Source organism: Tachypleus tridentatus, unplaced genomic scaffold (assembly GCF_004210375.1).
Source record: "Tachypleus tridentatus isolate NWPU-2018 unplaced genomic scaffold, ASM421037v1 Hic_cluster_1, whole genome shotgun sequence".
In the NCBI taxonomy this organism is placed as follows: Eukaryota; Metazoa; Arthropoda; class Merostomata; order Xiphosura; family Limulidae; genus Tachypleus; species Tachypleus tridentatus.
Genome location: NW_027467777.1, coordinates 27,950,048 through 28,067,425, shown reverse-complemented (window position 1 = coordinate 28,067,425; position 117,378 = coordinate 27,950,048). Strand labels below are relative to the sequence as shown.

The following is a 117,378-nucleotide window of genomic DNA, read 5'->3' as shown; positions in this document are numbered from 1 at the left end:
TAGCCACTTATTTAGTTACTTGTGGTTTAGTTTTGTCAAGGTCATGATGTAACCATTTATTTACTTTAGTTACTTGTGGTTTAGTATTGTGAAGGTCATGAAGTAATGAATTCTTTACTTTAGTCGCATGTGGTTTTTATATCAAGGTCATGAAGTAACAACTTCTTAGTTGTTTTCCCAAGGTAATTAAGTTACGAATTCTAGAATTTAGCTGTTTGTGGTTTAGTTTTGCCAAGGTAATGAAGAAACCACATCTTTAGTTACTTGTGGTTTAGTTTTCTAAAGGTCATGAAATATAACTTCTTTACTTTAGTTACTTGTGGTTTAGTTTTGTGAAGGTCATGAAATAACCACTTTTTTACTTTAGTTACTTGTGGTTTGGTTTTGTTAAGGCCATGAAATACCACTTCTTTAGTTACTTGTAGTTTAGTTTTCTAAAGGTCATGAAATAACAACTCCTTTACTTTAGCTACTTGTGGTTTAGTATTGTAAAGGTGAGAAAATAACGACTTCTTTACTTTAGTTACTTGTGGTTTAGTTTTCTAAAGGTCATGAAATAACAACTCCTTTACTTTAGCTACTTGTGGTTTAGTATTGTAAAGGTGAGAAAATAACGACTTCTTTACTTTAGTTACTTGTGGTTTAGTTTTCTAAAGGTCATGAAGAAACAACTTCTATAATTTAGCTATTTGTGGTTTAGTTTTGTAAAGGTGAGAAAATAACGACTTCTTTACTTTAGTTACTTGTGGTTTCGTTTTGTCAAGGCCATGAAGTAACCACTTCTTAGTTCAGTTACTTGTGGTTTGGTTTTGTTAAGGCCATGAAATAACAACTTCTTTACTTTAGTTACTTGTGGTTTAGTTTTGTAAAGGTGAGAAAATAACGACTTCTTTACTTTAGTTACTTGTGGTTTAGCTTTGTCAACGTCAGAAAGTAACCACTTCTTTACCTTAGTCACTTGTGGTTTCGTTTTGTCAAGGCCATGAAGTAACCACTTCTTAGTTCAGTTACTTGTGGTTTGTTTTGTCAAGGTGATGAACTAACCACTTCTTTACCTTAGTTACTTGTGATGTAGCTTTGTGAAGAAATATTATTTGGTAAGTTCTGAAAACAAGGTTATTGTGTTCGAATATTGTCACTGTTTATGCTTACTATATGTAATTGAAAAGTTTTAAGTCGAAACAGAACAAGATAAGCAACAGAACTTGGGTACAATTGATGTTTATTTTGATACACAGATAGAACCAATAAAAGAAAGAGAAACAGTACTTTTGATATTAGGTTAAATACAGTTTAAACAGGACGGCAGGTGAACAATTTGTACGTGTAGATATTCACAATTCTACACAGTACCTTGGATACGTTCAGGTCAGCTAGTATATAATCTACATAAATTGATTAGTAAGTATAATTCACCACTATATAACTATACATGAATTTCTATAAATGAAGAAATTACAGTTAAATAACACAGGACTGGCAGTGTTTTCTTGAGCCTGTAGCAAATGTAATAGGAGATGAGCCTTCAGTAGCATGTGGCGGAAGTTAGGATTAGAAAATCCAGCTTAGAACAGTAATATTATGTGGCAGTTCACCCTGTATAAGTTAAGTATAGGGTGCTGCAAGTTTGTTACGTATATGAATACAGGAAATATTAGTACATCATAATCAACCCAAAATTACACACGTGTTATGCATCATATCAGACTTTTGAGGAATTTTTGGTCACTGTTTGTTTACGTTAAATGATTGAAAGAGTACGTAACTCTGTAATAAACGTACGACCCTCCTTGTAAAGACACATGATGAATGTGTTTAATCCAGTGATATTATTTTAATAGTTAAGTTTTATTGTTTATTATAACTATGAATAAGGTATATTATATCTCCAACAACAGATGACAGTTTATGAAGAAAGGTGAAATATATTTTGTAAGTATTATTTTGACGGTCCCTTAGTATCTTGAGGATTTGGTAGTTGGTGAAGAATGTTAGATAGATCAGTCCCTTGGTAACTACACAACTCACAGTATCCAGGTGGACCCTGTGGTCCAGGTGATCCTCTTACCCCTGGGATCCCATGCCTTCCTGGTGGGCCTCTCTCTCCTGGACGTCCAGGTAGACCAATTCCTGGTGGGCCTGGTTGACCTAAAACAAAATTTCAATGGAAACTATTTTTCTACCTTTCATTTTTATAAAGCAAAACATAGAAAAGAAAATGAATTTTAGTAACATTTTGTAAATGTGAAGACAATAACAGAATATTTATATAATATTCTTGTCAAATGGACTTAGTGAGGTCTTGAAAACAACACTTTTAAATTTAAATGTTACGTTTTTTCTTTTAGAAGAAATTTTTAAAAACTAACGTACCTGGTAAACCTCTCAATCCCATTGGACCTTCAATTCCAACACCTTCTGGACCACGTTCACCCTTGTCCCCTCGAGATCCTAGAGTACAGAGATATTGTTTTCTTAGCTTCAGTGTATCTGATTAACCTCCAATACAATAGTTAACAAGTGGTATCCAACACACTGTAATAAGAAAACATTGTGAGTAATATGTAACCTTAAGCACTTCTAGACTAATTATTACTTAGGTGGGTGGGTTGGTTCGGCCTTTTACGGCTATCTGCACTGAATTAGTACTTGAAGAGTTGTAAAAAAATATTTTCAATAAAGTAAGCCAATCTTAAAGAAAAACTTGTTTATTTTCTTGTACGTGTTGTGTGATACACAATGCTCTTTCAGGTTTATATGTTACGTACAAATGATGATGTTCATCGTGTATGTGTTCTGTATTAGACATGATGTATAATATATCAAGTATGACATGGTGATGTGTTATGTAAAACACATGATGACAGTTTATGTGTTGTGGCTGATATGATTGAATTTATGGAATATGTGTTAAGGAACACACATAATTGTCTTTGAACTGTGTGTGTGTGTTACTACAAATATTGAGAGAAGATATAAAAATAATATTATAAACTATGAAAAATAGAAATAAATTTTAAATATAATTTAAACTTACAGAACTTATAAATCAGTGTGATAAACAGAACAGTTAACATTCGTTTATTAAACTATAACATTAGTTATTCATAAACACTTGCATAAAAATAATCCCTGAGTCTTAACCTTTGTGTCCTAGTAGTCCTGGAGGACCTGGTAGTCCAGGCATACCCATGAAACCTCTTTCACCTGGAAATCCCTGCAAACCAGGAACACCTGGTTAAACAAGAAACTCTTTTAAGTGAAGGTTCTTTATGAGCAGTACGTTTCTTTAATACAACTACTAGAAAACAGCAAGTGTACTCTCTGTACAGAAAAACACCCAAGTTTTGATAAAATAATTTATCAAGGTAATTTAGTCAAATCTAAAATACTCTTTAGAGATGTAATAAATTCTAACTTGCCAGTTGCTACTGTATGCTTCAAGATATTATATGCCTCACAGGAGTGTAATAAATCACTTGAGTAATTACCCTACTTTGTTATACTACATGTTTCACACTTACAGAATATCATGTGGATGTTAGAAGTGTCATAAATCACTTGAGTAATTACCCTACTTTGTTATATTGTATGTTTCACAATAATAGGATATCATGTGGATGTTAGAAGTGTTATGAAGCAAATGCGTAATTACCCTGCTTTGTTATACTGTATGTTTCACACTTACAGGATATCATGTGGCTGATAGAAGTGTCATAAAGCACTTCAGTGATTACCCTACTTTGTTATACTGTATGCTTCACACTTACAGGATATCATGTGGCTGATAGAAGTGTCATAAAGCACTTCAGTAATTACCATACTTTGTTATATTGTATGTTTCATACTTACAGGATATCATGTGGCTGTTAGAAGTGTTATGAAGTACATGAGTAATTACCATACTTTGTTATACTGTATGTTTCACACTTACAGGATATCATGTGGCTGATAGAAGTGTCATAAAGCACTTCAGTAATTACCATACTTTGTTATACTGTATGTTTCATACTTACAGGATATCATGTGGCTGATAGAAGTGTCATAAAGCACTTCAGTAATTACCATACTTTGTTATACTGTATGTTTCATACTTACAGGATATCATGTGGCTGATAGAAGTGTCATAAAACACTTCAGTAATTACCATACTTTGTTATACTGTATGTTTCACACTTACAGGATATCATGTGGCTGATAGATGTGTCATAAAGCACTTCAGTAATTACCATACTTTGTTATACTGTATGTTTCACACTTACAGGATATCATGTGGCTGATAGAAGTGTCATAATGCACTTCAGTAATTACCATACTTTGTTATACTGTATGTTTCATACTTACAGGATATCATGTGGCTGATAGAAGTGTCATAAAACACTTCAGTAATTACCATACTTTGTTATACTGTATGTTTCACACTTACAGGATATCATGTGGCTGATAGATGTGTCATAAAGCACTTCAGTAATTACCATACTTTGTTATACTGTATGTTTCACACTTACAGGATATCATGTGGCTGATAGAAGTGTCATAATGCACTTCAGTAATTACCCTACTCTGTTATACTGTATGTTTCATACTCACAGGATATCATGTGGCTGATAGAAGTGTCATAAAGCACTTCAGTAATTACCATACTTTGTTATACTGTATGTTTCATACTTACAGGATATCATGTGGCTGATAGAAGTGTCATAAAGCACTTCAGTAATTACCATACTTTGTTATACTGTATGTGTCATACTTACAGGATATCATGTGGCTGTTAGAAGTGTTATGAAGCACTTCAGTAATTACCATACTTTGTTATACTGTATGTTTCACACTTACAGGATATCATGTGGCTGATAGATGTGTCATAAAGCACTTCAGTAATTACCATACTTTGTTATACTGTATGTTTCATACTTACAGGATATCATGTGGCTGATAGAAGTGTCATAAAACACTTCAGTAATTACCATACTTTGTTATACTGTATGTTTCACACTTACAGGATATCATGTGGCTGATAGATGTGTCATAAAGCACTTCAGTAATTACCATACTTTGTTATACTGTATGTTTCACACTTACAGGATATCATGTGGCTGATAGAAGTGTCATAATGCACTTCAGTAATTACCCTACTTTGTTATACTGTATGTTTCATACTTACAGGATATCATGTGGCTGATAGAAGTGTCATAAAGCACTTCAGTAATTACCATACTTTGTTATACTGTATGTTTCATACTTACAGGATATCATGTGGCTGATAGAAGTGTCATAAAGCACTTCAGTAATTACCATACTTTGTTATACTGTATGTTTCATACTTACAGGATATCATGTGGCTGATAGAAGTGTCATAAAGCACTTCAGTAATTACCATACTTTGTTATACTGTATGTGTCATACTTACAGGATATCATGTGGCTGTTAGAAGTGTCATGAAGTACATGAGTAATTACCGTACTTTGTTATACTGTATGTTTCACACTTACAGGATATCATATGGCTGATAGAAGTGTCATAAAGCACTTCAGTAATTACCATACTTTGTTATACTGTATGTTTCACACAATTGCAGGATATCATGTGGCTGTTAGAAGTGTTATGAAGTACATGAGTAATTACCATACTTTGTTATACTGTATGTTTCATACTTACAGGATATCATGTGGCTGTTAGAAGTGTTATGAAGTACATGAGTAATTACCATACTTTGTTATACTGTATGTTTCATACTTACAGGATATCATGTGGCTGTTAGAAGTGTTATGAAGTACATGAGTAATTACCATACTTTGTTATACTGTATGTTTCACACAATTGCAGGATATCATGTGGCTGTTAGAAGTGTTATGAAGTACATGAGTAATTACCATACTTTGTTATACTGTATGTTTCATACTTACAGGATATCATGTGGCTGTTAGAAGTGTTATGAAGCACATGAGTAATTACCATACTTTGTTATACTGTATGTTTCATACTTACAGGATATCATGTGGCTGTTAGAAGTGTTATGAAGTACATGAGTAATTACCATACTTTGTTATACTGTATGTTTCACATAATTGCAGGATATCATGTGGCTGTTAGAAGTGTTATGAAGTACATGAGTAATTACCATACTTTGTTATACTGTATGTTTCACATAATTGCAGGATATCATATGGCTGATAGAAGTGTCATAAAGCACTTCAGTAATTACCATACTTTGTTATACTGTATGTTTCACACTTACAGGATATCATATGGCTGATAGAAGTGTCATAAAGCACTTCAGTAATTACCATACTTTGTTATACTGTATGTTTCATACTTACAGGATATCATGTGGCTGTTAGAAGTGTTATGAAGTACATGAGTAATTACCATACTTTGTTATACTGTATGTTTCATACTTACAGGATATCATGTGGCTGATAGAAGTGTCATAAAGCACTTCAGTAATTACCATACTTTGTTATACTGTATGTTTCACACAATTGCAGGATATCATGTGGCTGTTAGAAGTGTTATGAAGTACATGAGTAATTACCATACTTTGTTATACTGTATGTTTCATACTTACAGGATATCATGTGGCTGTTAGAAGTGTTATGAAGTACATGAGTAATTACCATACTTTGTTATACTGTATGTTTCATACTTACAGGATATCATGTGGCTGTTAGAAGTGTTATGAAGTACATGAGTAATTACCATACTTTGTTATACTGTATGTTTCACACAATTGCAGGATATCATGTGGCTGTTAGAAGTGTTATGAAGTACATGAGTAATTACCATACTTTGTTATACTGTATGTTTCATACTTACAGGATATCATGTGGCTGTTAGAAGTGTTATGAAGTACATGAGTAATTACCATACTTTGTTATACTGTATGTTTCATACTTACAGGATATCATGTGGCTGTTAGAAGTGTTATGAAGTACATGAGTAATTACCATACTTTGTTATACTGTATGTTTCACATAATTGCAGGATATCATGTGGCTGTTAGAAGTGTTATGAAGTACATGAGTAATTACCATACTTTGTTATACTGTATGTTTCACATAATTGCAGGATATCATATGGCTGATAGAAGTGTCATAAAGCACTTCAGTAATTACCATACTTTGTTATACTGTATGTTTCACACTTACAGGATATCATATGGCTGATAGAAGTGTCATAAAGCACTTCAGTAATTACCATACTTTGTTATACTGTATGTTTCATACTTACAGGATATCATGTGGCTGTTAGAAGCGTTATGAAGTACATGAGTAATTACCATACTTTGTTATACTGTATGTTTCACACTTACAGGATATCATATGGCTGATAGAAGTGTCATAAAGCACTTCAGTAATTACCATACTTTGTTATACTGTATGTTTCATACTTACAGGATATCATGTGGCTGTTAGAAGTGTTATGAAGTACATGAGTAATTACCATACTTTGTTATACTGTATGTTTCACATAATTGCAGGATATCATATGGCTGATAGAAGTGTCATAAAGCACTTCAGTAATTACCATACTTTGTTATACTGTATGTTTCACACTTACAGGATATCATATGGCTGATAGAAGTGTCATAAAGCACTTCAGTAATTACCATACTTTGTTATATTGTATGTTTCATACTTACAGGATATCATGTGGCTGTTAGAAGTGTTATGAAGTACATGAGTAATTACCATACTTTGTTATACTGTATGTTTCACACTTACAGGATATCATATGGCTGATAGAAGTGTCATAAAGCACTTCAGTAATTACCATACTTTGTTATACTGTATGTTTCATACTTACAGGATATCATGTGGCTGTTAGAAGTGTCATAAAGCACTTCAGTAATTACCATACTTTGTTATACTGTATGTGTCATACTTACAGGATATCATGTGGCTGTTAGAAGTGTTATGAAGTACATGAGTAATTACCATACTTTGTTATACTGTATGTTTCATACTTACAGGATATCATGTGGCTGTTAGAAGTGTTATGAAGTACATGAGTAATTACCATACTTTGTTATACTGTATGTTTCATACTTACAGGATATCATGTGGCTGTTAGAAGTGTTATGAAGTACATGAGTAATTACCATACTTTATTCTAACCCAACACCTCTTTCTTTTGTCCTCATCAGATTAATATTGAATCTTAATGCTTTCAGTAACTTGCTAGATCAGGAGAGTGCATGTCAAATAAGTAATTAATCATGACCTCAGTATTCACCACCAGGAAAGCTTCGTGTTGATGTTAAACTGACTTCTAGATGGCAGGTGAAATAGATTTTGAGCAAATAAAACATTAGTGAGAAAATGTTACATGAGAAACATATTAGGAACAAAATTCTAGCAAAGATTGAAATTGGAATTATCTCACAACAAAGTTACATTCCAGTGAAGACCTGGAAAACTTTTCCTGACAGTTTATAAAGGTTTACTACAATTAATTTTATAACTGTGCTACCTTCCAGGTTAAACAAATGTAATAAAGTATGTATCTATAGATTATCCAATACCTGTTTGTCCTGGTAATCCTGGAGGACCTGGACGTCCATCTTTACCTCGTCCTGGAGGCCCTGGTGGACCTATAAGTTTTGCTGTCAATTCTGCTAATCTTTCTAAATGAATATTTACAAACAAATATATATTGTTGATTTTTAATGTTAACAAAACTAACTGATATTATAACCAAGCTTTTGAGTAAGTTTACCCGAACTTTGAGTATGTCATTACAAATTCTGCTGTAGTTAAACCTTCATTCAGATGTGCTTATGACTTGTTATATTAACAAGTTAACAGCTGTTCATGAAGTAATCAACTTACACTTGTTATTGTTGCCTGTTAAGGCACTAAGATCAGCAGTTTAAAATATGGTTGTATCAATTTATTTTACATGTTAAGCCTACTAAAGTATACTAGGGTAAGGCAATTACAACTACTGTTTGTTAAGACCAGTAAATAAAGCAATGTTACATATTTGATGAAGTAAAACATTTGAATACACAATTTACAAGGAATTGAAGCTTTGAAGTGAAATATAAAACTTACCAAAGACGTTTTACTGTACCCTAACCAAAAATATTAATGTGTACAAACAAATGAAAATATTGGAAAATAAGTTTTATTTTTAAAAGAATAATTTACTAATTGAAATTTTCTTACAAATTAGATTAAGAAGATTTTATCTTTAGAAATGTTTAATTACAATTTAAATAATACTAGCTATCAAATCACAGAAACATTTCAAATGAAATGTATCCATTTAACCCTAGAAATAGCGGTAAAGATAGTTTGTGTCTTCATAATTATTCAACTTGAAATTTAAAACCAATTTAAAATAGAGCATTAGATCTTTTTTTTTTTTTCTGCCACCAGTTGTTTCTCAAGAGATATTTTGCTTGACCCAACACAGACAGGGTGTTTGACTTACAATCTTAGACTGGCAGGTTCAAAACTCATAGCTTAACACACTCGTCCTTTCAAGCCATGAGGGTGTCATAACTTGACAGTCAATGCTACTATTCCTTGGTAAACAGTAGCCCAACAGTTAGTTGTGTTGACTGTTTGCTCTCTCTTTATACTCTACATTTCAAATTAGAGACAACTCATAACCTTTGAATAATTTTGCATGAAATGTTTCAACAGAAAGCAACCATCTATTCATTATCAGAGGACGAAAGCAAATCCAATTAATACCTTACAATGATGCAGTTAGGACAGTATGTCTACTTAACCACGTTTTTTATAACCTTACCTTGCAGTACAGAAGAACACAGCTCTCTCATTTCTTCTTCTGAGAAACTTCTTCCCTGAACACAATAATACATGGTACACAATCAAGCTACAACAACACACTGTAAACAATCAAGCTACAACAACACACTGTAAACAATCAAGCTACAATAACACACTGTAAACAATCAAGCTACAATAACACACTGTAAACAATCAAGCTACAATAACACACTGTAAACAACCAGACTAAAATAACACACTGTAAACAACCAGACTAAAATAACACACTGTAAACAATCAAACTAAAATAATACACTGTAAACAATCAAACTAAAATAATACACTGTAAACAATCAAACTTCAATAATATACCATAAACAAACAAACTTCAATAATATACCATAAACAAACAAATTTCAATAATATACCATAAACAATCAAACTTCAATAAGGTTTATAAATACCTTTTTTGTTCAGCATATCAAACCAACATTACAAATTCTTTAATCATACAAGTTGAATAATACACAATAAACAATTAGATACTTAATATGTGCACTATACTCATTTCATTAATACATGCAACATGCACATGAGTAAACCCAGATATTATACATCAATGACCTTAATATACAGAGTTTGTTTTTGTATAGATTGCAGTCGAAATTAGTGGACTCGTATCAATCAGGATGGTTAAAGATAACTTTCTACTGAAAATAATATGGACTCACATCACTCAAAAATGGATAAATATAATTTTCTACTATCTAATATATACTGAGAGATAGTTAAATATAATTTTCTACTATCTAATATATACTGAGGGATAGTTAAATATAATTTTCTACTATCTAATATATACTGAGGGATAGTTAAATATAATTTTCTACTATCTAATATATACTGAGGGATAGTTAAAGATAATTTTCCACTATATAATATGGACCCATGTCACTCAAGGATGGTTAGTGATAATTTTATACAGTAAATAATAAAAAGATTTCAACCGACAACAAAGAATTGAACACTAAGGAGCAAACATAGCTTAAGACAAATAGTCAACACTTACTGAAGAGCCAGGAAGTCCGGGCATTCCTGGTTGTCCTCGACTTCCAGGTTCACCTGGAATTCCTGGAGCTCCTGAAGCTCCAGGGATACCTATAGGACCTTGGAAACCTTGTGGGCCACGTTCTCCTGGAGCACCTCTCTCACCAGGCTTAAAATAAAATTATTTGTGAGATGTTTAACCTAAAACTACATGTTCAGAATCAACAATGTAATATTAATAACAATTGTTGTGATACTAAAGAATGTAATTATCTTAATACAATTAGTAACAACTTTAAAAATATAACCATATTGGTGATATAACTTTCAACCTATTTAATTATAAACCTTATAATAAAAAAATCAAACTGTTTTATCTTTCACCTGGCTGACTTATGTTCTTTCATGTAATTTATGTAAATATAAATAATTGTTTAATACTGATATTATAGAGGTATAAGACAAACAAATCTATTACTACTGGCTTGAGTTTTACTCACCTGAAAGAATAAAAACAGAAAATTATTGACTTGCCTCAAATTGTTTTCTTTTAGGTTTATTAAAAATGAGTTGTAGTATATAAGGTTGTACCAGCTTTAAGACTAACTCAGTAAGTTTTCAATGTAAATAGAAATAATTATATAAGGTTGTACCAGCTTTAAGACTAACTCAGTAAATTTTCAATGTAAATAGAAATAATTACTCACCAGTCCTGGAGATCCTATTTTACCTATTGAACCCTGAAAATACAAAAACACAATCTTTAAATTTATTTAATAATATATCAAGATATTATATTTTATTAATTGTAATAACTTCAACAGATTATGCTAGTATTTAGACAAATAAATGTAACATCTTGTAACATTCAAGATATTAGAACTGAAACGAAAAGCTTACTTAAGCATGTATGGCACTTTTAAAATTAAAACATTCAAAGTGAAACCAAGAGATTTTAAACAGATAACAAAATATTTGTAAGAGTAAACGTTATTAAAAGATCAAATATTAAATATTTAGATCATAATATAGAAGTTATACTTACGGAGTTCTATGAAATTTGATAATGTCCATACAAAAATCTCTATCAAGTTAACAGTTAGTGTTATTTTGAAGTTTAAATATGCTTTAACTTCAATAGTTGTGTTTCAGTGTTCCAGGTTTAATCTCTTCCATTTATCTACACCGAGATTAGTTTATAATATACGGCTCATCAACTGGTAAAAGTATATAATTTATTTAGCACATTGTTAACCACATTGAGAAATTTTTGAGAATTATTTGGTTACCTTTGGGCCTCGTATACTACCATATCTATCAAATTTTATCCCAGTGTCACCCTGGAAAAATAAAATATATTATCAAATGTTTTTTCTCTGATGAAAGAGAAGAGGATTTTCACATTCATATTCACATACTAATATTTTACTGTAATGGTTCACACATTCACACATTTATATTTACATTTTACTGTAATGGTTCACACATTCACATTTACATTTTACTGTAATGGTTCACACATTCACATTTACATTTTACTGTAATGGTTCACACATTCACATTTACATTTTACTGTAATGGTTCTCACAATCACATTTTACTGTTATGGTTCTCACATTCACATTTTACTGTAATGATTCACACATTCATATTTTACTGTAATGGTTTTCACATTCACACACTCATATTTACATTTTACTGTAATGGTTCTCACATTCACACACTCATATTTACATTTTACTGTAATGGTTCTCACATTCACACACTCATATTTACATTTTACTGTAATGGTTCTCACATTCACACACTCATATTTACATTTTACTGTAATGGTTCTCACATTCACACATTCATATTTACATTTTACTGTAATGGTTCTCACATTAACACACTCATATTTACATTTTACTGTAATGGTTCTCACATTCACATACTCATATTTACATTTTACTGTAATGGTTCTCACATTCACACACTCATATTTACATTTTACTGTAATGGTTCTCACATTCACATACTCATATTTACATTTTACTGTAATGGTTCTCACATTCACATATTCATGTTTACATTTTATTTCACAGAAATATAAAAATCAAATAATACAGACAGGAACACTGAATTAAAAAAACATACTTCAGGTCCTGGTGGTCCAGGTGGTCCTGGAGGTCCCTGCAATTATTCAGTTTTCATTTAGAGTAGAGATATGTTAATACCTTGAAAAAATAAGATTTCTACACAGATTAATCATGAACAATATAATATTTACAAGGTATGCATCATAGGGATATATTAACATGTTGAAAAATATGATGTTGTACACAGTAAAATTATAAACATTCTAGTTTATAATAATAGGATACATAACTTTAATTATAATTGTTACATTACTGTTCTATATTTAAAGACACAATTACAAAACAATTATGTTCACTTATCCATCATATATATTTATAGTTACAGGTTTTCCATCAATTCCGTTAAGTCCTATAAGTCCTGCTGGTCCTGGAGGTCCTACAGGTCCTGTTAAACCCTTCATTTGTAAAGCAAAAAATTCAAATTAACAATGGTTTATAAACTGTATTATTAGCACAAAAAGTGAGAAAAACCTTGAACATACTGTGTCTTTTAAATAGTTACATTAAACTGAAGTAGACCACAATTCTTGTATCAATTAAAACATAATTAACTGAGCTATTCTTTTTAACCAAGTTCCTGTAACTGGGACATATATTTCCTACTGTCAAAATGTTATGCTGGGTCCAAATTCATTATCTTGGTTGTTATCACTAGATGTAGAACTATCATCCTCTCATCTCATTACTTCATCATCCTCATCACTAGATGTAGAACTATTATCCTCTTGTCTCATTACTTCATCATCACTAGATGTAGATCTATCATCCTCTTGTCTCATTACTTCATCATCACTAGATGTAGAACTATCATCCTCTTGTCTCATTACTTCATCATTATCACTAGATGTAGAACTATCATCCTCTTCTCTCATTATTTCATCATCATCACTAGATGTAGAACTATCATCCTCTTGTCTCATTACTTCATCATCATCACTAGATGTAGAACTATCATCCTCTTGTCTCATTACTTCATCATCATCACTAGATGTAGAACTATCATCCTCTTGTCTCATTACTTCATCATCACATATTTTAACATCACTTTACACACTGTCTTTTAAGCTATCTGTGTCAAGAACATCAAAATTACTTACATATAATTAGGGTTACAACTCACTACTCTAGTGATGGTAGCAGGTCAGCACCCAGTTATTGTACATTCTGTTTAGTCATCTTATTGGTAACAGAAGGGAACCATATATCATCATGAGGTGGGATGACAACAAATACATTCTAACACATTTTACTTCCATACATCAGATGCAGTAATTCTAATTTATAATGGGAAAGATCTGCACCAGTTGAGGTCTGATGGGAAAACAGGAAAATATACGTCTCAGCCTCAGTGAGAAATTGTTTTTTTAAGTAACCAATAATTCAGTTCAGACAAAATGTGTTTAGATAAGTGTTATTTTGAACACTGAATAAGAATTAGAAATAGTTGTATTAAAAACAAATCTATCAGTCCATAAGAATATAAAAATAAATTATTTTTTAAAGGTGATATGTAGAAAACCATTCAATCAAGACACGTCATGTTTTACGTGTAACAATTACAAAAACTTACATTTTTTATAACTACTGCTTTTAATTTGCCAGCTTAATATGTTTTAAAAAGAATTAATACACCATTTAGTAACTTAATAGTAACAAGACTTACATCATTAAAATAATGAAACTTGTTTATTTGTCCGAGAGGTTTCAGTGTCCTGATTGTGTCATGGCCTGTATTAATGAAATGAAATTGTCAATGTTTTACAGATTTGTTGCCAACTTAGTATGAACATTGTGGTATTAATATGGACTAACCTGTAACCCAGGTGGGCCCTGGGACCTACACGTCCTGGATGTCCTCTGTCTCCCATGTCTCCTAAAAAATATAAGTACAGTTACGTGTTTTAGTATATTACATCACTTACTGTGAAAACCAGTAAATATTATGCTTTCATCATGTCATATGTGCTCTTTTATTTATTTATTACAAGGCTTATTAGTACATTTTACTGTACTACAGTTGATCCATGTTCACTACACTTCAACTGATAAAGGTTTTACGGTACTACAACTGATAAAGGTTTTACGGTACTACAACTGATAAAGGTTTTACGATACTACAACTGATACATGTTTTACGGTACTACAACTGATACATGTTTTACGGTACTACAACTGATACATGTTTTACGGTACTACAACTGATACATGTTTTACGGTACTACAACTGATACATGTTTTACAGTACCACAACTGATAAACGTTTTATGGTACCACAACTGATAAACGTTTTACGGTACCACAACTGATAAACGTTTTACGGTACCACAACTGATATATATTTTGCTGTTCTATGAGTGATACTTGTTTTACTGTACTACAGTTGATATATTTTATTATGTTATGTGTAATTTGTTGAATATTGTTGAAGTGTTCATAATATTACTGTGATTATGGTTATACAAATACCTGAAAACTGTATTCAATAATTTAATGTTGTCAAATGGTTTTATACTTACTATGGTTTATAGCAGTTTTATTTTTATCAAATTTACACACATTTAAAAATATTCATTCCTTTCTGTTACAAATACTAGCAGTGAAAATTTGATATGAATAAAATATTAATAAGACTGAATGAACACAAAGTTTTACACATCAAGTTAAGTTTGTAACTAATACAAAAACACTATTGTCCGTTTAGTCTTCATGTATCCATCTCACCTTTGGTCCAGGATTTCCTCTTGGACCTATTATCCCTGGGTACCCTTGTTCACCCTAGTAAAACAGCAGACTGATAAATATAATTTGCATCAAACTTTCATAATAACTCTTTATGGTTCTACATTATATACCAGCAAATATTTTATTTATTTGAATAAATTATACAAGTGTAGTTCCTAAACTGACACAAAGAAACTTGAATAAATTATACAAATATAATTCCTAAACTTCCACAAACTAAAAAATTTGAATAAATTATACAAGTATAGTTCCTAAAAACTTACACAAGCTAAAAAACTTGAATAAATTATACAAGTATAGTTCCTAAAAACTTGCACAAGCTAAGAAACTTGAAAAAATTATACAAGTATTATTATAGTATTATTATACAAGTTCCTAAACTGACACAAAGAAACCTGAATAAATTATACAAATATAATTCCTAAACTTCCACAAACTAAAAAATTTGAATAAATTATACAAGTATAGTTCTTAAAAACTTACACAAGCTAAAAAACTTGAATAAATTATACAAGTATAGTTCCTAAACTTACATAAACTAAGAAACTGGAATAAATTATGCAAGTATAGTTCCTAAACTGACAGAAAGAAACTTGAATAGATTATACAAAAAAAGTTCCTAAACTTATACTAAGAATCTTGAATAAATTATACAAGTATAGTTCTTAAACTTACACAAACAAAGAAACTTGTATAAATTATACAAATATAGTTCCTATATTGGTAAAAGCTAAGGAAATTGTTGTACACAAATATAGATTCATGACCTGACAAAAGCTAAGGAAATTGTTGTACACAAATATAGATTCATGACCTGACAAAAGCTAAGGAAATTGTTGCACACAAATATAGATTCATGACCTGACAAAAGCTAAGGAAATTGTTGCACACAAATATAGATTCATGACTTGACAAAAGCTAAGGAATGTGTTGTACACAAATATAGATTCATGACAGAACTTAAGCTGAGAAAATTGTGACTTTGAATAAGTTGACATCATACAGACTAAAACATCAACACAAGTTTAGAGACTGGATATTGCATAAACTCAGAAACTTCTTATGTGGAATTATTTTATGATCAAAGTAAGTTTTTTCACTATCAGTTTAAATCTACTTAGTTACTAAAACCTAAATTAACTAGTTATTGTTCTAAATCTTCTCAAAATAAGGAATTCCTTGTATTGAATATAGTGTCATAGTTAAATTTATTTAACTATGCATGGCACTATATCAAAAAGAAGGGATTTCTTACTTTGAGCAAACCAATAATCAGTACAGTGTTAAAATGCAGGACATACAGGCAATCCATCTGGTCCCCTTGGTCCAGTGTCACCTTTGCTTCCCTTAGGACCCTGTACGCAGATGTTAAAATAAAAACATAGGTTTTTATACTAATGAACATTTTTAACAGTAAATTAGAAAACATTTATTAGATTTTTAAAAATATTGTGTTAACATAAACATATTTACAATATAGTATTGGTTTAAATAATATGAAAAGAAAATCAAACATATCTTTTAAATCTATTAAGGAACTTTTCTGGGACATTATAGGATATAATTATCTGATCGTGTTCTATAGGACACAGCTCTTCTAACTATAAAAGTATGTGCAGTTCTATAACCTTGTTGAAAATTTAGTGATGTATGAAAACAAATACAACCTATCAATAACATGAAATAATAGCTCTCGATCACATGGGTAGATGAAAAGCATTTCTAACAGGTAAATTGTTGTAAGTTTATAAAGATATAAGAAATTATTATATTAGAAATAAGTCATTGAATGTGACAAAATAAATAAAGGGTTTGGCAAATAGCATGAAAAAGTTTCATGAGTAAAACAGTATCTTATACAGAAATGACGTATCTAAGTAATGAAGTAACAACAGTAAATATCTGTAATGGGACGTATCCAAGTAATGAAGTAACAACAGTAAATATATGTAATGGGACGTATCCAAGTAATGAAGTAACAACAGTAAATATATGTAATGGGACGTATCCAAGTAATGAAGTAACAACAGTAAATATATGTAATGGGACGTATCCAAGTAATGAAGTAACAACAGTAAATATATGTAATGGGACGTATCCAAGTAATGAAGTAACAACAGTAAATATATGTAATGGGACGTATCTAAGTAATGAATTAACAACAGTAAATATATGTAATGGGACGTATCTAAGTAATGAAGTAGCAACAGTAAATATACGTAATGGGACGTATCTAAGTAATGAAGTAACAACAGTAAATATATGTAATGGCGAAGATCATTTAGATGAATGACATACTTGCTTGTATTTCCTATACTATACAGTAGACTGGATAGATGTGTTAATAACTAGTATCTTGTACAGTAAGATACTACTAGGTAGAGTGGGTGAATAAGATAGAAAGTATTGTCTACAATAATATTGTATCTAAGCAGACTGAATAAATGTAAAAGATCCCTCTCACCTGTGCACCTTCATTTCCTTGAATACCAAGTAGTCCTGGAGGACCCTGAAAATATTATAATCACGTCTATATAATAAGCTTTAATTCTTAGCTATAGTATTCTGTAAGATTTAATTCTTATCTATTGTGTTCTGTAAGATTAAATTCTTAGCTATACTATTCTGTAAGATTAAATTCTTAGCTACAGTATTCTGTAAGATTAAATTCTTAGCTACAGTATTCTGTAAGATTAAATTCTTATCTATAGTATTCTGTAAGATTAAATTCTTAGCTACAGTATTCTGTAAGATTAAATTCTTAGCTACAGTATTCTGTAAGATTAAATTCTTAGCTACAGTATTCTGTAAGATTAAATTCTTAGCTACAGTATTCTGTAAGATTAAATTCTTAGCTATAGTATTCTGTAAGATTTAATTCTTAGCTACAGTATTCTGTAAGATTAAATTCTTAGCTATAGTATTCTGTAAGATTTAATTCTTATCTATAGTATTCTGTAAGATTTAATTCTTCTCTATAGTATTCTGTAAGATTAAATTCTTAGCTACAGTATTCTGTAAGATTAAATTCTTAGCTATAGTATTCTGTAAGATTTAATTCTTATCTATAGTATTCTGTAAGATTTAATTCTTATCTATAGTATTCTGTAAGATTAAATTCTTAGCTATAGTATTCTGTAAGATTAAATTCTTAGCTATAGTATTCTGTAAGATTAAATTCTTAGCTACAGTATTCTGTAAGATTAAATTCTTAGCTACAGTATTCTGTAAGATTAAATTCTTAGCTACAGTATTCTGTAAGATTAAATTCTTAGCTACAGTATTCTGTAAGATTAAATCCTTAGCTATAGTATTCTGTAAGATTAAATCCTTAGCTATAGTATTCTGTAAGATTAAATTCTTATCTATAGTATTCTCTAAGATTTAATTCTTAGCTATAGTATTCTCTAAGATTTAATTCTTAGCTATAGTATTCTCTAAGATTTAATTCTTAGCTATAGTATTTTGTAAGATTAAATTCTTAGCTATAGTATTCTGTAAGATTAAATTCTTAGCTACAGTATTCTGTAAGATTAAATTCTTAGCTACAGTATTCTGTAAGATTAAATTCTTAGCTACAGTATTCTGTAAGATTAAATTCTTAGCTACAGTATTCTGTAAGATTAAATTCTTAGCTACAGTATTCTATAAGATTAAATTCTTAGCTACAGTATTCTCTAAGATTAAATTCTTAGCTACAGTATTCTGTAAGATTAAATTCTTAGCTACAGTATTCTGTAAGATTTAATTCTTATCTATAGTATTCTGTAAGATTAAATTTTTAGCTACAGTATTCTGTAAGATTAAATTCTTAGCTATAGTATTCTGTAAGATTTAATTCTTATCTATAGTATTCTGTAAGATTTAATTCTTATCTATAGTATTCTGTAAGATTAAATTCTTAGCTATAGTATTCTGTAAGATTTAATTCTTATCTATAGTATTCTGTAAGATTTAATTCTTATCTATAGTATTCTGTAAGATTAAATTCTTAGCTATAGTATTCTGTAAGATTAAATTCTTAGCTATAGTATTCTGTAAGATTAAATTCTTAGCTATAGTATTCTATAAGATTTAATTCTTATCTATAGTATTCTGTAAGATTAAATTCTTAGCTATAGTATTCTGTAAGATTAAATTCTTAGCTATAGTATTCTGTAAGATTAAATCCTTAGCTATAGTATTCTGTAAGATTAAATTCTTATCTATAGTATTCTGTAAGATTTAATTCTAAGCTATAGTATTCTCTAAGATTTAATTCTTAGCTATAGTATTCTGTAAGATTAAATTCTTATCTATAGTATTCTGTAAGATTAAATTCTTAGCTATAGTGTTCTGTAAGATTTAATTCTTATTTATAGTATTCTGTAAGATTAAATTCTTAGCTATAGTATTCTGCAAGATTTGATTCTTATCTATAGTATTCTGTAAAGATTTAATTCTTATCTAAAGTATTCTGTAAGATTTAATTCTTATCTATAGTATTCTGTAAGATTTAATTCTTATCTATAGTATTCTGTAAGATTTAATTCTTATCTATAGTATTCTGTAAGATTTAATTCTTAGCTATAGTATTCTGTAAGATTAAATTCTTAGCTATAGTATTCTGTAAGATTAAATTCTTATCTATAGTATTCTGTAAGATTAAATTCTTAGCTATAGTGTTCTGTAAGATTTAATTCTTATTTATAGTATTCTGTAAGATTAAATTCTTAGCTATAGTATTCTGCAAGATTTGATTCTTATCTATAGTATTCTGTAAAGATTTAATTCTTATCTGTAGTATTCTATAAGATTTAATTCTTATCTGTAGTGTTCTATAAGATTTAATTCTTATCTATAGTGTTCTGTAAAATTTAATTCTTATGTATAGTATTCTATAATATTTAATTCTTATCTATAGTATTCTATAATATTTAATTCTTATCTGTAGTGCTCTATAAGATTTAATTCTTAGTTGTAGTGTTCTGTAAGATTTAATTCTTATGTATAGTATTCTATAATATTTAATTCTTATCTATAGTATTCTATAATATTTAATTCTTATCTATAGTATTCTATAAGATTTAGTTCTTATCTATAGTATTCTATAAGATTTAATTCTTATCTATAGTGTTCTGTAAGATTTAATTCTTTGCCAAAACTGCTTTTTTTGCCAGATTTCTCAGATTTCACTGTCTAACTATACAAATACTTTAATAACACTATATTATGTGGAAAGTTTTATGCTTGCTACATAGAGAAGTATATTTTGTATACTATTCTATGATAAAATCATTTCTAAAGCAATAATCCAATCTTTTTTGTTCCTTGGTCAAGACACTTTTGATCTTTTTTTATAAATCCTAAACTCAGCATAAATATGAAACTTTTACACCCTACAATAGATAATTATGTTAAGTCCATTTCATTTTCATGTTTACCGGATTTCCAGGTGGGCCACTTGGACCTGTTGGACCTGAAAGTCCTGGTTCTCCCTACATAAGAAAGAACAATAGTATCCTGTTAAATTTTCAAAATTTTTGTTAAAGTTGCTAACATTTACCAATTAATAGTTAATTTAATGTTAAATGTTTTGTATTGTGGATAATTTTTATAAATAATTAACAAATGTAATTTAAGGTTATATTATACATATAGTGACATAATGCAGTCTTTATTTATTTTTTACCTGAATGTTATTGTAATATATCATGAGCTAATAGAAGTTCTCTGGCTGATTAGTTCACAAACATGTTGTTACGTTTCTAGTAATGTCTAACTTAACCTTGGTATTACTATAATGTAAAAATACTTCCAGTATATTTGGAGAAAAACAAAAGAAATAATAGTCACTTACTATCTAAGTTACTGATAATAAATTTTCAATAATTCAGAGTTATTAAAACATTTTGATCTCTTGTTATTTTAATTATTAATAACCAAGGCTTGTTACAACTCATATTAATGTTGTATTAACAGCAGTGTAACTAGAACTATTGTGATATACTACTCTATCAACTAGTACCAACAGAGTAGATATGATATAACTTCTGTGATATACCACTGAACCAATCAGTAATAGCTGAGAGTGATGTCAATCTTTCTGATGACATTTCTCACATCTAAAGTACACCACACCTCAATGACTACTTTCCATAATCAAACTAGTGTTTCAATAGTTCTATCATATAGAAATCCAGTGATTTGACCAGCATGTCTTCTTATCAAATATCCTGTATGTTCTTCATGTTTGAGATTTGTAACAGTTGAATGAGAGGACAGACTGAATGTCCTATCTTGGAGAAACCATACCTTCGTAGACTTTGTATCAGAAGGAGATCCTTTTTCATCATGCTGTCCGTGATATGTGGGAGATCTTGTTTTTTCTATTAACTATGTTTATGGACTCTTGTCTATTGGAAGACATTACTTTCCCTACCATACTGAGGTATCAATATTTCTAGGTAAGCCTTGTTCCACAAACTGATTATATTCATTTGTTACAAAGGATATTCTTTCCTTGAAAATTCTAAATCCTTGATCCATACAAATATTTATGATCCACTTATATGAATATTTTGAAGTAACAGTTTCATACCAAAAGTAGTTAATTTTCAGTAACATTGCTGTTCATATGAAACTCCAAACAATAAAAAAATTGTAGTTCCTATACTTTCTATTGTGCTGCAAGCTTATATTAGGTATTATTGTCACATGACTTGTATATTCAAATCATCTTAATATAATTAAGGAAACATTCCTCTGTATATGTCTTGCAAAGCTTCTTATGTGTAACTAGTAAAATTTTAAATTCAAATTTCAAAGTTACAACTGACTAATCTATTCAGTTCAGGCTTTATTTTGTTTACCACAAGGGCTTAGTTAACCCATAAAATATTGAAGCCTTTGTGAAGTCTGAATTGAATAGATTATTCAATTACAAATACTTGTAATTAAAAGTCCATTATACAGTAGATTGTTATGTGTAGCTACAATGTATCTATAATAGTTTAGTTACAAGTCCATTATACAGTAGATTGTTATGTGTAGCAACAATGTATATATAATAGTTAAATTACAAGTCCATTATACAGAAGATTGTTATGTGTAGCTACAATGTATATACAATAGTTTAATTACAAGTCCATTATACAGTAGATTGTTATGTGTAGCTACAATGTATCTATAATAGTTAAATTACAAGTCCATTATACAGTAGATTGTTATGTGTAGCTACAATGTATACATAATAGTTAAATTACAAGTCCATTATACAGTAGATTGTTATGTGTAGCTACAATGTATACATAATAGTTAAATTACAAGTCCATTATACAGTAGATTGTTATGTGTAGCTACAATGGATCTATAATAGTTATATTACAAGTCCATTATTCAGAAGATTGTTATGTGTGGCTACAATGTATATATAATAGTTAAATTACAAGTCCATTATACAGTAGATTGTTATGTGTAGCTACAATGGATCTATAATAGATAAATTACAAGTCCATTATACAGTAGATTGTTATGTGTGGCTACAATGTATCTATAACAGTTAAATTACAAGTCCATTACACAGTAGATTGTTATGTGCAGCTACAATGTATATATAATAGTTTAATTACAAGTCCATTATACAGTAGATTGTTATGTGCAGCTACAATGTATCTATAATAGTTATATTACAAGTCCATTATACAGAAGATTGTTATGTGTGGCTACAATGTATATATAATAGTTAAATTACAAGTCCATTATACAGTAGATTGTTATGTGTGGCTACAATGGATCTATAATAGATAAATTACAAGTCCATTATACAGTAGATTGTTATGTGTGGCTACAATGGATCTATAATAGATAAATTACAAGTCCATTATACAGTAGATTGTTATGTGTGGCTACAATGGATCTATAATAGTTAAATTACAAGTCCATTATACAGAAGATTGTTATGTGTAGCTACAATGGATCTATAACAGTTAAATTACAAGTCCATTATACAGTAGATTGTTATGTGCAGCTACAATGTATACATAATAGTTAAATTACAAGTCCATTATACAGTAGATTGTTATGTGCAGCTACAATGTATCTATAATAGTTTAATTACAAGTCCATTATACAGAAGATTGTTATGTGTGGCTACAATGTATACATAATAGTTAAATTACAAGTCCATTATACAGTAGATTGTTATGTGCAGCTACAATGGATCTATAACAGTTAAATTACAAGTCCATTATACAGTATATTGTTATGTGCAGCTACAATGTATACATAATAGTTAAATTACAAGTCCATTATACAGTAGATTGTTATGTGCAGCTACAATGTATCTATAATAGTTTAATTACAAGTCCATTATACAGAAGATTGTTATGTGTGGCTACAATGTATACATAATAGTTAAATTACAAGTCCATTATACAGTAGATTGTTATGTGCAGCTACAATGTATCTATAATAGTTTAATTACAAGTCCATTATACAGAAGATTGTTATGTGTGGCTACAATGTATACATAATAGTTAAATTACAAGTCCATTATACAGTAGATTGTTATGTGCAGCTACAATGTATACATAATAGTTAAATTACAAGTCCATTATACAGTAGATTGTTATGTGCAGCTACAATGTATCTATAATAGTTATATTACAAGTCCATTATACAGAAGATTGTTATGTGTGGCTACAATGTATACATAATAGTTAAATTACAAGTCCATTATACAGTAGATTGTTATGTGCAGCTACAATGGATCTATAATAGTTAAATTACAAGTCCATTATACAGTAGATTGTTATGTGCAGCTACAATGTATCTATAATAGTTTAATTACAAGTCCATTATACAGTAGATTGTTATGTGCAGCTACAATGTATATATAATAGTTAAATGACAAGTCCATTATACAGAAGATTGTTATGTGTGGCTACAATGGATCTATAATAGTTAAATTACAAGTCCATTACACAGTAGATTGTTATGTGCAGCTACAATGTATATATAATAGTTTAATTACCAGTCCATTATACAGAAGATTGTTATGTGTGGCTACAATGGATCTATAATAGTTAAATTACATGTCCATTACACAGTAGATTGTTATGTGTGGCTACAATGGATTTATAATAGTTAAATTACATGTCCATTACACAGTAGATTGTTATGTGCAGCTACAATGGATCTATAATAGTTAAATTACAAGTCCATTACACAGTAGATTGTAATGTGTAGCTACAATGGATCTATAAAGCAGTTATATGTTTGTTTTCTAGCAATATATACCTTATATATTACTTATGAACTTACCTTCTTCCCGTCAATACCAGGTTCACCAGGTGTTCCAGGTGGTCCCATTGGACCCTATCATAATTGTAAAAGAAACGTTTGTCTATATGATAAACATATAGAAGACATTCACACAAAACAGAAAATTATCAAAAACACAAGCAGAGAATATTGAAAGACATACAGACAAAATAGTAAATTATCAATAATAAAAGCAGAGAATATTGAAAGACATCAACACAAAACAGTAAATTATGAATACAAACAGAGAATACTGAAAGATATACACAAAAAGTAAATTATCAATAATACAAGCAAAGAATATTGAAAGACATCAACACAAAACAGTAAATTATCAATAATACAAGCAGAGAATATTGAAAGACATGCACACAAAAAGTAAATTATCGATAATACAAGCAGAGAATATTGAAAGACATGCACACAAAACAGTAAATTATTGATAATACAAGCAGAAAATATTGAAAGACATGAACACAAAAAAGTAAATTATCAATAATACAAGCAGAGAATATTGAAAGACATGAACAGAAAACAGTAAATTATCAATAATACAAGCAGAAAATATTGAAAGACATGAACACAAAAAAGTAAATTATCAATAATACAAGCAGAGAATATTGAAAGTCATCAACACAAAACAGTAAATTATCAATAATACAAGCAGAGAATATTGAAAGATATAGACACAAAACAGTAAATTATCAATAATACAAGCAGAGAATATTGAAAGACATCAACACAAAACAGTAAATTATCAATAATACAAGCAGAGAATATTGAAAGATATAGACACAAAACAGTAAATTATCAACAATACAAGCAGAGAATATTGAAAGACATCAACACAAAACAGTAAATTATGAATACAAACAGAGAATATTGAAAGATATACACAAAAATAGTAAATTATCAATAATACAAGCAGAAAATATTGAAAGACATACACACAAAACAGTAAATTATCAATAACACAAGAAGAGAATATTGAAAGATATAGACACAAAATAGTAAATTATCAATAACACAAGAAGAGAATATTGAAAGATATAGACACAAAATAGTAAATTATCAATAATACAAACAGAGAATATTGAAAGATATACACACAAAACAGTAAATTATCAATAATACAAGCAAGAATATTGAAAGACATCAACACAAAACAGTAAATTATCAATAATACAAGCAAAGAATATTGAAAGATATACACACAAAACAGTAAATTATCAATAATACAAGCAGAGAATATTGAAAGATATACACACAAAACAGTAAATTATAAATAATACAAGCAGAGAATACTAAAAGATATACACACAAAACAGTAAATTATCAATAATACAAGCAGAGAATATTGAAAGACATCAACACAAAACAGTAAATTATCAATAATACAAGCAGAGAATATTGAAAGACATACACAGAAAACAGTAAATTATCAATAATACAAGCAGAGAATATTGAAAGACATCAACACAAAACAGTAAATTATCAATAATACAAGCAGAGAATATTGAAAGACATCAACACAAAACAGTAAATTATCAATAATACAAGCAGAGAATATTGAAAGACATCAACACAAAACAGTAAATTATCAACAATACAAGCAGAGAATATTGAAAGACATACACACAAAACAGTAAATTATCAACAATACAAGCAGAGAATATTGAAAGACATACACACAAAACAGTAAATTATCAATAATACAAGCAGAGAATATTGAAAGACATCAACACAAAACAGTAAATTATCAACAATACAAGCAGAGAATATTGAAAGACATACACAGAAAACAGTAAATTATCAATAATACAAGCAAAGAATATTAAGAGATACACACAAAACAGTAAATTATCAATAATACAAGCAGAGAATATTGAAAGACATGCACACAAAACAGTAAATTATCAATAATACAAGCAGAGAATATTGAAAGACATATGCAGACAAAATAGTAAATTATCAATAATACAAACAGATAATATTGAAAGATATACACACAAAACAGTAAATTATCAATAATACAAACAGAGAATATTGAAAGACTTGCACACAAAACAGTAAATTATCAATAATACAAACAGATAATATTGAAAGATATACACACAAAACAGTAAATTATCAATAATACAAACAGAGAACATTGAAAGACATGCACACAAAACAGTAAATTATCAATAATACAAACAGAGAATATTGAAAGACATCAACACAAAACAGTTAATTACCAATAATAAACGCCGAGAATATTGAAAGATATACAGAAAAAACAGTAAATTATCAATAATACAAGCAAAGAATATTGAAAGATATACACACAAAACAGTAAATTATCAATAATAGAAAAAGAGAATATTGAAAGATATAGACACAAAATAGTAAATTATCAATAATACAAACAGAGAATATTGAAAGACATCAACACAAAACAGTTAATTTTCAATAATATAAGCAGAGAATATTGAAAGACATACGCACAAAACAGTAAATTATCAATAATACAAGCAGAGAATATTGAAAGACATACACAGAAAACAGTAAATTATCAATAATACAAGCAGAGAATATTGAAAGATATACACACAAAACAGTAAATTATCAACAAAATATGCTTAGTTACACAATAGTAATACCTCTGACACCAAAGACAAGTTATATTAAGTCATGGTATTGAACTCCATTCTATATTAACTGTAGTTCTAACACTAAGAGAGTGTCCAGTTTGTAACTCAGAGTGATCCTGAACATATCTTTGGAGACAAAATCATTAACAAGGAGGTCTTGAAGCATGTGAACATGACCAGCGTAGAAGCTATGCTTCTTTAATGACAACTGTGCTGGGTTGGTCATGTGGTGCATATGATAGAACATAGACCTTTGAAGAATACTTTATGGAGAACTTTTCTCTGGCCAGTGGTGAAGAGAAGGACCAAGTTGAGTTACGAATATGTAATAAAGCGTAACTTGATCACAGCTAATATACATACTACACATTGAGAGACCCTAACTCATGGTCACACCACATGGCACAAAGCTATTCAGGACTGTTCAGAGGATGTGCAGGTAATAGTCTCACAGGATTGTCACTCTTGGAGACACACCTTGCCTACAGTGTTTCCTATAGTAAAATAAATATTTGTGAAAAGAAATGTGCCAGCAAGTTCAGGCACTTATCACAAAATGCTGGAATTACAGTAAACAATTCAAGAGTATCTGGTTTCTCAGCCCTTTCCCTATGTCATCTTTGATTATTGAAGGACTGCCACTGAAGTTGACACATGCATACAAACATTGACTTGATTTATTCTAATTATTATATATTTATCAGTTACACAACATTTTCTGAAACATCAGAAGCTGATAGTGATGATAATTTCTGACATTGAAGTAAGAATCTTTGTCTATGATAAGTTATTTAGTCAAAACTGGTTATATACACATAAGTAATTGGCTTGTAATAGTTTCACACTTACCGGAGCACCAGCTCTGGCCACATCACCAGGTCTACCTGGTTCTCCTTGGTCTCCCTGAAGTAAAACAACACTTTTTATCATTCTCAAGGTTTAGTTATAATATGACATCAGAAATATTTCTGGTCATTTATGGGAAAAACACAACTTTTAAAAAATACACATTAAAACATATATTTGAAATATTCAAAGGTTTGGTTCATTTCATTTTGTAAACAACTGTGTTCTACAGTTTTTACTGCATACAACACAATTAAAAAGTTAAGACTTCATTATCCTATCTTAGCTGTACCTCTAATACTGGAATAAAACTTTATATCAGTATTTAAAATTATTTTAATAGTAATATGGAACAATATTCCATGATCATGTTGCTCTTCACCTTCTCTCCTTTAGTTCCTGGTGTTCCTGGTTTGCCTTGCTGACCTTGTACCCCCTGGTGAATGAAATTAATTACATGATCATGTCATCTAGTTATAAGACATATTTATAAATATTAAATTTAGTATGCTGTCATCATACAAAGGTCAGTTTCTTCCCCTCAAAGTAGCAGTATATTGGATGCTTTTAATTAGAATTTTAATGAAGTATCTATTAAAGAATGTTACTATATATATGTGCATCAGCAGATTTACAAAACCATAAAAAGTATTATTACTAGAAATAAGTTTTAAACTACCTTTAAAAAACCAAAAATGAATCAATACATATAAGAATTAGAAACAAAACAAAAGAGCTAATATTTCTTAAGAAACAAAAATAAAAAAATTAGGCCTACAGTATACCCAAGCCTCAACAATAAAATCCAACATTTAAATCAGTGGTTCTTAACCTGGGTTCAATCGAACCCCAGGGGTTCGGTGGAGGTCAAGACACACACATTGTGTGTATGTCCATTCCGTTCACACCACGCGTATGATTTGTGACGTCATACTCCACTTGACCATCATTGGCTGCAGCTGAACACGTCACATCACTTGGCCTTAATATCTGTGCTGCAGGGAACTTTGTGCGCTTAGCAGTGGACTTGTGACTGTAGTAATCGTGCCTCATTTGTGATTTTTTTCTTAATCTTTCAATCCCTTCATACTAACTATATCGAGCAAAAACAGAAAGCGGTCGGAAGAATACGTACAATATGGATTCACGTGTGTATAACGGAACATGATGGGAGTCAACGTCCTCAATGCATGATTTTCAATACCAAGTTGAGCAATTCTAGTCTAGCACCAGCAAAACTAAGAGAACACTCCCTAAAGCTGCATGGAGATGGGAAATACAAGAACTCAACACTTGCTGAATTTAAGGTAAAGAGAGTCAGGTTCGATGAAAAGGCTACTTTTCCTGTTCTCGGCTTTGTACCCATTGATAAACTGATCCTCACAGCATCGTACGAAGTTGTGTACTTGATCGTAAAGCAGAGCAAACCACACACCATTGGTGAAGCACTCATGAAACCAGCTGCATTGAAGATGGCAAATATCATGCAAGGAAAAATTGCTGAAAATAAGTTATCCCAAATTCCGCTTTCAAATGACACCATCAGCAGCAAAATAGATGACATGAGCGATGACATCTTGACTCAAGTAGTTGCAGATCTGATTTCAAGCCCAGTAAAATTCAGCCTTCAACTCGATGAGACCACCGATGTTTCCAGTCTAAGCCAGCTTGTTGTATTCGTGCGCCATGTGAAGAACGACGGGATAAAAGAAGATTTTTTATTTTGTAAACCTCTTACAACAACAACTAAGACGTGAAGAAACTTGTGGAAGACTTCTTCAGAGACAATGATCTTTCGTGGGATATGGTTTCTGTAATTTGTTTGGACGGAGCTCTAGTCATACTGGGACGAAACTCTGGTTTTGGTGCACTGGTGAAAGCCGTGCACCACACATCATTGTAACACACTGTGTTCTGCACAGACATGCATTGGCAACAAAAACCTTGCCTTCAAAACTGGCAGAAGTATTAAAAATTGTCGTGGAATGTGTGAACTTTGTGTGAAATAGTGCCCTGAAGCATCGCATCTTCAAAGAGCTGTGTAATGAAATGGGTTCTGAATTCGGGGTACTTCTGTACCATTCTAACGTTCAGTGGTTATCCCGGGAAAAGGTGTTGAATCGTGTTTTTGCCATGTGTGTGAAATTAGCCCTATTTTTGCAAGAGCACCAACATTGTCATGCAGATTGCTTCGAAAAATCTGTGTTCATTCTTATTTTGGTGTACATGGTCGATATCTTCAATGCTCTCAATCATCTCAATCAACAGATGCGGGGTGGTGAAGTCAACATCATCAAAGCTGAAGAAAACATGAAGGCTTTTCAAAAAACTACCATTATGGAGATGTTGAACAGAGAATGATAACTTCGCAAACTTTCCCCTGCTGGACGACTGTGTAAGTAAGATCGAAGATGTGTCTGAAATCGGAGACATTTCTGTACTCAGGGAACTGAAGCAAGCAATTGCCATGCACTTAGATGAGCTCGCAAAGTCTCTTGATGGATATTTCCCCACCAGAGAGTCTTATCCAGCATGGGTGAGACAGCCATTCACGTTTAGTGTTGCGACAGCAGATGTCAATGATGAATACCTCGACGAAATCATTGAACTCCAGCAGAGCCAGGTTCAACAGCAACTTTTCAGAACAACAACGCTCTCAACGTTTTGGTGTCACCAAATCGTAGCGTACCCTCTTATTGCTAAGAAAGCCCTTGAGATACTCATACCGTTTGTTACAATGTATCTTTGCGAGCAATCCTTTTCGAGGATGGTAGACATAAAAACGAAGAAAAGGAACAGACTTTGTTGTTAAAATGATATGATAGTGGCACTTGCCAAGGTGAAGCCGCGCATTTCTGAACTTGTCTCTGAAAGGCAACAGCAAAAGTCACATTGATTTGCAGCACATATTGAGTTATGTTTTTGTTTTTATTTGAAATTCATATTTTGTTGGTTTTGTTCTTTGAACACAGTGATATTGTGTGCAACTGATGCATAGTTCATTTTGTGCACTAATAAAACATCTACTTATGTTTTGAATTTGAAAAAATCATATTTTATTGTTCCAATTGCGAAGGGTTCAGTGAATGCAAGAACAAAATTTCTGGGGTTCAGTACCTCCAACAAGGTTAAGAACCACTGGTTTAAATGTTACAGTATTGTCAACAGACACATCAATGAAATTCAACATTCATATATTACACCTACAACACGTTCTACAGTCTATTCTGGATAATGAAACATGAAAATAAAATTGTATGTTAAAAACATTACTAATATCTATCAATAATAGTACAAATGTTGATTTTAGTATGTTATAATTTTCTTTAACGAAGTATTTGGTTTCTGTCTTCTTCACAGAGGTTTATGTCTGTTTCTTTATAGTGTTTTCTAACTTCTGGTTCTTCTTTCAACACATAACATGAAATTTAAAGACACTAAGGACATATGGTTCATCTAGTACATCCCATCCACTAAAGAAAATCATAACCAGCCATTATCATTTAAATATTTAATAAGTTTTCCCTTAAACTCACTCACATTTATTCATCCACCTTATCTGAAAGCAAGCCATTCCAAAAGCCAACCAACCTGTTTGATAAATAGAACTGTAACTGTCGAAGATGACTCCTACCCTACCAAAATTTTATATGTCGAAGATAACTCCTACCCTGCCAAAACTTTATATGTCGAAGATAACTCCTACCCTGCCAAAAATTTATATGTCGAAGATGACTCCTACCCTGCCAAAAATTTATAGCTGTGTCTCCTAGTCCTTAATCAAATCTCCTCTAATTCTTCTTTAATTAATAATTTCAGAGAGGGTTATTTAAAGATTTTTTTTCTCATATATCTTTAATCTTTTAGGGCAGTGTGTAGGACTCATAAAAGATGGGGGAAAATGGAATTATTGAAACATGATTTTAGTGTTTACAGATCAACTCTTAAAAATACTTTTTTTCTTTTTGCTAAATATCGTTCTAAAATAAATACTGGGATTTATAAAATAATAATGTTTTAGAAATTCATCTCATAAAAAACAGTAAGCTGTCAAATTTGTTTTCAAAGACTTACTGGCATTCCAATCAATCCTGGTTCTCCACTCAGACCTTGTGGTCCTCTGAAGCCCTGGAATAATTAAAAAACCAGAAATGATCAATGTATTTTACTGTAATAACAAGTGATAATTATAATTAAACTTACCTTTTGTTGGAAATAATAATCAGTGATGTCGAGAAAACCCACTTGTAGAGAAATTTATATGCAAAAACGGCTCGTTTGGGTTGAGAAAATATTTTACGTAGAAGAGCGAACAACGTTTTTGGGTCATCGTCAGGTTCAACGAGCCGTTTTTGCATACATATTTACCTTTTGTTTGTTGATAGCAAAGTTTTTACAAATCCCACATAAAATAATACCTTAGTACTTCATTTTTGACATCTTTTGAAGAGAAACTCGTAACTTTGTAAACTGAAGGTTAAGACACTATTAGTTATGGTCAGTAAGGCCAGTTGTTGGAGTGGTTACATACCATAATCCACAGGTAGTAGTCCTAAGATACTATCACTAAGGCCAGGTGTTGGAGTGGTTACATACCATAATCCACAGGTACTAGTCCTAAGACACTATCAGTAAGGCCAGTTGTTGGAGTGGTTACACACCATAATCCACAGGTACTAGTCCTAAGACACTATTAGTTATGGTCAGTAAGGCCAGTTGTTGGAGTGGTTACATACCATAATCCACAGGTAGTAGTCCTAAGACACTATCAGTAAGGCCAGTTGTTGGAGTGGTTACATACCATAATCCACAGGTACTAGTCCTAAGACACTATTAGTTATGGTCAGTAAGGCCAGTTGTTGGAGTGGTTACATACCATAATCCACAGGTAGTAGTCCTAAGATACTATCACTAAGGCCAGGTGTTGGAGTGGTTACATACCATAATCCACAGGTACTAGTCCTAAGACACTATCACAAAGGCCAGTTGTTGGAGTGATTACATACCATAATCCACAGGTACTAGTCCTAAGACACTATCACTAAGGCCAGGTGTTAGAGTGGTTACATACCATAATCCATAGGTAATAGTCCTAAGACACTATCAGTAAGGCCAGGTGTTAGAGTGGTTACATACCATAATCCACAGGTAGTAGTCCTAAGACACTATCACTAAGGCCAGTTGTTGGAGTGGTTACATACCATAATCCACAGGTAGTAGTCCTAAGACACTATCACTAAGGCCAGTTGTTGGAGTGGTTACATACCATAATCCACAGGTACTAGTCCTAAGACACTATCACTAAGGCCAGGTGTTAGAGTGGTTACATACCATAATCCACAGGTAGTAGTCCTAAGACACTATCAGTAAGGCCAGGTGTTAGAGTGGTTACATACCATAATCCACAGGTAGTAGTCCTAAGACACTATCACTAAGGCCAGTTGTTGGAGTGGTTACATACCATAATCCACAGTCCTAATTTAAATGTTTCAGATCCTTACCGTGTCTCCTTTATCTCCTCTTCTGCCTTCTTCTCCTTTTTTACCTTTATCACCCTGTTAAATATAAATAATTATTTATTTAAACTGAAAGTCATACAATGGGCTGTCTGAGCTTTCTACTATGAGGAATTAACCCATAGATTTTAAAAGATAAAGTCCATAAACTTATTGCTTCATAATAGTAGAAATAAATGAAAATCTTCACTTAAATTGTTACATTTTATCAATCTAAGGTTTTTGTTGTCATTGTATGGATCCTTGAAACTTTCACATCTATCTAAACTTTGGAAAATATTATAAGGAAAACAAACTGTTATATATAATAGAGTTTACTTCATCAGAAATTAAGATAAACTAATAGAGTTTACTTCATCTGAAACTAAGATAAACTAATAGAGTTTACTTCATCTGAAACTAAGATAAACGAACAGAGTTTACTTCATCTGAAACTAAGATAAACTAATAGAGTTTACTTCATCTGAAACTAAGATAAACTAATAGAGTTTACTTCATCTGAAACTAAGATAAATGAATAGAGTTTACTTCATCTGAAACTAAGATAAATGAATAGAGTTTACTTCATCTGAAACTAAGATAAATGAATAGAGTTTACTTCATCTGAAACTAAGATAAACTAATAGAGTTTACTTCATCTGAAACTAAGATAAACTAATAGAGTTTACTTCATCTGAAACTAAGATAAATTAGTTTCTTACCTCTTGCCCATCTTTTCCTGCTAAACCTCTTTCTCCTCTTTCACCTTTCTCTCCCTTGTAATAAAAATAAAACAGTATTTAGTCTTCACATGTTAGATATGCTGGTTAAAAATGTTCTTTCTGTGACATGTTGCACATTTTAACGGAAGTTATTATTATGTTTATACTTACATCCTGGGTCATTTGGTTTAGTTTACTATTCAGTTTCCTTATGCCAGATCACACCCTATTAGGGTTAATAGGATAGCATTACTGACTCATTGGACTATAACTATTGCAACAAAAAACACTCAATGTTTGTAAATTATGGTGTCACTCCCTGTAATTAAGTTGATCAGATGTGTTGTCGGTAATTTCATTTGTAATCTTGTCATCGCATAGCAAGTAATAATAAAATAAAACAATGAAACATGCCAGGTACTATAAATGTATAAAATAGACAGGATATGGTTTAAAACACAAACGTTGACAACTAAAACTATTAAATGTTGTACTTAAAACTTCTAGGAAGTTTAGTTCTGTTCATTTAAAAGTTCAAACATTTTGTAACTGAGCATATTATGTTTTACTTGTGAGAGTTAAACTCCAATAAATACTCAGTCTAGTGTGTAACATATCCTGATATTTTATTTACTCTTGCATAAGGATAGATTAATTACATATATTCTCTAAATTTCATAATTTACTACGCAGAATAACTGTTTCTTTGTTAGGTTACAATACGTAGTGTACATTTTAGTGCTCACAGTCATGGTTTATTGATGTTTCTTATCCTAATTACACAACAAAACTGTTTCTTTGTTAGGTTAAAACATGTAGTGTATATTTTAGTGGTCATAATCATGGTTTGATAAGGTTTTTCTTTAGTTCAGGAAATAAATGTAAATTTGTCAAAGCTGTCTTTCATTAATTTGTTTGTTGGGTTTTATGCAATGCAAGTCCATAGCTATCTACACTAGTTGTGTCACGATATTTGAAAAACACGTATGTTAAAAAAGTCTTTATATAAATGAATAAAATTCCTGCAGTCACAGCATCTTCGTATAGACTAGTAAGAACCACTTCTCTAGCTACTTGTTTTAGTAGTGAACAGTAGTCAGAACCACTTCTCGAGATACTTGTTTTACTAGTGAAAAGTGCTCAGAACCACTTCTCGAGCAACTTGTTTTAGTAGTGAACAGTAGTCAGAACCACTTCTCGAGATACTTGTTTTACTAGTGAACAGTGGTCAGAACCACTTCTCAAGCTACTTGTTTTAGTAGTGAACAGTAGTCAGAACCACTTCTCAAGATACTTGTTTTAGTAGTGAACAGTGGTCAGAACCACTTCTCGAGCTACTTGTTTTAGTAGTGAACAGTGGTCAGAACCACTTCTCAAGCTACTTGTTTTAGTAGTGAACAGTAGTCAGAACCACTTCTCAAGATACTTGTTTTAGTAGTGAACAGTAGTCAGAACCACTTCTCGAGATACTTGTTTTACTAGTGAACAGTGGTCAGAACCACTTCTCAAGCTACTTGTTTTAGTAGTGAACAGTAGTCAGAACCACTTCTCAAGATACTTGTTTTAGTAGTGAACAGTGGTCAGAACCACTTCTCGAGCTACTTGTTTTAGTAGTGAACAGTGGTCAGAACCACTTCTCGAGCTACTTGTTTCAGTAGTAAACAGTGGTCAGAACCACTTCTCAAGCTACTTGTTTTAGTAGTAAACAGTAGTCAGAACCACTTCTCGAGATACTTGTTTTAGTAGTGAACAGTGGTCAGAACCACTTCTCGAGCTACTTGTTTTAGTAGTGAACAGTAGTCAGAACCACTTCTCGAGATACTTGTTTTACTAGTGAATAGTAGTCAGAACCACTTCTCAAGCTACTTGTTTTAGTAGTAAACAGTAGACAGAACCACTTCTCAAGCTACTTGTTTTAGTAGTGAACAGTGGTCAGAACCACTTCTCGAGCTACTTGTTTTAGTAGTGAACAGTGGTCAGAACCACTTCTCGAGCTACTTGTTTTAGTAGTGAACAGTAGTCAGAACCACTTCTCGAGCTACTTGTTTTAGTAGTGAACAGTAGTCAGAACCACTTCTCGAGCTACTTGTTTTAGTAGTGAACAGTGGTCAGAACCACTTCTTGAGCTACTTGTTTTAGTAGTGAACAGTGGTCAGAACTTCTCGAGCTACTTGTTTTAGTAGTGAACAGTGGTCAGAACCACTTCTCGAGCTACTTGTTTTAGTAGTGAACAGTGGTCAGAACCACTTCTCGAGCTACTTGTTTTAGTAGTAAACAGTGGTCAGAACCACTTCTCGAGCTACTTGTTTTAGTAGTAAACAGTGGTCAGAACCACTTCTCGAGCTACTTGTTTTAGTAGTGAACAGTGGTCAGAACCACTTCCCGAGCTACTTGTTTTAGTAGTGAACAGTGGTCAGAACCACTTCTCGAGCTACTTGTTTTAGTAGTGAACAGTGGTCAGAACCACTTCTCGAGCTACTTGTTTTAGTAGTGAACAGTAGTCAGAACCACTTCTCGAGCTACTTGTTTTAGTAGTAAACAGTAGTCAGAACCACTTCTCAAGCTACTTGTTTTAGTAGTAAACAGTGGTCAGAACCACTTCTCAAGCTACTTATTTTAGTAGTAAACAGTGGTCAGAACCACTTCTGCATCTACTTGTTTCAGTAGTAAACAGTGGTCAGAACCACTTCTCAAGCTACTTGTTTCAGTAGTAAACAGTGGTCAGAACCACTTCTCGAGCTACTTGTTTCAGTAGTGAACAGTAGTCAGAACCACTTCTCGAGCTACTTGTTTCAGTAGTGAACAGTAGTCAGAACCACTTCTCGAGCTACTTGTTTCAGTAGTAAACAGTGGTCAGAACCACTTCTCGAGCTACTTGTTTCAGTAGTGAACAGTAGTCAGAACCACTTCTCGAGCTACTTGTTTTAGTAGTGAACAGTAGTCAGAACCACTTCTCGAGCTACTTGTTTTAGTAGTAAACAGTGGTCAGAACCACTTCTCGAGCTACTTGTTTTAGTAGTGAACAGTAGTCAGAACCACTTCTCGAGCTACTTGTTTTAGTAGTAAACAGTAGTCAGAACCACTTCCCGAGCTACTTGTTTTAGTAGTGAACAGTGGTCAGAACCACTTCTCGAGCTACTTGTTTTAGTAGTGAACAGTGGTCAGAACCACTTCTCGAGCTACTTGTTTTAGTAGTGAACAGTAGTCAGAACCACTTCTCGAGCTACTTGTTTTAGTAGTAAACAGTAGTCAGAACCACTTCTCGAGCTACTTGTTTCAGTAGTGAACAGTAGTCAGAACCACTTTTCGAGCTACTTGTTTCAGTAGTGAACAGTAGTCAGAACCACTTCTCGAGCTACTTGTTTTAGTAGTAAACAGTGGTCAGAACCACTTCTCAAACTACTTGTTTCAGTAGTAAACAGTAGTCAGAACCACTTCTCGAGCTACTTGTTTCAGTAGTAAACAGTGGTTAGAACCACTTCTCGAGCTACTTGTTTCAGTAGTAAACAGTGGTCAGAACCACTTCTCGAGCTACTTGTTTCAGTAGTAAACAGTGGTCAGAACCACTTCTCGAGCTACTTGTTTTATTTAGTGAACAGTAGTCAGAACCACTTCACGAGCTACTTGTTTTAGTAGTAAACAGTGGTCAGAACCACTTCTCAAGCTACTTGTTTTAGTAGTAAACAGTGGTCAGAACCACTTCTCGAGCTACTTGTTTTAGTAGTGAACAGTGGAAACGAACTGAACAGTATTACTCCCACCCCCTGCTGAAAGGGGATGTATATTCAGTAACTAATCAGCAAGTACACTAATCACCAGGCTAAGCCTGGCTTATTTTACTAATAAAGACAAGTTTGGTACAATATAATAATCACAGCCATCTTTAGCAATAGCTATCTCAGTATTTCTTAATTGATTTAAAAACAGTTCTCCATTGCCACGAAACTCATAAGAAACTTTAGATTATTCACTTGTGAACATAACTTAGGTATAAGATTAACAGAATTGAAGCATTACCTTCCTTCCTGGTAGACCAGGTATACCCAAATCTCCTGGTACACCTTTCTGTCCCTGGTAAGTAAGGAAAGATCTACTTATGTTAAAGGTATTCAAACTAAAATACTGACCACAGTAGTTAAAAAGTTATTATTGACAAGTTATACCACATTATGTACCAAATCAATTTGAATTAACTACATTTATAACTATATTTATAACTACATTTATAACTATATATAACTACATTTATAACTATATTTATTACTACATTTATAACTATATTTATAACTACATTTATAACTATATTTATAACTATATTTATAACTACATTTATAATTATATTTATAACTACATTTATAACTATATTTATAACTACATTTATAACTATATATAACTACATTTATAACTATATTTATTACTACATTTATAACTATATTTATAACTGCATTTATAACTATATTTATAACTACATTTATAATTATATTTATAACTGTAGTAGAGATTTCACTGAAATAATTTAATAAATACTGGTTTTTATTCAGTAGACTAACTGATGCTTACGACTTTAAAATATATTATAAAATCATTTGTCCTAGTGCAAATTCAGTTTAGTCAATATGTTAATGTTATAATGACATGCATTCATGTTATATATAACTCATGAACTGCAGTAAAGTCAAACTTAATTTATTGTCTGTCCATAAATGAGGCTCTCTTTATCCCACAACATCACTGGTCTACACTCCACAAGAAACAACTGTAACACTTGTCTAACTCTACAAGAAACAACTGTAATGTAGATTTATCACACATAGCCAACATCACTGGTCTACACTCTACAAGAAACAACTGTAACACTTGTCTAACTTAATGTAAGTTTATCACACTTAGCCAACATCACTGGTCTCCACTCCACAAGAAACAACTGTAACACTTGTCTAACCTAATGTAGGTTTATTACACTTAGCCAACATCACTGGTCTTCCACTTCACATGAAACAACTGTAATATTTGTCTAACTTAATGTAGGTTTATCACACTTAGCCAACATCACTGGTCTCCAATTCACAAGAAACAACTGTAACACTTGTCTAACCTAATGTAGGTTTATTACACTTAGCCAACATCACTGGTCTTCCACTTCACATGAAACAACTGTAATATTTGTCTAACCTAATGTAGCTTTATCACACATTGCCAACATCACTGGTCTACACTCTACAAGAAGCAACTGTAACACTTTTCTAACCTAATGTAGGTTTATCACACACAGCCAACATCACTGGTCTACACTCCACAAGAAACAACTGTAACACTTGTCTAACCTAATGTAGGTTTATCACACATAGCCAACATAACTGGTCTGCACTCCACAAGAAACAACTGTAACACTTGTCTAACCTAATGTAGGGTTATCACACTTAGCCAACATCACTGGTCTTCCACTTCACAAGAAACAATTGTAACACTTGTCTAACTTAATGTAGGTTTATAACACTTAGCCAACATCACTGGTCACCAATCCACAAGAAACAACTGTAATATTTGTCTAACTTAATGTAGGTTTATCACACTCTGCCAACATCACTGGTTACCAATCCACAAGAAACAACTGTAAGATTTGTCTAACTTAATGTACGTTTATCACACTTAGCCAACATCACTGGTCTTCCACTTCACATGAAACAACTGTAATATTTGTCTAACCTAATGTAGCTTTATCACACATTGCCAAAATCACTGGTCTACACTCCACAAGAAACAACTGTAACACTTGTCTAACTTAATGTAGGTTTATCACACATAGCCAACATCACTGGTCTTCCACTTCACATGAAACAACTGTAATATTTGTCTAACCTAATGTAGCTTTATCACACATTGCCAACATCACTGGTCTACACTCCACAAGAAACAACTGTAACACATGTCTAACCTAATGTAGGGTTATCACACTTAGCCAACATCACTGGTCTTCCACTTCACAAGAAACAACTGTAATATTTGTCTAACTTAATGTAGGTTTAAACACTTAGCCAACATCACTGGTCTCCAATCCAAAAGAAACAACTGTAACACTTGTCTAACTTAATGTAGGTTTATCACACTTAACCAACATCACTGGTCTCCAATCCACAAGAAACAACTGTAACACTTGTCTAACTTAATGTAGGTTTATCACACTTAGCCAGCATCACTGGTATTGCACTTCACAAGAAAAAACTGTAATATTTGTCTAACTTAATGTAGGTTTATCACACTTAGCCAACATCACTGGTCACCAATGCACAAAAAAACAGCTGTAATATTTGTCTAACTTAATGTAGGTTTATCACACTCAGCCAACATCACTGGTTACAAATCCACAAGAAACAACTGTAATATTTGTCTAACTTAATGTAGGTTTATCACACTCAGCCAACATCACTGATCTCCAATCCACAAGAAACAACTGTAATATTTGTCTAACTTAATGTAGGTTTATCACACTTAGCCAACATCACTGGTCTCCAATCCACAAGAAACAACTGTAACACTTGTCTAACCTAATGTAGGTTTATTACACTTAGCCAACATCACTGGTCTTCCACTTCACAAGAAACAACTGTAATATTTGTCTAACCTAATGTAGGTTTATCACACATAGCCAACATCACTGGTCTACACTCCACAAGAAACAACTGTAATACTTGTCTAACCTAATGTAGGTTTATCACACTGAGCCAACATCACTGGTCTACACTCCACAAGAAACAACTGTAATACTTGTCTAACCTAATGTAGGTTTATCACACTTAGCCAATACTACTGGCCTTTACTCCAGAAGAAACAACACTTTTATCAGTCAATAAAGTATTTTACCTTAACTCCAGGAAGTCCAGGTTCTCCAGGTTTTCCTGAAGACCCTTTAGGTCCCTGTTTTGGAAATGTTACCAATAATTAGAGAAGATACTTCTATTTAAATATGTCACATGAAATCTATTAAGAATCATCATAAAAAAGTAAAGTAATGAAGAATAAACAATAATGAATTTATCACTAAATTATGATGGTAATAAATAACACTGAATTCTGTGCTATTCCAAGCAGATTTCACAACACTAGCTAGATGATTGAAGGGGTCAGCTACTTTGTAATAAAAAAACTTTAAAATTTATATTAATATGGATTAATTCTTTCCTAGTTTACTGCCAGTTGTTATCCTGCAGTTTGAACCCACATATTTCAAGATGATTTACATACGGGCACAATTGTTGTTTCCAAGTCGATTCCAGGAATTCCATCCTTTCCTGGGGGCCCCTTTAATGGAAAAAAAAAAAATTAATTGCAAAATAATAAGTAATGTTATTTATCAAAGAACTACACAAAAGTAAACTAGTGAGTGCTAGAACTTACAGGAGGTCCTTGTGGTCCAACTGGTCCAGGAAATCCTTGAACTCCTCGCTCACCCTGGAAAATAAATCATTTAACTGGAGCATATATTTTTAATAGTTATGTTATTTATTAAAGAAATGGTTTACTTAGGGTAACAATTATGTTATTCCTTAACTTGTATTTCTACCAATCCTACACAAGCCACTGAAAATGTTTAAAATAATACCAGGAGTCAAAAGGTAATCTAGTCAGTTTTAAGGACAACACTGAAACTACAGTATTAATAAATCCAGTTGTGTAGATTGTTAAGTTATTATGCTCACAGCTTTATTGTTTTTTAGGGACATCTTACATTTGGCCTTATTTATATGACACTAACTATCATAAATGACCCAAAGACAATGTCTACTGCTATTCTAACAAATGAGTTAATGAATGCCTACAGATAACTTCCATTGAATTCTATTCCCAACAAGTAAAACATAACAGGACAGATTCCAGCATTAGTATCGGACAGCAAAAAGGTATCTTTAGTAATTAGGTGTGAGACCTTACACAAAAATGTATAAAATTGTAATGTGTTGATTGTGACATATCCTTTCATTTCAATTTATAGAAACGACAAATTTAATTTTTTGTTGTTATACACAAAGCTACAGAATGGGTTATCTGTGCTGTATGCATCATAGGTATTGAAACCAGGTATGTAATGCTGTGCAACTGAGGAAATCACAAATTTATCTACCTACATATATATATATATATATAGACAGACATATATTAGGTAGACAGTAAGCATGTAAATATGTATATGTTATAGTTGAAACAAAACTTGTGTACATTTGAAAAATATTTACTCAGTAAGTTACTGAGTGAATATAAAAACCTTTGTACCATTCACAGTTCCACATGTTTCATATTACTACGTCAAATTCATTAGAAGTGAAATTTGTTGTAAGAATTAAGATATACAAATACCTTACTTTAGAGGAATGATACCATCAAATATATATACCAGCAAATGATACCATGAAATTCATATACCAGTATTACTTAAATAATCCCCTGTCATCTAATAACTACTTGTTTCTTTAATTCAAATACAATACCTTAACATTATTTTTATTATCTTTTATTATTTCAATAGGCTCACAACTATTATTATGACTAATAATTATACATTATGGCAAAATAACAATTTTCCCATTTAAGTATGTGCCATTTGATTAGTACACCCAGCAAAAGATGGGACATTTGTTATCACACTTAGCCAATATCACTGGTTTTCCTCTTGACATGTTAAAATACCGTGAATAGCTATATTATAATTACAAAGTGTTGTGAAACCAATATTTTATCTATACACTTCCTTACATATATATATATATATATATTAATTTGAACAGCTATATTATAATTTCAATGTCCTGTGAATCTGAAAGTTCATCCCTCCACTACCTTACACATATGTTGTTAACTTCAACAGCTATATTATAATTACAATGTCCTGTGAATCTGAAAGTTCATCCCTCCACTACCTTACACATATGTTGTTAACTTCAACAGCTATATTATAATTACAATGTCCTGTGAATCTGAAAGTTCATCCCTTTACTTCCTTACACATATGTTGTTAACTTCAACAGCTATATTATAATTACAATGTCCTGTGAATCTGAAAGTTCATCCCTCCACTTCCTTACACATATGTTGTTAACTTCAACAGCTATATTATAATTACAATGTCCTGTGAATCTGAAAGTTCATCCCTCCACTTCTTTACACATATGTTGTTAACTTCAACAGCTATATTATAATTACAATGTCCTGTGAATCTGAAAGTTCATCCCTCCACTACCTTACACATATGTTGTTAACTTCAACAGCTATATTATAATTACAATGTCCTGTGAATCTGAAAGTTCATCCCTCCACTACCTTACACATATGTTGTTAACTTCAACAGCTATATTATAATTACAATGTCCTGTGAATCTGAAAGTTCATCCCTCCACTTCCTTACACATATGTTGTTAACTTCAACAGCTATATTATAATTACAATGTCCTGTGAATTTGAAATTTCATCCCTCCACTTCCTTACACATATGTTGTTAACTTCAACAGCTATATTATAATTACAATGTCCTGTGAATCTGAAAGTTCATCCCTCCACTTCCTTACACATATGTTGTTAACTTCAACAGCTATATTATAATTACAATGTCCTGTGAATCTGAAAGTTCATCCCTCCACTTCCTTACACATATGTTGTTAACTTCAACAGCTATATTATAATTACAATGTCCTGTGAATCTGAAAGTTCATCCCTCCACTTCCTTACACATATGTTGTTAACTTCAACAGCTATATTATAATTACAATGTCCTGTGAATCTGAAAGTTCATCCCTCCACTTCTTTACACATATGTTGTTAACTTCAACAGCTATATTATAATTACAATGTCCTGTGAATTTGAAAGTTCATCCCTCCACTACCTTACACATATGTTGTTAACTTCAACAGCTATATTATAATTACAATGTCCTGTGAATCTGAAAGTTCATCCCTCCACTTCTTTACACATATGTTGTTAACTTCAACAGCTATATTATAATTACAATGTCCTGTGAATCTGAAAGTTCATCCCTCCACTTCTTTACACATATGTTGCTAATTTCAACAGCTATATTATAATTACAATGTCCTGTGAATCTGAAAGTTCATCCCTCCACTTCCTTACACATATGTTGTTAACTTCAACAGCTATATTATAATTACAATGTCCTGTGAATCTGAAAGTTCATCCCTCCACTTCTTTACACATATGTTGTTAACTTCAACAGCTATATTATAATTACAATGTCCTGTGAATCTCAAAGTTCATCCCTCCACTACCTTACACATATGTTGTTAACTTCAACAGCTATATTATAATTACAATGTCCTGTGAATCTGAAAGTTCATCCCTCCACTACCTTACACATATGTTGTTAACTTCAACAGCTATATTATAATTACAATGTCCTGTGAATCTGAAAGTTCATCCCTCCACTACCTTACACATATGTTGTTAACTTCAACAGCTATATTATAATTACAATGTCCTGTGAATCTGAAAGTTCATCCCTCCACTACCTTACACATATGTTGTTAACTTCAACAGCTATATTATAATTACAAAGTCCTGTGAATCTCAAAGTTCATCCCTCCACTACCTTACACATATGTCGTCCTTGTTCAACAGCTACATTATAATTACCCTAAAAGCTGTGATGTAAGAAATACTTTCTGGAGGACCTCTCTTCAATAAGTCGTCCTCTGTTCCCCTGGTTCTCCTGGCTCACCCTAAAGTGAATAAAATTTTTAAAACTTTCTCTTTTACAAATTCCTTCAATAAAACCATACGATATCTGTTTCATTTTTTTTATATAGGTAAATCTATAGTGAATGAAAACTTCTAAAGACTATCCTGTTTTAAGTAAATACTCTTTGTAGGTTCAACTTGTAGAATACATTATTCTACATAAACTATGTTAGTAAGTTGTAACATACAGTACAGACTCACCTTGTACTAAACAATAACATGTTCTTTGTAGGTTCAACTTGTAGCCAATCATACATTATTCTGTCTTATAAACTCTGTTATTACATACTCTGTACAGACTCACCTTGTACTAAACAATAACATGTTCTATGTAGGTTCAACTTGTAGCCAATCATACATTAGTCTGTATAAACTCTGTTAGTAAGTTGTAACATACTCTGTACAGACACACCTTGTACTAAACAATAACATGTTCTATGTATGTTCAACTTCTAGCCAATCATACATTATTCTGTATTTTCTACCATTGTTCCTTTTGACCTTTTTATCCAGGTTAACTTGGCTGACTTGGGTCTATTTTTGGATGCTGTTGCTGTTTCCACTGGTCAGCCCTTCTCACCATGACTTACTACCAGCCCCAAATGGGACCTTTCTTTGAGTCATCTGAAGAAGGTGGATATTCCCAAATGGAAGTGCCGACTTCTATTAGCTAAACATCTTTTGAACCATCCTTCCATTCTCATTTGGATGGTTCAAAATCATGTGACTGGGTGGGCTCCACCATGGATTTTTGTGGTTCAGAGGTTGCACACAGGATCCCCTCAACAGTTTCTGTGTTCACTGCTGAATTGTACGCCATTTTTCTTGCCCTGGACCACATAGTAGCTATGTAGTACATGAGCTATATTATTTATTCTGACTTGCTAGGCCCTCTACTGGCCCTGAAGTCGCTTCAGATTAGTTCTAACCCTGTTCTCATCGATATCCAAAACTGATCATCTTTATCATCTACTACTATCTAGTTTCTTCTGGATATCAGGCCATAATGATATTCACAGGAATAAACTCACTGACACTGCAGCTAAGCCTATCTGCTCTGGTGTTATAACTACCATGCCTATTCCATTCATGGACTACAGCCCTGTATTTGAGGTTTGGCTCCATGCCAGTTGGCAGTCAACTTGGAATGAGCAACGTTACAATGAGCTTTCCAGATAAACCCTTCTATTGGACACAGGCTGTCTTGTTTCCATAAGGACTGGAAGAAGGAAGTTGTCCTAACTAGGCTACACATTGGTCACAGTTTTTTTAACCCATCATTTTCTTTTATCTGGGACTGATGCACCAATGTGTGGTCTGTGTGATACCAGAGTCACAATAGCCCACATTTTATTATTGTGCCATCATTATGACCATTAGTAGTGGCACCATGTTAGACGTTTTTACCATGGGTTTACCCCTGAAATTGGACAGTGTCATTGGTGATGGTGCCTCTGTCCACCTTATAAATGTTTTTATTTCTATTTAAGATTTTATCCAATGTTTGGCCACTATTTTAGTTTTAACATAATTTCGTTTTACACTTTATAATAATTTTACTGTTATTTTATTTTGTTTATCAGTTGTTTGGAACAGATAGCCTAGTTGTTTTGAGCCAAACAACAACATACCTACAATGTTTGCTGTACATGTAAGAAAAGTGAGAGAAGACAACTCACATAATAAAAGGAAATTAGAATATTTTTATTGAAAATATGAACTAATTTCCACATGAACTAATTTCTACTCCTGTTTGTATTATGAACTAGTGACAGTATTCTGGACTAGAGTTTTCTATATTACAACATAAAATATTTCATCACATTGATAACCTGAAATGTTGGTTTAATTTTCATAATTACTGAGTAAACTATTTTAATTCACCTAAAGCACGTTATTTCATTATTCCTGTATTCTTAAAATCAAGTATGGTGCTAATAAATACCATAACACTATATTTACCTTTTTCCCTGCAGATCCAACATGTCCAGGTAAACCCTGAAGACCTTGCTCACCCTGTCAAAATGATGTGTTTAGTGAAACTAGTAGCTTGATAAGTTATTGATTAACTACAAGTTATTTATATTACATTGTCATGTGAAAATAAGTTTAATAAAATGAGTTATAGTTTAATTAATCTATAGATAAAATAAAAAGATAAGAGTCTGGTATGTGTTAGTCCTAAGGCTGGAATAATAATGTTACCTCAGGTCCTGGAGGTCCAGGTTCACCTTTTGGTCCAATACGTCCTTCTACCTGAAGATAAAAGTTGAACAGATCAGCTAACTTTATTTATCAAGAATTCATGGGTATATATATCTGAAGGACATTGAAGATACTAATATGTAAACTGATAATATCATTAGAAGAACAAACCTCTGTTATTCAATGCTTTAATTATTTACCATATACCTTAAAAACTAATTGAGAACAAATATAAGTTTAGTTTAATAATGGTTAGTTTGATGTTTGGTGTCACATATTAAGTCATCTTTAAGTTTAATACTGGATAGTTTCAATGTTTGGCGTTATGTCATAAGTCGTTTGTAAGTTTAATAGTGGTTATTTTTGGTGTCTGATGTCATATATTAAGTGATCTATAAGTTTAATAATGGTTAGTTTGATGTATAGTATCATATAGTAAGTTATCAGCAAGTTTAATAATAGTTAGTTTGGTGTGTGGTGTCATATAGTTCAAAGCATAAAAGTACACTTAACAATTGACAGAAGATAAAGTTTATTTATAAACTTAATGTATATCAAATTGTTTCTTACTGAAATACTCAAGTGCTAACTTGGTTTCACTGAATTCAAGGAAGTACTCATCACCTGGTTCCAGAAGGAACTTACCACCACAGAATTCATGTTAGAAGGAACTTACCACCACAGAATTCGTGATAGAAGGAACTTACCACCACAGAATTCGTGTCAGAAGGAACTTGCCACCACAGAATTCGTGTCAGAAGAAACTTGCCACCACAGAATTCGTGTTAGAAGGAACTTACCACCACAGAATTCATGTCAGAAGGAACTTGCCACCACAGAATTCGTGTTAGAAGGAACTTACCACCACAGAATTCGTGTTAGAAGGAACTTGCCACCACAGAATTCGTGTTAGAAGGAACTTACCACCACAGAATTCATGTCAGAGAATTCCACCACAGTGTTGAAGGAACTTGCCACCACAGAATTCATGTTAGAAGGAACTTACCACCACAGAATTCGTGTTAGAAGAAACTTGCCACCACAGAATTCGTGTTAGAAGGAACTTACCACCACAGAATTCATGTCAGAAGGAACTTGCCACCACAGAATTCGTGTTAGAAGGAACTTACCACCACAGAATTCGTGTTAGAAGGAACTTGCCACCACAGAATTCGTGTTAGAAGGAACTTACCACCATAGAATTCGTGTTAGAAGGAACTTGCCACCACAGAATTCATGTTAGAAGGAACTTACCACCACAGAATTCGTGTTAGAAGGAACTTACCACCACAGAATTCGTATTAGAAGTAACTTTCCACCACAGAATTCGTGTTAGAAGGAACTTACCACCACAGAATTTGTGTTAGAAGTAACTTACCACCACAGAATTCGTGTTAGAAGGAACTTGCCACCACAGAATTCGTGTAAGAAGGAACTTACCACCACAGCATCACCTGGCAGACCTGGTTCTCCTTTTGGCCCTGTTGGTCCTGTGATACCCTAAAGAACATAATAGGTTATTTATAAGTTATTGTACAAAAATAATAAGTTCACAAAACACTCTTATTTTGAAGAAATATTTTCCTTCACAACAACAAAAAATAAAGTTAGAGACATAAGAAAAGAAGAGAATTAGAAATGTGGTAGAAAATAAAACCAAAATGCAAGACATAAAACATGTATAACATTTATAGTTAAACGTGCAGGAACGTTTAGTGGTGAGGTAGAAAACAAAAGAACCTCTCATACACAAAAAAATAAACAAGTACATAAATGTAAAGCATTCACAGATATGAGTGAAATAAATCTGATAGCAAGATGAGTAGCTGGTAAGGTTATCAGTTTCATGATAGGTTATAGAGACACTTTGGTAAGGTTATCAGTTTTATGATAGATTATAGAGACACTTTGGTAAGGTTATCAGTTTCATGATAGGTTATAGAGACACTTTGGTAACGTTATCAGTTTCATGATAGGTTATAGAGACACTTTGGTAACGTTATCAGTTTCATGATAGATTATAGAGACACTTTGGTAAAGTTATCAGTTTCATGATAGGTTATAGAGACACTTTGGTAAGGTTATCAGTTTCATGATAGGTTATAGAGACACTTTGGTAAGGTTATCAGTTTCATGATAGGTTATAGAGACACTTTGGTAAGGTTATCAGTTTCATGATAGATTATAGAGACACTTTGGTAAGGTTATCCGTTTCATGATAGGTTATAGAGACACTTTGGTTAGGTTATCAGTTTCATGATAGCTTATAGAGACACTTTGGCAAGGTTATCAGTTTCATGATAGGTTATAGAGACACTTTGGTAAGGTTATCAGTTTTATGATAGATTAGACACTTTGGCAAGGTTATCAGTTTCATGATAGATTATAGAGACACTTTGGTAAAGTTATCAGTTTCATGATAGGTTATAGAGACACTTTGGTAAGGTTATCAGTTTCATGATAGGTTATAGAGACACTTTGGTAAGGTTATCAGTTTCATGATAGGTTATAGAGACACTTTGGTAAGGTTATCAGTTTCATGATAGATTATAGAGACACTTTGGTAAGGTTATCCGTTTCATGATAGGTTATAGAGACACTTTGGTTAGGTTATCAGTTTCATGATAGCTTATAGAGACACTTTGGCAAGGTTATCAGTTTCATGATAGGTTATAGAGACACTTTGGTAAGGTTATCAGTTTTATGATAGATTAGACACTTTGGCAAGGTTATCAGTTTCATGATAGGTTATAGAGACACTTTGGTAAGGTTATCAGTTTTATAATAGATTAGACACTTTGGTAAGGTTATCAGTTTCATGATAGGTTATAGAGACACTTTGGCAAGGTTATCAGTTTCATGATAGGTTATAGAGACACTTTGGTTAGGTTATCAGTTTCATGATAGGTTATAGAGACACTTTGGTAAGGTTATCAGTTTTATGATAGATTATAGAGACACTTTGGTAAGGTTATCAGTTTCATGATAGATTATAGAGACACTTTGGTAAGGTTATCAGTTTCATGATAGATTATAGAGACACTTTGGTAAGGTTATCAGTTTTATGATAGATTATAGAGACACTTTGGTAAGGTTATCAGTTTCATGATAGATTATAGAGACACTTTGGTAAGGTTATCAGTTTCATTATAGGTTATAGAGACACTTTGGTAAGGTTATCAGTTTCATGATAGATTATAGAGACACTTTGGTAAGGTTATCAGTTTCATGATAGGTTATAGAGACACTTTGGTAAGGTTATCAGTTTCATGATAGGTTATAGAGACACTTTGGTAAGGTTATCAGTTTCATGATAGGTTATAGAGACACTTTAGAGTGACGTCTATTATTTCTGTCTCTTAGATCCTAACAGCTGTTTTATCCTCTTTCATTTTTAACATCATCTCACCTCTCAATATATAATAATGTTTTGCAGCAATCCATATGGAATCTATTGTTATATTATGGATTCCAGCTATGATTTACCCATATTAAAATGTTGTAAAACAAACTCATACTTACAGGTGTTCCGGGTTCCCCTGAGAGCCCTGATGACCCCTTCTGACCTTTTATTCCCTGAAAACCATTTAAAGGACAGAGTCAGTTTCATTTTATTATCAGTGGCCTGTAACATAACAAAACAAATGTGTTAAGACTGAACAAAAACATAAGTTTTTAGTACCAGTGGTTTGCTACATAACTAAATAATTGTGTTAAGATTTAAGAACCATATCCATGTGTTTACCATTACCATGGTATGTAGTAAAACATTTGTGTTAAGATTTAACAACCACATCCATGTGTTTATTATTAGTAGCCTGCTACATAGTAAAACATTTGTGATAAGACTTAACAAACACATCCATGTGTTTATTACCAGTAATCCACAAGATTATAAAACTGGTGTATTAAAGATTGACAAATACAGCCACATGTTCAGAACTCAATTAATTCAAGTATATAATGTACTGTTCTTACCTGTAAACCATGCAATCCAGGCAATCCAATGTCTCCTTTGTGTCCTCTGGGGCCCTTTATGAAAAATAAAATCACTTAGCTATTACAAAACTAAGTTTTCAAATCATTTTTTAACCTTTAAATGAGTAAGAAAGCCCACATAAGCACCGTATTTTTCGGTATATAACACGCTCTTTTATCAAAAAGGGTTCTCAAAACCCCCTGCATCCTATACACCGAAGGTTAAAAATTGTAGTCATAACATACTGCATGGACTAGAAACTAGCATGGTCAGCCATAACATACTGCATGGACTAGAAACTAGTCCATGGGCTTGTTTTCTTTTATTCTGGACACTACTTCTGAAGCATTCTATAGAATAATAAAATATTATGCTGATAGTGAACAAATAAACAAATGATAACTGTGAAATATATTTTTTTTCCTGAAGACAGCCTTGAAAATGGGGGTGCGTCTTATACACCAAAACACACGGTGTATCATAGTTTACAGTATTTGTTTCAGTTCTTGTACCTTATTTGCAGGTTGAAAATACGTCCATTAACAACATTTATATTAGTACGTTTATGTCACCTTGTTACATATTTTTTTTACAATCAATATTATTCCATTATTCATACAAATGTACATTAATAGAGTTTATTATCACATTATTCAAGTTTTTAAATACTCAACACACTGTATACTTTCACACATTTAAAAACCTATAATATTGTATTACTATAATTTTATAGTTGGCAATCTCTATATGAAAACATTGTGTTCTTATTGTTACCTATGATATTCAACACCAATAAAATCCTTCTATGTAATATTCACAATTCTATACAAAATTGTCAGAATTACCATTGCTCCTTTTGGTCCTGAAGGCCCGATTGGTCCTGGAAGTCCCTGCAAACCCTGAAACAAGAGTTTTTATACACAACATAACGTTTTGGGAAATATGGGACCTATTGGACCATCTCAGATGTTCCGTACTCTAAATAAATTAACTTAAGAAACTTAAAGTTATCCTTATTAGTATTGAAATATCTATCAATTTGTTTCTTAAACACGTTTACTCTTACTGTCTGTACAACACCTAAAGGTAAACCACCCTGTTACAAAATGAAACTGTCTGAAGATGAGTCCTATCTTACCAAAATTTATATTTGTGTCCTCTAGTCCTACTATCCTGACTGTTAAATGTGAGAAAAGATGAGGTACCAACATTATCAATTCCATTTATATTCTTAAACGCCTCAATCACATCACCCTAAATTTTCTTTTTGTCAAGAGAAGACAATTTTAGAGATTTCTACCTCTTCTCATATGATAACCCCTCCATCCTAGGCAGTATTACAGTGACCTTTATCTGAGTCCTTTCCAACAATTGGATGTGTTTTCTAAGGTAAGGAACCCAAGACTGGACATAGTATTCTAAATGTGGCTAACCAGTGACCTGTATAGTAAAACTATATATAACCTCTTTAGACTTGTATTCAACATATCTGTAAATACAACCTAACAACCTATTTGTCCTACTACTACCAACAACAACACTGATTGGATGACTTTAGAGACTGATCAACCATTACACCAAGATCTCTTTCCTTCATAACACTGTTAAGGTTATTCACATCTATATTATACCTATAATTCAAATTATGATAAACTACAAACATTATGTTACATTTATTATAATTAAAACCATTTATTTATCCAATTAACTAAATGATCTAAATCATTTTATAAATCAGTAACATCCTGTTCACAGTCACCAACATCTTAACATCATCAGTATATTTAAATAATTTATTGACCATTCCTTCCATATGTCATTGATGTAAATAAAAAAGATCAAAGGTCCTAAGACTGAACCATGAGGTACCCCACTTGTAACATTAATCCAATTCGACTAAACTCCATTTATAATAACCCTCTGTTTTCTTCCATCAAGCCACTCTTTTATCCAAATAGTTAACTTATCTTTCACACCAATAGAGATAAGTTTCTTTACAAGTCTTTTATGTGACACCTTGTCAAATGTTTTTTTGAAAATCCAGATACAACAAAACTATACCTTTACCTTCATCTACATAAGTAGTAACCTTTACAAAGAATACTTGTAAGGGAAGATGTTTCCCTGAGCAAAAATATGTTGTTTAGTTGATCCCATATAAACAATGACACAGAATATAAAGTACAGAATATAGCTCAAGACCCCTCAGTGGCACAGTACTATGTATTCTGACTTACAATGCTAGAAACTGGGTTTCAATACCTGTGGTGGGCATACCACAGATAGCCCATTGTGGGGCTTTGTGGTTAACTTCAAAAAAAAAATAACTTTGCTAAACAATTATGAATCAAAGTTAAAATATAAAAAGTTCATCTAACATCAACTGATGTCATAAGTTATTTTCTTTATGAACATAAAAATACATTGGTTAACCGCATCCCCATCGTGCCAAACATGCTCACCCTTTCAGCCATTTGGACGTTTTAATGTGAAGGTCAATCCCACTATTCATTGGTAAAAAAGTAGCCCAAGAGTTGGCGGTTGGTGGTGATGACTAGCTGTCTTCCCTCTAGTCTTACACTGCTATATTAGGGACGGCTAGCAAAGATCGCTCTCGAGAAGCTTTGTGCAAAATTCAAAACAAACAAACAAACAAACATTGGTAAACAGTCATTTGTTTCATCTTTTTCATAAAAGGGTGTGGTTTTCTCTGTAGTTAAGTCTGAATTTTAGACTTGGTAAGCCTAGTTTAAATTCATGCACCACTAAACAATATTTCTTACACTTTAAACTGTGGGTGTGTTGTAAGGGTGACATAGAATAACTTAGTGTGGATGGTGAGTACCACTAGCAGCTGCCTTAAGTTAAAAATTAGGCATAACAACAGTTAGCTTTAGTAGCTTTAGATATTATCTAAAATAATAATTTGGGCTTTTTAACTAATGGGACTAGTGATAATTTCCTGGACCATACATAACTAATGGGACTAGTGATAAGTTCCTGGACCATACATAACTAATGGGACTAGCGATAATTTCCTGGACCATACATAACTAATGGGACTAGTGATAAGTTCCTGGACCATACATAATTAATGGGACTAGTGATAAGTTCCTGGACCATAATTAATGAGACTAGTGATAAGTTCCTGGACCATAATTGATGGGACTAGTGATAAGTTCCTGGACCATACATAACTAATGGGACTAGTGATAAGTGTCTTAACCCTTAATCTAAAGAACTATACTAATTAGTCTGTAAATGTTTAGAGAACTGGAAATAAGAAATTAAAATAAGGCTTAGTCATTTTTTATATGAAAGTACATTAAGTGTGGTAAAATTTATGTAAACCTAGTCAAGAAATATCGTTACAATTCACCAAAGTTATAAAATCATGGTGAATATTGTGTCTGAAATATCCAAACTGAGAAGGAACAAGTGAAAATTTAATAAACAAATTCATTGGCACTCTGCACCATTTTCTTACTCATATATCTACAATGTTATGTAATTTTAATACTCTTTTCTACAGAGTCAAAACTCTTTAATTTTCCAGTCAACATTCAAACCAGAATATTGATAGGAAGTAAAATAATATCTTACAGGAAGCCCAGCAATTCCTGGTTCTCCTTTAGGACCCATTAACCCCAACAGTCCTTGAAGACCTTGTTCACCTTTCTCACCTGGAGTGCCAGGAGGACCCGGAGGACCCTTAAAAATGGACAACATCAAAAAGTTTATATTCTATTAATTTCATGACACTACTACTGTTTATAAACAATGAAGTGTTGGTTGAAAGTATTTCTTATTATTATAAAATTATCAGTTATGAAATATTGATAAGTAAGCAATGAATGTTCGGATGCAAATAACACAACAATACTGGTTACTTACTTCTGTTCCATTTAATCCAGGTGGACCTGGTGGACACACTTCACATTTATTAATGTTCTCCGGTTTCTTTTTAGGCTGAAAAACCAAACATTATTTTTATAGTTGTGTTTTATCCTTCCTCTAATTGAGTATTTATAACGTGTATGTAGATCTCTTTGTGATATCCTTGTTTCTTACTATAAAACATTTAGCAACACTTGTAATTATCTGATGGCACTTATCATTTTTACTGGTGAACAGGTAGGACATAGAATCATAACAAACTTTTCTGTGACGTTTTACTCAAAATATATCTACAATATTTTAATATTTTTAATGAGATGTTTCACAAAATTTCATAGTTTATAAAAAAAATGTTACCAGCTTTAACATTTAATTACAGGTAATGCTTCACTCAATGTCAAAACTTACAGGTAATGCTTCACTCAATGTCAAAACTTGCAGGTAATGCTTCACTCAATGTTAAAACTTACAGGTAATGCTTCACTCAAAGACAAAACTTGCAGGTAATGCTTCACTCAATGTCAAAACTTACAAGTAATGCTTCACTAATGTTAAAACTTACAGGTAATGCTTCACTCAATGTCAAAACTTACAAGTATTGCTTCACTCAATGTTAAAACTTACAGGTAATGCTTCACTCAATATTAAAACTTACAGGTAATGCTTCACTCAATGTCAAAATGTACAGGTAATGCTTCACACAATGTTAAAACTTACAGGTAATGCTTCACTTAATGTCAAAACTTACAGGTAATGCTTCACTCAATGTCAAAACTTACAGGTAATGCTTCACTCAATGTCAAAACTTACAGGTAATGCTTCACTCAATATTAAAACTTACAGGTAATGCTTCACTGAATGTCAAAACTTACAGGTAATGCTCCACTCAATGTTAAAACTTACAGGTAATACTTCACTCAATGTCAAAACTTACAGGTAATGCTTCACTCAATGTTAAAACTTACAGGTAATGCTTCACTCAATATTAAAACTTACAGGTAATGCTTCACTCAATTATAAAACTTACCAGTAATGCTTCACTGAATGTTAAAAGTTACAGGTAATGCTTCACTCAATATTAAAACTTACAGATAATGCTTCACTCAATGTCAAAACTTACAGGTAATGCTTCACTCAATATCAAAACTTACAGGTAATGCTTCACTCAATGTGAAAACTTACAGGTAATGCTTCACTCAATGTTAAAACTTACAGGTAATGCTTCACTCAATGTTAAAACTTACAGGTAATTCTTTACTTATTGTCAAAACTTACAGGTAATGCTTCACTCAATGTTAAAACTTACAGGTAATGCTTCACTCAATGTTAAAACTTACAGGTAATGCTTCACTCAATATTAAAACTTATAGGTAATGCTTCACTCAATGTCAAAACTTACAGGTAATTCGCCACAAGTTTCTCTCTCTGATCGTGAAGGGTCACAGCTCAACACCATCCATTGTAGATCTAGCTGATAAGAAGAACAGAATAATACAATATAGATTTGATATAGTTAACAGTAGCTGCAAATATATTTTCTAACCGTAGTGCATTTACAACAAATCAGAGAGAGCAGCGGTTTAATTAATGTTTTAGATGAGTAAAACTTAAAATTACAAAATACGTTAGGTTATCGGCAGATTTAAGGTTACATTTAGCTGTGACTAAATGCGCCACCTACCGGTACACTTCTCTTTCGACCAACAAACTGAGCAAGCATAATGTTCCCGTTAACGTCAATTGGTCCACGTTGATTCATAGTCCTAGTTGTTGTTTTCTTACAGTCCAGGTACAATGTAACTTCACTTTCATAAACACTTAAGTCCATCTTGTGCCACTGCTTGTTATTTACCTGTAACAGCCGTTGAAATCAAAGTTAAATACAGATAATTCCTACATACAGTGTAATCCTTAACTGTCCATGAAGCTATTCGAGGGCTATCGTCTCTAATTTTGAAATGGTAGACTGAAGGTAAGGCAACATAACTCACCACCAACTGTGAAACACTGTTTAACGACGAATAGAGAAATTGTAGTTATGTTCTACATGATAAACATACCTGATGTATCATATACGTAGGTATTTTCTACATGATACACACACCTGTTGTATCATATACGTAGGTATTTTCTACATGATACACACACATGTTGTATCATATACGTAGGTATTTTCTACATGATACACACACCTGTTGTATCATATACGTAGGTATTTTCTACATGATACACACACCTGTTGTATCATACACATAGGTATGTTCTACATGATACACACACATGTTGTATCATATACGTAGTTATGTTCTACATGATACACACACCTATTGTATCATATACGTAATGTTCTACATGATACATACACCTGTTGTATCATATACGTAGTTATGTTCTACATGATACACACACCTATTGTATCATATACGTAATGTTCTACATGATACACACACCTATTGTATCATATACGTAGTTATGTTCTACATGATACACACACCTGTTGTATCATATACGTAGTTATGTTCTACATGATACACACACCTATTGTATCATATATGTAGTTATGTTCTACATGATACACACCTGTTGTATTATATACGTAGTTATGTTCTACATGATACACACACCTATTGTATCATATACGTAATGTTCTACATGATACACACACCTGTTGTATCATATACGTAGTTATGTTCTACATGATACATACACCTATTGTATCATATACGTAATGTTCTACATGATACACACTACACCTGTTGTATCATATACGTAGTTACGTTCTACATGATACACACCTGTTGTATTATATACGTAGTTATGTTCTACATGATACACACGCCTGCTGTACCATATACGTAGTTATGTTCTACATGATACACACACCTGTTGTATCATATACGTAGTTATGTTCTACATGATACACACACCTGTTGTATTATATACGTAGTTATGTTCTACATGATACACACACCTGTTGTATCATATACGTAGTTATGTTCTACATGATACACACGCCTGTTGTATCATATACGTAGTTATGTTCTACATGATACACACCTGTTGTATTATATACGTAGTTATGTTCTACATGACACACACCTGTTGTATTATATACGTAGTTATGTTCTACATGATACACACCTGTTGTATCATATACGTAGTTATGTTCTACATGATACACACCTGTTGTATTATATACGTAGTTATGTTCTGATACACCCTGTTGTATCATACGTAGTTATGTTCTACATGACACACACCTGTTGTATCATATACGTAGTTATGTTCTACATGATACACACCTGTTGTATTATATACGTAGTTATGTTCTACATGATACACACCTGTTGTAATATATACGTAGTTATGTTCTACATGATACACACACCTGTTGTATCATATACGTAGTTATGTTCTACATGATACACACACCTGTTGTATCATACACGTAGGTATGCTCTACATGATACACACACCTGTTGTATCATACACGTAGGTATGCTCTACATGATACATACACTTGTTCTCTATACCTGTGTTCTTTATGTTACAAATGAGAATCTTACACAATAAACATGGCTGTTCTAAATGGTAAATATTATTGATTTGAGCACGTTACGTTTTTTTACTCTATGTGATGTTTTCAATAGAGTTAAAATACAATGTTTAATAACCTGTGATGGTGAATACGAAATAACCACAACTAAAGCTATGTAAACAGTTCACGGAAGTGACGTCAAGATACATAGGCCTTGTATCGTCTGGTGATTAGGGCGCTCGACTCGCAAAGTGCGTGTTCGAATCCCCGTTATTGAACATGTTTGCTCTTTCAGGCGTGGGTTCGTTGTAATATGATAATAAAAATCCTGTTCATTGGTAAAATTGTAACCCAAGAGTTGGCGGTGGGTGGTTGACTCGCTGTCTTCTCTCTCGTGCCTCACTGCTAAATTAGGAACAACTATTCCATATAGCCCTCGAGTAACTTTTATTGACAGACAAACAAACAGACGAATTTATATGTATATAGAACTGACAATTTTCTAAACCAGTGCAATAAATCATATTACAAGATGTATTTAACCAGTACGATACATCATATGATTACAAGATGTATTTAACCAGTACGATACATCATATGATTACAAGATGTGTTTAACCAGTACGATACATCATATGATTACAAGATGTATTTAACCAGTACGATACATCATATGATTACAAGATGTATTTAACCAGTACGATACATCATATGATTACAAGATGTATTTAACCAGTACGATACATCATATGATTACAAGATGTATTTAACCAGTACGGTACATCATATGATTACAAGATTTATTTAACCAGTACGATACATCATATGATTACAAGATTTATTTAACCAGTACGATACATATAATTACAAGATGTATTTAACCAGTACGATACTTTACGTGATTACAAGATGTATTTAACCAGTACGATACATCACGTGATTACAAGATGTATTTAACCAGTACGTTACATCATATGATTACAAGATGTATTTAACCAGTACGATACATCATATGATTACAAGATTTATTTAACCAGTACGATACATCATATGATAACAAGATATATTTAACCAGTGCGATAAATCATATGATTACAAGATATATTTGGATGTCTACATTACTGATTTAGACATACCTCAGGTTGTTTGTCCTAAGTAGTTAATATGAGATAGGAAACCTTTTATATAAAACCGTTTGTTACTGAATACGTGGAAGCGAAACCTTTTATATAAAACCGTTTGTTACTAAATACGTGGAAGTATTTATTTTAAAAAATCTAAAGTAGCATAAACTTTAGTCTCTTCATCTTGTCATTTTTCTCAACAGTTCAAACAGGTCTTAGCCTAACTGCTCTTCATACACACCAAACAACTGCACAAGTAAAGAACAAGTAGAAGTAATATAGTTCCATACAAGTATGAATTCTATGGATGTACAGCACAAGTAATATAGTTCCATACAAGTGTGAATTCTATGGATGTACAGCACAAGTAATATAGTTCCATATAAGTATGAAGTCTATGGATGTAAAGTACAAGTAATATAGTTCCATACAAGTATGAATTCTATGGATGTACAGCAAAAGTAACATAGTTCCATACAAGTATGAATTCTATGGATGTACAGCAAAAGTAATATAGTTCCATATAAGTATGAAGTCTATGGATGTAAAGTACAAGTAATATAGTTCCATACAAGTATGAATTCTATGGATGTACAGCACAAGTAATATAGTTCCATATAAGTATGAATTCTATGGATGTACAGCACAAGTAATATAGTTCCATATAAGTATGAATTCTATGGATGTACAGCACAAGTAATATAGTTCCATATAAGTATGAATTCTATGGATGTAAAGTACAAGAAATACTGTTCCATATAAGTATAAAATCTATGGATGTAAAGTACAAGAAATATTGTTCCATACAAGTATGAATTCTATGGATGTAAACTACAAGAAATATTGTTCCATATAATTATGAATTCTATGGATGTAAAGTACAAGAAATACTGTTCCATATAAGTATGAATTCTATGGATGTAAAGTACAAGAAATATTGTTCCATATAAGTATGAATTCTATGGATGTACAGCACAAGTAACATAGTTCCATATAAGTATGAAGTCTATGGATGTACAGCACAAGTAATATAGTTCCATATAAGTATGAAGTCTATGGATGTAAAGTACAAGTAATATAGTTCCACACAAGTATGAATTCTAAGGATGTACAGCACAAGTAATATAGTTCCATATAAGTATGAAGTCTATGTATGTAAAGAAAAAGTAATATATTTCCATACAAGTATGATTTCTATAGATGTACAGCACAAGTAATATAGTTTCATATAAGTATGATTTCTATGGATGTACAGCACAAGTAATATGGTTTCATATAAGTATGATTTCTATTGATGTGCAGTACAAGTAATATAGTTCCATATAAGTATGAATTCTATGGATGTACAGCAAAGTAATATAGTTCCATACAAGTATGAATTCTATGGATGTACAGCACAAGTAATATAGTTCCATACAAGTATGAATTCTATGGATGTACAGCACAAGTAATATAGTTCCATATAAGTATGAATTCTATGGATGTAAAGTACAAGAAATATTGTTCCATATAAGTATGAATTCTATGGATGTAAAGTACAAGAAATACTGTTCCATATAAGTATGAATTCTATGGATGTAAAGTACAAGAAATATTGTTCCATATAAGTATGAATTCTATGGATGTAAAGTACAAGAAATACTGTTCCATATAAGTATGAATTCTATGGATGTAAAGTACAAGAAATACTGTTCCATATAAGTATGAATTCTATGGATGTAAAGTACAAGAAATATTGTTCCATATAAGTATGAATTCTATGGATGTAAAGTACAAGAAATACTGTTCCATATAAGTATGAATTCTATGGATGTAAAGTACAAGAAATATTGTTCCATATAAGTATGAATTCTATGGATGTAAAGTACAAGAAATACTGTTCCATATAAGTATGAATTCTATGGATGTAAAGTGCAAGAAATATTGTTCCATATAAGTATGAATTCTATGGATGTACAGCACAAGTAACATAGTTCCATATAAGTATGAAGTCTATGGATGTACAGCACAAGTAATATAGTTCCATATAAGTATGAAGTCTATGGATGTAAAGTACAAGTAATATAGTTCCATACAAGTATGAATTCTATGGATGTAAAGTACAAGTAATATAGTTCCACACAAGTATGAATTCTAAGGATGTACAGCACAAGTAATATAGTTCCATATAAGTATGAAGTCTATGTATGTAAAGAAAAAGTAATATAGTTCCATACAAGTTTGATTTCTATAGATGTACAGCACAAGTAATATAGTTTCATATAAGTATGATTTCTATGGATGTACAGCACAAGTAATATGGTTTCATATAAGTATGAATTCTATGGATGTAGAGCACAAGTAATATACTTCCATACAAGTATGAATTCTATGGATGTAAAGTACAAGAAATATTGTTCCATATAAGTATGAATTCTATGGATGTACAGCACAAGTAACATAGTTCCATATAAGTATGAAGTCTATGGATGTACAGCACAAATAATATAGTTCCATATAAGTATGAAGTCTATGGATGTAAAGTACAAGTAATATAGTTTCACACAAGTATGAATTCTAAGGATGTACAGCACAAGTAATATAGTTCCATATAAGTATGAAGTCTATGTATGTAAAGAAAAAGTAATATAATTCCATACAAGTATGATTTCTATAGATGTACAGCACAAGTAATATAGTTTCATATAAGTATGATTTCTATGGATATACAGCACAAGTAATATGGTTTCATATAAGTATGAATTCTATGGATGTAAAGTACAAGAAATACTGTTCCATATAAGTATAAAATCTATGGATGTAAAGTACAAGAAATATTGTTCCATACAAGTATGAATTCTATGGATGTAAAGTACAAGAAATATTGTTCCATATAATTATGAATTCTATGGATGTAAAGTACAAGAAATACTGTTCCATATAAGTATGAATTCTATGGATGTAAAGTACAAGAAATATTGTTCCATATAAGTATGAATTCTATGGATGTACAGCACAAGTAACATAGTTCCATATAAGTATGAAGTCTATGGATGTACAGCACAAGTAATATAGTTCCATATAAGTATGAAGTCTATGGATGTAAAGTACAAGTAATATAGTTCCACAAAGTAAGTATGAATTCTAAGGATGTACAGCACAAGTAATATAGTTCCATATAAGTATGAAGTCTATGTATGTAAAGAAAAAGTAATATATTCCATACAAGTATGATTTCTATAGATGTACAGCACAAGTAATATAGTTTCATATAAGTATGATTTCTATGGATGTACAGCACAAGTAATATGGTTTCATATAAGTATGATTTCTATTGATGTGCAGTACAAGTAATATAGTTCCATATAAGTATGAATTCTATGGATGTACAGCACAAGTAATATAGTTCCATACAAGTATGAATTCTATGGATGTACAGCACAAGTAATATAGTTCCATACAAGTATGAATTCTATGGATGTACAGCACAAGTAATATAGTTCCATATAAGTATGAATTCTATGGATGTAAAGTACAAGAAATATTGTTCCATATAAGTATGAATTCTATGGATGTAAAGTACAAGAAATACTGTTCCATATAAGTATGAATTCTATGGATGTAAAGTACAAGAAATATTGTTCCATATAAGTATGAATTCTATGGATGTAAAGTACAAGAAATACTGTTCCATATAAGTATGAATTCTATGGATGTAAAGTACAAGAAATACTGTTCCATATAAGTATGAATTCTATGGATGTAAAGTACAAGAAATATTGTTCCATATAAGTATGAATTCTATGGATGTAAAGTACAAGAAATACTGTTCCATATAAGTATGAATTCTATGGATGTAAAGTACAAGAAATATTGTTCCATATAAGTATGAATTCTATGGATGTAAAGTACAAGAAATACTGTTCCATATAAGTATGAATTCTATGGATGTAAAGTGCAAGAAATATTGTTCCATATAAGTATGAATTCTATGGATGTACAGCACAAGTAACATAGTTCCATATAAGTATGAAGTCTATGGATGTACAGCACAAGTAATATAGTTCCATATAAGTATGAAGTCTATGGATGTAAAGTACAAGTAATATACTCCATACAAGTATGAATTCTATGGATGTAAAGTACAAGAAATATTGTTCCATATAAGTATGAATTCTATGGATGTACAGCACAAGTAACATAGTTCCATATAAGTATGAAGTCTATGGATGTACAGCACAAGTAATATAGTTCCATATAAGTATGAAGTCTATGGATGTAAAGTACAAGTAATATAGTTCCACACAAGTATGAATTCTATGGATGTACAGCACAAGTAATATAGTTCCATATAAGTATGAAGTCTATGTATGTAAAGAAAAAGTAATATAATTCCATACAAGTATGATTTCTATAGATGTACAGCACAAGTAATATAGTTTCATATAAGTATGAGTTCTATGGATATACAGCACAAGTAATATAGTTCCATACAAGTATGAATTCTATGGATGTACAGCACAAGTAATATAGTTCCATACAAGTATGAATTCTATGGATGTACAGCACAAGTAATATAGTTCCATATAAGTATGAATTCTATGGATGTAAAGTACAAGAAATATTGTTCCATATAAGTATGAATTCTATGGATGTAAAGTACAAGAAATACTGTTCCATATAAGTATGAATTCTATGGATGTAAAGTACAAGAAATATTGTTCCATATAAGAATGAATTCTATGGATGTAAAGTACAAGAAATACTGTTCCATATAAGTATGAATTCTATGGATGTAAAGTACAAGAAATAATGTTCCATATAAGTATGAATTCTATGGATGTAAAGTACAAGAAATATTGTTCCATATAAGTATGAATTCTATGGATGTAAAGTACAAGAAATACTGTTCCATATAAGTATGAATTCTATGGATGTAAAGTACAAGAAATATTGTTCCATATAAGTATGAATTCTATGGATGTAAAGTACAAGAAATACTGTTCCATATAAGTATGAATTCTATGGATGTAAAGTACAAGAAATACTGTTCCATATAAGTATGAATTCTATGGATGTAAAGTACAAGAAATATTGTTCCATATAAGTATGAATTCTATGGATGTAAAGTACAAGAAATACTGTTCCATATAAGTATGAATTCTATGGATGTAAAGTACAAGAAATATTGTTCCATATAAGTATGAATTCTATGGATGTAAAGTACAAGAAATACTGTTCCATATAAGTATGAATTCTATGGATGTAAAGTGCAAGAAATATTGTTCCATATAAGTATGAATTCTATGGATGTACAGCACAAGTAACATAGTTCCATATAAGTATGAAGTCTATGGATGTACAGCACAAGTAATATAGTTCCATATAAGTATGAAGTCTATGGATGTAAAGTACAAGTAATATAGTTCCATACAAGTATGAATTCTATGGATGTACAGCACAAGTAATATAGTTCCATACAAGTATAAATTCTATGGATGTACAGCACAAGTAATATAGTTCCATACAAGTATAAATTCTATGGATGTACAGCACAAGTACAAGTAATATAGTTCCATATAAGTATGAATTCTATGGATGTACAGCACAAGTAATATAGTTCCATATAAGTATGAATTCTATGGATGTACAGCACAAGTAATATAGTTCCATATAAGTATGAATTCTATGGATGTACAGCACAAGTAATATAGTTCCATACAAGTATGAATTCTATGGATGTACAGCACAAGTAATATAGTTCCATACAAGTATGAATTCTATGGATGTACAGCACAAGTACAAGTAATATAGTTCCATATAAGTATGAATTCTATGGATGTACAGCACAAGTAATATAGTTCCATATAAGTATGAATTCTATGGATGTACAGCACAAGTAATATAGTTCCATATAAGTATGAATTCTATGGATGTACAGCACAAGTAATATAGTTCCATATAAGTATGAATTCTATGGATGTACAGCACAAGTAATATAGTTCCATATAAGTATGAATTATATGGATGTACAGCACAAGTAATATAGTTCCATATAAGTATGAATTCTATGGATGTAAAGTACAAGAAATACTGTTCCATATAAGTATGAATTCTATGGATGTACAGCACAAGTAACATAGTTCCATATAAGTATGAAGTCTATGGATGTACAGCACAAGTAATATAGTTCCATATAAGTATGAAGTCTATGGATGTAAAGTACAAGTAATATAGTTCCACACAAGTATGAATTCTAAGGATGTACAGCACAAGTAATATAGTTCCATATAAGTATGAAGTCTATGTATGTAAAGAAAAAGTAATATAATTCCATACAAGTATGATTTCTATAGATGTACAGCACAAGTAATATAGTTTCATATAAGTATGATTTCTATGGATGTACAGCACAAGTAATATGGTTTCATATAAGTATGATTTCTATTGATGTGCAGTACAAGTAATATAGTTCCATATAAGTATGAATTCTATGGATGTACAGCACAAGTAATATAGTTCCATACAAGTATGAATTCTATGGATGTACAGCACAAGTAATATAGTTCCATACAAGTATGAATTCTATGGATGTACAGCACAAGTAATATAGTTCCATACAAGTATGAATTCTATGGATGTACAGCACAAGTAATATAGTTCCATATAAGTATGAATTCTATGGATGTAAAGTACAAGAAATATTGTTCCATATAAGTATGAATTCTATGGATGTAAAGTACAAGAAATACTGTTCCATATAAGTATGAATTCTATGGATGTAAAGTACAAGAAATATTGTTCCATATAAGAATGAATTCTATGGATGTAAAGTACAAGAAATACTGTTCCATATAAGTATGAATTCTATGGATGTAAAGTACAAGAAATATTGTTCCATATAAGTATGAATTCTATGGATGTAAAGTACAAGAAATACTGTTCCATATAAGTATGAATTCTATGGATGTAAAGTACAAGAAATATTGTTCCATATAAGTATGAATTCTATGGATGTAAAGTACAAGAAATACTGTTCCATATAAGTATGAATTCTATGGATGTAAAGTACAAGAAATACTGTTCCATATAAGTATGAATTCTATGGATGTAAAGTACAAGAAATATTGTTCCATATAAGTATGAATTCTATGGATGTAAAGTACAAGAAATACTGTTCCATATAAGTATGAATTCTATGGATGTAAAGTACAAGTAATATAGTTCCATACAAGTATGAATTCTATGGATGTACAGCACAAGTAATATAGTTCCATATAAGTATGAAGTCTATGGATGTACAGCACAAGTAATATAGTTCCATATAAGTATGAAGTCTATGGATGTAAAAAACTAGTAATATGGTTCTATATAGGTATGAATTCACAAGGTCAGCAGTACTAGTAGTATGGTTCTATAAGGTGTGTATTCTATGGATGTAATACAAGTAATGTAGTTCTATACAAATATTAATTTCTAACATGAAAAAACTTGTATTTCAGTTCATTGAAAGCAGTAACAAAGTACATATTTTTGGCAATGTTGTCTTAATTATTTGTTTAGCTAAAATAATTGTTATAACTTAATTGTTAGAAATCCAGTTTTTAGAAAATAAAGCTTCTAGAGGGTTTGAATGAGTAGTGAAAGAAAACTTTATTAGAAATGTGCAACATTTCAATAAACGTATATCAAATATCACTATAATATTAAACTGTCGTACATCTTACATTAAGAGATAATCTGTGTCTTATCATGCATCAACACACCTGGTATGATATCTCGAAACTGTCGATATACAGGGGCTATCTTGTATTAGTGTTTTACCCAAGATAAAAAAGTCTTTGAAATAAGGCATATTTGAAATAAGGCATATTTCTGCTTTCTTACAAAATTTGTGTTTGAAATTTAAAACACAAGTAATTAACATGTTACAATAATGAATTACCACCTTCCACAAAGCAGTTTATGTAATTAAAATGTAATGAAGACGCTATGGATGTAATAATAAAGGAACGAATAGAAATATATATCTAACATGAACTGTTCACTTAAGGATGATTACATCAGAGATGTAAATTTTCAACTGTTTCAGAAATATTTTCCCACCGTAAAAAACTGTAACATATAAAAAATTATTTTACATTTTTCTTTTTACTATTTCTGCTTCCTTATTGGATACCGTCAGTGTAAAAAACCACACTTACACTTTATTGTTCATACACACATTGAAACCCAGTAAACTATTACATGCACTTAATCTCTAGGATTAGGTCACATATTAACACTAATTAGGGTACTCAAACACAACGACAATATTATCCATTACCACACATTCAGTAAATATGGGCGGCTTACCTCAACATCAGTGAAGGTGGCTGTTTGAAGTCTGCCCTGGAAGTCAAGAAAATAAAAGTCCATTTCATTTGTCTTGGGGTAGAAAGTGATTCCAAACTGAGGCTTGCCCAAAAGGTCGTCAATACGGATTAGATTCCAGGAACGTTTCTGAAGGTTTCGCTTCCGAAACGTAGCAACAAAGGAAAATTGACCTGGCAAACCCAAAGGAAAAATAGTCCTGTTGAAAAAGGCCATATATATATTAGTACTGAACATAAACAGTAGATAAAGAGTAACTAGTAATACTGGAAGAATGTGAAGAGAAAAATACAGATGTTTGTACTGAACATAAACAGTAGATAAAGAGTAACTAGTAATACTGGAAGAATGTAAAGAGAAAAATACAGACGTTTGTACTGTACACACACAGTAGATAAAGAGTAACTAGTAATACTGGAAGAATGTGAAGAGAAAAATACAGACGTTTGTACTGTACATACACAGTAGATAAAGTGTAACTAGTAATACTGGAAGAATGTGAAGAAAAAAATACAGACGTTTGTACTGTACATACACAGTAGATAAAGTGTAACTAGTAATACTGGAAGAATGTGAAGAAAAAAATACAGACGTTTGTACTGTACATACACAGTAGATAAAGAGTAACTAGTAATACTGGAAGAATGTAAAGAGAAAAATACAGATGTTTGTACTGTACACACACAGTAGATAAAGAGTAACTAGTAATACTGGAAGAATGTAAAGAGAAAAATACAGACGTTTGTACTGTACACAAACAGTAGATAAAGAGTAACTAGTAATACTGGAAGAATGTAAAGAGAAAAATACAGACGTTTGTACTGTACACAAACAGTAGATAAAGAGTAACTAGTAATACTGGAAGAATGTAAAGAGAAAAATACAGAAGTTTGTACTGTACACAGACAGTAGATAAAGAGTAACTAGTAATACTGGAAAAATGTGAAGAGAAAAATACAGACGTTTGTACTGTACACAAACAGTAGATAAAGAGTAACTAGTAATACTGGAAAAATGTGAAGAGAAAAATACAGACGTTTGTACTGTACACAAACAGTAGATAAAGAGTAACTAGTAATACTGGAACAATGTGAAGAGAAAAATACAGACGTTTGTACTGTACACAAACAGTAGATAAAGAGTAACTAGTAATACTGGAACAATGTAAAGAGAAAATACAGATGTTTGTACTGTACACAAACAGTAGATAAAGAGTAACTAGTAATACTGGAACAATGTGAAGAGAAAAATACAGACGTTTGTACTGAACATAAACAGTAGATAAAGAGTAACTAGTAATACTGGAACAATGTAAAGAGAAAAATACAGATGTTTGTACTGTACACACACAGTAGATAAAGAGTAACTAGTAATACTGGAACAATGTGAAGAGAAAAATACAGACGTTTGTACTGTACACAAACAGTAGATAAAGAGTAACTAGTAATACTGGAACAATGTGAAGAGAAAAAATACAGACGTTTGTACTGAACATAAACAGTAGATAAAGAGTAACTAGTAATACTGGAAGAATGTAAAGAGAAAAATACAGACGTTTGTACTGAACATAAACAGTAGATAAAGAGTAACTAGTAATACTGGAAGAATGTAAAGAGAAAAATACAGATGTTTGTACTGAACATAAACAGTAGATAAAGAGTAACTAGTAATACTGGAAGAATGTGAAGAGAAAAATACAGATGTTTGTACTGTACATACACAGTAGATAAAGAGTAACTAGTAATACAGGAAGAATGTAAAGAGAAAAATACAGACGTTTGTACTGAACATAAACAGTAGATAAAGAGTAACTAGTAATACTGGAACAATGTAAAGAGAAAAATACAGACGTTTGTACTGAACATAAACAGTAGATAAAGAGTAACTAGTAATACTGGAAGAATGTAAAGAGAAAAATACAGATGTTTGTACTGAACATAAACAGTAGATAAAGAGTAACTAGTAATACTGGAAGAATGTAAAGAGAAAAATACAGATGTTTGTACTGTACACAAACAGTAGATAAAGAGTAACTAGTAATACTGGAAGAATGTAAAGAGAAAAAATACAGCCGTTTGTACTGTACATACACAGTAGATAAAGAGTAACTAGTAATACAGGAAGAATGTAAAGAGAAAAATACAGATGTTTGTACTGAACATAAACAGTAGATAAAGAGTAACTAGTAATACTGGAAGAATGTAAAGAGAAAATACAGATGTTTGTACTGAACATAAACAGTAGATAAAGAGTAACTAGTAATACTGGAAGAATGTAAAGAGAAAAAATACAGATGTTTGTACTGTACACAAACAGTAGATAAAGAGTAACTAGTAATACTGGAAGAATGTAAAGATAAAAATACAGATGTTTGTACTGTACACAAACAGTAGATAAAGAGTAACTAGTAATACTGGAAGAATGTGAAGAGAAAAATACAGATGTTTGTACTGTACACAAACAGTAGATAAAGAGTAACTAGTAATACTGGAAGAATGTAAAGAGAAAAATACAGATGTTTGTACTGTACACAAACAGTAGATAAAGAGTAACTAGTAATACTGGAAGAATGTAAAGATAAAAAATACAGATGTTTGTACTGTACATACACAGTAGATAAAGAGTAACTAGTAATACAGGAAGAATGTAAAGAGAAAATACAGACGTTTGTACTGTACACAAACAGTAGATAAAGAGTAACTAGTAATACTGGAAGAATGTAAAGAGAAAAATACAGACGTTTGTACTGTACACACAGTAGATAAAGAGTAACTAGTAATACTGGAAGAATGTAAAGAGAAAATACAGACGTTTGTACTGTACACAAACAGTAGATAAAGAGTAACTAGTAATACTGGAAGAATGTAAAGAGAAAAATACAGATGTTTGTACTGTAGACACACAGTAGATAAAGAGTAACTAGTAATACTGGAAGAATGTAAAGAGAAAATACAGATGTTTGTACTGTACACAAACATTAGATAAAGAGTAACTAGTAATACTGGAAGAATGTAAAGAGAAAAATACAGATGTTTGTACTGTACATATACAGTAGATAAAGAGTAACTAGTAATACTGGAAGAATGTAAAGAGAAAAATACAGATCTTTGTACTGTACATATACAGTAGATAAAGAGTAACTAGTAATACTGGAAGAATGTAAAGAGAAAAATACAGATGTTTGTACTGTACATATACAGTAGATAAAGAGTAACTAGTAATACTGGAAGAATGTAAAGAGAAAAATACAGATGTTTGTACTGTACATACACAGTAGATAAAGAGTAACTAGTAATACTGGAAGAATGTGAAGAGAAAAATACAGACGTTTGTACTGAACATAAACAGTAGATAAAGAGTAACTGGTAATACTGGAAGAATGTAAAGAGAAAAATACAGATGTTTGTACTGTACATACACAGTAGATAAAGAGTAACTAGTAATACAGGAAGAATGTAAAGAGAAAAAAATACAGACGTTTGTACTGAACATAAACAGTAGATAAAGAGTAACTAGTAATACTGGAAGAATGTAAAGAGAAAAATACAGATGTTTGTACTGTAGACACACAGTAGATAAAGAGTAACTAGTAATGCTGGAAGAATGTGAAGAGAAAAATACAGACGTTTGTACTGTACATACACAGTAGATAAAGAGTAACTAGTAATGCTGGAAGAATGTAAAGAGAAAAATACAGACGTTTGTACTGTACACACACAGTAGATAAAGAGTAACTAGTAATGCTGGAAGAATGTGAAGAGAAAAAATACAGACGTTTGTACTGTAGACACACAGTAGATAAAGAGTAACTAGTAATACTGGAAGAATGTAAAGAGAAAAAATACAGACGTTTGTACTGTACACACAACAGTAGATAAAGAGTAACTAGTAATACTGGAAGAATGTAAAGAGAAAAATACAGACGTTTGTACTGTACACACACAGTAGATAAAGAGTAACTAGTAATACTGGAAGAATGTGAAGAGAAAAATACAGACGTTTGTACTGTACACAAACAGTAGATAAAGAGTAACTAGTAAAACTGGAAGAATGTGAAGAGAAAAAATACAGACGTTTGTACTGTACATACACAGTAGATAAAGAGTAACTAGTAATACTGGAAGAATGTAAAGAGAACAATACAGAAGTTTATACTGTACACAAACATTAGATAAAGAGTAACTAGTAATACTGGAAGAATGTGAAGAGAAAAATACAGATGTTTGTACTGTACACACAGTAGATAAAGAGTAACTAGTAATACTGGAAGAATGTGAAGATAAAAAATACAGACGTTTGTACTGTACATACACAGTTGATAAAGAGTAACTAGTAATACAGGAAGAATGTGACGATAAAATACAGATGTTTGTACTGTACACACAGTAGATAAAGAGTAACTAGTAATACAGGAAGAATGTAAAGAGAAAAATACAGACGTTTGTACTGAACATAAACAGTAGATAAAGAGTAACTAGTAATACTGGAAGAATGTAAAGAGAAAAATACAGATGTTTGTACTGAACATAAACAGTAGATAAAGAGTAACTAGTAATACTGGAAGAATGTAAAGAGAAAAAATACAGATGTTTGTACTGTACACAAACAGTAGATAAAGAGTAACTAGTAATACTGGAAGAATGTAAAGAGAAAAATACAGACGTTTGTACTGTACATACACAGTAGATAAAGAGTAACTAGTAATACAGGAAGAATGTAAAGAGAAAATACAGATGTTTGTACTGAACATAAACAGTAGATAAAGAGTAACTAGTAATACTGGAAGAATGTAAAGAGAAAAATACAGATGTTTGTACTGAACATAAACAGTAGATAAAGAGTAACTACTAATACTGGAAGAATGTAAAGATAAAAATACAGATGTTTGTACTGTACACAAACAGTAGATAAAGAGTAACTAGTAATACTGGAAGAATGTGAAGAGAAAAATACAGATGTTTGTACTGTACACAAACAGTAGATAAAGAGTAACTAGTAATACTGGAAGAATGTAAAGAGAAAAATACAGATGTTTGTACTGAACATAAACAGTAGATAAAGAGTAACTAGTAATACTGGAAGAATGTAAAGAGAAAAATACAGATGTTTGTACTGTACACAAACAGTAGATAAAGAGTAACTAGTAATACTGGAAGAATGTAAAGAGAAAAATACAGACGTTTGTACTGTACATACACAGTAGATAAAGAGTAACTAGTAATACAGGAAGAATGTAAAGAGAAAAATACAGATGTTTGTACTGAACATAAACAGTAGATAAAGAGTAACTAGTAATACTGGAAGAATGTAAAGAGAAAAATACAGATGTTTGTACTGAACATAAACAGTAGATAAAGAGTAACTACTAATACTGGAAGAATGTAAAGATAAAAATACAGATGTTTGTACTGTACACAAACAGTAGATAAAGAGTAACTAGTAATACTGGAAGAATGTGAAGAAAAAATACAGATGTTTGTACTGTACACAAACAGTAGATAAAGAGTAACTAGTAATACTGGAAGAATGTAAAGAGAAAAATACAGATGTTTGTACTGAACATAAACAGTAGATAAAGAGTAACTAGTAATACTGGAAGAATGTAAAGAGAAAAATACAGATGTTTGTACTGTACACAAACAGTAGATAAAGAGTAACTAGTAATACTGGAAGAATGTAAAGATAAAAATACAGATGTTTGTACTGTACATACACAGTAGATAAAGAGTAACTAGTAATACAGGAAGAATGTAAAGAGAAAAATACAGACGTTTGTACTGTACACAAACAGTAGATAAAGAGTAACTAGTAATACTGGAAGAATGTAAAGAGAAAAATAGAGACGTTTGTACTGTACATACACAGTAGATAAAGAGTAACTAGTAATACTGGAAGAATGTAAAGAGAAAAATACAGACGTTTGTACTGTACACAAACAGTAGATAAAGAGTAACTAGTAATACTGGAACAATGTGAAGAGAAAAATACAGACGTTTGTACTGTACACAAACAGTAGATAAAGAGTAACTAGTAATACTGGAAGAATGTAAAGAGAAAAATACAGATGTTTGTACTGTAGACACACAGTAGATAAAGAGTAACTAGTAATACTGGAAGAATGTAAAGAGAAAAAAAATACAGATGTTTGTACTGTACACAAACAGTAGATAAAGAGTAACTAGTAATACTGGAAGAATGTAAAGAGAAAAATACAGATGTTTGTACTGAACATAAACAGTAGATAAAGAGTAACTAGTAATACAGGAAGAATGTAAAGAGAAAATACAGACGTTTGTACTGTACATATACAGTAGATAAAGAGTAACTAGTAATACTGGAAGAATGTAAAGAGAAAAAAATACAGATGTTTGTACTGTACATATACAGTAGATAAAGAGTAACTAGTAATACTGGAAGAATGTAAAGAGAAAAATACAGATGTTTGTACTGTACATACACAGTAGATAAAGAGTAACTAGTAATACTGGAAGAATGTGAAGAGAAAAATACAGACGTTTGTACTGAACATAAACAGTAGATAAAGAGTAACTAGTAATACTGGAAGAATGTAAAGAGAAAAAATACAGATGTTTGTACTGTACATACACAGTAGATAAAGAGTAACTAGTAATACAGGAAGAATGTAAAGAGAAAAATACAGACGTTTGTACTGAACATAAACAGTAGATAAAGAGTAACTAGTAATACTGGAAGAATGTAAAGAGAAAAATACAGATGTTTGTACTGTAGACACACAGTAGATAAAGAGTAACTAGTAATGCTGGAAGAATGTGAAGAGAAAAATACAGACGTTTGTACTGTACACACACACAGTACATAAAGAGTAACTAGTAATACTGGAAGAATGTGAAGAGAAAAATACAGACGTTTGTACTGTACACAAACAGTAGATAAAGAGTAACTAGTAAAACTGGAAGAATGTGAAGATAAAAATACAGACGTTTGTACTGTACATACACAGTTGATAAAGAGTAACTAGTAATACAGGAAAAATGTGACGATAAAAATACAGATGTTTGTACTGTACACACACAGTAGATAAAGAGTAACTAGTAATACAGGAAGAATGTAAAGAGAAAAATACAGATGTTTGTACTGTAGACACACAGAAGATAAAGAGTAACTAGTAATACTGGAAGAATGTAAGAAGAAAAATACAGACGTTTGTACTGTACATACACAGTAGATTAAGAGTAACTAGTAATACTGGAAGAATGTGAAGATAAAAATACAGACGTTTGTACTGTAGACACACAGTAGATAAAGAGTAACTAGTAATACTGGAAGAATGTAAAGAGAAAAATACAGATGTTTGTACTTTACACACACAGTAGATAAAGAGTAACTAGTAATACTGGAAGAATGTGAAGATAAAAATACAGACGTTTGTACTGTACATACACAGTAGATAAAGATTAACTAGTAATACTGGAAGAATGTAAAGAGAAAAATACAGACGTTTGTACTGTACACAAACAGTAGATAAAGAGTAACTAGTAATACTGGAACAATGTAAGAAGAAAAATACAGATGTTTGTACTGTAGACACACAGTAGATAAAGAGTAACTAGTAATACTGGAAAAATGTGAAGATAAAAATACAGATGTTTGTACTGTACACAAACAGTAGATAAAGAGTAACTAGTAATGTCAGTTATGTTAGTGTTGTAACATGTTTGGTGTTTAAGGATGAACACGTTAATATATCTGTTAGTGTTGTAACATGTTTGGTGTTTAAGGATGAACACGTTAATATATCTGTTAGTGTTGAACCATGTTTGGTGTTTAAGGATGAACACGTTAATATATCTGTTAGTGTTGTACCATGTTTGGTGTTTAAGGATGAACACGTTAATATATCTGTTAGTGTTGTAACATGTTTGGTGTTTAAGGATAACTACACTAATAGTTCTGTTTGTGTTGTTTTGAAGTTAAGCTAGGGGCTATCTGTGCTCTGCCTACCATGGGTATCGAAACCCAGTTCTAGCGGTATGAGTCTGAAGACATACCGCTGTACCGCAAGGAGCAGTTCTGTTAGTGTTGTACCAGACATTTGTGCTAGTTTTATTGATAAATTAATTTAAATACGATTTTTGATGAGAGTAAATGTCCCCAAAAGGTTATAAGCTATGATTTCAAAAAGAAGAAATAAACTGAGTCAAAGAAATGAAAGTGAAATGGATATGAATCTACCTGGTAGGCAGTGTCAGGTTTGTCCTCTTAGGTGATAATCTGTATGCTCTCTGCATTTTGTTAGAACCTTCAACTTCAGTCACGCCTTCAAAACCTAATTCTACATCATCCAATCGAAAGTTTCGTATCATATCAAAACCTGTAATACATAAATAACATATGTAAGTCAGAGACACAAAACACTGGTTTAAAATACAAAATAAAACCCGCAATATATTTGTATGAAACAGACGAAAACTAACGTTCTTTGTTATCCCAAAACATACTGTAAAAACCAAAACTAACGTTCTTTATTATAACAAAACACCCTGTAACGAACTAAAACTAACGTTCTTTATTATAACAAAACCCACTGTAACAAACTAGAAATTAACGTTCTTTATTACCACAAAACACACTGTAACGAACTAAAACTAACGTTCTTTATTATCACAAAACACCCTGTAACGAACGAAAACTAACATTCTTTATTATAACAAAACCCACTGTAACAAACTAAAACTAACGTTCTTTATTATCCCAAAACCCACTGTAACAAACTAAAACTAACGTTCTTTATTATCACAAAACACACTGTAACAAACTAAAACTAACGTTCTTTATTATCACAAAACACACAGTAACAAACTAAAACTAACGTTATTTATTATCCCAAAACACACTGTAAGAAACTAAAACTAACGTTCTTTATTACCACAAAAGACACTGTAACAAACTAATACTAACGTTATTTATTATCACAAAACACCCTGTAACAAACCAAACTAACGTTCTTTATTATCCCAAAACACAGTGTAACAAGCTAAACTAATGTTCTTTATTGTTACCAAACACATTGTAAGAAACAAAGGTAACCTTACATACTACTTTATAAGGCAGTGATCAAAAGATGTGACACGATATAGATAAAAGCTTCTGTCGTTTATCATCACGTATTCGATATACTCGACACAAATGATTGCTGTCCTTATCATCATATCAAGCATACGGAATAAAACTTGTAATACATATATATCCTGTTGTAATGAATTTACTGTTGTAGTTTTCTTTTTTTCATGTGACCTATATTCTTGACCGTGTATTAGGCAAGTCTTGCCTGTTCTCGAAATTTTAGATAATTCTTGAAAGTGAAAATCGACAATAGACCAGTGTTGAAAACTCTATAAACTCGCGTGATTGGTATATAAAAAGGACGTGCTAAGAGACACATGTATTATTATTAGTGGACAGCTACAGTTAGTGTGCTAATACGTCTTGGAAACTATAACTGTAATTGACGTCTATTAATCGGAAAACGACAAAATTGGGCCAGGAACGTTTATAAATTTCGAACAGTACGAACCGTTCAACTTTAGCGAATAACTTCGAACGTTAATATTTGTACGAGGACACTGGGTTTTGTTGTCAGCAAAAGCTTACATTCGTAATTGGCGCAAGTTCAACCAAGTTAGTTAGCGAAGTATAACAATATCTACTCAGAATCCTCTTCGTGGACCCGGATGGTTGATCACATATTCGGTTCTATACTAGATAGAAGACTACGCATAGTTTGTAAGTTTGTGAAACTTATATATAAACCAGTGATGACGAGAAACCCACTTGTTGAGAAATTTATATGCAAAAACGGCTCGTTTGGGCTGAGAAAACACTTTACATAGAAGAGCGAACAACGTTTCGACCTTCTTCGGTCATCGTCAGGTTCAACGAGCCGTTTTTGCATATAAATTATATATAAACCATCAATTATAATGACTTCAGTTATAACTTTTATTCTAAACTTTATTGCTTCTACTGTTTGGATATTAAAATATATTTGTGTGAAAAAACACACGAAAATTGTGTGTATCAGTCTTGTTAGCAAATACCATATATTTAACATATATTAATATTTAATTAACTTTTAGATTCAAATTTCCGGTTATTTGAAATAGTAATACGTAACGTGTGACTCACATGTATGACAGACAAACATCTACTGTTTAGTGTCTGATTAAAACTTGAAGTAAAAAAACAAAAATGAAAGTAATACCTGGGAGGTCATCCTGGCCTGGCCTGATTTCCGGACAAATATTATTTATGTTATTGGCGAATTCCTCTAAAATAAATAAATAAATAAATATATGTGTATGTATCCTAATTTTCTTAATTTCCTAGTGAAGTAACAACCAAATGAAATAAAATTTTAAAATTGGAATTACATTCCATCATATCAATTTTCGTATTATAAGAAAAGATTACTTTAAGATTTCGCGTCGACAAATTAAGTGTTATAGAGTAGTTTAATGCTAATTATTCAACATTTCAAATCAGTATTATGAGATTAAAGCGGAAATAAAAACCCATTCAGGAAAGATATTGTTTCAAGCATTAAATAATTTAGTCTAAATAACTGTATAGCTGTAATGGAAAGGCGTTGCTTAAGGTCTTTATAAAAGTGGGCCCGACATGGCCAGATGGGTTAAGGCGCTCGACTCTAATCTTACACTGCTACATTAGGGACGACTAGCGCTGATAACCCTCGTGTAGCTTTGCGCGAAATTAAAAAAAGCTAGGCCTAACAGAAAGACAAATATTAAATCATTAATAAATGCTAGAAAATAGGCTGTGCCTAGGCATGACTCAATATGCATTAGTTACTAAAACGAGAAACCTATTTTTTAGAAAATAAAGGTTTTGAAAGGCTTGACTTTGTAATGTAAAATCTATTATAAATATACGACGTTTTCTGAAAATGACAAAATATTGTCGAAACTCCTACATTTATAATAAAGTTTATTCATTACCCGTCTCGAAACGCTTTCATTACAGCATTTTTATACGAACCAAGTGATTATTGATAGGTTAAGCCTAGGCAAGACATGATTTTAAATATACATTAAAACATTAATTAATTCAGCCAAAACAGGTAAGGCCTAGGCGAGAATAGATTTTCAGTATGTGCACTATTTGCATAACTCGGTTTGATGAGGATAAACGTCTACGAATGAACTCGCAGTAAATACATTAGGCCTAGAGAAAGGGCGGTAATGCAAACACGACGATGTTAATACGTTGCTAAATGAACTAATTCTTTGAAAACTGACCCACACATTTGTTTCCACCTACTACAAAACTATTAATGAGAATCAAGAAACGGGAAATTCATCAAACCTTTTCAGATATTTCTTTTAACAAGAAAGTCTAGGGCATATCGTATTTACTTCAGAGAACTTTATGAACATTTCATTTCAGATCTGTTTCATTTAATTATTAAATTTGTTTGTTTGAGATCGCTCACTAGCTACAAACCGTTTTGTTCAATACCAAAACTTATTAGCTAAGTTAGACCACAAGCTTTAAAAGGTCCAAGCGCTTTGCCCTGTTTAGTGGTGAAATAAATAACTACAGTGAAATTCAAATACATAACTTTCCCAGTTTTATTTAGAGTTAAAAATAACTTAAAATTTCATAAAAGCTATATAATAAATAAAGAATAGGGGAAAATTCTTTGGAAAAGTAAAACAAATAGTACATATTATGTTTAACAAATCTGATATCAAGTGTTTAACAAAAAAACATTTATATATAACATAAGATTTAAATACAAGTCCTGTAACCTATGGTGGACACTGGGTAAATGACCTTGCCTGGTGATGGGCTATATTAATTTGAATTATCATACCAACAAGTTAGTTTCGCAATGAAGGAGGAAGAGGTCTAATGTACCTGACCCTCCTGGGTATTCAACATCAATACCCAAATACCGACACAGTGAAACTTGGAACTTTCGCAATGATGGTTTTCAAAAACGTGTTTTATTTTTATGTAAGTTATTAATATGTGGTTACTACCCCTTAAAAACTAGAATTATTAAAAACAAAATTGCATACGTTATTTCCATTGTATTTGTTAGTTTAAATAAGAAGAGTACAAAATGCTTGTATTAATAAAAATTATATGTACATACGTATATAAACATATACTACTCACGTGATAACACGAGATCCTGAGGAAGCAAAGTGATTGCTATGGTAACCAAGGCTAATGGCCACATGTCCGAGAAGGACCTGAAAACAATGGACACATTAAACGCGGCAAATAATGCACAGTCGTTAACCTTTTACAATATTCAAGCAAGTCTGTTTGTTTATTGTTAAACACAAAGCTACAAAATGGACTTTCATATGCTGTGCCCACCGTGGGTTTTAAATTTTGACCTTCAGACTTACCACTGAAGGGGCTTCAAAAAAAAACTGCTTTGCTTATGATAAGAAAAGTAGACATTAAGTGAAATAAACAACTTTTATGACCTAAATCGAAACTAATCGTTTAACGTCGTAAGCTTTAATGTAATCTGAAAGCACAGTAATGTCTATGGTGTTCTGAGGTTCGCTTATTTTTCTGCGAATATTCACTGGAATGGTTCGACATAAAAATGTGTTACGTAGCAACATATGAGTTTTCTTAACCTCGACTAAACTTCAAGCAAAAAAAAAAAAGACTGTATATAAATTAAAGCTCAATGAAACTGACAAACACAAAGTTAAAGACAAATTTATTTAGCGGTAACTATATACCAAAAACATTCTTCTCAGAGTACAGATGTCACTCACTACTTGCCAGTAGAAAATACCCTTGCCACTTTATATATTGTATATTTGACTTTGCTCTATTTTAAGTGTATGTAGTACACTAATTGAATGTCTTAGTTTTGAGAGTAATTAGGGCGAAAGGAACTTAGCAGTTCTCTTGAACAACATTCTGCATTAAGATTACTTACTCAAGGTGTACTTACATATATACTCTTCAAAAAAAGAAACGCAAAAGGGATATTTTTGTTATTTTAAAGAGAAATATATGTAATAACGTTACAAGCTCAGAGTATGTGATGTTACATGTGTTAAGGCACTGATTGTCAGACCAAAATGACAATAAAAGTTGTGCACTTTGAAAACGGAGGAAAACATCGGATTTTTCGCCAAAACGCATTCGTGTCCAATAAATTTGTTTGAGAGATCTGCATGTTCTGCAAGTGCAACATGTGCAAAATTCCTATAAAAGTGACGGGTTCTCGGTTTCCATAGCTCAGTGTTAAGCCACCGACACGCAATACAGTTACGCCAAGACTGACTGAAGCACAATGAAACAACGCCATTGGTCGCTTGGAAGCAGGCGAATCTCGATCAGATGTTGCCAGAGCTGTGAATGTCCACCCAAGCACCATCACAAGGCTATGGAATCGTCACCAACAACATGGATCAACTTGTGACCGTCCACGATCTGGCAGACCTCGTGTGACCACGCCCGCACAAGATCGCTACATCCGGTTACGTCACCTTCGGGATAGGACCACCGCTGCGACGTCTACTGCCTCAACTATACCAGGGCTGCGTAGGATTTCCGATCAGACTGTACGCAACCGTCGACGAGATTCTTAGGCCCCATGTGCAACCCATCATGGTGAACGTCAACGACGTTTTTCAACATGACAACGCCCGTCCTCACACAGCCCGACTCGCCACTGTCTTCTTGAGACACTAAACATCAACGTTCTTCCCTGGCCCTCCAGATCACCAGATTTAAACCCCATCGAACATCTTTGGGACGAGTTGGACCGACGTCTGGGACGGCGACAACCTCAACCGCAAACTCTACCTCAGCTTGCAGCAGCTTTGCAGGCTGAGTGGACAGCCATTCCACAGTATGTGATTCGTCATCTCATCGCTTCCATGGGCAGGAGATGCCAAACAGTTACTGATGCTCACGGGGGGCATACTCGTTATTGACGTTGAGTGACGTTAAACTTCAACTAGTGAGCATGGACTTCGCCTTTGCAGACTTTGGATGTTCAGCAGTGAATGTGCAAAGTTTCACACATGTCACACAGAACTACCCGGAATAAACTTGTTAACAATATGTCTCAAATTTTGCCTTTTGCGTTTCTTTTTTTAAAGAGTATATTTTGTAAAATTAACTAAGCGGGTAGGAAACACGTGGTATTTAATATATTATAAATAAAACCAACTAAAAATAATTCTCATTACAAACGTAGACCTAAAAGGCTTGACAATCAGAATAATAATAAAAGTAACCTAACCATAATTATCAAGATAAAGATATGCGTGAAACTTCACCACAAAATTATAATAAAACGAATTTAGACAACCAGACAAAAACAGTTGTAAATGTACACCTTCAAATGCTTATTAATGTTTCAATTATTAAGGTTTTAAAAGAAATTAAGAACTTTTTTTAAATAAAACGTTCATGATAGTAACATCACGGAATTCTTCAAATATCGAGTATACAAAGCTGCGATTCCTTCAAGATACGTGTAGAAATACAACAAAGTTAATAAAGTATCGAGTATAGAAACCTAGGATTTTCCTTCAAGATACGTGTAGAAATACAACAAAGTTCATAAAGTATCGAGTATAGAAACCTAGGATTTTCCTTCAAGATACGTGTAGAAATACAACAAAGTTCATAAAGTATCGAGTATAGAAACCTAGGATTTTCCTTCAAGATACGTGTAGAAATACAACAAAGTTCATAAAGTATCGAGTATAGAAACCTAGGATTTTCCTTCAAGATACGTGTAGAAATACAACAAAGTTCATAAAGTATCGAGTATAGAAACCTAGGATTTTCCTTCAAGATACGTGTAGAAATACAACAAAGTTCATAAAGTATCGAGTATAGAAACCTAGGATTTTCCTTCAAGATACGTGTAGAAATACAACAAAGTTCATAAAGTATCGAGTATAGAAACCTAGGATTTTCCTTCAAGATACGTGTAGAAATACAACAAAGTTCATAAAGTTTTGAGTATACGAAACTGATGTTTTCCTTCAATATCCAAGCACTTGGTAATTTCACTTATATCCAAATAAGCCATGCTATCTGAGTAACGTCTCTCCTAATACGCCCCCTAGTGGCACAGTGGTAAGCTTTCTGGTTTACTACACTAAAAACATCTCGATTATCTTCAGTGGACAAAGCAGAGAGCTCGATTTGGCGCTGATATAAGAAAATACATACCCTTCAACTTCAGTTTGGTTCCATGGCGAGGTGGTTAGGGCGCTTGATTTGTAGTCAGTTTGGTTCCGTGGCCAGGTGGTTAGGGCGCGTGATTTGTAGTCAGTTTGGTTCCGTGGCCAGGTGGTTAGGGCGCGTGATTTGTAGTCAGTTTGGTTCCGTGGCCAGGTGGTTAGGGCACTTGATTTGTAGTCAGTTTGGTTCCGTGGTAAGGTGGTTAGGGCGCGTGATTTAAAGTTGCGGGCCGAATCCCCGTTCCACCGAAGATGCTCGTCCTCACAGTCGTTGTAATATCGTAAAAGAATAGCTCAAGAGTTAGCGGTGGGTGATGTTAACTAGTTTCCTTCCTTCTAGTCTATCAGTGCTAAATTAGGGAAGTATATGCAGACAGCCCTCGTGTAGCTTTGCGCAATATTCAAAACAAGCAAACAAACTATGCTAATAAGCCGTGTTACGCGGGTTACTTATTTTCTAATAAACCGTGTTACGCGGGTTACTCATCTCCTTATAAGATACGTTGCCTGGATGACATCTCATCTGACAAGCTGTGTTACCCAGATCGGTGGTTTTCTTTCCTCATTTAAACTGAGTAACAATTTGACTCGTCCTGGTAAGGCACCACGTGACTAGTATAGACACTACGTCTTTAAATTTAACGTTCTCGTGTTTAAACCTGTGACACGTAAAGACACTACGTTTTTAAATATAACGTTCTTGTGTTTAAACCTGTGACACGTAAAGACACTACGTTTTCAAATATAACGTTCTTGTGTTTAAACCTGTGACAAGTAAAGACACTATGTCTTTAAGACTAATATCCTAGTGACTTCAGTAGAGTCTTACCTATAGTATCAGCTTTATTAAAAAACTGTTAGGCGTTGTTTTTATGTTTTTCCTGCTGTAGAGAGTTTTATGTGGATATTCGCTTCTTGGATCACACATGGAGTCGACGCCTATGCCACCAGTGGCTTTGGATTTCAACATACACTGAACCTCAATGTGAAAGGCTGCACAAAAACACAGTGCGATTTAAAATATTTGATTGTTAAAAATTCCATTAACTTTAAGTAATTGAAAACCGAAATAAAGAAGATGGCTGTAAACTTCGTGATAACGCTCACAGTATTGTCCATTTCTTCGAACAACTGCGCATGCGTTAGAAAGCGTAGTTAGAATAAGTTTTTCTATAGCAACAGAGGAAGCACTTTGTGGGATGGCAGAGTGGAAAATATGTTTCTTCCAGTTACTTCCAAGAGTCATTGCCCTGTACCAAAAATATACAAGGTTATGTTTCATAAAGTACAATAACATCGTCTACCTAGTTCGCTCACAATGTGAGATTTTAAAAACTTGCCTTATTCTGAACCTATATCTTTCTTGATTAAAAGCTAATTCACCTAAGTATCGTGTTCTCATTACCTCTGAAGTGATTTCTCTGTTTGTTTGTTTGAATTTATTAAAAGAAATTAAAGACATTTCTCGCTCTATTAACGTTTTTTTATCTTCACATGCTTGGTTAATAACAAAGAAACAATGGGCTACTTGCTGTGTATACTGCTGAAAATCGAACCCACGATTTTAGTGTTGGATGACCAGAGGCTTACTACTGTTCGACCAGGGTACCATAATCCTTCGAGTAAAAAAAACAAAAAAAAAGATTATACAGTCACCAAAGAAGATGAGATTTGATTTAGAAATGATGTCAACAGGTTAAATGTTACCACTGGTTCTCATTAACCAGATGACATAAGATTTACTCCACGATGTAGTAGCACCAGAGGTAACTCTAGACATCAGACATGGAATCATAGGTAAGAGTTACTCAACTTCTCTTCCAATATAAAGTAATGACAACATTAAACGACACATTATCAAGTAGTAGTAAACGTTATCTCAACTTCTCTTCCAAAATAAAGTAATGACAACATTAAACGACACATTATCAAGTATTAGTAAACGTTATCTCAACTTCTCTTCCAAAATAAAGTAATGACAACATTAAACGACACATTATCAAGTATTAGTAAACGTTATCTCAACTTCACTTCCAAAATAAAGTAATGACAACATTAAACGACACATTATCCAATAGTAGTAAACGTTATCAAAACTTCTCTTCCAAAATAAAGTAATGACAATATTAAACGACACATTATCAAGTATTAGTAAACGTTATCTCAACTTCTCTTCCAAAATAAAGTAATGACAACATTAAACGACACATTATCCAATAGTAGTAAACGTTATCTCAACTTCTCTTCCAAAATAAAGTAATGACAACATTAAACGACATCCAGTAGTAGTAAACGTTATCAAAACTTCTCTTCCAAAATAAAGTAATGACAACATTAAACGACACATTATCAAGTATTAGTAAACGTTATCTCAACTTCTCTTCCAAAATAAAGTAATGACAACATTAAACGACACATTATCCAATAGTAGTAAACGTTATCTCAACTTCTCTTCCAAAATAAAGTAATGACAACATTAAACGACACATTATCAAGTATTAGTAAACGTTATCTCAACTTCTCTTCCAAAATAAAGTAATGACAACATTAAACGACACATTATCCAATAGTAGTAAACGTTATCAAAACTTCTCTCCAAAATAAAGTAATGACAACATTAAACGACACATTATCAAGTATTAGTAAACGTTATCTCAACTTCTCTTCCAAAATAAAGTAATGACAACATTAAACGACACATTATCAAGTATTAGTAAACGTTATCTCAACTTCTCTTCCAAAATAAAGTAATGACAACATTAAACGACACATTATCCAGTAGTAGTAAACGTTATCAAAACTTCTCTTCCAAAATAAAGTAATGACAACATTAAACGACACATTATCCAGTAGTAGTAAACGTTATCAAAACTTCTCTTCCAAAATAAAGTAATGACAACATTAAACGACACATTATCCAGTAGTAGTAAACGTTATCAAAACTTCTCTTCCAAAATAAAGTAATGACAACATTAAACGACACATTATCCAGTAGTAGTAAACGTTATCTCAACTTCTCTTCCAAAATAAAGTAATGACAACATTAAACGACACATTATCAAGTATTAGTAAACGTTATCTCAACTTCTCTTCCAAAATAAAGTAATGACAACATTAAACGACACATTATCCAGTAGTAGTAAACGTTATCAAAACTTCTCTTCCAAAATAGAGTAATGACAACATTAAACGACACATTATCCAGTATTAGTAAACGTTATCAAAACTTCTCTTCCAAAATAAAGTAATGACAACATTAAACGACACATTATCCAGTAGTAGTAAACGTTATCTCAACTTCTCTTCCAAAATAAAGTAATGACAACATTAAACGACACATTATCCAGTAGTAGTAAACGTTATCTCAACTTCTCTTCCAAAATAAAGTAATGACAACATTAAACGACACATTATCCAGTAGTAGTAAACGTTATCAAAACTTCTCTTCCAAAATAGAGTAATGACAACATTAAACGACACATTATCCAGTAGTAGTAAACGTTATCTCAACTTCTCTTCCAAAATAAAGTAATGACAACATTAAACGACACATTATCCAGTAGTAGTAAACGTTCTCAAAACTTCTCTTCCAAAATAAAGTAATGACAACATTAAACGACACATTATCAAGTATTAGTAAACGTTATCTCAACTTCTCTTCCAAAATAAAGTAATGACAACATTAAACGACACATTATCCAGTAGTAGTAAACGTTATCTCAACTTCTCTTCCAAAATAAAGTAATGACAACATTAAACGACACATTATCAAGTATTAGTAAACGTTATCTCAACTTCTCTTCCAAAATAAAGTAATGACAACATTAAACGACACATTATCAAGTATTAGTAAACGTTATCTCAACTTCTCTTCCAAAATAGAGTAATGACAACATTAAACGACACATTATCCAATAGTAGTAAACGTTATCAAAACTTCTCTTCCAAAATAAAGTAATGACAACATTAAACGACACATTATCAAGTATTAGTAAACGTTATCTCAACTTCTCTTCCAAAATAAAGTAATGACAACATTAAACGACACATTATCAAGTATTAGTAAACGTTATCTCAACTTCTCTTCCAAAATAAAGTAATGACAACATTAAACGACACATTATCCAGTAGTAGTAAACATTATCAAAACTTCTCTTCCAAAATAAAGTAATGACAACATTAAACGACACATTATCCAGTAGTAGTAAACGTTATCAAAACTTCTCTTCCAAAATAAAGTAATGACAACATTAAACGACACATTATCAAGTAGTAGTAAACGTTATCAAAACTTCTCTTCCAAAATAGAGTAATGACAACATTAAACGACACATTATCCAGTAGTAGTAAACGTTATCAAAACTTCTCTTCCAAAATAGAGTAATGACAACATTAAACGACACATTATCCAGTATTAGTAAACGTTATCAAAACTTCTCTTCCAAAATAGAGTAATGACAACATTAAACGACACATTATCCAGTAGTAGTAAACGTTATCTCAACTTCTCTTCCAAAATAAAGTAATGACAACATTAAACGACACATTATCCAGTAGTAGTAAACGTTATCTCAACTTCTCTTCCAAAATAAAGTAATGACAACATTAAACGACACATTATCCAGTAGTAGTAAACGTTATCAAAACTTCTCTTCCAAAATAGAGTAATGACAACATTAAACGACACATTATCCAGTAGTAGTAAACGTTATCTCAACTTCTCTTCCAAAATAAAGTAATGACAACATTAAACGACACATTATCCAGTAGTAGTAAACGTTCTCAAAACTTCTCTTCCAAAATAAAGTAATGACAACATTAAACGACATCCAGTAGTAGTAAACGTTATCAAAACTTCTCTTCCAAAATAAAGTAATGACAGCATTAAACGACACATTATCCAGTAGTAGTAAACGTTATCTCAACTTCTCTTCCAAAATAAAGTAATGACAACATTAAACGACACATTATCAAGTATTAGTAAACGTTATCTCAACTTCTCTTCCAAAATAAAGTAATGACAACATTAAACGACACATTATCAAGTATTAGTAAACGTTATCTCAACTTCTCTTCCAAAATAGAGTAATGACAACATTAAACGACACATTATCCAATAGTAGTAAACGTTATCAAAACTTCTCTTCCAAAATAAAGTAATGACAACATTAAACGACACATTATCAAGTATTAGTAAACGTTATCTCAACTTCTCTTCCAAAATAAAGTAATGACAACATTAAACGACACATTATCAAGTATTAGTAAACGTTATCTCAACTTCTCTTCCAAAATAAAGTAATGACAACATTAAACGACACATTATCCAGTAGTAGTAAACATTATCAAAACTTCTCTTCCAAAATAAAGTAATGACAACATTAAACGACACATTATCCAGTAGTAGTAAACGTTATCAAAACTTCTCTTCCAAAATAAAGTAATGACAACATTAAACGACACATTATCAAGTAGTAGTAAACGTTATCAAAACTTCTCTTCCAAAATAGAGTAATGACAACATTAAACGACACATTATCCAGTAGTAGTAAACGTTATCAAAACTTCTCTCCAAAATAGAGTAATGACAACATTAAACGACACATTATCCAGTATTAGTAAACGTTATCAAAACTTCTCTTCCAAAATAGAGTAATGACAACATTAAACGACACATTATCCAGTATTAGTAAACGTTATCAAAACTTCTCTTCCAAAATAAAGTAATGACAACATTAAACGACACATTATCCAGTAGTAGTAAACGTTATCAAAACTTCTCTTCCAAAATAGAGTAATGACAACATTAAACGACACATTATCCAGTATTAGTAAACGTTATCAAAACTTCTCTTCCAAAATAAAGTAATGACAACATTAAACGACATCCAGTAGTAGTAAACGTTATCAAAACTTCTCTTCCAAAATAAAGTAATGACAGCATTAAACGACACATTATCCAGTAGTAGTAAACGTTATCTCAACTTCTCTTCCAAAATAAAGTAATGACAGCATTAAACGACACATTATCCAGTAGTAGTAAACGTTATCTCAACTTCTCTTCCAAAATAAAGTAATGACAACATTAAACGACACATTATCCAGTAGTAGTAAACGTTATCAAAACTTCTCTTCCAAAATAAAGTAATGACAACATTAAACGACACATTATCCAATAGTAGTAAACGTTATCAAAACTTCTCTTCCAAAATAAAGTAATGACAACATTAAACGACACATTATCCAGTAGTAGTAAACGTTATCAAAACTTCTCTTCCAAAATAAAGTAATGACAACATTAAACGACACATTATCCAGTAGTAGTAAACGTTATCAAAACTTCTCTTCCAAAATAAAGTAATGACAGCATTAAACGACACATTATCCAATAGTAGTAAACGTTATCAAAACTTCTCTTCCAAAATAAAGTAATGACAACATTAAACGACATCCAGTAGTAGTAAACGTTATCTCAACTTCTCTTCCAAAATAAAGTAATGACAACATTAAACGACATCCAGTAGTAGTAAACGTTATCTCAACTTCTCTTCCAAAATAAAGTAATGACAACATTAAACGACATCCAGTAGTAGTAAACGTTATCTCAACTTCTCTTCCAAAATAAAGTAATGACAACATTAAACGACACATTATCAAGTATTGGTAAACGTGTTAAAATATTTTCAAAATCACATTTTAAAAATAATTCAGAATAAAGGTAGATTTGAAACAATTTCCTGTACAGTCCTGTATGGCATCACGTCATTCATACTGAATACTTCAAAAATAACGGAATTTAAAGCACTTTGAAGTATAGTCCCCGTGAGGTCATGACATTTATATTGAATCATACAATAATAACGGCATATTTGAAATACTATCCTGTACAGTCCAATATGACATGACGTCATTTATACACAAATGTTCAAAAATAACGGCCGATGTGAAACACTATTCTGTACAGTCCAGTATGACATCACGCGATTTATACTCAATACTTTAAATATAACGGCAGATTTAAAGCACTTTCAACAACAGTTCTCCATGACTTCTTGTCATTTATACTCAATGTTTCAATAATCACGGGAAAGTTAAAACACTTCCAAGTACAGCCATCTGTGACGTCAATTCACTTAAACTGAATCCTTTAAAAATAACGGCAAATTTAAAGCACTTTCAAATATAGTCCTTCATGGCATCACGTCATTTATATTCAATCATTCAACATAATGGCAGATTTAAAAGTCTTTTATATACCGTCCTCAACGAAACCATGTAATTTTTAATTAATTCTTCAATAATTTCGACAGTTGCAAAACACTTTCAAGTACAGCCCTCCATGAAAAAATATTATTTGTCGTTTATCCTTTAAGAATCAAGACAGATTTAAAATACTTTTAAGAATAGTCCTCTATGACTTCACGACATTTATACTCAATTCTTTAAAATTAATGGCAGATTATAAATACTTTCAAGGATAGTCTTTAATGACACAATATTATATATACTAAATCTTACAAAAATCATGACAAATTTAAAACAGTTTCAAGGACAGCCCACCATGACATCGCGTCATTTATACTCAATCCTTCAAATTTTACGACCGATTTCAAACACTATCCTGTAACGTTGAGTATAACATCACGTCATTTATACTCAGTTTATCAAATATAACGGTAGATTTAAAGCACTTTCAAGTACAGTCCTCTGTAACATCACGCGATTTACACTGAATACTTCAAAAATAACGGCAGATTTAAAGCCCTTTCAACTACAGTCCTCCATGACATCACGCGATTTACACTGAATACTTCAAAAATAACGGCAGCTTTAAAGCCCTTTCAACTACAGTCCTCCATGACATCACGCGATTTATACTGAATACTTCAAAAATAACGGCAGATTTAAAGCACTTTCAACTACAGTCCTCCATGACATCACGCGATTTATACTGAATACTTCAAAAATAACGGCAGATTTAAAGCACTTTCAACTACAGTCCTCCATGACATCACGCGATTTATACTGAATACTTCAAAAATAACGGCAGCTTTAAAGCACTTTCAACTACAGTCCTCCATGACATCACGCGATTTACACTGAATACTTCAAAAATAACGGCAGATTTAAAGCCCTTTCAACTACAGTCCTCCATGACATCACGCGATTTATACTGAATACTTCAAAATAACGGCAGCTTTAAAGCACTTTCAACTACAGTCCTCCATGACATCACGCGATTTATACTGAATACTTCAAAAATAACGGCAGATTTAAAGCACTTTCAACTACAGTCCTCCATGACATCACGCGATTTATACTGAATACTTCAAAAATAACGGCAGATTTAAAGCACTTTCAACTATAGTCATCCATGACATCACGCGATTTACACTGAATACTTCAAAAATAACGGCAGATTTAAAGCACTTTCAACTACAGTCCTCCATGACATCACGCGATTTATACTGAATACTTCAAAAATAACGGCAGATTTAAAGCACTTTCAACTACAGTCCTCCATGACATCACGCGATTTACACTGAATACTTCAAAAATAACGGCAGCTTTAAAGCACTTTCAACTACAGTCCTCCATGACATCACGCGATTTATACTGAATACTTCAAAAATAACGGCAGATTTAAAGCACTTTCAACTACAGTCCTCCATGACATCACGCGATTTATACTGAATACTTCAAAAATAACGGCAGATTTAAAGCACTTTCAACTACAGTCATCCATGACATCACGCGATTTACACTGAATACTTCAAAAATAACGGCAGATTTAAAGCACTTTCAACTACAGTCCTCCATGACATCACGCGATTTATACTGAATACTTCAAAAATAACGGCAGATTTAAAACACTTTCAACTACAGTCCTCCATGACATCACGCGATTTATACTGAATACTTCAAAAATAACGGCAGATTTAAAGCACTTTCAACTACAGTCTTCCATGACATCACGCGATTTATACTGAATACTTCAAAATAACGGCAGATTTAAAGCACTTTCAACTACAGTCCTCCATGACATCACGCGATTTATACTGAATACTTCAAAAATAACGGCAGATTTAAAGCACTTTCAACTACAGTCCTCCATGACATCACGCGATTTATACTGAATACTTCAAAAATAACGGCAGATTTAAAGCACTTTCAACTACAGTCCTCCATGACATCACGCGATTTATACTGAATACTTCAAAAATAACGGCAGATTTAAAGCACTTTCAACTACAGTCCTCCATGACATCACGTGATTTATACTGAATACTTCAAAAATAACGGCAGATTTAAAGCACTTTCAACTACAGTCCTCCATGACATCACGCGATTTATACTGAATACTTCAAAAATAACGGCAGATTTAAAGCACTTTCATGTACAGTCCTGCATGACTTCTTGTAATTTATACTCGATGTTTCAATGACACTGTGCAACATTCAAAAAAGTACAAGAGATGTGTGGCCATTTTTATATGCAAAATGACATGGGAAATCCATTTCTGGCCTTCTTTTTGTTGAATTAGGCATGGTTTTTGCAGAATTGTCACTGTATACCCTTTTTGTCATTATTATTAAATAAAATGTTTGTTTGTTTGTTTGTTTTTGGAATTTCGCACAAAGCTACTCGAGGGCTATCTGTGCTAGCCGTCCATAATTTAGTAGTGTAAGACTAGAGGGAAGGCAGCTAGTCATCACCACCCACCGCCAACTCTTGGGCTACTCTTTTACCAACGAATAGTGGGATTGACCGTCACATTATACGCCCCCACGGCTGGGAGGGCGAGCATGTTTAGCGCGACGCGAGCGCGAACCCGCGAATTACGAGTCGCACGCCTTACGCGCTTGGCCATGCCAGGCCTATTAGATAAAATCCTCTACCGCATTGTAAAATGGTTTTCAACCCAGGGCTAGAGACCAAGCTTAGTAACACCTACAATGTGATATGATAAATAGCACAGTACAGTTTAAAATCATATTTTCTGGTTTATTATTGTGTGCTTATATTTAATTGAGTTTATCACTTAATACTTTATACTTCAAAGTGTTTAATGTTATTTATTTTTTTCTTTCAGATCTTATTTGTTTTCAACAATGAGTGCAAGACAGTGAAAAAATGATCCAAACAGATTCTGTTACATATGTGAGGAATTAACTTTTGCTAAAGAAAAGCGCAGTATTACACGCCATATCAAGAAAATGTAAAAGGCGTACTTCGTTTGTGACTTAGGAGACCAGGACAAGTCATGGGCTCCTCATGTGTGTTGCCTTACATGTGTGAAGACATTGAGTGCCTGGTATGCAGGAAAAAATGTTCACATGAAGTTTGGTGTGCCAATGATTTGGCGTGAGCAGAAAGATCACTCTAATGATTGCTATTTCTGTCAGCAAGACTTTCCAGGCTGTACTACAGCAAAGAAAAAGAAACACATTGTTTACCCAAATTTGCAATCAGCAATGCGCCCAGTAGAGCACTCAGAGAATTTACCTGTACCCAAACCTCCAGATCAAGAAATGCAGAGTTCCAGCAGTGCAGATGAACATTCCAGTGGAGAATATGTGGAGCCCAATCATCCAGAAAGCGAAAATAAACAATATCATTTTCTCAAGAGGCTCTAAATAACTTGTGCATGGATTTCTATTTAACCAAAGATAAAAGTGAGTTTCTGGCATCAAGGCTTCAAGAACGTAATCTTCTTGAGAAAGGAGTGAAGATAACACTGTACAGGAAATGTACAGAGGATCTGCTTGCATTATTCACCATGAAGGATGACTTATGCTTTTGTAATGACATCACTGAACGTTTTGAGCAACTGGAAATACCATATGATAACACCAACTGGCGACTTTGCATAGATGCATCCAAGGACAGCATCAAAGCTGTTCTGCTACACAATGGTAACACTCTGCCTTCTGTTCCCATAGCTTATAGCACAACCATGAAAGAATCATATGAAAATCTGAAAGCAATTCTAACAAGCATACAGTATGATGACCATAACTGGCATATTTGTGCAGATTTCAAGGTTGTGGCCATGCTTACTGGCCTTCAGCTTGGCTATACTAAATTTTGCTGCTTCCTGTGCTTATGGAACTCCAGAGCAAGAACTGAACATTATGTACGCAAGGATTGGCCGATCCGAGATGAAATTGAGCAAGGAAAACACAACATCATGCACAAACCACTTGTGAAAAGTGATAGAATTCTTTTACCACCTTTGCATATTAAACTTGGTTTGTTTAAGCAATTTGTGAAAGCCTTGGACAAGGAATCCTTCACATTTGCATATCTTGCAGAGAAGTTCCCTTCCCTGAGTCAAGCTAAAATTAAAGAAGGTATCTTCATTGGTACCCAAATTGTACTTGATGAAACCTTCATCACATATCTCAAGAGAAAAGAGAAGCTTGCCTTTGAGTCATTCAAGAAAGTTTGTGATAACTTCCTGGGGAACCATCGTTCAGAAGACTATGTGCAAGTTGTGAATGATCTGCTGAGTCATTATCATGATATTGGATGTCTCTAAAAGTTCATGTGCTCCACTCTCATTTGGATTTTTTTGCGGAAAATCTTGGTGATGTGAGTGATGAACATGGCGAGAGATTCCATCAGGATATTTCAGTGATTTAAAGGAAAATGGAACCCTGGCATGTTGGCAGACTACTGCTGGGGTATAAAAAAAGAAGATCACACTCCACACAAGAAGAACAAAAGTTGTTTAAACTGACAGGTGTGTGTTTTTAATTCATAACCAATAAATGTTTTGTTATACCAACTAAATTTTTGTTTTGTTTTTTGTAACTTTCAGTATTTGCAATGTTGTGTTCAATACGCGATATTTTGCAGTATACTATAAAACATATGGTTCATGATACAGGAAAACGGTGCCTAATCTGGAGGAATAAAGGTCAGATTCAGAATCAGGACAATTTTTTCACCCAGAAACAAGTCTTACTTAACTTGTACTTTTTTTGAACCTGAAATTTGTTGCACAGTGTAATCACGGGAAATATAAAACACTTTCAAGTACAGCCCTCTTTGACGTCACTTCACTTAAACTGAATCCTTTAAAAATAACGGCAGATTTAAAACACTTTCAAATATAGTCCTTCATGACATCACGTCATTTACACTCAATCATTCAACATAACGGCAGATTTAAAACACTTTCAAATATAGTCCTTCATGACATCACGTCATTTACACTCAATCATTCAACATAATGGCAGATTTAAAACACTTTCAAATATAGTCCTTCATGACATCACGTCATTTACACTCAATCATTCAACATAACGGCAGATTTAAAACACTTTCAAATATAGTCCTTCATGACATCACGTCATTTACACTCAATCATTCAACATAATGGCAGATTTAAAACACTTTCAAATATAGTCCTCAACGAAACAATGTAATTTTTAATTAATTCTTCAATAATTTCGACAGTTGCAAAACACTTTCAAGTATAGTCCTCTGTGACAAAATATTATTGGTCGTTTATCCTTTAAGAATCACGACAGATTTAAAAACTTACAAGCGTATTCCTCCATGACATCATGACATTTATACTCAATTCTTCAAAATTAATGGCAGATTATAAATACTTTCAAGTACAGCCCACCATGAAATCACGTCATTTATACTCAATCTTTCAAAAGTAACAGCAGATTTAAAACACTATCCTGTACAGTCCAAATGACATTACGTCATTTACACACAAATCTTCAAAAATAACGGCATATTTGAAACACTATCCTGTACAGTCCAGTATGACATCACGTCATTTATACTCAATACTTTAAATATAATGGCCGATTTGAAACACTATCCTGTACAGTCCAGTGTGATATCACGTCATTTATACTGAATCTTTGAAAAATAATGGCATATCTTTCAAGTAGAGTCCTCCATGATACCTTTGCTTTGGCTTCATATACAACCCTAATTTTCAGGATGTTAAAGCTCCATTAAATAAGTTATATAACGTAAGTAGATGTAGATAAGAACAAATCCCACCCATTAGGTAAGTTATATAACGTAAGTAGATGTAGATAAGAACAAATATATGATAAGATAATATATCATAAGATAATAACCAAGATAAGAAGATATGGTAATATGTGATAAGATAGTAGCCACGATAAGAAGATATGGTAATATATAATAAGATAGTAACCACGATAAGGAGATATGGTAATATATAATATGATAGTAACCACGATAAGAAGATATGGTAATATATAATAAGATAGTAACCACGATAAGAAGATATGGTAATATATAATAAGATAGTAGTAACCACGATAAGAAGATATAGTAATATATAATAAGATAGTAACCACGATAAGAAGATATGGTAATATATAATAAGATAGTAGTAACCACGATAAGAAGATATAGTAATATATAATAAGATAGTAACCACGATAAGAAGATATGGTAATATATAATATGATAGTAACCACGATAAGAAGATATGGTAATATATAATAAGATAGTAACCACGATAAGAAGATATAGTAATATATAATAAGATAGTAACCACGATAAGAAGATATGGTAATATATAATAAGATAGTAGTAACCACGATAAGAAGATATGGTAATATATAATAAGATAGTAACCACGATAAGAAGATATAGTAATATATAATAAGATAGTAGTAACCACGATAAGAAGATATGGTAATATATAATAAGATAGTAACCACGATAAGAAGATATGGTAATATATAATAAGATAGTAACCACGATAAGAAGATATAGTAATATATAATAAGATAGTAACCACGATAAGAAGATATAGTAATATATAATAAGATAGTAACCACGATAAGAAGATATAGTAATATATAATAAGATAGTAACCACGATAAGAAGATATGGTAATATATAATAAGATAGTAACCACGATAAGAAGATATAGTAATATATAATAAGATAGTAACCACGATAAGAAGATATAGTAATATATAATATGATAGTAACCACGATAAAAAGATATGGTAATATATAATAAGATAGTAGTAACCACGATAAGAAGATATAGTAATATATAATAAGATAGTAACCACGATAAGAAGATATGGTAATATATAATATGATAGTAACCACGATAAGAAGATATGGTAATATATAATAAGATAGTAACCATGATAAGACGATATGGTTATATATAATAAGATAGTAACCACGATAAGAAGATATGGTAATATATAATAAGATAGTAACCACGATAAGAAGATATAGTAATATATAATAAGATAGTAGTAACCACGATAAGAAGATATGGTAATATATAATAAGATAGTAACCACGATAAGAAGATATGGTAATATATAATAAGATAGTAACCACGATAAGAAGATATAGTAATATATAATAAGATAGTAACCACGATAAGAAGATATGGTAATATATAATATGATAGTAACCACGATAAGAAGATATGGTAATATATAATAAGATAGTAGTAACCACGATAAGAAGATATGGTAATATATAATAAGATAGTAGTAACCACGATAAGAAGATATGGTAATATATAATAAGATAGTAACCACGATAAGAAGATATGGTAATATATAATATGATAGTAACCACGATAAGAAGATATGGTAATATATAATAAGATAGTAGTAACCACGATAAGAAGATATGGTAATATATAATAAGATAGTAACCACGATAAGAAGATATAGTAATATATAATAAGATAGTAGTAACCACGATAAGAAGATATGGTAATATATAATAAGATAGTAACCACGATAAGAAGATATGGTAATATATAATATGATAGTAACCACGATAAGAAGATATGGTAATATATAATAAGATAGTAACCACGATAAGAAGATATGGTAATATATAATAAGATAGTAGTAACCACGATAAGAAGATATGGTAATATATAATATGATAGTAACCATGATAAGAAGATATAGTAATATATAATAAGATAGTAACCACGATAAGAAGATATGGTAATATATAATATGATAGTAACCACGATAAGAAGATATGGTAATATATAATAAGATAGTAGTAACCACGATAAGAAGATATGGTAATATATAATAAGATAGTAACCACGATAAGAAGATATAGTAATATATAATAAGATAGTAGTAACCACGATAAGAAGATATGGTAATATATAATATGATAGTAACCACGATAAGAAGATATGGTAATATATAATATGATAGTAACCACGATAAGAAGATATAGTAATATATAATATGATAGTAACCACGATAAGAAGATATGGTAATATATAATATGATAGTAACCACGATAAGAAGATATGGTAATATATAATAAGATAGTAACCACGATAAGAAGATATGGTAATATATCATAAGATAGTAGTAACCACGATAAGAAGATATGGTAATATATAATATGATAGTAACCATGATAAGAAGATATAGTAATATATAATAAGATAGTAACCACGATAAGAAGATATAGTAATATATAATATGATAGTAACCACGATAAAAAGATATGGTAATATATAATAAGATAGTAGTAACCACGATAAGAAGATATGGTAATATATAATAAGATAGTAACCACGATAAGAAGATATGGTAATATATAATATGATAGTAACCACGATAAGAAGATATGGTAATATATAATAAGATAGTAGTAACCACGATAAGAAGATATGGTAATATATAATATGATAGTAACCATGATAAGAAGATATAGTAATATATAATAAGATAGTAACCACGATAAGAAGATATAGTAATATATAATATGATAGTAACCACGATAAAAGATATGGTAATATATAATAAGATAGTAGTAACCACGATAAGAAGATATGGTAATATATAATAAGATAGTAACCACGATAAGAAGATATGGTAATATATAATATGATAGTAACCACGATAAGAAGATATGGTAATATATAATATGATAGTAACCACGATAAGAAGATATGGTAATATATAATATGATAGTAACCACGATAAGAAGATATGGTAATATATAATATGATAGTAACCACGATAAGAAGATATGGTAATATATAATAAGATAGTAACCACGATAAGAAGATATGGTAATATATGATAGTAACCACGATAAGACGATATGGTTATATATGATAGTAACCATGATAAGACGATATGGTTATATATGATAGCAACCACGATAAGAAGATATGGTAATATATGATAAGATAGTAACCAAGAAAAGAAGATATAGTAATAAATGATAAGATAGTAACCAAGATGTTAAGTGTTCGAAACAAAAGTGTTTTTATATGACCAGAGGCGGATTGGCCCACCGAGATACAGTGCCCAATGAACCGGCAATTGAGAGGCGGATTGGCCCACCGAGATACAGTGCCCAATGAACCGGCAATTCGAGAGGCGGATTGGCCCACCGAGATACAGTGCCCAATGAACCGGCAATTCGAGAGGCGGATTGGCCCACCGAGATACAGTGCCCAATGAACCGGCAATTCGAGAGGCGGATTGGCCCACCGAGATACAGTGCCCAAAGAACCGGCAATTCGAGAGGCGGATTGGCCCACCGAGATACAGTGTCCATTGAACCGGCAATTCGATGCATTCTTAGAAATTGATTATAAATTTTAATAGTTTTATAAATATGCATCATGTGATATTACTGTGTTTGTGGCTACTAAAACAAGAAATAAGCAACAGAAAATTGAAGAAAAATGTTAACCCTACAGCTATAAGCAGCTCATTGCTAGCTCACTAAACATTTAAAGTATTCATTAACTTGGCTACCATCTTTAATTAAGCGATGCCTTCAGATATAAGTTTGCTATTAAGCTCAAAGCCACAAAATTAGCTGTATGTTCACTGCTTGCCACGAATATCGAAATTTGATATTTAGCAGTGTAAGCCTGCAGATTTACAGCTGAGGCTCTGGCAGTAAAGTCCTTTAAAATGACCAGATTTGAAGTAATACCATAATATTGTGTAAAATATATGTACTTTAATAAGCAAAGTGTAAGAAAAAGTTATATTATTTTCTATTCAACGTTATAGAATACAATCTGTTCACCACATACTTTCATACTGTTTAACAAAAGTAATATTAGCTGTCAGTCGAGTTATCCAAACATTTTCAACTCAACTCTGTTATTTCGTAGAGTATGTTTATTTAATTGTATACTAATAGGCGTTATCTAGCTCTCGTCAGCCGAATTAATAATTAGAGGAAACTATTTCTGACAGTCTGTCAGAGATGAAGAACGTTTCGTTTTCTCTCTCCTCATAATACAAATACATTGTATTTGTGAGATCGTGTTTATTCTGGTTTGTGTTATTACACTAAAGTACGCGGTAAGGCCATCTAAGACCACTAGTTATCAAACTAAAGGACGCGGTAAGGTCATCTAAGGTCACTAGTTATCAAGATGACATTTCCAGCTAATATCAGTATCTGAGCTTCATATCCTTAGCTGCTTAATAATTACATTAGTATATATATATGTATAGATACACACATGTTTAAAACTGCAGTAGCCATAATTACATTAGTATATATATATATATAGATACAAACATGTTTAAAACTGCAGTAGCCATAATTACATTAGTATATATATATTTAGATACACACATGTTTAAAACTGCAGTAGCCATAATTACATTAGTATATATATATATATAGATACAAACATGTTTAAAACAGCAGTAGCCATAATTACATTAGTATATATATATAGATAGATACACACATGTTTAAAACTGCAGTAGCCATAAGTACAATAGTATATATATAGAGATACACACATGTTTAAAACTGCAGTAGCCATAATTACATTAGTATATATATAGATACACACATGTTTAAAACTGCAGTAGCCATAATTACATTAGTATATATATAGATACACACATGTTTAAAACTGCAGTAGCCATAATTACATTAGTATATATATAGATACACACATGTTTAAAACTGCAGTAGCGATAATTACATTAGTATATATATATATATATAGATACAAACATGTTTAAAACTGCAGTAGCCATAATTACATTAGTATATATATATAGATACAAACATGTTTAAAACTGCAGTAGCCATAATTACATTAGTATATATATATAGATACAAACATGTTTAAAACTGCAGTAGCCATAATTACATTAGTATATATATATAGATATAAACATGTTTAAAACTGCAGTAGTCATAATTACATTAGTATATATATATAGATACACACATGTCTAAAACTGCAGTAGCCATAATTACATTAGTATATATATATAGATACAAACATGTTTAAAATTGCAGTAGCCATAATTACATTAATATATATATATATAGATACACACATGTTTAAAACTGCAGTAGCCATAAGTACATTAGTATATATATAGAGATACACACATGTTTAGCCAGTCCCCAGGTATATAAAGTACCAAGTTTATTATGGAAATGCCTTAGTATCTTCTCTGTAAATATAATTATTTTTTGGATTTGTTACTTACGTAACTTAAGTAGTAGTTCAAGTTGTGCCCATCCATATCTTTGTAAATACCGTTCCTCATAATGTCGTTACACAAACTCCGTCCATCCATAACTTTGTAAGTACCGTTCCTCATAATGTCGTTACACAGTTACACAAACTCCCTCCATCCATAACTTTGTAAGTACCGTTCCTCATAATGTCGTTACACAAACTCCGACCATCCATAACTTTGTAAGTACCGTTCCTCATAATGTCGTTACACAAACTCCGTCCATCCATAACTTTGTAAGTACCGTTCCTCATAATGTCGTTACACAGTTACACAAACTCCGTACATCCATAACTTTGTAAGTACCGCTCCTCATAATGTCGTTACACAGTTACACAAACTCCGTCCATCCATAACTTTGTAAGTACCGTTCCTCATAATGCCGTTACACAAACTCCGTCCATCCATAAATTTTAAGTACCGTTCCTCATAATGTCGTTACACAGTTACACAAACTCAATCCATCCATAACTTTGTAAGTACCGTTCCTCATAATGCCGTTACACAAACTCCGTCCATCCATAATTTATAAGTACTGTTCCTCACAATGTCGTCACACAAACTCCGTCCATCCATAACTCTGTAAGTACCATTTGTTTTAATGTCTTTACACACTAACAAGTACCGTTCCTCATAATGTCGTTACACAATTACACAAACTCCGTCCATCCATAACTCTGTAAGTACCGTTCCTCATAATGTCGTTACACAGTTATACAAACTCCATCCATCCATAACTTTGTAAGTACCGTTCCTCACAATGTCGTTACACAAACTCCGTCCATCCATAACTTTGTAAGTACCGTTCCTCACAATGTCGTTACACAAACTCCGTACATCCATAACTTTGTAAGTACCGTTCTTCACAATGTCGTTACACAAACTCCGTCCATCCATAACTTTGTAAGTACCGTTCCTCATAGTGTCGTTACACAAACTCCGTCCATCCATAACTTTGTAAGTACCGTTCCTCAAAATGTCGTTACACAGTTACACAAACTCCGTCCATCCATAACTCTATAATATCGTTCCTCATAATGTCGTTACACAGTTACACATACTCGGTCCATCCACAACTTTGTAAGTACCATTTGTTTTAATGTCTTTACGCACTAATAAGTACCGTTCCTCATAATGTCGTTACACAATTACAGAAACTCCGTCCATCCATAACTCTGTAAGTACCGTTCCTCATAATGTCGTTACACAGTTATACAAACTCCATCCATCCATAACTTTGTAAGTACCGTTCCTCACAATGTCGTTACACAAACTCCGTCCATCCATAACTTTGTAAGTACCGTTCCTCACAATGTCGTTACACAAACTCCGTCCATCCATAACTTTGTAAGTACCGTTCTTCACAATGTCGTTACACAAACTCCGTCCATCCATAACTTTGTAAGTACCGTTCCTCAAAATGTCGTTACACAGTTACACAAACTCCGTCCATCCATAACTCTATAATATCGTTCCTCATAAAGTCGTTACACAGTTACACAAACTCGGTCCATCCACAACTTTGTAAGTACCATTTGTTTTAATGTCTTTACGCACTAATAAGTACCGTTCCTCATAATGTCGTTACACAATTACAGAAACTCCGTCCATCCGTAACTCTGTAAGTACCGTTCCTCATAATGTCGTTACACAGTTACACAAACTCCGTCCACCCATAACTCTGTAAGTACCGTTCCTCATAATGTCGTTACACAGTTACACATACTCAGTCCAACCACAACTTTGTAAGTACCATTTGTTTTAATGTCTTTACGCACAAATAAGTACCGTTCCTCATAATGTCGTTACACAATTACACAAACTCCGTCCATCCATAACTCTGTAAGTACCGTTACTCATAATGTCGTTACACAGTTACACAAACTCCGTCCATCCATAACTTTGTAAGTACCGTTCCTCATAATGTCGTTACACAAACTCCGTCCATCCATAACTCTGTAAGTACCGTTCCTCATAATGTCGTTACACAATTACAGAAACTCCGTCCATCCATAACTCTGTAAGTACCGTTCCTCATAATGTCGTTACACAGTTATACAAACTCCATCCATCCATAACTTTGTAAGTACCGTTCCTCACAATGTCGTTACACAAACTCCGTCCATCCATAACTTTGTAAGTACCGTTCCTCACAATGTCGTTACACAAACTCCGTCCATCCATAACTTTGTAAGTACCGTTCTTCACAATGTCGTTACACAAACTCCGTCCATCCATAACTTTGTAAGTACCGTTCCTCATAGTGTCGTTACACAAACTCCGTCCATCCATAACTTTGTAAGTACCGTTCCTCAAAATGTCGTTACACAGTTACACAAACTCCGTCCATCCATAACTCTATAATATCGTTCCTCATAATGTCGTTACACAGTTACACATACTCGGTCCATCCACAACTTTGTAAGTACCATTTGTTTTAATGTCTTTACGCACTAATAAAGTACCGTTCCTCATAATGTCGTTACACAATTACAGAAACTCCGTCCATCCATAACTCTGTAAGTACCGTTCCTCATAATGTCGTTACACAGTTACAAAAACTCCGTCCATCCATAACTTTGTAAGTACCGTTCCTCACAATGTCGTTACACAAACTCCGTCCATCCATAACTTTGTAAGTACCGTTCCTCACAATGTTGTTACACAAACTCCGTACATCCATAACTTTGTAAGTACCGTTCTTCACAATGTCGTTACACAAACTCCGTCCATCCATAACTTTGTAAGTACCGTTCCTCATAGTGTCGTTACACAAACTCCGTCCATCCATAACTTTGTAAGTACCGTTCCTGAAAATGTCGTTACACAGTTACACAAACTCCGTCCATCCATAACTCTATAATATCGTTCCTCATAAAGTCGTTACACAGTTACACAAACTCGGTCCATCCACAACTTTGTAAGTACCATTTGTTTTAATGTCTTTACGCACTAATAAGTACCGTTCCTCATAATGTCGTTACACAATTACAGAAACTCCGTCCATCCATAACTCTGTAAGTACCGTTCCTCATAATGTCGTTACACAGTTACACAAACTCCGTCCACCCATAACTCTGTAAGTACCGTTCCTCATAATGTCGTTACACAGTTACACATACTCAGTCCAACCACAACTTTGTAAGTACCATTTGTTTTAATGTCTTTACGCACTAATAAGTATCGTTCCTCATAATGTCGTTACACAATTACACAAACTCCGTCCATCCATAACTCTGTAAGTACCGTTACTCATAATGTCGTTACACAGTTACACAAACTCCGTCCATCCATAACTTTGTAAGTACCGTTCCTCATAATGTCGTTACACAAACTCCGTCCATCCATAAATTTTAAGTACCGTTCCTCATAATGTCGTTACACAGTTACACAAACTCAATCCATCCATAACTTTGTAAGTACCGTTCCTCATAATGCCGTTACACAAACTCCGTCCATCCATAATTTATAAGTACTGTTCCTCACAATGTCGTTACACAAACTCCGTCCATCCATAACTCTGTAAGTACCATTTGTTTTAATGTCTTTACACACTAACAAGTACCGTTCCTCATAATGTCGTTACACAATTACACAAATTCCGTCCATCCATAACTCTGTAAGTACCGTTCCTCATAATGTCGTTACACAGTTACACAAACTCCGTCCATCCATAACTTTGTAAGTACCGTTCCTCACAATGTCGTTACACAAACTCCGTCCATCCATAACTTTGTAAGTACCGTTCCTCACAATGTCGTTACACAAACTCCGTCCATCCATAACTTTGTAAGTACCGTTCTTCATAATGTCGTTACACAAACTCCGTCCATCCATAACTTTGTAAGTACCGTTCCTCATAATGTCGTTACACAAACTCCGTCCATCCATAACTTTGTAAGTACCGTTCCTCAAAATGTCGTTACACAGTTACACAAACTCCGTCCATCCATAACTCTATAATATCGTTCCTCATAATGTCGTTACACAGTTACACATACTCGGTCCATCCACAACTTTGTAAGTACCATTTGTTTTAATGTCTTTACGCACTAATAAGTACCGTTCCTCATAATGTCGTTACACAATTACACAAACTCCGTCCATCCATAACTCTGTAAGTACCGTTCCTCATAATGTCGTTACACAGTTATACAAACTCCGTCCATCCATAACTTTGTAAGTACCGTTCCTCACAATGTCGTTACACAAACTCCGTCCATCCATAACTTTGTAAGTACCGTTCCTCACAAAGTCGTTACACAAACTCCGTCCATCCATAACTTTGTAGGTACTGTTCCTCACAATGTCGTTACACAGTTACACAAACTCCGTCCATCCATAACTCTATAATATCGTTCCTCATAATGTCGTTACACAGTTACACAAACTCCGTCCATCCATAACTTTGTAAGTACCGTTCCTCATAATGTCGTTACACAAACTCCGTCCATCCATAACTTTGTAAGTACCGTTCCTCACAATGTTGTTACACAAACTCCGTACATCCATAACTTTGTAAGTACCGTTCTTCACAATGTCGTTACACAAACTCCGTCCATCCATAACTTTGTAAGTACCGTTCCTCATAGTGTCGTTACACAAACTCCGTCCATCCATAACTTTGTAAGTACCGTTCCTCAAAATGTCGTTACACAGTTACACAAACTCCGTCCATCCATAACTCTGTAATATCGTTCCTCATAAAGTCGTTACACAGTTACACAAACTCGGTCCATCCACAACTTTGTAAGTACCATTTGTTTTAATGTCTTTACGCACTAATAAGTACCGTTCCTCATAATGTCGTTACACAATTACAGAAACTCCGTCCATCCGTAACTCTGTAAGTACCGTTCCTCATAATGTCGTTACACAGTTACACAAACTCCGTCCATCCATAACTCTGTAAGTACCGTTCCTCATAATGTCGTTACACAGTTACACATACTCAGTCCAACCACAACTTTGTAAGTACCATTTGTTTTAATGTCTTTACGCACTAATAAGTACCGTTCCTCATAATGTCGTTACACAATTACACAAACTCCGTCCATCCATAACTCTGTAAGTACCGTTACTCATAATGTCGTTACACAGTTACACAAACTCCGTCCATCCATAACTTTGTAAGTACCGTTCCTCATAATGTCGTTACACAAACTCCGTCCATCCATAACTCTGTAAGTACCGTTCCTCATAATGTCGTTACACAATTACAGAAACTCCGTCCATCCATAACTTTGTAAGTACCGTTCCTCATAATGTCGTTACACAAACTCCGTCCATCCATAACTTTGTAAGTACCGTTCCTCATAATGTCGTTACACAAACTCCGTCCATCCATAACTTTGTAAGTACCGCTCCTCATAATGTCGTTACACAAACTCCGTCCATCCATAACTTTGTAAGTACCGTTCCTCATAATGTCGTTACACAAACTCCGTCCATCCATAACTTTGTAAGTACCGTTCCTCATAATGTCGTTACACAAACTCCGTCCATCCATAACTTTGTAAGTACCGTTCCTCATAATGTCGTTACACAGTCACACAAACTCCGTCCATCCATAACTCTATAAGTACCGTTCCTCATAATGTCGTTACACAGTTACACAAACTCCGTCCATCCATAACTTTGTAAGTACCGTTCCTCATATTGCCGTTACACAAACTCCGTCCATCCATAATTTATAAGTACTGTTCCTCACAATGTCGTCACACAAACTCCGTCCATCCATAACTTTGTAAGTACCGTTCCTCATAATGTCGTTACACAGTTACACAAACTCCGTCCATCCATAACTCTGTAAGTACCGTTCCTCATAATGTCGTTACACAGTTACACAAACTCCGTCCATCCATAACTCTGTAAGTACCGTTCCTCATAATGTCGTTACACAGTTACACATACTCAGTCCAACCACAACTTTGTAAGTACCATTTGTTTTAATGTCTTTACGCACTAATAAGTACCGCTCCTCATAATGTCGTTACACAAACTCCGTCCATCCATAACTTTGTAAGTACCGTTCCTCATAATGTCGTTACACAAACTCCGTCCATCCATAACTTTGTAAGTACCGTTCCTCATAATGTCGTTACACAAACTCCGTCCATCCATAACTTTATAAGTACCGTTCCTCACAATGTCGTTACACAAACTCCGTCCATCCATAACTTTGTAAGTACCGTTCCTCATAATGTCGTTACACAAACTCCGTCCATCCATAACTTTGTAAGTACCGTTCCTCATAATGTCGTTACACAGTTACACATACTCCGTCCATCCATAACTTTGTAAGTACCGTTCCTCATAATGTCGTTACACAAACTCCGTCCATCCATAACTTTGTAAGTACCGTTCTTCATAATGTCGTTACACAAACTCCGTCCATCCATAATTTTGTAAGTACCGTTCCTCATAATGTCGTTACACAGTTACACAAACTCCGTCCATCCATAACTCTGTAAGTACTGTTCCTCATAATGTCGTTACACAGTTACACAAACTCCGTCCATCCATAACTCTGTAAGTACCGTTCCTCATAATGTCGTTACACAGTTACACAAACTCCGTCCATCCATAACTCTGTAAGTACCGTTCCTCATAATGTCGTTACACAAACTCCGTCCATCCATAACTTTGTAAGTACCGTTCCTCATAATGTCGTTACACAAACTCCGTCCATCCATAACTTTGTAAGTACCGTTCCTCATAATGTCGTTACACAAACTCCGTCCATCCATAACTTTATAAGTACCGTTCCTCACAATGTCGTTACACAAACTCCGTCCATCCATAACTTTGTAAGTACCGTTCCTCATAATGTCGTTACACAAACTCCGTCCATCCATAACTTTGTAAGTACCGTTCCTCATAATGTCGTTACACAGTTACACATACTCCGTCCATCCATAACTTTGTAAGTACCGTTCCTCATAATGTCGTTACACAAACTCCGTCCATCCATAACTTTGTAAGTACCGTTCTTCATAATGTCGTTACACAAACTCCGTCCATCCATAATTTTGTAAGTACCGTTCCTCATAATGTCGTTACACAAACTCCGTCCATCCATAAATTTTAAGTACCGTTCCTCATAATGTCGTTACACAGTTACACAAACTCAATCCATCCATAACTTTGTAAGTACCGTTCCTCATAATGTCGTTACACAGTTACACAAACTCTGTCCATCCATAACTTTGTAAGTACCGTTCCTCACAATGTCGTTACACAAACTCCGTCCATCCATAACTTTGTAAGTACCGTTCCTCATAATGTCGTTACACAGTTACACAAACTCAATCCATCCATAACTTTGTAAGTACCGTTCCTCATAATGTCGTTACACAATTACACAAACTCCGTCCATCCATAACTCTGTAAGTACCGTTCCTCATAATGTCGTTACACAGTTACACAAACTCCGTCCATCCATAACTCTGTAAGTACCGTTCCTCATAATGTCGTTACACAGTTACACAAAATCCGTCCACCCATAACTCTGTAAGTACCGTTCCTCATAATGTCGTTACAGAGTTACACATACTCCGTCCATCCATAACTTTGTAAGTACCGTTCCTCATAATGTCGTTACACAAACTCCGTACATCCATAACTTTGTAAGTACCGTTCTTCACAATGTCGTTACACAAACTCCGTCCATCCATAATTTTGTAAGTACCGTTCCTCATAATGTCGTTACACAGTTACACAAACTCCGTCCATCCATAACTCTGTAAGTACCGTTCCTCATAATGTCGTTACACAGTTACACAAACTCCGTCCATCCATAACTCTGTAAGTACCGTTCCTCATAATGTCGTTACACAAACTCCGTCCATCCATAACTTTGTAAGTACCGTTCCTCATAATGTCGTTACACAAACTCCGTCCATCCATAACTTTGTAAGTACCGTTCCTCATAATGTCGTTACACAAACTCCGTCCATCCATAACTTTGTAAGTACTGTTCCTCATAATGTCGTTACACAGTTACACATACTCCGTCCATCCATAACTTTGTAAGGTACTGTTCCTCATAATGTCGTTACACAAACTCCGTCCATCCATAATTTATAAGTACTGTTCCTCACAATGTCGTCACACAAACTCCGTCCATCCATAACTTTGTAAGTACCGTTCCTCATAATGTCGTTACACAAACTCCGTCCATCCATAAATTTTAAGTACCGTTCCTCATAATGTCGTTACACAGTTACACAAACTCCGTCCATCCATAACTCTGTGAGTACCGTTCCTCATAATGTCGTTACACAGTTACACAAACTCCGTCCATCCATAACTTTGTAAGTACCGTTCCTCATAATGTCGTTACACAAACTCCGTCCATCCATAACTTTGTAAGTACCGTTCCTCATAATGTCGTTACACAGTTACACAAACTCCGTCCATCCATAACTTTGTAAGTACCGTTCCTCATAATGTCGTTACACAATTACACAAACTCCGTCCATCCATAACTCTGTAAGTACCGTTCCTCATAATGTCGTTACACAGTTACACAAACTCCGTCCATCCATAACTCTGTAAGTACCGTTCCTCATAATGTCGTTACACAGTTACACAAACTCCGTCCATCCATAACTCTGTAAGTACCGTTCCTCATAATGTCGTTACACAGTTACACATACTCAGTCCAACCACAACTTTGTAAGTACCATTTGTTTTAATGTCTTTACGCACTAATAAGTACCGTTCCTCATAATGTCGTTACACAATTACACAAACTCCGTCCATCCATAACTCTGTAAGTACCTTTCCTCATAATGTCGTTACACAGTTACACAAACTCCGTCCATCCATAACTTTGTAAGTACCGTTCCTCATAATGTCGTTACACAAACTCCGTCCATCCATAACTTTGTAAGTACCGTTCCTCATAATGTCGTTACACAAACTCCGTCCATCCATAATTTATAAGTACTGTTCCTCACAATGTCGTCACACAAACTCCGTCCATCCATAACTTTGTAAGTACCGTTCCTCATAATGTCGTTACACAAACTCCGTCCATCCATAACTTTGTAAGTACCGTTCCTCATAATGTCGTTACACAGTTACACATACTCCGTCCATCCACAACTTTGTAAGTACCATTTGTTTTAATGTCTTTACGCACAAATAAGTACCGTTCCTCATAATGTCGTTACACAATTACACAAACTCCGTCCATCCGTAACTCTGTAAGTACCGTTCCTCATAATGTCGTTACACAAACTCCGTCCATCCATAACTTTGTAAGTACCGTTCCTCATAATGTCGTTACACAGTTACACAAACTCCGTCCATCCATAACTTTGTAAGTACCGTTCCTCATAATGTCGTTACACAAACTCCGTCCATCCATAATTTATAAGTACTGTTCCTCACAATGTCGTCACACAAACTCCGTCCATCCATAACTTTGTAAGTACCGTTCCTCATAATGTCGTTACACAGTTACACAAACTCCGTCCATCCATAACTCTGTAAGTACCATTTGTTTTAATGTCTTTACACACTAACAAGTACCGTTCCTCATAATGTCGTTACACAAACTCCGTCCATCCATAAATTTTAAGTACCGTTCCTCATAATGTCGTTACACAGTTCCACAAACTCAATCCATCCATAACTTTGTAAGTACCGTTCCTCATAATGTCGTTACACAATTACACAAACTCCGTCCATCCATAACTCTGTAAGTACCGTTCCTCATAATGTCGTTACACAGTTACACAAACTCTGTCCATCCATAACTTTGTAAGTACCGTTCCTCACAATGTCGTTACACAAACTCCGTCCATCCATAACTTTGTAAGTACCGTTCCTCATAATGTCGTTACACAAACTCCGTACATCCATAACTTTGTAAGTACCGTTCTTCACAATGTCGTTACACAAACTCCGTCCATCCATAACTTTGTAAGTACCGTTCCTCATAGTGTCGTTACACAAACTCCGTCCATCCATAACTTTGTAAGTACCGTTCCTCATAATGTCGTAACACAGTTACACAAACTCCGTCCATCCATAACTTTGTAAGTACCGTTCCTCATAATGTCGTTACACAGTTACACAAACTCCGTCCATCCATAACTTTGTAAGTACTGTTCCTCATAATGTCGTTACACAAACTCCGTCCATCCATAATTTATAAGTACTGTTCCTCACAATGTCGTCACACAAACTCCGTCCATCCATAACTTTGTAAGTACCGTTCCTCATAATGTCGTTACACAAACTCCGTCCATCCATAACTCTGTAAGTACCGTTCCTCATAATGTCGTTACACAGTTAGACATACTCAGTCCAACCACAACTTTGTAAGTACCATTTGTTTTAATGTCTTTACACACTAATAAGTACCGTTCCTCATAATGTCGTTACACAGTTACACAAACTCCGTCCATCCATAACTTTGTAAGTACCGTTCCTCATAATGTCGTTACACAAACTCCGTCCATCCATAACTTTGTAAGTAGCGTTCCTCATAATGTCGTTACACAAACTCCGTCCATCCATAACTTTGTAAGTACCGTTCCTCATAATGTCGTTACACAAACTCCGTCCATCCATAACTTTGTAAGTACCGTTCCTCATAATGTCGTTACACAGTTACACAAACTCCGTCCATCCATAACTCTGTAAGTACCGTTCCTCATAATGTCGTTACACAGTTACACAAACTCCGTCCATCCATAACTCTGTAAGTACCGTTCCTCATAATGTCGTTACACAGTTACACATACTCAGTCCAACCACAACTTTGTAAGTACCATTTGTTTTAATGTCTTTACGCACTAATAAGTACCGTTCCTCATAATGTCGTTACACAATTACACAAACTCCGTCCATCCATAACTCTGTAAGTACCGTTCCTCATAATGTCGTTACACAGTTACACAAACTCCGTCCATCCATAACTTTGTAAGTACCGTTCCTCATAATGTCGTTACACAAACTCCGTCCATCCATAATTTATAAGTACTGTTCCTCACAATGTCGTTACACAAACTCCGTCCATCCATAACTTTGTAAGTACCGTTCCTCATAATGTCGTTACACAAACTCCGTCCATCCATAACTTTGTAAGTACCGTTCCTCATAGTGTCGTTACACAAACTCCGTCCATCCATAACTTTGTAAGTACCGTTCCTCATAATGTCGTTACACAGTTACACAAACTCCGTCCATCCATAACTTTGTAAGTACCGTTCCTCAAAATGTCGTTACACAAACTCTGTCCATCCATAACTTTGTAAGTACCGTTCCTCACAATGTCGTTACACAAACTCCGTCCATCCATAACTTTGTAAGTACCGTTCTTCACAATGTCGTTACACAAACTCCGTCCATCCATAACTTTGTAAGTACCGTTCCTCATAGTGTCGTTACACAAACTCCGTCCATCCATAACTTTGTAAGTACCGTTCCTCATAATGTCGTTACACAGTTACACAAACTCCGTCCATCCATAACTCTGTAAGTACCGTTCCTCATAATGTCGTTACACAAACTCTGTATATCCATAACTTTGTAAGTACCGTTCCTCATAATGTCGTTACACAGTTACAAATACTCCGTCCATCCACAACTTTGTAAGTACCATTTGTTTTAATGTCTTTACGCACTAATAAGTACCGTTCCTCATAATGTCGTTACACAATTACACAAACTCCGTCCATCCATAACTCTGTAAGTACCGTTCCTCATAATGTCGTTACACAGTTACACATACTCAGTCCAACCACAACTTTGTAAGTACCATTTGTTTTAATGTCTTTACACACTAATAAAAACCGTTCCTCATAATGTCGTTACACAGTTACACAAACTCCGTCCATCCATAACTTTGTAAGTACCGTTCCTCATAATGTCGTTACACAAACTCCGTCCATCCATAACTTTGTAAGTAGCGTTCCTCATAATGTCGTTACACAAACTCCGTCCATCCATAACTTTGTAAGTACCGTTCCTCATAATGTCGTTACACAAACTCCGTCCATCCATAACTTTGTAAGTACCGTTCCTCATAATGTCGTTACACAGTTACACATACTCCGTCCAACCACAACTTTGTAAGTACCATTTGTTTTAATGTCTTTACGCACTAATAAGTACCGTTCCTCATAATGTCGTTACACAATTACACAAACTCCGTCCATCCATAACTCTGTAAGTACCGTTCCTCATAATGTCGTTACACAGTTACACAAACTCCGTCCATCCATAACTTTGTAAGTACCGTTCCTCATAATGTCGTTACACAAACTCCGTCCATCCATAACTTTGTAAGTACCGTTCCTCATAATGTCGTTACACAAACTCCGTCCATCCATAACTTTGTAAGTACCGTTCCTCATAATGTCGTTACACAAACTCCGTCCATCCATAATTTATAAGTACTGTTCCTCACAATGTCGTCACACAAACTCCGTCCATCCATAACTTTGTAAGTACCGTTCCTCATAATGTCGTTAGACAGTTAGACATACTCAGTCCAACCACAACTTTGTAAGTACCATTTGTTTTAATGTCTTTACACACTAATAAGTACCGTTCCTCATAATGTCGTTACACAGTTACACAAACTCCGTCCATCCATAACTTTGTAAGCACGGTTCCTTATAATGTCGTTACACAAACTCCGTCCATCCATAACTTTGTAAGTACCGTTCCTCATAATGTCGTTACACAAACTCCGTCCATCCATAACTTTATAAGTACCGTTCCTCACAATGTCGTTACACAAACTCCGTCCATCCATAACTCTGTAAGTACCGTTCCTCATAATGTCGTTACACAGTTACACATACTCAGTCCAACCACAACTTTGTAAGTACCATTTGTTTTAATGTCTTTACGCACTAATAAGTACCGTTCCTCATAATGTCGTTACACAATTACACAAACTCCGTCCATCCATAACTCTGTAAGTACCGTTCCTCATAATGTCGTTACACAGTTACACAAACTCCGTCCATCCATAACTTTGTAAGTACCGTTCCTCATAATGTCGTTACACAAACTCCGTCCATCCATAACTTTGTAAGTACCGTTCCTCATAATGTCGTTACACAAACTCCGTCCATCCATAACTTTGTAAGTACCGTTCCTCATAATGTCGTTACACAAACTCCGTCCATCCATAACTTTGTAAGTACCGTTCCTCATAATGCCGTTATAAAAACTCCGTCCATCCATAATTTATAAGTACTGTTCCTCACAATGTCGTCACACAAACTCCGTCCATCCATAACTTTGTAAGTACCGTTCCTCATAATGTCGTTAGACAGTTACACAAACTCCGTCCATCCATAACTCTGTAAGTACCGTTCCTCATAATGTCGTTACACAGTTACACATACTCCGTCCATCCATAACTTTGTAAGTACCGTTCCTCATAATGTCGTTTCACAAACTCCGTCCATCCATAACTTTGTAAGTGCCGTTCTTCAGTCCATCCATAACTCTGTCACTGTTCCTCATGTCGTTACACAAACTCCGTCCATCCATAACTTTGTAAGTACCGTTCCTCATAATGTCGTTACACAAACTCCGTCCATCCATAACTTTGTAGAAGTACTGTTCCTCACAACTAATGTCGTTACACAAACTCCGTCCATCCATAACTTTGTACTGTACCGTTCCTCATAATGTCGTTCCTCACACAAACTCCGTCCATCCATAACTTTGTAAGTACCGTTCCTCATTACACAAACTGTCGTTACACAGTTACACAAACTCCGTCCATCCATAACTTTGTAAGTACCGTTCCTCATAATGTCGTTACACAAACTCCGTCCATCCATAACTTTGTAAGTACCGTTCCTCATAATGTCGTTACACAAACTCCGTCCATCCATAACTTTATAAGTACCGTTCCTCAAGTAATGTCGTTACACAAACTCCGTCCATCCATAACCTTTGTAAGTACCGTTCCTCATAATGTCGTCTGTTCCTCATAGTGTCACAAACCCGTCCATCCATAACTTTGTAATAAGTCGTACCGTTCCTCATAATGTCGTTACACAGTTACACAAACTCCGTCCATCCATAACTCAATAAACTGTAAGTACCGTTCCTCATAATGTCGTTACACAGTTTACACAAACTCCGTCCATCCATAACTCTGTAAGTACCGTTCCTCATAATGTCGTTACACAGTTACACATACTCAGTCCATCCATTTGTTTTAACTTTGTAAGTACCATTCCTCATAATGTCTTTACACAATTACACAAACTCCGTCCATCCATAACTCTGTAAGTACCGTTCCTCATAATGTCGTTACACAATCCGTCCATCCATAACTCCGTCCATACCATTCCTCATAATGTCTTACACAACTAAGTACCGTTCCTCATAATGTCCGTTACACAGTGTCGTTACACAACTCCGTCCATCCATAACTTTGTAAGTACCGTTCCTCATAATGTCGTTACACAAACTCCGTCCATCCATAACTTTGTAAGTACCGTTCCTCATAATGTCGTTACACAAACTCCGTCCATCCATAACTTTGTAAGTACTGTTCCTCATAATGTCGTTACACAAACTCCGTCCATCCATATAACTTTGTAAGTACCGTTCCTCATAATGTCGTTACACAAACTCCGTCCATCCATAACTTTGTAAGTACCGTTCCTCATAATGTCGTTACACAAACTCCGTCCATCCATAACTTTGTAAGTACCGTTCCTCACGTTACACACTCCGTCCATCCATAACTTTGTAATGTCGTTACCACTAATAAGCCGTTCCTCATAATGTCGTTACACAGTTATACAAACTCCGTCCATCCATAACTTTGTAGTAAGTACCGTTCCTCATAATGTCGTTACACAGTTACACACTCCGTACTGTCCATACACTAATGTAAGTACCTTCACAATGTACACAAACTCCATCCATCCATAATCTTGTAAGTACTGTTCCTCACAATGTGTCGTTACACAAACTCCGTCCATCCATAACTTTGTAAGTACCGTTCCTCATAATGTCGTTACACAAACTCCGTCCATCCATAACTTTGTAAGTACCTGTTCCTCATAATGTCGTTACAC

The 117,378-nt window shown here is 32.9% G+C and overlaps 3 protein-coding genes across 3 annotated transcripts; all 3 read right to left on the bottom strand.

Moving 5' to 3' along the window:
• Positions 1-1,205: 1,205 nt before the first annotated feature.
• LOC143241737 (uncharacterized) lies at positions 1,206-14,954 on the bottom strand. Its single transcript, XM_076484962.1, has 12 exons — positions 14,944-14,954; positions 14,741-14,801; positions 13,252-13,323; positions 12,927-12,962; positions 12,080-12,130; positions 11,498-11,530; positions 10,813-10,959; positions 9,763-9,817; positions 8,525-8,626; positions 3,145-3,234; positions 2,374-2,451; positions 1,206-2,148 (listed from the first exon to the last, which is right to left on the bottom strand). The coding sequence occupies exons 1-12, from the start codon at positions 14,952-14,954 to the stop codon at positions 1,940-1,942; spliced, it is 945 nt and encodes a 314-aa protein (XP_076341077.1). The 3' UTR covers positions 1,206-1,939.
• A 656-nt stretch (positions 14,955-15,610) lies between these two features.
• LOC143241736 (uncharacterized) lies at positions 15,611-42,390 on the bottom strand. The gene is made up of 15 exons (XM_076484961.1): positions 42,367-42,390; positions 42,065-42,118; positions 41,912-41,968; positions 41,531-41,584; positions 38,687-38,740; positions 34,670-34,723; positions 33,954-34,007; positions 32,527-32,580; positions 28,835-28,888; positions 28,456-28,509; positions 24,974-25,027; positions 21,094-21,147; positions 18,135-18,179; positions 16,972-17,025; positions 15,611-15,703 (listed from the first exon to the last, which is right to left on the bottom strand). Exons 1-15 carry the CDS (start codon positions 42,388-42,390, stop codon positions 15,626-15,628), a joined length of 798 nt encoding a protein of 265 aa, XP_076341076.1. The 3' UTR covers positions 15,611-15,625.
• A 2,941-nt stretch (positions 42,391-45,331) lies between these two features.
• Positions 45,332-80,889, bottom strand: LOC143241984 (collagen alpha-1(IX) chain-like). The gene is made up of 15 exons (XM_076485328.1): positions 80,689-80,889; positions 78,749-78,814; positions 76,720-76,858; positions 68,488-68,704; positions 57,173-57,343; positions 56,891-56,962; positions 55,489-55,563; positions 55,198-55,305; positions 52,440-52,493; positions 51,594-51,647; positions 51,138-51,191; positions 49,056-49,115; positions 47,616-47,666; positions 47,373-47,426; positions 45,332-45,391 (listed from the first exon to the last, which is right to left on the bottom strand). Exons 1-15 carry the CDS (start codon positions 80,750-80,752, stop codon positions 45,350-45,352), a joined length of 1,281 nt encoding a protein of 426 aa, XP_076341443.1. The 5' UTR covers positions 80,753-80,889; the 3' UTR covers positions 45,332-45,349.
• Positions 80,890-117,378: the final 36,489 nt, after the last annotated feature.

What these genes read in the sequence shown, in the direction of transcription:
- LOC143241737 (XM_076484962.1), bottom strand. An exon ending in AGGGCCCACCTGGGTTACAG is followed by an intron (nt 13,324 to 14,740) that starts GTTAGTCCATAT and finishes TTACAAATGAAG; the next exon opens with GGTTTAACAGGACCTGTAGG. An exon ending in AAATAGGATCTCCAGGACTG is followed by an intron (nt 10,960 to 11,497) that starts GTGAGTAATTAT and finishes TTTTATTTTAAG; the next exon opens with CCTGGTGAGAGAGGTGCTCC.
- LOC143241736 (XM_076484961.1), bottom strand. Translation starts at nt 42,390, where the DNA reads ATGTCCCTAAAAAACAATAAAGCT. An exon ending in CTGGACTTCCTGGAGTTAAG is followed by an intron (nt 38,741 to 41,530) that starts GTAAAATACTTT and finishes CTTACTTACCAG; the next exon opens with GGACAGAAAGGTGTACCAGG. An exon ending in CTGGTATTGACGGGAAGAAG is followed by an intron (nt 21,148 to 24,973) that starts GTAAGTTCATAA and finishes TTTCTTATGTAG; the next exon opens with GGAGAACCAGGACTTTCAGG.
- LOC143241984 (XM_076485328.1), bottom strand. Translation starts at nt 80,752, where the DNA reads ATGTGGCCATTAGCCTTGGTTACCATAGCAATCACTTTGCTTCCTCAG. An exon ending in CAGGGGAACCCGGAACACCT is followed by an intron (nt 49,116 to 51,137) that starts GTAAGTATGAGT and finishes TATGTTCTTTAG; the next exon opens with GGTATCACAGGACCAACAGG. An exon ending in TTGGATCTGCAGGGAAAAAG is followed by an intron (nt 45,392 to 47,372) that starts GTAAATATAGTG and finishes TATTCACTTTAG; the next exon opens with GGTGAGCCAGGAGAACCAGG.